This window comes from Ahaetulla prasina, chromosome 7 (genome assembly GCF_028640845.1).
Source record: "Ahaetulla prasina isolate Xishuangbanna chromosome 7, ASM2864084v1, whole genome shotgun sequence".
NCBI classification, from domain to species: domain Eukaryota; kingdom Metazoa; phylum Chordata; class Lepidosauria; order Squamata; family Colubridae; genus Ahaetulla; species Ahaetulla prasina.
In genome coordinates, this window is record NC_080545.1 from 68,342,150 (window position 1) to 68,486,328 (window position 144,179).

At 39.8% G+C, this 144,179-nt stretch overlaps 5 protein-coding genes across 19 annotated transcripts; 3 read left to right on the forward strand and 2 right to left on the reverse strand.

The window, feature by feature from the left end:
• Positions 1 to 6,213: 6,213 nt before the first annotated feature.
• Positions 6,214 to 26,353, reverse strand: MAFF (MAF bZIP transcription factor F). 8 transcript variants are annotated; one of them, XM_058189983.1, is made up of 5 exons: positions 26,158 to 26,353; positions 23,553 to 23,618; positions 14,141 to 14,316; positions 13,642 to 13,713; positions 6,214 to 10,306 (listed from the first exon to the last, which is right to left on the reverse strand). In XM_058189983.1, the coding sequence occupies exons 4-5, from the start codon at positions 13,675 to 13,677 to the stop codon at positions 9,893 to 9,895; spliced, it is 450 nt and encodes a 149-aa protein (XP_058045966.1). In that variant the 5' UTR covers positions 13,678 to 13,713; positions 14,141 to 14,316; positions 23,553 to 23,618; positions 26,158 to 26,353; the 3' UTR covers positions 6,214 to 9,892. The 8 variants fall into 8 exon arrangements, with proteins under 8 accessions (XP_058045966.1, XP_058045965.1, XP_058045967.1 ...); XM_058189982.1 differs by lacking the exon at positions 14,141 to 14,316 and adding an exon at positions 24,770 to 25,550; XM_058189984.1 differs by lacking the exon at positions 14,141 to 14,316 and having other exon boundaries at positions 26,165 to 26,353.
• Positions 26,354 to 35,621: 9,268 nt separating this feature from the next.
• PLA2G6 (phospholipase A2 group VI) lies at positions 35,622 to 61,750 on the forward strand. Of its 5 annotated transcripts, none has more exons than XM_058191055.1 (17): positions 35,622 to 35,690; positions 39,003 to 39,250; positions 39,955 to 40,170; positions 41,826 to 42,009; positions 43,117 to 43,304; positions 45,613 to 45,709; positions 48,285 to 48,467; positions 49,346 to 49,454; positions 49,863 to 50,000; positions 50,657 to 50,747; positions 51,038 to 51,201; positions 52,404 to 52,554; positions 53,579 to 53,715; positions 55,115 to 55,269; positions 57,104 to 57,271; positions 59,066 to 59,139; positions 60,407 to 61,750. In XM_058191055.1, exons 2-17 carry the CDS (start codon positions 39,042 to 39,044, stop codon positions 60,549 to 60,551), a joined length of 2,409 nt encoding a protein of 802 aa, XP_058047038.1. In that variant the 5' UTR covers positions 35,622 to 35,690; positions 39,003 to 39,041; the 3' UTR covers positions 60,552 to 61,750. The 5 variants fall into 5 exon arrangements, 4 of the variants coding, with proteins under 4 accessions (XP_058047038.1, XP_058047039.1, XP_058047040.1 ...); XM_058191056.1 differs by lacking the exon at positions 35,622 to 35,690 and adding an exon at positions 35,697 to 38,769; XM_058191057.1 differs by lacking the exons at positions 35,622 to 35,690; positions 49,863 to 50,000 and having other exon boundaries at positions 35,697 to 39,250.
• A 4,365-nt stretch (positions 61,751 to 66,115) lies between these two features.
• Positions 66,116 to 94,139, forward strand: BAIAP2L2 (BAR/IMD domain containing adaptor protein 2 like 2). Its single transcript, XM_058190740.1, has 14 exons — positions 66,116 to 66,214; positions 68,835 to 68,910; positions 69,666 to 69,752; positions 71,349 to 71,410; positions 76,514 to 76,585; positions 76,917 to 77,033; positions 78,183 to 78,329; positions 79,854 to 79,994; positions 82,540 to 82,669; positions 83,337 to 83,574; positions 84,846 to 84,899; positions 85,587 to 85,773; positions 90,951 to 90,991; positions 93,987 to 94,139. Exons 1-14 carry the CDS (start codon positions 66,176 to 66,178, stop codon positions 94,057 to 94,059), a joined length of 1,464 nt encoding a protein of 487 aa, XP_058046723.1. The 5' UTR covers positions 66,116 to 66,175; the 3' UTR covers positions 94,060 to 94,139.
• A 9,664-nt stretch (positions 94,140 to 103,803) lies between these two features.
• Positions 103,804 to 125,884, forward strand: SLC16A8 (solute carrier family 16 member 8). Its single transcript, XM_058190649.1, has 5 exons — positions 103,804 to 104,097; positions 111,962 to 112,212; positions 120,265 to 120,408; positions 122,679 to 123,545; positions 125,328 to 125,884. Exons 2-5 carry the CDS (start codon positions 111,984 to 111,986, stop codon positions 125,705 to 125,707), a joined length of 1,620 nt encoding a protein of 539 aa, XP_058046632.1. The 5' UTR covers positions 103,804 to 104,097; positions 111,962 to 111,983; the 3' UTR covers positions 125,708 to 125,884.
• Positions 125,885 to 128,436: 2,552 nt separating this feature from the next.
• On the reverse strand, positions 128,437 to 143,837 carry PICK1 (protein interacting with PRKCA 1). 4 transcript variants are annotated; one of them, XM_058190044.1, is made up of 13 exons: positions 143,701 to 143,837; positions 140,903 to 140,993; positions 139,822 to 139,933; positions 138,577 to 138,705; positions 138,405 to 138,471; positions 138,204 to 138,293; positions 137,758 to 137,811; positions 136,279 to 136,341; positions 135,204 to 135,337; positions 132,979 to 133,071; positions 132,658 to 132,708; positions 131,378 to 131,522; positions 128,437 to 130,878 (listed from the first exon to the last, which is right to left on the reverse strand). In XM_058190044.1, the coding sequence occupies exons 2-13, from the start codon at positions 140,941 to 140,943 to the stop codon at positions 130,625 to 130,627; spliced, it is 1,233 nt and encodes a 410-aa protein (XP_058046027.1). In that variant the 5' UTR covers positions 140,944 to 140,993; positions 143,701 to 143,837; the 3' UTR covers positions 128,437 to 130,624. The 4 variants fall into 4 exon arrangements, with proteins under 4 accessions (XP_058046027.1, XP_058046025.1, XP_058046026.1 ...); XM_058190042.1 differs by lacking the exon at positions 143,701 to 143,837 and adding an exon at positions 143,457 to 143,599 and having other exon boundaries at positions 140,903 to 140,989; XM_058190043.1 differs by lacking the exon at positions 143,701 to 143,837 and adding an exon at positions 143,461 to 143,593 and having other exon boundaries at positions 140,903 to 140,989.
• Between the last annotated feature and the right edge of the window lie 342 nt (positions 143,838 to 144,179).

The window sequence follows — 144,179 nt, forward strand, 5'->3', positions numbered from 1 at the left end:
ATAACTGTGGGTGATGGTGGTATGGCAATTGTAATTTTAAGGGCAGGTCATAAGTAACTCTGAGTCCATCATAATTTGAAGTCATTTAGCAACTGGTTTTAAGTCAAGGACTGCCTACATCATAATCTTGCCACAGTAATCACATATTGATTACATCTTGCATGACATTTCTAAATGTGTATCCATCAGTCTTAAAAGGAAAAGTTCTCATTTCATTTTAATATTAATCTTTAAGATTAATCTTATCAATGTATGTATTTGAATCCATTTTTAGCTTTATTACATGTTAACCAAGAATATCAGAATGTCCATTCATGTTCACATTTCTAACATAGATTTGAAGTGCTTTTATATATTCTAGATATTTTTTCTGGCATCATGTACCAATTACACATCATTTTATAAAAATACTCTTTAAGATCATAATACAATGTAACTTTCCGCCATTTTAATCACACATTTTCCCATTGATCCATTCTATGTTATAACCAATCTTCTTATCCTACTTTATCATACATTTTTTAACCTGCTTTTCCTGTCTTTCAATTTTCAACAGAAGTTTATACATTTTAGCAATTACAAGTTTTTCATTGTCAGTACACAATTGCACCTCAAATTCTATTTGATCCATAAGTAATAATAATAACAGAGTTGGAAGGGACCTTGGAAGTCTTCTAGTCCACCCCCTTGCCCAGGCAGGAAACCCTACACCATTTAAGACAAATGGTTATCCAACATTTTCTTAAAAATTTCCAGTGTTGGAGCATTTAAAACTTCTGCAGGCATGTTCCACTGATTAATTGTTCTGTCAGGAAATTTCTCCTTAGTTCTAAGTTTATTTATTTATTTATTTATTTTATTTGATTTTTATACCGCCCTTCTCCCGAAGGACTCAGGGCGGTGTACAGGCAAGATAAAACCAGCAATACAAATATACAAGTTAAAATATCATTTAAAAAACTTATTTAAAATTAGCCTGAAATTAAATTACCATAAACTAAAACCCGTTTAAAATTAATAAAATTTCCCATTAAAAATCCAATTTAGGCCAGCCCCGCGCGAATAAAGAGATGTGTCTTTAGTTCGCGACGGAATGTCCGAAGGTCAGGTATTTGACGTAGACCTGGGGGAAGCTCGTTCCAGAGTGTGGGAGCCCCCACAGAGAAGGCCCTTCCCCTGGGGGCCGCCAGCCGACATTGTTTGGCGGACGGCACCCTGAGAAGTCCCTCTCTATGGGAGCGTACGGGTCGGTGGGAGGCATGTGGTAACAGCAGGCGGTCCCGTAAGTTGCATCTCTCCTTGATTAGTTTCCACCCATTGCTTCTTGTTCTACCCTCAGGTGCTTTGGAGAACAGCCCGACTCCCTCTTCTTTGTGGCAACCCCTGAGATATTGGAACACAGCTATCATGTCTCCCCTAGTCCTTCTTTTTATTAAACTAGACATACCCAGTTCCTGCAACCGTTCTTCATATGTTTTAGCCTCCAGTCCCCTAATCATCTTTGTTGCTCTTCTCTGCACTCTTTCTAGAGTCTCAACATCTCTTTTACATCGTGGCGACCAAAACTGAATGCAGTATTCCAAGTGTGGCCTTACCAAGGCATTATAAAGTGGTATTAACACTTCACGTGATCTTGACAAAAAGTCTTTTTATCCATTTAGGATTTTTCTGATAATTGTAAACAAGAAAACCATTAACAACTATTTCCTTCTCCTATTCATTGCTCTCTTGATTTAATTTTAAATTTCCTTTGACAATTTTCCAATAATTTCTGATATGTCAACCATTTGTCTTTACCTGCTGTTTCTCTTCTGTGGCATACTTCTTGAACTGAGATCCACAGAGGTATTTTTGGGCATTACTTGGCTTTATATCTATACCATATTTTCAACATGGTATAACTAATAAAATTGTTTTTAAAATCAACATTTTAACTTTATCATATCATAAGTATCCGTGCTATCCAAGCCTCAGGTGATGATCCTCTAACTCTAAATATCACTTGTTTCTCAGCAGCATCTGTTCTTTCATCCAGCCCAACCACAAGTTGCAAAATAACTCTCAAATCCGGTAAACCAAGTCCTCCTCTTTCTTTTACATCTTGTAACAGTTCTTGTTTCCAAATCTCCTTGATAAAATCTATGTTCCGGAAGGTTATTTCCTAAAATAGTTCCACTTTCTTTGGAACTCAAGTTGATTTCATTTATGTTATGTTCCAGAATTGCGATTTTTTTTTCAGTCATAAGGTTCATTTGCTTTAGTTCAGTTTCCAGCATATGAATTTTATAAGATTTAAAACTGTCACTGATCATGTTAATATCTACTATGACTTTAATCCCAAATATTTTCAAGATTATAAAAATCAAAACAGCCTCCAGATGTTGTAGGAACTCACATTTCCCTCTGGAAGAACTCAAAAGTGCTAAAAATCCCAAGTGGTGATCTTTTACAGAAAAATGTACCAAATGGCCTAATAAACATGGTTTATTTGGCATTGTCTGAGTGTAACTGGACCTGCCAAAACCCACTAGCTGCATCAAGCACTGCTTGTATCCAAACACCTGCAAACTGTGGAAGAGCATCAGCTGTAAAGAAAAGGATCTGCATTTCTTTTTTGACAAACTTGTTCTGCTCTTTCTGGTCTGAGTTCTGTGTAAACGTGATTTGAAATTATTCAGAAAAAGTGCTTTGAACTTCATGCAAACATGTGTCTGCTATTTATTTATAAGGAAGGCCATTTTTTTCAGAATTCTTTGCAAACCTGCAAAAATGATGCTATTGCTGTCAGGAATGCAACTACAAATACTTCCATTTTGCTTGAGTATCAATAAGATGTTGATTAATTGATTACCTCAGTCCTTTCACATTGGAGTATTTTCTGGTTCTGTTTTTACTTTGGGCAGCAGTATAGCTGATTCAGTTGTGGCTCTATGGACTGTATATGGAATGGGTCTTTTTTAAAACTACCTGCATGGGAGGAATCTTTAATCTTTCTCTTTCTTTGTCAGGCTCTGCAATGAAATCTTCACATACACATTGACCATTAGTTGCTTCTTGGCCTAGAGATGAGTATTAGGGGAGACCACTGTTTCTCAACCTCAACAACTTTAAGATATGTGGCTTTCAACTCCGGGAATTCCATGGCAACTGAGGAATTAATTAATTAAGCGAATGCTTAATTCAGATAATATTCCTGTCCAAAAGTCTGACCAGAAAATACATACATTTTAGATTTTTGTTCCTCTGATTTTGGAGCTGACTATAAAATACCCAAGGCAATATGAGGTCTCCTTCTGAGGTCACAGTTGGAAATAAAACATTTTTCAAAACTTTTGTAGACAGATTGTGAAATCGCAGTGACAAAAGTGTCAGTTTTAAGACACACTTCATGTATGCTGATTTACAAAGATACTTTCCATAGTCTGGCAGAAAAACTAAGGGCATACAACTGCTTCTCAAAGGAAGTGCTTTATGGTGTCACTTTTTAATTTTAACTAATTTCTCCTACTACTTCGGCACAGTATAGATAAACTGTAAAATATTCTATTTATGACAAACAAGTTTCTAAGAAGAACATTTCTGGCTTCTGTGCGTGACTTTCCCAAAATGAGATTCCTTCAACAGTACCAGTGTAGATTTACTTATTTTATTTATTTATCAAATAAATAATGCCCTTCTTACCATGGGTTAACTCTGGGCAGCTCACAATATTAAAAGATGCCCTTGATCATGAAACAAAATTGGTCTGATGGGGCTTTTTCCATTTCTCTATAGCTTTCTTTGAATGTCCTTGATGGTTCAAAGATTGTTATCATGTCCACTGCCCTTCTACAGCAGCTTCCATCTGTAATTTTTAGGATAAACCCTTCTGCAAAATACAGTCTGCCTGTCTGTAATAGTTTCATTTCTCTTGTCTCACTCTCGCAATCATCAGTTTTCACCCACTTTCTATATAGCTTCAGGCTTTTGTATGTGAGAAGCTTTTGTATGGATCAGGGTGTTTGGCAACACAAAAGACTTTCTTTTCAAAGAGAAAGAGTCATTCTTACCTGCAGCAGCAAAGATTTGCAGTATTATTCCTTTTGGTCCATGGCAGAAATGAGGATACACACCTGGATTCCTCCATTTGCCATCAGTTGAGTAGCAATTTTGGACTGAACAACTGCTTCCAATTATACCGTCTAGTAGGCTACTGAAATCAAAGTCTGGTGGAAAAACACTAGGAAGTCAAGTTTCAAAGGGAAAGGATTTTCAGTTTCATTTCATAGGAATCTGTATAGCTGCAACATGGTTTACACTCTTGGTACCATTTTCGTTCTTTACAAACTGGATTGAGACTTGCATTTGAACTGTAACAAATCAATAACTAAATGTATAAACTGTTGGTCATCCTTAATCTATTTTCCACAAAGATGGCCTCCTTCATCAGTGGGATCTTAACCATAGACAAAATTGGCAGCTTTTTCTATTCTCTTATTAGGATTGCATTTCACTACAGTCATACATCAATGCAATTTACAGCTTATCGTGAACTTTTGATATTTAGCCTGGCATTCATTATTATAAGTTATACAGGACATGGAGATTGCAGGTTGTCTTTCACTCCTAAACAGAAAATATTATATGGTACCAAACTGGTAGTGGAGGAAATACTGCTCCAGGTAACATGTAACTACTACTTAACATGGTTTTGCCAAGAAAATAATTTGTTAAACCTTCCCACTCTGTCCCACAGTTTGTTTTTTTTCAAAACTGTGACTACTGTAGTCATGTTTCATTTAAATGGGCCAAGTGCAATTTACTTAGAAACATTAATTTTGAGCTGTTGATAGAATCAGTCCCTTAAGTAACCACTCTGTGTGTAGTGCGTGTATGCTTTCCTCCTGTATGTAAATAGGAACCTTTTTATAATGATGATAAGTCTATGGAATGTGGAATAGGCAACTCTAGTTGCCAAACTCTGACCTGTAGGCCACATTCCAGGAGATGTTTCTTTCTAGCTGCTTTGCTTCATATTCATCTTGTTTTAGAGCTGCTTTTATCTCGCACAGATTGCTTATTGGTCTGCATATGACAGGAGTCCCTATGTCACTATTTTAATACTTTTGTCCACATGGAAGTTGCAATTTTGTTTCTTCTGCTGCTTTTTTGGTTAGATGTGCACAGCTGCGACTACTGTGGTTTCGTTTAGTCAGGAAACTTCCTGTCTATTAATGCATGGTCATTCTTCAGTATCGGTGAGATCTGATTTATCTCATTCAGACATTTTCTTTGAGGACAAGTGCCATTTACTGAACTAAAGGGCTGAATTAAAATAAATGCATCTCAAAATACAAAATGCTCTGGATGAGGCTGTTTATATGGTTCTATTATTAGTATGTTTTAATATACAATGAGATTTGTATGCAAGAATTTACCTGTTTGTTTATAAGAAAACCAATTAAATTCTTCACACTTCACACCATGCTTCAGCAGTAAATCACTGCTCTTCAATCTTTTAATATCTTATTCAGCACTTGGCAGAAGATGCTTAGATGTGACTCAGCTAAGGTAGAATTATTATTGCAGACCAGGAGGTCTGAACAGCTGATTATCCACCACAAAGTCAAGAAGTCAGAACCTTCATAAATATATAACGCTCCAGAGTTTAAACTCTGAACTTTTTCTGCCTGCCCTTTGAAGCTAGGAGATATTTGACTGCTTTCTTGATACCCTTAGTAGGTCACTGAGATATATTAATATCTAAAGGTCTCTTTAGTCTGGGAACTGCTGCTCCTCAGTCCTTACAGCTTCTGTATTGGCTTGATTGAAAACTCTGTTTACAGTGGTGTTTGTTGTGATACGATAAAGCAAAGCTACAAATGCTTCATTTTGAAACAATGAGCAAAGCATCTACCATGAAATTACTTGTGCTGGAGCAAAAAACATATTTGTAATCCTCTTGTTTTATGCAAATAAAGTGCTCCACATATTTATAGTTAGAAAGTGGTCTGGAAAACATGTTCACCAGGTCACTGCCACGGTTATTTCCCAGGACTTTGGGGCTCTGTCATCCCTTGGAAAAGAGGAAAGAAAAATAAATGACTCTGACTTTGCTCTCAGTGTCCAGAAAGTGAGAAGTATTGAAAACTCTGCATAGTACCCATGAGAAGGGCTTCTGAATATCTCTTACCACCTAGTCATTCCATGAATATTTGCAGCCCATAAATATTGAAATGTTTGTATTTATACTCAGGTATGACTGAGGGGACATGGGGTTGAGTGTGATCTGGATGGATGAGAAAACATACAGGCTAAAAGGTACCCTGAAATGGGTAACTTGGATGAGGCACCCTTGTGTGCTGCATTTGGGTTGTGCAACTGTGAAAGGAGGATACAGAATGAAGGTTAGAAAAATAAATTCAAGATTTTGAGTTTGCATTTTGGATCTTAGATTTCACCTCCGCCACAAAATAATGGCAAGCAAATTATTTCTCTTTAGCCTCAGATGGTATTTGTAAAAGTTGAAAATTGTATTGTAGTTTAAATGAGTAAATATGTATTCCTAAATTTAGACCTGTTTCATGTTTTATTAAGATTGGACTAATGGTTTGTACAGTATTTTAATCTTATTGGCTTTCTCACAAAAATGTGTCTTGTGATTAACCAAATCACATAAGCACTTTGTGGTGCACTTAAATAAGAGATACATCTATCATCCTTAAAAGGTGGAAAATACTCCCAATAGAGGCTTCCAGTAACTAAGAAGCAGATTTTTATCTCCCCAACCTTACCTGGTGTTGAAAGCTGCTAAAAGTGCACGGCATATTCTCTACTATGTCTGCAAATGACCAGCAGACATAAAATTAATGCTGCATAATTATACATTCTCAATGAAATTCCCAGAATTGATTCCTAGATTTTCAGCACAATCCCTTTCATTTTCACATGAAAAGAGCACATATCACTTATTTTCAGTTTCTCCATTTTGGAAAAAAAATCTGGCTTTATTTGTAAATTCTACAAAATACAGAGGAGTCTGGCAGGACACTTACTGTAAGTCAGAAAATAAATAAGTACTTTTTTTCTTGCTCTATAGAAGATAAAATGTGATTTGCATATATAAAATATAAAGTACAGCTCTGTACCAACATCCCGGCCGTGCCACAAGGCAGAACGGCATAAAGAATGTGAAAATAACTTATATTCGTGCAATAAATAAATCACAGGGTAGGAACAGGGAAAAATAGGGTGACAAGGGGAGAAACGTTAAAGAGGGAATCCCCACTAAGGATCAAAAGGTTGGAGAGGAAGGATGGACAACACTGGTTTGGAAGCTGATTCCATCTTAGGGGTAGAAGTCACGTTAAGCTGCAGGATGGGTAAACCCAACCATATGTCTTTTTAAAAAATGGATCATATTTGCCACTTAAATAAGTCACTGGCACATGCCTGGAAATGATTACCCACAAATACTCACTGGTTCTTATGTTAGCAACATATATTTAATGGAAGAAGGTACTTTCCTAAGTCTTCTAATCTAACCCTTCTCCATGCTTTCTACAGAATTCCTGCATCCATGTCTCCCAGGTGTATAAACTTCCCAGTTTCTTAAGCAATGGAGCTGCCAGTGTCTCTTGGTATAGATGTGCTATTCTCATATCATCTATGCTTGGCGTAAAATTTCACACCCACTTTAAAATGAGAAGGCAATGGGCTAAAACTGCTTGGCCAAAAAGGCATACAGATAGGCAGTATATCAATAGCTGATTCTACAAGTCCAATGCTACTAATATTCTGTGTTTACATGCAGGCAGCTTGGTTTAAATGGCATATGGGATTCATGGCAGCACGGCAGAGAAAGGGAAATAATACACTGTTTAAGTTTGTGTATTTACTAAGTTAGGCTTTTGAATGATATCAGTTTTTTCCATGTTTGTGTTCTCTACAATATACATTTCCAGCCAACATGGCAGAATGCATCTGGAAAACCACTGGACGGTATATAAGCTGCTACAATGAAAGGGGTGAGATTGTGATTGTAAACATTTTTAAAAATTGAATAGTGTGGTTTTTACAGTAAATCCTACTAAGTGCATATGAGAATATTATCTCAAAAGAACAAGAGACAAATACAGTGGCATCCAGGAGAACCTAACTCTGCCATAGTGGTAGCTTAGCCCAATCTAGGTTCTATTTTCATGACAGAAATTATTTTTGGCTATGATTCAAGCTATTTTGCTGCTCTTGTGAAAATGCACCCTTTAGATATAAAGAAGAAAAGCATTTTGAATTTCAGCTACTACACTTTCCTCAACAGAAATGCGTTTTGCATTTTACGCAGCTGAATGGGGCAAAAATTAGGCCACAAAACAGCACAGAGGAACTATATTTCTCACCAATGTGTTTCCAACCGAAGCCTCTTTCTCTTGTTCTATGTAAGTGACCGGATCTTTCTCAACTTGCTTTTGGGGAGAAAAAAGAAACTGGAAGAGATGTGCAGGGTTACACCCCATCGCTATGATTAGGACTGATTCTGAACCCCTCAGAACCCCACACCCAATTGCCTGTACTGCTTCTTGGGGTTGGGCCAACCTTCATATAGCTTGGTTCTCTCGAACATAAAATGTTTTAATCTCTGTAATAGTTGGGTATATTTCCTTCCTGAGTTTCTATTTCTACTCTTTTGCCAATGCAAAAACAGAAAGAAAATACAAAAGGGTCTCTTCATTACATTCTGTTTGTTGCTATTGGTACCCCTCACGGAACTAATTGTTTTAGACCTCAATGTCTTCTCTAGAACTTCACTTGTAATTCTGATGCCCCTTCACTATCCATCAGTCTCACTTGCTTTATCCACTCCTGCCTCATTTAATGCACTCCCTCTTCACTTTTCCCATTTCCTTGTTTCTCTCTCTCTTTCTCCCTCTTTAGAAAACTGCTTCTATTTTGTCCATAAATCTTATAACCTCAGCAAAAGAGCACTTTTACAATCAAAAGAGTATTTGGAGCACAGCTGCATCCACACACAATTGCAGAGAGATTGTCTCTCCAATCACTGCAATGGGCATAATTCCTTATTTTCTTCCTAGGGAGGGTTAGCAGCAACTAGCTCTTTTCTTGACCATATCCCTTTTGTGATCCATTTTTCCATCACCCTTGCAGTCACCAAGCAATAACACTTTCCTTGACCATTTTCAAATGCCTACACATCAAAGGCTCAGACTGATTCTGGTAAAACAACAATTTCATGCTGAAGCAATCAAGAGACTCTGAATTAAACAGTAGGTAACTGGGAACTATGGTTTACGACAAAAAGCAGACAGAGTTATACATGAATACCTAGACTTGTGTCTGAACAACACACCAAGAAACTGGGAAATTGATATCCTTTGATAACATCTGGATTATTATAATCACTAGGTTTTAGACATTAAAAGGAGACTTCAATCTTGGCATCCCCTTTTCCCTCCCCATCAGGTAAAAATTATCTGTCTTCCTCTGTAATTGCTGTCAAAACTTCTCTGAAGCAGCATTTCCAACTAAGATCTCATCTTCAAACCTCTCTGTTTTACATTTAATCAGTCATAAGGTATGAAGCAGCAGAGAAGAAAACCTAACAAATATAAAATGGAAAAGAAAAATAACTGGCCACTGTAATCCAATTCACAAATAACTGACAGCTAAAATTACACACAAGTTGGGCACCACTTTCCCACAATCTTCCAATGAAGGCAAGGACTAAGGACAAAGTTCAACATTTAGCCATTTGGTCTTCAAGTCAACTGTGTCTCCTCCAGTGGGTAGAACAAAAGTGGGAGAAGGAAAGAGCCAGTGCAGCTACAGCCACTTTAGGTAAGAGCTGTGCAGAGGCATGGCGACAGGACTTAGTTCATGGCTCGGCTTGTAGGCACTAGGAGTAGGTGGCCTGGTTGGAACCAGATTTGACAATGGTGATAACGCTGGCAGTTGCCACCTTTGCGGCAGTGCCATGAGCAGTGACTGTACGGGCAAAGCCCTGCAGCGCTTCATACTTGCCACGCAGGGCGTCCAGCTCAAGGCGCATGGCAGCATTCTCCCGTGCTAGCTTATCAACTTCCCTTTCTAACTCTGTCTTTTGCTTTTGCAGCTCCTCCTTTTGACACACGCGCTTTACTCGGCAGCTGGCCGCATAGCCACGATTCTTCAGAGTGCGCCGACGTTGCTTCAATCTTGCTACCTCCTCCTTGGACAGGCCTCTCAGATGGTGGTTAAGTTCCCGCACTGACAATCCCATAAGCTCCTCGTCTGAAAGATGTGGTGTGTTCTCACCCATCTCCCGTTTGATCTGTTTGAAAAGGATCAAGTAGTTGAGAATCAAATGTACAAGTATGGGAAAAACAACAACTGGAAAGAGCTTTGGAGCCTAGAAGAATAAAGCAACTTATATAAACAAGTATAAAGCAACCCTAAAATGCATAAAAGATAATTGCAAAACTGCATTCACGCTATTATTATGCTATTTATTGCTAAGCAAAGCCTCCATCCTCCAAGCTGGTGAGGCAACAGGGGAACAGTTTGTAGCAATAGTATGTAGGCATTGTTATTTATATATATATTTATATATTTTCTGCAATGTTCTTTGAATCAGGATTTCCCCCCTTATACTGTAATAATTATATTATAAATTCCTCATAATAAAAATAATTGACTTTATTATAAGGTTTTGAAATTTGAAAACTTGACTAAGATCTTTAAATTATTTAGCCAGGAATTGATGCCAATGAACTCAGTGGAATTTACTTCTCAGTAGAGGAATTGTGTACTTAAATCGATGTCAATTGAATCAATAAAAGTTATCCATCAACTAAATAAGTAGGATCAAAGTATGACTAGCTCAGTCTGGATTTATTCCCATCACTTTGCTTCTTTAAAGAGACTTCTTTAATCTTCCATTTTATCAGTGTTATTATTTCACAGCAGTAGAAATAATACAACCAAATATAAAATTTTGTATTTCTTTTATATATTTCCCCCATAACTTCATTGTATTAACCCTTTGACCCAGTTCATCAATTAGTATACAGAAACTTCTTTCTATGCAAGTTTCATTCCCCTCCCCTTATAAAGCATTTTTGAAAGATAGAATGTTCTTTGGATTCAGAGGAAAAAATCTAGAGGAGCAACGCGAATATATCTAGTACTGGATCTCAAATAGCTCTTTGGGCTCTTTGCCACAATCCAGATATCATTGCAGAAGATACTCCATTTCTGGGATTAAATCTGATTCGGAGGGCACTCAAAAAGCAGGATCCAGAATGCAAATCTTAAAATTGGTTTGATGCAATTCTTTATATATGGGATCATAGACCATTTACAGTGCAATCCTATGCAGACTAGTAGAAACAGATGAAAAATTCTGTTTCCAAACTCTCAATGGAGAAAGTAACTACATACTATATTTGAGACGTTAGCTTTTGAGAACATCAAGATTATCATATAACACTGACTAAGCATTGCTCAATATTGGTGTAAGACACATGTGATATTTTCCTGCTACAGTTCAAATGCTACTGGCTGCATTCCAGATCAATTTTCAAACACTTCTTATAAACAAAATTTGCAATTTCTCTGCCTTGAGGTGTTTCTAAGCAAAAGTTAGTGAATCAACATTTTATATTGTCTTGACTTTTCCAGTTTATAGGAACACAGCAGAAATAGCCATTCATATTCAAATTGTTTTGAGGCATTAAATAATTAGAAGGAAGTGACCATTTGGCCAAATAAACCAACCTAGTCTGAGTTTCCATACTTAGACTACATATTGCTTGAAACTATTTTGTTTAATCAGTTGCAATTTCTAATAGTGTCAGGAAAATAGACATATGTAAACAATAGCAATAGGAACAATAGCACAGTGTTCCTTTGCAGATCATGCATTGTTAGAAACAAAGTTATAATTGAATATTGTCATTAAGATATTATCATAATTTCCTAATACCTGCTTAGTTGCAAGTCTTTTAACAAAATTCACCAGCTTCCGGACAATAATTATTGGCTCCCTAAAAAACCTTGGGGTGAGCATACGTATCCCTGGCTGTTTCATACAAAATCTGTTCTAAGTTAATGTGTTGATTTCCTCTTCTAGAACAGTGAAGCAGGTAAATACAGTTCCTAAAATTACTGTCCTGGATTTTTGTTTTAAAAAACTTACTGCTAGAGACTGACAATGAAGCATTTCTTTACTCTAATATAGAGGAGGGGCTGGCTTCCCTTGGCAATTTCTGTGACTTTTCTGCAGGACACACCTCTACTAGTGCTTACTTTAGTCCTTACTTTTCACAATAATAGCACACAATAATAGCAATAGCACTTAGACTTATATACCGCTTCATAGTGCTTTTACAGCCCTCTCCAAGCGGTTTTACAGAGTCAGCATATTGCTCCCAATAATCTGGGTCCTCATTTTACCCACCTCTGAAGGATGGACGGCTGAGTCAACCTTGAGCCGGTGAGATTTGAACTTACAAACTGCAGCTAGCAGTCAGCTGAAGTAGCCTGCAGTACTGCACTCTAACCACTGCACCACCTCGGCTTTATGGGTTGCCTCTGTCCTCCAACAGCAGTGGTGGCGCAGTGGTTAGAATGCAGTACTGCAGGCTAACTCACTGCTTGCTCACGCCAGGAGTTTGATTCTGACTCAACCTTCCATCCTTCCAAGGTCAGTAAAAGGAGGACCCAAATTGTTGGGGGCAATATGCTGACTCTATAAAGCACTTAGAGAGGACTGTAAAGCAGTATGAAGCGGTATATAAGCCTAAGCACTATTGCTATTAAACAAACATTGTGACAATCTTAAGAACGGGGAGGCAATAGTTTCAATTTTTTTGTTGTTTCTTTTCTTGGATACAAGCAGGGAAAATACTTATATGGAGAAGCAAGTGCCGTTCTTCAAATATTTCTGAGGAAATTAAAAGGGGCCCAGCTTGCCAAAATGTGTTTGTGTATGGGACTGTATGGCAAGAATTTATAGTTCACATTAACAAAGCCACATCAGTGCAATAACTCTCAGAGAGGAAAATTACATTAGGAAAGACATAGAACATCCTTCCCCTTTTGGCTCAATGCTGCTAGAACCATTTGCAAATATGCGCCCTTATGTGCTTCAGCAACAGTGTGGATTACAGACTGGCTATTCTTCAAAAAGAAGTTCTGTATCAACTTATTGGAAATCATTTAATTCCATACAAATTTCCACACACATGTTCACCATTTCTGAAAAGAGGATGAGGCCAAAATAGAAAGTGAACAACAACACAAGCAGGAAGAAAAAAATGGAGAAATGGAGGGAAGAGAGGATAAGGAAGTAAGGGCACAAAGAAGAGGGAAAGTGAAAGGTGGGGCTAGAATAATTGCAAAGAAGATCAGGGGAAAGGAGATGTACATAAATTGTACACAAATTCTGTAGAGTCTGTAAGGTTTACTTTTCTTCCAATAAGAACTCTGGATGTTGTTGTTGTTTTTAAATGCCAGATAATAATTACTGATTTAAGTCATGATGATCGATATGTTGTAGCAGAATACCAGAGTTTTATGGAAAGGACATGAAATCTTTAGGAAACCCTCCAGCTTGCCAAAAAATTACAAAGAGAAACGTGTTTTTCCAAACAGCTATCTCCTTACCTTTAGGGCTTTGGTTGACAAGCTGTCAGCTGACATTTTCTTGGGCACTCCTGACAGTCCCCCAGAAACAGCCTGTAATTGAACAGAGAGAGGGAATAAAAAGATCTGTGATTGCTATTCATTTTTCAAGATTGTTGTTATTTAAAGCGTCTCCACAGGTTGTGTCTTTCACAGAATTTCCCTTCTTTTTCATCTGTCTAAGTCTTCCTGTCTCATTTTCCTACTACCCATCCTGCCCAGCTGGCTTTAAAAAAATAAAAATAAAAAAATCCTGGAGTCACAGTTCCTTACTTCAGCAGGAGCAACAGAGATCCCAAAGCACCGACCCAGCATCTAAATGATTCTGTGTTTTTTGTTTTGTTTTAATAAATATAATTTTTAATGCTGTTAATTTCCTCCAAAGCAGTGTAATTCAAACGAGACAACTTTAAGATGTGCAGATGTCATCTCCCGGAATTCTAAGCCCGAAATAAAAAGTTTTTTGCACAGAACAGCCTACCTAGCCACCCAAGCAAAATATGAGGTATCTCCAGTACATCCTCTCCTCCACTGTATAGTGACTCTATAATGGACATGCTCTGCAGTTGCCGGAAACACAGAAGGGCAAACATTTCCTGAGAAGGAAACTGAACAGTGGAGAGCCAGCTGACGGGTGTGTCTCTGAAATGGCAGGGCCTGAAAGGAGACATGAGGGAGGGAATAAGAGCAATACATTTTGGTCTTTGGCAGAACAAGAACTTCAGTCCACTGGGGTGAGGGGGGGACAACTAATGAGTGACTAATAAGCCAAACCCTTACATCCCAAAGGGCAGATGTATGCCAACCGTCACTACTAAGAATTATGCATTAGAATAGTGTTTTCCAAACACTGCATTAGAAAGCTGTGTCTGCAGTCAGATATATCTATACAATCTGTGGATCAGCTGTTCTCAGAAATTGGGATTATTCTTGGTTTATCTCCTTTGAGGGAAGCCCTTATTTTTACACTGCCATATTTGTGACTAAAAAAGGATTCTTATATAGTAAGGCCAATGGCAGCATCCGATCTCTTGGAAGATTATGGCCCATAGTTACATTAGTCCTTTTCTTTCTTTTTTCCCTCCAGACCTGGCACCCTGAAAATACCTGGTGGCTGGATCTAGCTGCTATTTCATTTTGCACAACAGTACTTTGAGGTCAGCAAGCCACCTCAAATAATAGCCTTTTAATGAAATCCTGGAATTCAACATATGACACAACAAACAATGCATATTAAAAGGTTACCAGAGGAGTTGTGTCCCAGGATAGTCCAGCAACAATCTACAGATACATTAATGTTTAGATGGAGACCTTCCAAAGCAACTTAAGTAGCAGTGGTGTATAAAATTGAGGACAAATATATATAATTTTCCATTCTTTCCTACCATCCTTTCTCTTATTTTCTTTAATGATCCTGGCATTTTTCTGATAGTTCAGCAATGAAGGGGACATCTTGCTGACATTTGTCTTTTTGTCATTCTTGTTTGGAAAACTGACCTCCAATACAACTGTGCTACGTAGAGCTTTTGGCAACTAGCAGTCACAACATTGTATTTTATTCTTGGAAGCCTTCTAGAAACAGTATGTGAAGCTCAGACTAAGGTGTTTATACTTTACTAAATTATTATTTCACTTCAGTTGCAAGAGTTGAGAATTTGTGGTTCTACAGATGTCCCTGAATTGCAGTTTTCAGCATTCTTCAGAATTGCCCCTGAGGTCCCTGGGAATTGTAGTTCAGCAATGGTGGACAGCAAGGAGCTTCCATTTTCCTAATACACAGTTTCTTAATCTTAGCAACTTTAAAACGTGTGAACCACAACTCCCAGAATTCCACAGTGTTGAGAAGCACTGCCCTAATACTTAGTTTCATCATGTACTGTATATATTGGTGTCTAGTGGCATCACATATCCATCTTCTTTCTGAGAATGTTTGTTCAAATGTAAAGTTATGTTTTAAGGATTATGCCCTCGTGTCGCTGAGCTCTTAAGAATATGGATCGTACCAATGAATTTTTACTTTATAATACTGGTTCATGCAATTTCACGCAAGTGGTTCTAGTGCTGTCAATTTTCTTTGAAGTTCCCAATCCAGAAGTGTTGGATTAAAGCTCACATCTATGCTATGGGAAATGTAATCTAGTACTTTAGTTAGAAGGCTAAATAAACTATTCATATATGGGATCTGAAGATACCCAAATGTAAAGCCCAGCATATTAGTGGGCAAAGATCAGACTGAGCTGATATATCTGGTGAGCTCTTGATGACTTTGAAACAGTTGTTGTTCCAGCCTAATTCTTCCAAGATTTGAAGTGAGGTTAAATGTGAGAGAGAGATTGCCCTAAATTATTTTATTATTTTTAAGTATTATGATGTGGCTAGATGTGAGCAGGAAATTCAGAGTCATGGGGGTGGTTAGATATCTCTACTCCTTTGTTAATTATCATCTATTTAACTCTTTTAGGAAACTTTGAGTGGGAGCTGCCCAGAGTTGGTTATAAAATGGATGGCTATATAAATATTTTAAATAAATAAAACAAATCCAGAATCTCAATTCCTTCACACTAATGAAAATCCAATTATCACTATAATGTTTTACATTTATTTTCAGATATTGATATTTATTCTCAGTCCAGGATTTGAGGATGTGAATGTAAATGGAAAAGTACAGAATAAGTAAGAGCAGCCGTAGGTAACACTGAAAATGTTTAAGGAAGATTTAGGGGTTTTTTAAATCTCTCAGAAAGTACAAACGCTTCATATCTCAACTTCAATCTCTGAAGTCGGGATTTCTAAACTTCTTACTTCACCTCACAGGCTTTCTGGAGTACCAGGGATAAAATTTGAAGCAGAAGATCATATGTATATTTTTTAATCATCTGCAGTGATTTCCTAGAATTAGGTCACCAACACTTATAGATTTCAGAGCAAAGCATAGAGTTCATGGTTCACAACATGAGAGATGGCCAGAAAGTATACCCCTGAGAATATGAGCACATCAAGGAAAGTTGTGCTTTTTTTGAAAGACATTCAGAATTTAAGTAGTATTTCTTTTTTTACTTCATCCTCTGGTCAAAATTAAGTTTTTAAGTGCCATTAGTCATTTGGCTACAAATCTAAATAGTTATTGCTGAGATCACATTCATACACTTGTCTCATTGGAAAGCTTAATTTTTCCTCTTGAAATTGGCAGTACTATTATATAGAAACAACAACAATCCTTCAGCAGTCTTAAAGGCTGACATTTATTATGGGATAAGGTTTAGATACTGTAATAGATTTACATGGTTGCTCCACTGGAAATCATGAATATTCCTTTGGCCCCTCCATTAGAGAAAGAGCTTATGACTGCAGAGCAAATAATCTTCTCATATTTTTAATAAAACTACCTTGGTTGAAATACAAGTGACTTAATTGAATGTTATACCTCCAATTTTTAAAATATCTTATAAATTCCCTGCTTGCAAAACAATACTATGAATGATAGATTTTGATAGAAACAAATATCTAACCTAATTAAAACACGCCTTAAGAGTATAATCTCCCCTTTTCATCTCTAGAAAAACATGGTTTAATTAACAATCGTTAATTAAGCAAGACCTTGCAGAAGACCTATTTTTAAATCTAGACCAAAGAATTTTTCTTCTTCTTTCCCATAGACACAAATGTCTTACAGCTGAATTTACTAATTTTTCACTCTTAGTTTACTCCAACCAAGGAATAACCAAGGGATCTTACATCTAGTCTTGAATAGATTCAATTTTATATATAATTTCTCAGCCTTCTCATACCATCAGGGTAGGATGGACTATTCCTTTCTAAAGCCTTGTGTATCTAAAGCCCCTTGGTCAATGGAGGAGGAAAAAAAAATCTCATTGTAAATCAGCAGAAACAGAAATGTGTTACCATCTCTACTGTGCCTTTTGGCATTACTGGAAGTGGAATCCAAGTTGTGAAGTATTCAGGCAGATATACAGATCTTTGTTATCCAAAAACCTTGTAGAGCTGATAAGACATATTGCAAGAAATAATAACAGGTCAGGTAAAGAGATTGATGAGAAAGGGGGTTGCTACAGGCACATGGATGACTGAAAAGTTGTATGAATGACACTGAAGAGATTCCAAGATTTGTACAGTCTGGAGCGGCAAGTGATACAAAGCACACATTGGACTGTAATACTGACAGCATTTTTAAAAGCCATCGAGCTTTCATCCTTTGCTTATCTTCAAAGCAAATTTGCACCACATCATCTCAGGTGAAGAGTCTCTTGAAGTAAAGTCAGCTAGTCCAGGGTAAGATGCTTGCCATAACCCATCAATGCAAAGTTAAATTTCAGTGTATAATTAATATGAAGTAATGATATTATCTCAATGCTGATTCAAAAAAACTTGGGAAATAAATACCCCTTGCTCGTGAGACGGTCTCATCACCAAAAGATGCAAAGGCAAAACTAAATATGCATTGAGAACAACTATCCTCCTAAGAGCTAACAAATTGGGAATCAAGAAGTTGAGGCTTACAACATAAACCCACCAGCTGGAAAACCTGGTGCTTGTAGTACATTATTTCTGGAAGATAGTACAATGGAATGCCAGTCTCTTAAGTGTCAACCTAAAGAAATGTGCAACTATCCAATTCCTGATAGGAGCACTAATCCAAAGTTTACCTAAGTCTCTTTACTTTTTTAGTTGTCTTAGTAAGACTGGAACTAGTTTACAGTTTAGACTAGGTCACTGGTTGCTTAAATAATGCTGAAGAAATCATAATTAGCTAGAACCCAATAAACCATAAAACAGGGTTTAACGAATCATAAGGCCTACCCTTGTAAAATCAAGACTAAAAAAGCATTAAGGTTTAGCCACTTTTCTGAAGCTGCATTTTTTAAGCACATGATTTTTAAGCACTTTAACATAGAATAATAGTTTATTTCCAAAGAAATAAACATACAAATGGGGGTAGGAAGGGGAAACAATGCTGATAGTACAGTATCATCTTTAATCTAGAGACAGCAGACTGATTATGTGAATTATCTAAATAGCTCAAAGCAAGGTCCTTGTATATTCAATTCAAGCATTATAAGATGCTAAGAATTTGTCTTCACCAAAGCCATTCTGTCCATTTTCTGTACATGCTCCATTTCATTCTTTGTCATTCTTAGATGCTTTAGCTCAGCACCAGTAGCTCCATATGCTATTTCTATGGATGGAGAAACAGAACAAATTTCACAGGGTGCAAAATTCTTGCTGTTCTTGGAGTTCCTTGTAGATTTCTCTCACCATTCTAAACTTTTAATTGTTTAACAGAATAACAGTGTTTTACTGGAGGTCCAGTATTTTACTGGAGGTCTTCAGTAAAATGCCCTGTTTAAGCAGGAGATCCTGTAGCATTCCAGACAAGTGGCTGTCCAGTCTCTTATTAAAAGCCTCCTGTGATGGAGCACCCATAACTTTTGAAGGCAAACCATTCCACTGGTTAATTGTTCTCACTTTTAGAAAATTTCTCCTTAGTTCTAGGTTGCTTCTCTCCTTGATTAATTTCCATCCATTGTTTCTTGTCTTGCCTTTGGAAAATAGATTGACCCTCTCTTTTTTCTGGCAGTCTCTCAAATATTGGAACACTGCTATCATGTCACCCCAGCCTTTGTTTTGACTAGATTGGACAAACCCAATTCCTGCCACCGTTCTTCGTATGTTTTAACCTTCACCCTTGTAATCATCTGTGTTGCTCTTTTCTACACTCTTTCCAGAGTCTCTACATCTTTTTTATAATACGGTGACTAAAACTGGATGCAGTATTCCAAGTGTGGTCTTATTAAAGCCTTATAAAGTGGTACTAATATTTCATGTGGTTCTATCCCTCTGTTAATGCAACGTAGCACTGTGTTGGCTTTTTTGACTGCTGCTGCACACTGCTGTATACAATGACTAACGGTATATAATATAATGACTATATACCCCAGCAAAGAAAGTAGGTTGGAATATATATTCTCCAAATATATTTCTGTTGAATGCTGTTTGAAATTTCTATACAGAATCAGGGCAGAATGGAGATGCTGAATACATTTCTGTCTGTTTATAAAATTAAATAATGTACCAAACTCTTTCAAACTGGATAGCTCAAATATAATAAAGGGGATGTGGGCAAAAAACTAATTCTTCTTTTGGTACACACACATTCTTACCCTTTTGTGACCCTTTTCAATATATTTTAAAAGGAAGTTCACAGAGTGCTGCAAACCATTATATGTGGAGGAGGGTAGCAACTTGTCCCAGACATCACTAATTGCATCAGAGGGAATGTCCAATAAGTCTCCATGGTACTTGTGTAACCACATTCCATGAAGCAAATGGAACATGTTTGCTAGATAAGGGAAATAGTGGACCTCTCACAATCCATTGCTTAAGAACCAAATGCTAAGAACTTTTGCCTCTGTCATGATTTACTGTATAACTCCAATAAACAAAACCACAAATTAAAATATATTCCCATTCTGAATACGATTCCCTGAGACTGACACAGTTCCTCCTGGAGTGTTCTAGCACAGGGATGTCCAACAGTGGTGGGTTTCTACCGATTTGCCCTGGTTTGGGCGAACCAGTACCGGTGGCAGCAGGAGGCTCTGCCGACCCACCTGGACCTCATCACGGATGCTCTGCGCATGTGCAGAAGGTTCTGCGCATGCGCAGAAGCACCATGTGCGAGCGCATGCTCACAGTTCTGAACTGGTAGCGAAGGTAAGTGAAACCCACTACTGATCCCCAACCTTGGCAACTTTAAAGCAAGCTGGCTGGGGAATTCTGGGAGTTGAAGTCCGCCAGACTTAAAGTTGCCAAGGTTGGAGACCCCTGTTCTAGCCTAATGAAAGACTTTTGCAATTTGTCCGTTCAATTTTCAGAGGATAAAGTACAGCAAAGACACTCCCTCCTGTTTCACAAGTATAAGAAGATCAATATTTGGATAATTTATTTGCTAGCATAATTCATTGTAAGTCTATCAATATATAGTATAGCAGCTGTTTGCACAGCGTATGCGGTTTTTATGGATTTGGCATCCAGCGTCTAAGAAGTTTATTATTTTGCTAGTGTACCAAACTACTGCAAAACTGATTTCCCCCCAAATGGTATGTTAACTTTTCTGATGCCAAGTTGTGGACTTCTCAGATAGGGTATCAAATATCCAAGACAACATGGAAACAGTAAGGAAACAAATATACATCTTTGTTTTGAAAATAGTGAACCTGTCTCCAAACAGGTTCACTATTTTCAAAACAAAGATGTATGCACAATTTTTAATATTCTGGCTCAGCTCATCTATTCAACTGTTTCCAAATTCATAGCCCTTATAGTTCAACAATTGTTAGGTATGACAAAAATGGGCAAAGGAGCAATTATACCATTTTCAGGATCAAATTTTACCCAGATATCCGCTGTAAGAAATCCTTGTGGTAGTTGTCGCTTCTATTCTGCTATTGATACATATATAGTTTGGAAGTATGGGAATTGAGCTAACATATCTATTGCAATATCTAAAACTCTGATAAACTGAAAGAAAAACAACAACCAACAGTCATGATTGGGAATAATATATCCCTTGATAAAATGCCCTCCAGGAATTTCACCCAGAGTCATGTCAACAACACAGTATTCTTTAGAGGAGTAAAACAATACCTATAAATTCTAAAACAAATTTGCCTTGATGGAATTTTGATTGTAATGAAATGAATATCCTTAAATGCACACTCAGCAAATTTCACTCAGAAATTTTCTTCCGCCAAGGTCAAAGGGATTTATTCCTGAGGAAATACGCCTAAATCCAAGCTGTGTATTTAGCATCCATACACTGATGTATTATTTCAATAAAAATGACCCTTCAGCACAACATGTGGAGCAATTTCCAACATAAGACCCAAGAAAACCTATTAGCATTCAACTGTCCATATATGGTGTGCATTTTCAGCACCAATGCAGATTTGCTTTTAGATTTTTCTTTCCTTGGTTTTTTTTTTTTAAATATGTTTTATTATTTTACTTGTGAGCCACCACAGTACTGTGCAAATGAGTGGTCAATAAAAATGATGTATAGAATATGCACATAATCTGTAAAATATTTTCAACCAAGTATTGGCACTTTGATTTTTTTCTCTCCCCACCCATCTCTTCCCTTCCTTGATCAAATTATGATAAAGAAAGCAAAATGTAAAGCGATCATGTCAATATGTTATACATTTTAGAAATTTGTGGTCATGCAAATAAGTAACCTGTGGTAACTTTAAGGACCTTTAAAATACACTTCGGGCACAACTGTTTGCTCACCATAACAGGCATTACATGCCAAGAAATTTAATCCCAGATGACTTTGATTAGAATCTTTCCATTGTAAAATAAAACTTCCCAAGAGTTGCAGCTATATAAAAATTATCAAGAAACCCAAACCTAGGATTTGATGATAATTCTATGAAATACTCAGCAAGAAACCTTAACTAGTAAGCATATTCACAGTGGCATTTTTTCACAGTCCTCCCCTCTTCACATCTTCAACAGATGTTTCAGTTTTTATGTGACAATCAAATCATAAACATCTGCCTTTTGGGGGATCCTTTAACCAGAATGGCATCTTTGAGATTGCTGCAAATTCTAATTACAGTAAAGGGATTCAGTATGAGGGCTTTTTAGAATCTATAGGCATAACAAGGAAGCCTCATTTCCAGAACTGGCTTAATATATTGTGTAAAAACCCAGCCACTATGGTTATAAATCATAGTTACAACATCGTATACTCCCAGCCAGTTACATTTTGTTTTGTAAGATGTTGTCAAATGAACCATGTCTTAGCATGATTTGTCCACTCTTTCAATAAAAGGAGTTTCACAGGTTTATGTAAGAGCATTCTCTAATACACTATAGTATTAGACTATAATTTCCAAAATTTCTCACCAAAAGGGTTAAAATAACCGCAAAGGATGAGAATTAGGAAAATAGTCTGAATATCCAACCCTACACAGAAATGATCATTTGAAACACCACATCACAGGTAGCTTTAATTCATTTCAGTTCTCAAACTCTTTCCACAGATTCTCTGGCGAAGAAAAACACACCCTTCCAGTTCATTCTTTAAATAAAACAAAGGAACCTTCAATTATAGGAACTATTCAGTTTTGCTATAATCCCAAAGTCTACCAAACACAATATGGTGTCAGAGACTTGCATGTAAATTAAGACATCCCCATTCCTGGCAATTATATCAGCTACAAGCAAAGCTCAAAAATCTTCTCTGCAAAAACTCTTAATTATCCCCAAACTTCCTTCACTCTGTTCCTGCCGTATAATTTGGATAGGAAGAATGGATTTAATTTTGTTACTAGAAATCTGCATGAATGTACTTGTAAGTTCAGAATCTACATTCTGGTCCTCAGTGTTGTGTCACGGATGAAGGTAACAGCCTTAAGAACAAGGTAACAAAAGTTGCAGGTTTGCGTATTTTTTACTTGCCTGCTAAAAAAGCAACTTGCGTTACCAGGCAGGTTTCAAAAAAAGGGAAACTGCCTCCTCTAAATTGAACCTGGAAACGGAAGCTACATAGCTGTTTAATAACCTTGGTTAAAATGTTTTTGCTCAGGAAAAAGACTGTTCCTTGCTAGTTACCAAAGGAAGAATCTCCCATCCACCCCTTCTGCTTACTTACCTGCACAGAACTGCAGGTAACTGCAGGTTGACTGCAGGTTGACTCTGGCGAGTTGCTAAACACTGGATGGTTACTTATATAGATAATGGGAGACAGAAATTTGCACTTTTAACTACTGCTTTTCTTGATCTAGTCTGCCAGGTAAAATCCTATAGATATCTATTCAGATGTAAGCCTAAATGTAGACTGTTTATGGTTATAAAAGCAAAGTTACCTGGGAATTATGAAAGATACGATTGTATACATCTGGTAGGCGCCAACCTGGGGAGAGTTAATGCATCTTCAAAAAAAGATAGACACACAAGGTGTTACTAAATATAGGCTTAATCAGAGCAATAATTAAAGGATGGGGCACATCACCAGTACACGTTCCTTAGAATCTATAAACAAATATCAGCTGTAGTTTATAAAAGGAATGTGTGTGTCATTATGGGAACCGTAAAATCTAACTGTATTCTGAAACAATAGATCTTGAGGAACATACATTTTCAAAAATGTGAAACTATGCAGGCACACATTTAAAAATCCTTAAAAGTTCCCTTTGAAATATTTTCTATGCACTTTTACAGAAGAGAAAGCTTACAAATACATGGGCTAGAAATTGTTTGTTGAGTCTATAAACAGGAGCAAGTGGAATTAATGCAAAACTACCCTTTTACAATAGTTCCCTTTTGTTTCTTAAGCTACATTAGTTTAAACTAGGACAGAGAATAATTGAAACTGTACTTATTTTGGTGTCTAGATGAAAAGGAATCCTTGTTGCTGCTGAATTACATATAACAAAAACTCAATAATACAAGGCTTATAAAGTTTTTGTTTTACTCACAAGTGAAGGCAACTTTGACATCAGATTAAATCCTTTTTCTAAATAAACATTTATGAGATACATTTTGCCTTGGTTTTCTTCTTTCATTTTACCATCTGCAATTTACAATTCTCTTCTTTCTTTTTAATGGTTAACTACAAACCACCTGCCCCACAGATTAAATATAACACTTTCAAGAGAACTGGCATACCAGGACTTTTGCAGAGCACAGAAGCAGAGTTATTAAACAAAACATCCAAGGAATTCAATAGCTTAATAATCACTTAATTGTGGTTACACCAGCATAAATATCACTATGAGCTTGTCCTCAATGAAATTCCAATGAACATCTAGCAAGAGAGGTAACCTTTCAAGAAAAAAAAAGTTTCTTCTCTATTCTGCAGACCTTAGATATGTTTGTGACTACACTGGCTGAGCATGAGAGGATCACTATAGCCAAATGAATTTTGGCGGACATTGGATTGGACAGGTATACCAAGAGGCTACAAAGCTCCAGGGGGGAAAAAAGAGACTGGCCATCTTTATATAAAAAAAGAATATCAAACACTTTATCCAAAATGCATGCTGTTTTGTGAATTAATAACTATAGACTGAAATCACAATACCTGTTGATGCCAGTCCATGACTGAGTGCCTCTTAGGTTAGCATTACCAGCCTTGGATAACCCAAGCTCTTCTCTGCAGCATTTCCATACCCGCGGTCCACTCCCTCTGGAGAAATCCACCTGCTCCTATTCTGGTTGCTTTTACAGTACTCCTCCTTTTGACTTTCAAAAGATGGCTGTTCTACTTCTGCTTTCCACCCCCCACCCTCTCTTTGATCTGTTTTTCAACTTTGTCATTTATATTGGTACTTTAAAAAAAACCCGCTGTTGAAAGAATTAAACCCAAAACAATCCCGAGATCCTTTTAATCCCAAATGGAAAACAAAGTAGGATTGGGCATTTGTTTATTCATCTAAATGAAGCGCACCAAACAGGAAATAACCCCAAATTAAAATCGAAGACATCCCTCTAGATGTGCGTAAAAAACAACAACAAAAGCCTTCATGATCTTTACGGAGTTTCAGAAGACGGGGGTGGGGGATAAATTAAGGACCCCTATGCATGGAAGCAATCCCAGGATCTTCCAATAGGAAAAAAAAAAATTCGAAAGTCACAAGTTAAGGCCAAGTTTTGTTTAGGTTTTTTAATGCTGATGCAGGTTATCTACACGGTTAGTTCCACAAACTCCCAAGTCACCCTTCGTTTGCTCTTCACTTTCCCTGCGTCATCAGGCGTTCAGCACCATTCTGGAGGTTCAGCCTATTTCGCCGGGAACTCCCGAATCCACCTGAATATTCCTCCGAAGCCGATATACACCACCGTTAAAACCGAACCATTGTCAACTCATGTATTATTGGCGGGATAGGAAAGGAAAGGAAAGGAAAGGAAAGGGCGGATTTAGACCGATCCACATGATTTTTTCCAATGGAATCCACACCCCACCCGCACATCGGAACTCGCATTGGTGCCAAACGGCTTTTTACATGTGACCGAGGCCTCAGCACGTGCAAACACAGGACTAATAATGTAACGAGCAACTCCTATTTATTAAGCGATTTCCTGTCTCTTATACGTGCCTCGCAACTGTGAAAGGCAAATCAACACAACACAGTTTCTTTAAAAAAAACAACCAACCACACACGCTTTGCTCCAAATCCGGATTCCTTCTACAGATTCTTTCTTCAGAACAGAGCGACACGCTGTACCATCAGCTAAATTGAAACATTCCCCGTGAAACAGCTATTACTGTCTAGCTCTGTAGAAAATCAACACCAGACAGCCCCTCCTTACCGCACGGAAACAATCCACAATGACCCACACGGCTACGCTTTTCTCCATCGCTTTCACCTCTCTTGCGTCTGACATTAAAAGCCTCACTTTGGCATAGTGCAAGCCGCCATCCGTTCCTGACGTCTGTAAACTAGAATTATAAACGAAAGATTCACTTACTGCCTACCAAATCGTCCTTTTGTTTGCCGTTTTCCTCTATGCAGTCGAAGGGGCCGCGTTTTCTTGACAATTAAGCTTTCAAATCGCCTTGTTTATGTCCCCAAATGAAGTTGTTGTTTTCCGAAGCGAAGGGCTGAGCTGGGCGCTGCGCTGCGATCTGCTGAGTTGTATTATGAGTTTCCTGGAATTACTCACTCACAGGATTCTTTTCATTCATAAAAACACAGTCATACAATGACATCATTCTTTCCCCTCCCTCCCCATCTTAGTGAAGGGCACAGACTGAAGAATGGTGAAAGGAAGCTGCCATCTTGGTACTGGGCATTTATTTTTAAAGGGACCATACCAAATGCTTTGCAGTTGATAGCTAGCCTTCAGAATCAATGCTTTGATAGGAGCAGATATTATTTCTGTACAAAAATTAAGAACTGAAGAATGAGTAGATAAAAATAACTTACCCTAAGCCACTACCAATCCTTATAATTTATATTGATATATTGACCATCAATTGTGTTGTAAATGTTGTACCTTGATGAACGTATCTTTTCTTTTATGTACACTGAGAGCATATGCACCAAGACAAATTCCTTGTGTGTCCAATCACACTTGGCCAATAAAAATTCTATTCTATTCTACCAAAACTATACATTTTGTTTATATGGAAAGGTGTCAATTTACACTATCCCTAATTAGCCCTACATCCACTGCAGAGCAAGGAACCTACCACATAGCATACAAAAGCCTTTCAGAAGATTAATGTTTGCTGAAACTATCCAGTTCAGGTCACATACACAATGTAGCCTCATGCATCTGCCTTCATCATTTTTAATGTTAAGCCTTCCAAACTCATCATGGGACAGAAAATCAACTGGTAGATCTCATGCTGCTGTTGAACCATTGAACCAGTGGTGGGTTGCTACCAGTTTGCACCGGATCGGGTGAACTGGTAGCGGGGGCAGAAGGCTCCTCCCACTCACCCCAGATGGTTCTGCGCACGCACGCAAGCGCGTGTGCACCCACAAGCAAACCAGAAGCAACAGATTTTGAAACCTGCTCCTGCACTGGACCCTTCTGAACAGATTCTTCAGAGTGATCCCCTCCCTTGCTTTTAACGGCAAAAAGAAAATGTTATTGGTCATCTTCACTTCTTTCAGCAATGGACATGTTCCTAGTAGTGCCACAATTTATTTTTACAGATAGTCCTAGACTTACAACTACAGTTGGGATGGGAATTTTCATTGCTAAGCGATGCAGGCATAAAATGAGACATCATGTGAGTGCATCATTTAGTGACAACAATCTTGGCACTCCTTGATGTTGTCATTAAGAGAACACAACCAATCATTAGCTGAGGATTCACCCCAAGCTTCAGTTAAGAACTACCTCCCCCTCCTCCCACCTATCTCGCCCACCCCACCAGCATTTCTGTCCTTTTGGCTTCCTTGCACCCTGCCTTGCAGGAAGGCAAGCAGTCCCAGAACCGCATGGTTCTAGTGTTGCTTGTCATATTCTGCAAAGAAAAGAAAAGGGGAAAAAAGGCAAAAAGCAAAAAGCAGCACTAGAACTATAGTGTAGTGCACAGCCTCACTCCTGAAAGGACTTCCTGCAGTGCAAAGCCTCATGAACAGTTTGTGAGGCTTTGCAGGTACGCTTCCAATACAAACTGCAGAGTGTACACTCTGCCTCTGGGAAGGCTGTGTCATTTCGGACATCTCTGCTACCACCCCAAACAGCATCTCTCACACACTCTCCACATTTGTCTGGAGAGCCACCACTGTTCTCCCTGGCCTCCTCCAGCGATTGAGAGTACCACACTTCACCATCCTGCAGCCTTTTCCTGGCCAGGCCTGGCAAGCTCTGTTTGGCTTGGCTTTGACACTATTGTACTCACTGTATACATCCCAGGACTGGGCTCTCATCCAGCTCCTGGATCTTGGGCCAGCATCAGGAGGAAGAAATCAGTGAAGATTAGTGAGGGCAACAATGGTGGCAGAGTGCAGGGCCCCCAAAAGGCAGATGGAGGAATTGAAATGCCCCTATGGAGGAGGATAGGCAGATGGGGCATTGAAACACCTCTGTGGTTGTAAGTGCAAGTGGGCTATACCATTGTAAGATTGGGCACTGGTCATAAGTCAACACTGAATGGTTGCTGAATGAATGGTCACACGTCAAGGACTACCTGTCAGAGTTCCAAGGAACACCCCCAATGAAATAAAGCTCTGAGGCTTGAGGTTCCTCAAAGTTCTAATTTATTAGAGATGTCATGTTGGCACATCTGGGAAAACCCGAATCCGAAAGCTTCCAGGTTTTCCACACCCAGCTACCAGGTCACAGCCCTGCCCCACACCCACAAGTTCATCACATTGTCCAATCAATTCTTCTCACTCAACTTCTTCAGGCAGTCTCCATCAGACGCAGGCAAAAGTCCTTGAATACGGAATGTTGTTATGACTAACTTTCTACCGCTCCAACAATAACCCCTTCCCAACTTCCCCAGATAAAATATGGGGCAGTTAAGAAGCAAAAAAGAAAATTGTCTTCCAAAACTGACACTACCTGTATATAAGACTCAGTGAAGATCTGTTACATTTGCTTTCATTATACAGGTAGTCCTTGACTTACAACCATTTGTTTAATGACCATTTGAAGTTACAATGGCACTGAAAAAAATAAACTTATGACCAGTTCTTGCATTTAGGACCATTGCAGGATTCCCCACGGTCACATGATCAAAATTTGAATGTTTGGCAACCGGCATGTATTTAGAACAGTTGCAGTATCCTGCGGTCACATGATCACAATTTGTGACCTTCCCGGACAGCTTCCAACAAGCAAAGTCAATGGGGGAAGTTGGATTCACTTAACAACCATGTAACTCACTTAACATCTGCAGTTATTCATTTAACAATTGTGGAGGGGGGGAGATAATAAAATCAGGCTTGATTCACTTAACAACTGTCTTGTTTAACAATGAAAATTCTGATTCCAATTGTGGACTTCCTAATTCGTTTAGCATTTAGCTAGCAGCACTATCACTGTTCTGAGAAAGCAAGAAAATCAATTTCCAGATCCCTGAGTGGCTTGGAGTAATTTGCTCTGTCTGACTGGTGTGAACTGAAAGAAACAATACCAGGTATATGAAACCTAATGCGCTTGAAAGTAAACTAGAAAAAGCCGAAGAGTAAGATGAGAATGTTATGTGAATTCTGAAATTCATTGTACATAGAAACTACAGCATTCCTTCACCACATTAATACTGAGGTCTGAAAAAGAATCTCTAAACTTATTTGAAACATTTTAAATTCTTGTTAGAAAGATACAACCATTTGAATGGATATGTATAGATGAATTCAAAATTAGGAATTTAAAAGGAAATAGACCTTAGTCTTCGTATAAATATGCTTAAGACTACCCTGTTAAACACCCTGTGGAGTTGACATTACAATTGTCAACTGTTGATAATGAAAGACAACACACACAATGCAGACGAAAAACCCTTTAGATTAAGGTCACATCTGCACAATGCAATTTGCATATCATGACCATCTGGAAAATAAGTTTTACTGGCTTCCCTGAATTCTGTTCACACTTCCATGAATTAATAGAAGCTATTGTCCTTCAGTTTTCAAAAACACTTTGTTATATACTTTTAGCTGATCTAACTATTCACAGTTAAAGAGGCCATGTGAGCATCAGCAAAAAAAAAAAAAAAGGCGGGGTGAGGGGTGGGGGAGGAATGCATAATATAGAATACCGATTTTTAATTAAAAATGCATGTCAGCGTGATGCAGTATGTAGCAGCATTGGACTAGAGCTGGGAAACTCCACTTTCACACTCAATGATGAAAACTTGCTAAGTTCATCCCTCAGTTCAAGTACTTGCACAGCGGTTGTCAGTACAAAATAAAAACAGATTCCAGGTGCATCCAGACTGGTTGAAGTGCTGAGAGGTCAAGGAAGAAAGGTGGAATGTATAACATAATCAATAAATACATTTAAAAAGTTACCTCTAATGTTCACACAAGCCCAGAATTTACATTTAATAACAAACTACTCTAATAAGTAACTAAATAAAAATAACCCATGCAATTACTACTATTTAAATAGCAATATAGTATCTCTCACTACAACAGAGAAAGCTGTAATGAAGTGAACTTTGTATCAGTTAATCTGTGTATGTCTAGGGGCTGATGTTGTGCCATGCTGTTCAATACAATGAAAAGTCCTTACTCTTCACCTGATTTTCCTTAAACAAGATTTGAACTCAGCAGTCCTAGAAGATGAAGAGTTGTCCTCTGAGGCACATCAAAGTCTTTTGGTGAAGTAGGGTATCTGAGTATTCTAACAAGAAGGCTACTACTCAAAGATGAAGAAGTCATGTCTATAGTTCATAGCTTCATAATGCTTTAAAGATGAAAAGGATCAAACTGCTAAAGGCTTTAAAGGTCAAAATCAATACACTGAACTTTACCCAGCACCCTAGAGAAAGTAAAATCCCAAAGTAATGCCATAATGAAGCCTTGTGATTCTACAAGCAGCGAAAGACTGGACCAATGTTTCTCTCAGAACAATAAGTGTAGCTTCAAGCGACTTGCTTCAAAACAGATATTTCTACAGTATAAAATGGAAGACCTTTAGTTATGATCAATTATAATTGAATAATATAATTATATAACATAACTGAATAATTATAATAAATTAATATTGATATAACCCAGGGGTCCTCAAACTACAGCCCACCGGCCGGATACGGCCCACCAAAGCCATTAATCCGGCCCGCACGGGACCATGAGGCTGCCCCGCCCACATCGCCCCACCTATCCACCGGCCCCCACCCACCTTCTACGGGCCAAGGCCAAAAACGGGATGTGTGGAAGCCTCAGGAGACCAAAAACGGGCCCATTTTTGAGAGGCAGAGTGGTACTGGAGTAATATTGTTACCCTCCCCAGCCTCCAGAGAGAGAGAGGTGGGTAGGGGGGTGGGACACACACACACACACACAAACAAAAGTCCTTCACCCGCCCCCAAGGCAGCCACATCCCTTCACTAACCTGCTTTCCACCCCCAGGAGCATAACAAATTAAAGTTTAATTTGTGTGTATTGTTTAATGGACTGCTAATTTGGCCATGACCACCTAGTCACATGACCACCTAGCCACGCCAACCCAGCTGGTCCGGCCCCCCAACAGTGTGAGGGACTGTGAATTTAAAAAGTTTGAGGACCCCTGGTATAACCAATATCCTATTGGGTCACCGTTTCAGAAATACATAATTTCCTGTTTACAGAGACATAGAATGACCAAGGATAGGCAAAAAAGAAGTGGGAGCAGGAGTGATTTTCTGCTGGCTTCCCCACTGAGTTTCTTCATGGAAATTCTGCAGGGAGCATCAGAAATCTTCCCTTTCTAGCAGGCAGCTAAATGGCTGCTGGTGGGTGGGAAAAGGTGCAAGACTTGCTGGAAAACTGTTATAGAACCCTGAAAACAAAGATGACCTGACTGCAACAGCAGCCACTAGCATTGAAAAAGCCACAATTTCCCCAAATTTCATTCTCTCAGGAATGATGGGTCCCAGATTTTAGACACTTTCTATAAATTAGTCCATTTGAGACCACCTTATTTCAACAGTTGCCCTCTGGTGCACCTTTTCACCCAGTTAAAAGATCATGATGAGAATTCTAGTAGAATATAGATAGATTGGATTTGTACTACTGCTAAATTCCAAAATATATCAGATTGCAGTGTTGGAACTTCATCTTTTAAAGCAGAGTATGGGAAACTGTTTCAATAATAACACATTTTCAGAATGAATGGGCTGTTTTTCCAAAGCACTGAATTTTACTTCTAAAGGGCTTCTATTGCTTCCTCTGAAAATGTTTGAATAGCTCATGGCTTGGCACTTGGATAGATCTGTTTGAATCTACCTTTTCTAATGTTGGAGTACAGTACATCATTCTGTAGTTAGCATGCCCATCATGGAATGCTTTATAGCTTTCTTAAAGAGGTCTGTTGTCTTTCACAGCCTCAGAGACAACATTCAATGCCACAAAGCAAGAACAGGAATATTGTGTAGGTAAACATCTAATATTCCAAATTTGCACCGAGACCTGCCTCACCTCTAGACATGGCTAAGAAAATGTTGCTGTTTAAACTCAACCAACAGGTTCCATTTCTTCATACCAAACCAAACAACTGTTTTGTTTTTTAAACACTCAGCTTCATTCTTACATAACAGCAACATAAAGTTAAAAGATAGGAATCTGTGCAAGTAAACTCTGGCTTTTTTGAAGGATGAAGGCGAGGTTACAACTCTTTAGCTGTATGTACTAAAAGCTGGAGAGGTTGTAATTTTCATGACTAGCATTACTCACTAAAATGAGTAAGAATTGCCAATTCATATATAATCATGCAATAGTATTATCCTTGTGTAGGAAATTCATTTTTTTATCACATTGATTTTTATCACACCTTCTTTTATCACACTGATTAACAGAACAAACTAAAAGATGCCCACTGGTACTAAACTGAATAAAATGATATTAAATATATACTGCATGATTTTTAAAACACAGTTTGTTGAATAAGGCTACATTTAGACATCACTGTAAGTAATATTTATACATAAACATATATTATATCACAATGGTTGGGTGCATAACACAATACAAATCATTTTATATCATAATGTGCTGCGTGAACCCAAGCTAACTCTTTAACACTGTTGCTGGATTAATGTTTATGTAGCCTATTCAAAATTGTAGAATTTAAACACAATCACTGATAATCACAGTGATAAGGTTATAAAGACATCTCTGCTAAATTGGTGACAAAGTTCTACCTACTTGTTTACTACAGTAGACAACCAATTCCTGTGGGAAGTACATTCTCTTGTTCAACAACCTTAACAATTGGAACTGGGTTTACAAAACATTCCACTCTGAAAGGTGATTGGATATTTTATCATGAGACCCCAACCAATGGAATCAATTCAACAAACGATGACTCCATTATCATGCATTAATGTGTTGTCAAACATAATCTTTGATTTTGGAAATATATAGGCACAATTGATAACCTTACCTTCAATAAATGTGAAGTTCTTACCAATATTAGTATCAATCACAGACTTTCATTAGATTTATTTATTTTGAAAGGTTTAATTGCAGGTGCAGCTATTCATGAGTTAATGTAATGTAATGAGACAGTTTACAACGTTTTGTTTCTCCTCCAATATACCAGTTTCATGATGCAGAGAAGGCAAAATATGGTACACTTGTTTTTGAAGTTTCCAATCCTTCACATCAACATAAGTAGAAGTATAAACTCAGGTACCCTTCAAATCAGATTTTTGAAAGAAAATCTACTAATTTACAGCTAAACGTATGTACAGATATACCTGGTTTTACTATACTTCACTTTATTGCACTTTGCAGATTTTTTTTACAAGACCCTCCAGCAGCAAAAGATTATGACTCACTGAAGGCTCAGATGAGCCTACAAGTGACCCAAGATGACTTCAGAAAGCTTAATAAAATATTGTAAATTCAAAAGCCTCCTTTCACCAAACACACCATACTCAACAGTATATGGCTACTAGTAACCGATACTTCATTTGACTGGGGCTAAATTATTTTCAAGAGGGTTTCCATTTCTCAAAACTCCTGAACCGACCCTAGATTTGGCTCAAGTTCTATCCATATACTTCACTCTGCAGCATTTTAGAAGTGTTTTGCCAGTATTTTTTACAGGTAGTCCTCGACTTACAACCACAATTGAGCCCAAAATTTCTGTTGCTAACTGAAACGTTGTTTTGCTCCGTTTTACCTTTCTTGCCACAGTTGTTAAGTGAATCACTGAAGTTGTTATGTTGGTAACATGGTTGTTAAATGAACCTGGCTTCCCCATCGACTTTGGCAGGTGGTTGCAAAAGCTGATCACATGACCCCAAGGCACTGCAATGGACATAAATGAGTCACTTACCAATCATCTGATTTTTTTTTTTTAATTGAAAGAGTATTAAAAAACAAAAAAATTTTTTTCCCCTTTTCCGCCCTCCCTCCCAAAAAACCCCTCCCCCCCTCCCTCCCCCCCCCCCCGGCTTCCCGGGTCAATCACAAGGTATTGTTATACATAAACCAAACATAGAATAAAATTTTCCCTTCCAATCCAAATAACCACATCCAAAGCTTTTCATCTCCCAACCCCCTCCCCATTACATAAAATAACTTTCTAATTATTCAAAGGCAATCTGATATTTCTTAATCTGATATCTATTTTGTAGATAATCAATCCATTTTTTCCATTCAATTAAATATCTTTCCTGCGTATTGTCTTTTTAAAAAGCTGAGATTTTAGCCATCTCAGCCAAATTAATAACTTTCAGTATCCATTCTTCTATTGTAGGTATCTCTTCTTTCTTCCAATATTGTCCAATCAACAGTCTTGCTGCTGTTATTAAATTCAGAATCAATTTAGTCTCAATCCCTGTACAATCCGTTATAATTCCCAAAAGGAAAAATTGTGGCAGGAACTTTATCTTCTTCTTCAGTACATTTTGAATAATCCACCAAATTCTTATCCAAAAGACCTTAATTTTCTTGCAAGTCCACCAAATATGAAAATATGTAGCGTCATCACAATCACACCTCCAACATTTCGCTTGGATATTAGGATACATACATGATAATTTTTTTGGATCTAAGTGCCATCTATAAAACATCTTATAAAAATTTTCCCTTAAATTCTGTGCTTGTGTAAACTTAACATTTCTAATCCAAATTTTGTCCCATGTTTCCAACATTATTGGTTCCTGATACCAATCATCTGAATTTTGATCACATGACCATGGATGGGGATGCCACAAGTCATAAGTGTGAAAAATGGTCAGGTCACTTTTTTCAGTGCCATTGAAACTTCGGTCACTAAATAAATTGTTGTAAGTCGAGGACTGCCTGTACTCTCCATAAAAGGCCCTATAGTGTCTTTAACCCGAATCAATTTTAGCCTGTCTCTCAGTCTCCCGTTAGCAGTGGTAACAGATATTGCGTTCAGTGGAATTTAGGCTTTGCAACCTTCACACCAATAAGAAAACTTTATTTTTTAAAAATCTATATCCCGCCTTTCATTCTGAGAGTCTTTATTCTGTATCTTCCCATTGTGATCCTCTGTACACATTTTCTCCCATACTTCTAGCTTTTATTATTTGCTTTCGACTCAACGCGTCGCCAACGTCCCGATAACCGATCACTGGGTAAGATGGAAGGAGTACTTTACGCCCTAAAGCCCCCCCTTTACAAACATGGCGGCGTCGGTTCTACAGTATTAAACTAACATCCGCCCGGCAGAAAGATGGCTGACCTGCCTCCTCCACGTCCAGGCGCAATGGTCGTTCGAGCGTAATCACGTCGCCCTCGTGAGAAGATCCTGTGAGTCGACAACGAGGCGGCAGTTCGTGATTGGTAGAGGCGCGATCACGTGAGGCAACTGGGACTTTGTTGGCGGAAATAGCTGGGTGAATAATAGCTAAGTAGGAGGTGAGTATCTCTGAGCCCTGCAGCTCAACGTAGGAACTTAGTTCAGAAGAGTTTTCGCATATTATTCCTGGTTTCCTCCCAGCTTTCCGTTTAAAAATCCTCCAAACAAGGCCTTTTGCCGTTAGGAAAAAAGAAAATTGTGTTAACTTATTGCAGATTATCCAAAGATGCCTCCATAGACTCCGATATACCTTCAATACAGTGGTGAAATCCAATTTTTTTTACTACCAGTTCTGTGGCCGTGGCTTGGTGGGTGTGGTGTGGTAAGGCTTGGTGGGCGTGGCAGGGGAAGGATACTGCAAAATCTCCATTCCCACCCACTCCAGGGGAAGGATACTGCAAAATCTCCATTCCCACTCCACTCCAGGGAAAGGATACTGCAAAGTTCCCATCCCCTCCCCACTCGGGGGTCAGCCAGGGGTGGTATTTGCCAGTTCTCTGAACTGCTTGAAATTTCTGCTACTGGCTCTCCGAACTACTCCAAATTTCCACTACCGGTTCTCCAGAACCTGTCAGAACCTGCTGGATTTCACCCCTGCTTCAATCCGTTATTTGATTCTGGGGTTGGAGAATTATAATACTTCTATATAATCATTAATTTCCTACAGTGCGATCTTATCTCCAGAAGGAAATGCTGGGTAAGGTTGCTTCTTTGTAATTGTGCAATCTAGGGATGGGGACTTCCAGTTTAACCACAACGAAAGGTTTGGAAGTGCAAAGATTTTATCTCCTGCAAAATCATAAAGGAAAAAGAATCATGCCAAGAAAAAGGGTGATTTCTACATAAAACTGCATCGATTGTATTAGCATATTGTGGTTAGTTAGAAATCAGGTTATTTCTGTGGCTTGGTGAGCTATATGAATCTAGTTAATTGTTTTTTGAGTAAATACATTTCATTGTTTCAGGGGCTTCAATTATTCCAATGTTAAGCACAGGTCATTTAACTAGAGGAAAACACAAGGGTTAGTATTTCCCATGCCTTTATTTGAAAGGCTAAAAGTATTGTAAAAAAGCACTTGACTATCATTAAAATTTTACACTGATAATCACTGTTGCCATATATATCAGCCTTTTCAAAATTAACTTAATTTAGGAACATGTGAATTTGCTTCATTAAACAAGAGTTAGATAATTTATTTCATCTTGAAATTTGAAAGAACTTTCTTTTTTAAAAAGCAACATAGAAAGGGTAATTTTAATGGGTTCTGAAAGAATTCTCAGCCTTAAATGGGGTGGGGAAAGAGATTTTGCATAATGGTACACAATATATACCACTAAATTCAACAGTGAGGAAATATAGTTCTCCTGATGTGGAAAGTTTTCCATTTGGTTCCATGGTATTCTTTTAACATGAGCAGGTTTCTGAGTTACTATAATAAAAGCATGGATATAATTCAAAGCATGGAAATAAAGACAAATGGAAATATTTGTGATGTCCAAAATGCTTTATCATAATGTTCCTTAAATGCTTTCCCCTATTCCGTTGTGATGCAATAATAATCTTCCCCTAGAAAAATGCAAGGTTGATTAGTAAAGAAAAGAAACACAACAAATGCTACTCTAAAAATTCCAAGTTTAGCTTTCAAGACTTTGCTATTTTTTTTTATATTGTTGAATTAGATTTCATTTCTCCTTTTCCCATGTATATTTTTATAGAGTGAATAGAAGACTTCTTTATTTTTTCTTGGTCTTGTGAAAGTAAAACCATAAAAAGAAAGAAGTCTGAATAAAAATTAGGCACACTTGTTTTTGTCATTGATTTGTATACTCAAAACAAATCTGTAGTATGAATCCTTGGCATAGAATCATTTAAAAAAAGCATACAAGTCCAGCATAGATTATGTTATGTTGTACATTGCAAATAAATATACAGTGCTGTTCAAATATACTAGAGATTGTATATGGCTTCCCAATGTTTGCATGCCAAGGAAATGTTATTATATATAAATCAAAATTATTTGCCATTTTTTCTTATAAAAATATTTACCCTGAAAATTAATAGAAGAAAGTAGAACATAATTATACAAATAGTATATCCAATCTAACATTATTTCAAATAGCATATAATCTGCCATTATGTTTTTGGTTCAAAATTTACTTTAAGAAAATATTCAAATTATGTCTCTTAAACAATAAAATCTACTGTATACTTATGATCTTTTCTTAATGAAGAACTGCATAATGCCACAAAATGCACTGATAAAAGTCATTGCACTGGAGAGTAACTTTGTGGAAAGTTTACTCCCATGGAAGTGAGAAAGGAAGATCTTCAGTTGAATGGCAGAATGATTCTGTAGAGCAGGGGTGTCAAACTTGCCACGTCGCATTGCCATCACATGAGGTTTTCCCCCTTCATGGAGCTGGGGTGGATGTGGCTCGTGCGTGACATCCATCCCATGGACCGCCAGTTTGAGATCCCTGCTGTAGAGTATAGTGCAAGTAGAACAGACATGTTTTCTTTAAACTAAATCCTCCAAAGCTAAAACAGAACCCCAAAAAATCAGTACTGATGTTTTCTTTGCAAATAGCTAGTGCAATAAATCACCTGTAACTGGAAAATATTTAATCTATCCAATATAGTTTGAATTGCAGATTACTTACATTGTGTTCAATATTTTTCATCTTAAAATCAAATTAATGTATTAACCTCTCTCAATAGGAGTTTGCCTTTGGAATCAAACTCTTAGATCTGCAATGGATGCAAGGGTATTATGTAAAGTTTCCTTTACTTTTAAGTAAAGTTTCCTACTGTTCAATGTAGACTTGTAATGTGGAAATAGAATTACAAGCCAAACTTTTCTGTTCATTTTTCAGTCTGTTGCTCTCTGGTCATCTTGTTTTGGCTACTTAGTTGCTTCAACATTGAATGAATTTCATAGTAGATAGTTCTAAACAAAGATTGCTTATTTGTTTGCTTATTTATTTGTATCTGTTTATTTTTTATAAATAACTCAACGTGGAGAACACAGATAACACTCATTTTTTTCCTCTTTTTCCCACAACAACAACTCTGTGAGGTGAATTAGGCTAAGAGAGAGTGACTGGCCCAAAGTCACTCGACTGGCTTTCTTGCCTAAGGTAGGATTAGAACTCAGAGTTTCCTGGCTTCTAGCCTGGTGACTTAACTACTAAACCAATCTCCCCAGTTTGAGTTCTCCAATCCAATGAACATAAGTAGTGGGCTCCAGACGAGTAAGGTTGATCCTTTTTCTATCGTTACACACTAAGAGAATAAGGAAATGGTTGTGCTAGATCAGAGTTAGTGGATGTTCATGATATTGTGGGAATAAAGAATTTTTCATTGTTTCCAGAGTATTGAAAGAAGATAGTTTAGGACATATTTTTGAGGCATGCAGTTCTTTGGACGACTTGTCCATACTCTGAACAATGTCACCCACTTGTTCACAAACCCTCACCGGGTAAAGGAGGTATCCTTGACAGACTATACTTCTCGGAACCTTGTTAAACAAGACGATAGGATAATCCTGTATGAAAACAGTTCAGCTCGATCCTGGGACTGTCTGCTTATTAACCCTCAGAATCAAAGCTCTGCCTTACGGTAAGTAACAGATCTTTATTTTTTTTTAAAAAAATATTTTACCTTTTATCTGTTCATATGGGAGGTTGAGAACACAGAAATATGGTAGTTCTCAAGTCCTCTGGACAAAGATGTGAATGATGGCTTGGAAGGCATGTAAGGCAACCAAAATATGCTTGCTTTCTGTTTCTGGTTGCTTAAGTGAGTGGTAGAATTAGCTTCATCCATAGCTGACGTAGAAACAAAAAGGAGCTGGATTTGTTCTTAATTGCTTGATAAAAGGTGGTGTGTTCTTTGCAGACCTACGCAGAAATTAATATGTGCTTCAGCATTACTAGTTTCTTAGTGAGGTATTACATAATGTTGCAGTCCAAGAACTTTGGGATTATGTATATAGAAAATATTTTTTTTCTATCCTGTAGTAGGGACTACGTTGTAAAAAAACAAAGAAAATATTACTTTTGTTGCCATGTAATTTTCTCTTTATGTTTGTGAATGATTATATGGCTTCCTTGTTTCATATTCTTTATGCTTATAATCAGCTCTTTGTAATAAAGTCTATATGGAACTGCCTTTGAAGTGGATTGTGAGGTGCCCCAGTTACTATTTTCTCAAATTTCAAGATTTGAGGTGATTTTCTTCTCATTTTGTGGCAGATGCATTGACTTCTAGTTTATTAAAACCATAGAAAGGTTATAAAAGTTCTAAAACCATTTCCTTTGTAGGCTTTTTCAAGTTGACAGTGAACAAAGTGCATATGAATATTTTGATCTGTACGCGAAGCAGTTGCGTCCCTTCTACGAAAGCTATCATGATCCTTTGTCTCTGGAAACTTTGCAACAGCTGACGGACTGTTTGCGAAGTCACCCCGGCTGGTCACTAGCACACATAGCTGTAGAGTCTGGACTTCTGGGAAGCTTCCGACACAATCTCATTCTGAGGTATGATGTGGAATGGGTCTTTTGTACCACATTGATTCATATGGGCACAAACCCTCACCAAAAATTGTATGTGGAGTAATCAAATCTGAGGTGACCTATATCAGAAGAGATCTCAGAGTCAATGGTTTATAATTTGGTGATAATGTCAGTGAGCACACAACTACAGGTAGTCCTCAAGTTACAACCACAATTGAGCTCAACATTTCTGTTGCTAAGTGAGACATTATTTAAGTGAATTTTGTCCTACCTTTCTTGTCACAGTTGTTAAGTGAATCGTTGAAGTTGTTAAGTTAGTAACATGTGAATGGCTTCCCCATTGACTTTGCTTGTAAGAAGGTGACAAACAAGGGTTTGAATTTTTCTTTCCACTTAAGCAAAGATGGGTCAGAAGAGTCCTGATAGAATTCTATAAAACCATGCTTGCAGAAAGAAATGTTTTTCTCCTTTTAACTTAAAACTTAGGTTCATCCATTAAGCTAAATATGTGGAGATTCGAGCCTAATAAAAAGTATTATGAATTGACTTAACCTTTAATTAACAGGTGGAATTTGCTGCCACGGGTTAAACTGATAGCCACCAAGTCTAATGGCTTTAAAAAGGGAGGGAACAGACAAAAATAGGATTTCGGTGATTACAGTAGTAGGTTTGATGGCTATCATTTTTCTTCATAACCACAGATAGTATGGTTACCGTCAATGCCAGCTGCTAAGAAGCAATGGTAGAAAAGGCTTCCAACCTCTTCCTGCTCATGTCTCTTAATTTCCTGAATGCACATAGTTAGGGAGCATGTGACAGAGAATGCTGGACTGGATGGACTACTGGCGTGACCTAGTATGCACTTGTTTTTCTTTGGCTATTGTATGAACCATGTTGGCTGTGCTTTACTAAAGAGTAGTTTAGCACAGGGGTCTCCAACCTTGGCAACTTTTAAGCATGGTGGACTTCAACTCCCAGAAAGCTCCAGCCAGCTTTGCTGGCTGGGGCATTCTGGGAGTTGAAGTCCTCCAGGCTTAAAAGTTGCCAAGGTTGGAGACCCCTGGTTTAGCATGAGGTATGAATCCAATTGTTTAAGATAGACTTTAAGATGATTTTATTTTTTTCTTTAATGAAATAAGCTAGCTCACAAAACATAGCAAGATGTCTGTTTGAATCCATAACCTAATACTTTATACTGATTTATTAAAACACTACATTATACTATTACCGGTATCAGAATACAAATCTGAATCATTATAATAGAAACACAATAGAATTAAGTTCTAAAAATTGGCTTAGAGAAATCACAAAATTTCCAATTTTTGACCTATTGCAGATTATTCAGAAACCTACTGCTAAACCACAGTGTGTCTTCTGCTTATGTGTGGCTCAAGGTATTTCAGCAACAAAGATCGAGAGTCTCTTGTGTTTTAGCTCTTAAACAAAAAGGCTGTAATTTTTAAAGGATTTTTTCTATCATATTGAAAACTGTAGTGGAAACACAAATGCTTTACAAATGTATAACAATTAATTTTGAAATATGGCCTGCATCACAATAAATAGAAGAGCGGCGGGATTGAAAAATCAGATAATATCGCAACTTTTGAAAAAAAAATCTGTTAGGTAGGCCAGTTTGTACATAAGACTGCATACCTAGCATTACTCTATCTTTGTTTTAGCTGCATAAATAGCAACAGTTCTGACAATGAATGCACCCCACTTCACTTAGCCTGCCAAAAAGGTGATTTTGAATGTCTGAAGGAGCTGGTGGAGGAGTGCCATGCCCGTGTTGATCTTACAGACAAAAATGGAGAAACTGTCTTCCATTATGCTGTTCGAGGGAGCAACCCAAAGATTATAGAGGTGAGGGTTTAAAGAGTCTCCCGCTTGCAGTAAAGTCTCATCTCTTCCTAGGAGTGCAGGAGAAGCAGAAGTTTGCATCCATGCATCTATCTATATATGCACTCTCTAGATATGTGCACATATATGCACTCTTTAGAGAAAACGTTTAATGCTTGCCTTATGTATCTAATGTATCCTCCTGTCCATCAATTCCCCCATCCCCAAATTCCCACAATGGGCTTAAGGGCCTGTTTGAAGAAATAACATGTCGATTTGAACACTGAAGAAAAGTAAGTAGCAACTGTTGTGGATGATGAGAAGAATTTGATTATTTGCAATATAATTTTATTTCTTTTTGGATATAACATGAACTATTGGGTCTTTGATATGGTTAAAAAAGCCCAGTTCATTTACAACTATAGTACTTAAAATCAGGTATTAAATATATTTGAACCAAAGTTGCCCATCAATATTTGCAATCACAAAAAAATCTCTGCAAGTAGCAGGGCAAAGTAAATGAAAATTAAATTTATTTTCAAAAGTAATTTATTTACAGATGAAGAACTAGAAATACTTTTATAAGAGACTTCAAGAGATTTTCTATCCTATTTTAGATAGGAATACAGAGAAAAAAATATATATTTAGCATTAAAGTGGAAATTTGGAAAATGAAGTATTAATATAAACCTTGAAGGAGAAACCAGCCTAGCATTTGATAATTACAAATGTTCTTAGAATAGCAATCAACTGTATAATATTGAATTTATAACATACATATAGATTTATAACATACATATAGATTAACGAGCAAAAATACAAAATGAAAAGCATAATAATGCCTTACATACCTAAAAAGAATGTACCACCAGACTGTTTCAAGTACTGTAAACACAGTGGTGTATCCTACTATAAAGAATGCATATTAGTTGATTCATTTCTCTTCTTAAAAATTGGCAACATCCTTATCTAGATAAATTCTCTTTTGTGTACATATCAAGAGGTTTGAAACGAGTCTGAGAAATGCTAAGCATTTCCTTAGATAAAAGTAGAATATTGACTGGGAAATTGGGGAGAACACATCTGGAAGGAGGAATTGAAAGTCACATGTGAACTTGTTTAATTGTTCAGCTCCTGGGCAAGAAAGCAACTGTTGCTTTGGACCATCTGAATGATGAAGGACAGAGTCCATTGCACCTGGCCTGCCAGTTGGGCAAAGAAGATGCAGTCTACTCTCTTCTTAAGGTTCATGCCAAGTGCAGTAACTTGGGCGCACTGGGTTATCCCATCCACATCGCTATGAAGCATTCTCAGAAAAGGTAACTTTGCCTAGCTTTGTTGGCATCAAAACATAAGGATTTCTGTAAATAGAAAACCCTATACGTTAGCCAACTGTACTGAATATGCACTTGTTCCCCTTTATTTTAGGGTCAAACCATTCAAGTAACATAACTCATCTGTGTGATATTCCTTCCAGATCATGTGTACTTGGATATTTTTTTAAAGCTGATCTTAATTATATTCCCTAGTGTAAACTGTATGTTGAACAAATGATGATTTCAAATATCATTCATTGTGTACCTGGCTGGTCACTCATGGGACAGCCACTTAAATATGAGCCAGCAGTGTACTGCAGCTGCCAAAAAAGCCAATGCAGTCCTAGGTTGCATCAACAGAAGGATAGTATCAAGATCATGTGAAGTATTAGTACTGCACTGGTAAGACCACTCTTGGAATCCTGTGTCCAGTTTTGGTCAGCGCGGTAGAAAAAAGATGTTGAGTCACTAGAAAGATTGCAGAGAAGAGCAACAAAGATGATTAGGGGACTGGAGGATAAAACATATAATGAATGGTTGCTAAAGCTGGGTATGTCTAGTCTAATAAAGGGAAGGACTAAGGATAACTTTATGTCTTCCAATATTTGGGGGGCTGCCACAAAGGGGTGGGGGGTCAACCTAATCTCCAAAGTATTTGAGGCAGACAAGAAGTAACAGATGGAGACTTACAGAAGAGAGCTCTAACCTAGAATTAAGGAGAAATTTCCTGACACTGACAACAATTAATAAGTGGAATGGCTTCCCTCCAGAAGTTGTGGATGATCCATCATTGGAGGTTTTTAAGAAGTAATTGGACAGCCATTTGTCCGAAATGGTATAGGGCAGCAGCCCCCAACCTTTTGGGCACCAGGGACTGGTTCCATGGAGAGAGGTTTCTGCTGCCTGCATTCTGCGGAGGCCTGATGCCAGTCCACAGACTGGGGGTTGGGGACCCCTGGTATAGGATCTCCTGTTTGAGCAGGTTGTTGAACTAGAAGACCTCCAAGGTCTCTTCCAACCCTGTTATACTGTTAACCTTCAGTTTTCATCAACTGAGACCTTAGAAAAGGAATGCCATGCTAAAAACAAGGAACAGAAGGCCACTGCACACTTTGCTCCATGGGTCCTGAAGAAAGAAAAAATATTCCTCTTTCCCACTCAATACAAAATGGAAATAAAATGTATGGCTATTTTCCCTCTCCAGGTTCAAATCCATGTTTTTATTTCCTGCTGAGAGCATTTCTCTAAACCCCGAGTGATTCATGTGAAAGCCTCAAAACCATCCAACCACTTTTCTGTTGAAATATCTGGTAGGCCCAACTGAAATCACAAAGGCAAGATGCAGAGCGAGATAAGAGTTACAAATGGGGAAATGAGCTGTCTACCAAGTCAGCAGAGAGACACCCTCGCCTAGAAAATGGCTTTTAAAGGCAGGAAAAATCCAAAGCTCTTCAATCAAACCGAAGTCATGCATGCTTCCAAAAATGATTTCAAACTGGGGAAAGGTCTTGCATGGAAGTTTCCTCAAAGTACACATCTTTCACTCACACGAAACTGGCAGTAATTTGCTTGTCTGAATTAAAAGTGGTGCTCTGTAGAATGCTGATCTTATGCCCATTTTTGTGCTTCTGAATGTGGCTGCAAAGTGGCAGAACACACAAGAGTCCTGGAAGTGTCCCTTCACAATTAAGTAGGTGGGGAAATTCCGTGATTGCTCTAAATGACTGCTGTTACAAATGCTAGCTTGGAGGGGAGGGGGGAAGGAGAGAGGTGTGCCAAACCCATCTATTGTCCATAGCCTCATCAATTGGGTTACAGGAGTATGTGTGTGTTAGTGGGGAGTACTGCCTTCATAGGAAATATACTGAAATAACATACTGAAATATACCTCTGGTCCAAAGGTTTTAGTAAAACTCTTTTAAGATGGTCAGTGGGCTCCAGGAGATTGTGGCAGAAGGTGAAGGCTGGCAAAAGCAGGGAAGCTCCACAATCAAAATAACAGTGCAGCAGACAGTATAGCAAGGCAGGGAGGACAAGAGGGGACATATGAGTGAACACGAGTGATAATGCAGTGAAATCAGAGGATATGATCATTCAAAGGCATGGTATTTCAAAGTTGCTTAATTATATTTTGAAATTGGCTTTTCTGTATTCCCAATCAGAATCTTAAGGCTTATAACATATTTTCTGTGCTTGCTCTTGGACCATTGAAAAATAATCCCATTCTTACTGAAAATGCAAATATTTTATAGAGCTGACCAGGGCATCTTTGTGGCATTGTTTGTTTATTTCTCCTTCCTTTTTCTTCCAGGTGTGCAGAAATTCTTCTTGATAAAGAAATCAACCAGATTCAGTTTCTAGACCCACGATATGGTGCTACACCCCTTCATTGGGCCAGAAATGCAGAGGTGAAAAAGTACAATATCACTGGAGATGACAAATCATTTATTTTTAATTTTGCTTTGACTACCTTATTTTCTTGACAATAATTCTTTTCCCCAATCCATTGCTGACATGATCTATGTTCTTGCTGAGCTCTGGGTTGTTAATATCTGTGTAGAACCAAAAGACCTGGAAACATTCTTTCCCATGCCATTGTGTGAAAATTGTGGAGAAACCGCATTAGTTGTATTCCAGCTGTAAGAATCTTCTTTCCAAAGCACCAAATTGATTGAACAATTTGCTTGCTTCAGACAAAGATCTTATTATAGAAAATGAATACCCAAAATGAAGGATAGCTTAAGAGGAGACTGTAGGACACTAGGTTAAGAAAGTTTTAAAAATGTGGCTATATTTTTCTCACAGAAGAAAATGAAAAATATTTTTTACATATCAAAGTACCATTTTATGCAAATGTTCCATCTCCTTATAAAAACAAAGGATTGATTTATTTACCCTTGTAAGTCTTCTGATGCTGATATGACTCACTCTTCTTCTTGGGATAAATTAGTGGAACTTTCAAAAAGGACTGATCCTAAAATTAGGCAAAATTGATATCTAAGCCAAACCAATGAATTATTGGGGGAAAAAATGTTTCCTATGATATAGATATCTCCTTGATTTAGCATCTCAGGTAAGAAAGATTGAATGGCTGGGTTGCTCCAGACCATTAAAGGGACTTGTTCACTTGTGGGGTGAACAAGATTGGAGTATCATAGAGCTGTTATAGTTAATTTTCCTCTTTTATAATTGCAAGTAGCGCTATATGCTAGTAGGTTCATCACATTAAGAACTGTGGTGGTACAGTGGTTAGAATACAGTATTGTAGACTGACTCTGCCAGCAGTTTGATCCTAACCTGCTCAAGGTTGATTCAACTTTCCATCCTTCTGAGGTTGGTAAAATGAGGACCCAGATTGTTGGAACAACATGCTGACTCTGTAAACCTCTTAGAGAGAGCTATAAAGCACTATGAAGCAGTGTATAAGTCTAAGTGCCATTGCTATTAAGGAACTCTAAATCAGCAGAAAATACAGAGTTTACTTCTCTGAGGATTCGGAGAATGCTAAAACTTGTTATACAATCGGAATAGATGGAAGATGAAAATATACCTGCTAGAAAATCTATTGAGTGACATAAAATCCATTGTGTGAACCCCTGACTCCAGATAAATTAATTAAAGCAGTGATAAAATAAATTATCTATGCCAGGGATAGATAATGCCTTTTTATACCTATCGCCCACTTTTGTATCTCTGTTAGTAGTAAAAAATTTTAACCACCCACCGGTTCCACGGTTAATGGTGATTTCTAAAGTGTATAGTCATCTGCGCATGCCTCTCGCGCATCGTGGATTGGGTTTGGGGCAGGGGGCGCCGGCTACCAGCTCTGCTTGTCTGTTACAGCTGGGTGGTGTGGGGGGAGATGCGCGAGCTATTCTGGGACAAGGCTCTTTTGTTTGCAGTCACACTATAGCACCATTTAGTTTAACTTACGTAATATGAACTAAACTTATGCGTGGGCAATACAAATAGTATATTTTCAGAAATTTAAATTGTCACTGGGAATTTGATGAAAACCTAATGAAAATGTTTTTAAATAATGCTATGAATTTTTTTTTTAAAAAGTCAATTAAATTTTAAAAAAAGGAAAGTGCTTCAGTATTGGACAAAACCCCTACCGCCCACCATGAAAACTGGAACGCCCACTAGTGGGCGGTAGGGACCAGGTTGACTACCACTGATCTATGCAATTGTATCACTGAAATGTGGGGGAACAATCAGAAAAACTGAAAGTGGATTTTTGTTTTGAAGTATGGTGAATTTTGTTCAATTCTGGCAATCAAGACAAAATTCAAGGCATAGGATTCATTAAATGTATGTTTTTTGCATCATAATTCAGTAGGCTAATATCATTCTGGTGAAAAAAACAAAATTAAAACCCCTAGTTGTGAAATCAGTTAATTTGGTTGTCAAAGGGAAAAGAACAGTGTCTTTGGTTCTTGTTTTTCAGAAAGCGGCACAAATAAAAAAGATTGGGTCTCTGTGAGAATATTTTAGAAAGGCGTTGCTATGGTCAACTCTGTTTTTCATTTTTACACACTAAACCCTAGAAAACAAAGTATGAGAGGAAAGGTCACTGGATCCTTCAAGAAAAATTGGATTTTGTAGATTGACTGAAATACATTTTGAGGTGCTTTCTTGTTATGTAAATAAGTCTCGATAGCAGTTGTCTTGTTCAAATGTTGATCCTGTGACTGCAGAGGAGCCGCAACAACCATAACTTTGGGGACCAGGCCCAACTTCCATTTGTTTGGTGCAGTCATAACTTTCAATGATTGCTGAACGAATGGTCATAACTTGAGGACTACCTGTACAGGTGAATGGTTTGGTAACAAAAAAATAAAAAAATTTCAAAGAGCTACAAATATTTAAAAGGACTGATGAAGAAACCCATCGTGAAAAATATCATAGAAGAAGCTCTTGGAAGAAGAGAAGGGCACATGCTGCAATTCCTATTTGTGATTTCTCCCTTTATGACTCTAGATGACCCGGATGCTTATTGAGTATGGCTGTGAAGTGAATGCCCTCAGTGCATCAGGGGAATCGGCCCTTCATATTGCTGTGCGGCGTGGGCGTTTTGATTGCACAATGGTGTTGTTGACACATGGAGCTATGCCAAACACTAAAGAGAAGAATGGCAACACACCACTTCATCTGGCCATGCAGGTGGGCCTTTCATCATTTGGATATTTTTCCAGCAGATGAGAGAGGTGCTTTCTTTTTAAAATGGAGAGAGCAGAGGATGAGCACAAGGTACCTCTGGAAGACCTTTGAATCTTTTGCAGCAAACAACCTAAATTTCTCACTCCCAGTTTTCTGGTAATAGAACTAACAATATGCCCTCCCTGGGTTTAACAAAGGAAGCTTGCTTTTCATATGTGAAGGAAAAAGTAAATTGCATTCTGATAAGTTAAAACCTATCTTTGGTTTCCAGCTTCTTTAAACCTGTCTGAATGTCTTTTCTACCAATTTCCAGTTTGTATTGTTTTTGTAAAAAAAAAAGAAGACAGAGCCAACAAATGCAAGCTATTCTCATCTTTGCAGTGAGCACACTTTCCAATTTTATCTTGTTACATCAGTCACTCGATCCAATACGCTTTTATATTTATTTATCTCACCCCTGCCATTCTAATCCAGGTAAACCAGCTATTCTACCAAAAGAAGGCTGGAGATCCTGATATGTTTGGGATGGTTGAGCCAATTGGTAGTTTGCATTGGGCAAAATCTACATCTAGACTTTTCCACTTTATTGGGCTTCTGGAGGTTCATAAAGATTTGTTATTCAAGAGGGCTTTTAAGGATGTGGAAGTTTAGCCTACCCTTGAGGAATGGCATTGCCATATAATGTTGATCAGAATGATGTAGATTTTTTAACCCAAGATTTGATATTCTTTAAGCAGTTTTAGATCTATAGGAAACTTAGTGGCACAGGAACACAAAAAAGATGGTAAAGTGGGTGGGCATTCCAACATAGACTAGAAAACAATGGATGGAGAGAAATAGGACAATATGTTTCCATTAACAAGTTCCTTTCTTCCCAATAGCAAGACCACATAGAAATGATCAAAGCCCTTATTGTGTTTGGAGCGGATGTGGATATCCCCAATGATTTAGGGGAGACACCTGGATTGGTGGCAGCCAGGACAAGCAAAGGTAGGAAGAACTTTTGCATAGAAGTAGATGGGGGGAGGGTTGACCTTGGTCTACCCAACTGGATTCTGTTAACATTGTGACCAGAATCCATGTATATTGAAGCCCTGGATCTTGGGGTTTAGGGCATAGATCAGTACTTCCCGGTGAAGGTCTGCTATGGAATAGAAATTAAGAATCATAGATTAATAACCAACAATGGAGGGAAGCCTTAAGAATTGGGCCCTAAGCTACCTCATTAAAATTGCTCTCTATTGCCCATGGCAAGCATATTCACCTGTCTTTCAGATACAAGCTCTTCCTGGGTACAAGAAATAGGTTGGCTCAGAGCTTGCAGTAGTGACTGATTTTTTTTATTTGTTTTAATAATTTTCTGTTTAATGCATGTGATTCCTGCCTCACTTATGCAAGGTGCCAACCGGAAGGTTCTTTTAGATCTGCTGAAAATTATAGGGATTGAACGTTTCCTTCCACCTGGCATATCTACCTCATCAACATCCACTTCCACTCTCCCAGAAAGATCATCATCCCCACGGAGTTCTGGCTTAGGTAACCTACTACCTAGCTCTGTGCCTTTCTTTCTTTTCGCCCTCTTGGGCCACTACACATCTGAAGATTTCCAACATGGGGTTGTACTTAAAATAAGAATTCTTATGTGTGAAATGAATACCAGTGTACACATCCATGTTGTCACCCTAATCAGTTCTGTTGATTACAGATGTCCAGTACTGTGTGGGTGTGCTAGAAAAGTGATCACTGCATTGCAGCAATCAGGACAACCAATCTTGTGACTATCTACCCTGTTCTATTGTAATTTACCCTATTATAACCCCAGTGACTTTTCCTTCACTTTTCCTTCATATTCTTACAGCTATAATAATATCTATTTCAAAACAGATTAATAAGTAGTTCTTGAATTAGCAGATAGGATTGCTATATTCGCTAGAGTCAAGGCTCTTAAAAGCATTGCATACAAGGAAATGAGTTAACAGGCATGATTTACTGTCACTGATTATGGTGACTCTAGAAAGATATGGCTGTCACATCATTTCCTTCTGGGCAATGCCTTGAGAAATAGAAACCTCAGATTCTATTGAATTTGGATACCGAGGAAATACATCTTAAACTCTCAGTTTTAACCCGTTGCTGCTGTGTCCTGAAAATTGGGCATTTTATATTTTGTTTGTTGCTCTATGTTTTTCTAGACTACCAAGACATCATCCATGTTTCAGCAGCTCTTGGCAACTTACTGAAGAGACCAGATGTGGTGGACTCTGGCCCTGAGAAGAGGAGAAAGTAAGCAAGTAGGGTCAGTGGTTACATACAGTAGGTGGTTTAGATATCCTTGCACGGGGAAGATCCAGTAAAGATGCACCAAATTCCTGGAAAGAAAGGCTCCATGCCTACTGTTTCTATTTTCTGTGGCTCAGTTGTACTGTCAGGAACAATTACTTTGGTACTTTAGATCTATTATATAATGCATATAAACATTTAACTATCTCCCTGAGTCATCTGAATGTGAAGAACAAGGCAGAGTTACTTTTGGGGCTGACGCTTCCCTTGTTTTCTCTGTTCCCTTTCTCTAGTGAGGACCGCCTCCTGAGCCTGGACGGTGGGGGTGTCCGGGGCATTGTACTCATCCAGTTTCTCATCGCTATAGAGAAAGCTGCAGGGCGGCCCGCGAAAGAGCTCTTTGACTGGGTGGCGGGGACTAGTACAGGGGGAATTCTGGCCCTGGCTATTATACATGGTAAGAAATGATGTGAATAACAAGTAATCCCATGTGAAAATGACTCAGGATGTCGGATGGGAATGGTCACTGAATTGGGAAGAAAATGGGGGGCGGGGGGGCGGGATGCTCTTTAAAATCTTGATCAGAATTGGGTTCTAGATTTCATGTCAAACCACCACATTATGTAGTTCGTTGTGCTCTTGTCTAAATCAGTCTCATTGCTGTATTGGCTTTGGCTTTATTTATTTTTCTGCTAGATTTCTAAATAGGTAACCTCATAAGCTCAGTTCCTTCCTAGTTAAATTTTATTTCCAAACTTTTAAGCAAGTAACATGCATTCAATCTAGAAGAGGGCTATACAAAGCTTTTTGATTAGGCAAAAAGCTTTTTGATTAGGCAAAAAAGAACGAAGGGTTCCTGATCCAGAAATTAAGATTCAGTGTAATGCTTCCGTTGCTGGGAGTAGATAGAAGTCAATCCTAGTTTATATTGTATTACTCCCATTACCGTATTTACTGTGTCATTCAGATATATTTTGTGTGTCAAACAATTCTTCAATTGTTCTTTGCCACTCTTCATCAGAAGCTGCCATGTTTTATCATGTAATTAATGATAATCTAATCATTAGTCCTCATGGTCTATATTCTAAATCAGGGGTCTCCAACCTTGGTCCCTTTAAGACTTGTGGACTTCAACTCCCAGAGTCCCTCAGCCAGCAAAGCTGAAGTTGAAGTCCCTCAGCCAGCAAAGCTGAGTTGAAGTCCAGAAGTCTTAAAGGGACCAAGGTTGGAGACCCCTGTTCTAAATGACCAAGTGTTTTTTATAGCACAGCCTTTATTGTACATCATGTATACAGCAAAATTGGTTTTCTAGTTTTTCTACCAATCTCTTCTCAAAGAGATAGCAAGAGATTGAATCTGGGATCTCCTGCATCCAAAGCATGCAATATATAGATCCTTATCATCCGTTACACAGAATGGCTCATCTACATTGCCCTTTTGCCTCTGGCATAACCTTATGTATTCCTTCCTGCTACTGAACTTTTTTTTTCCTGATGTCCCCCTTCTTCTGTCACACATTTGGTGATTTCACTCATTGCACAAAACATAGATTTCCATACTTCCACAAAGATGTTTAGATAATTTTCTGCCTGCTTCTATTAGCTGGATGGGAACCAAAGGTGTTCTCCAGGAAACCAATCATGTTATTTTTCTTCTCAGGGAAGCCCATGGACTACATGCGCTGTGTGTACTTTCGCATGAAAGATGAGGTCTTTCGAGGGTCACGGCCCTACGAATCGGAGCCTCTTGAGAATTTCCTGAAAAAGGAGTTTGGAGAACATTCCAAAATGACAGATATCAAGAGTCCTAAGTAAGCCGAAATGAAAACCATTGGGATGGCTTCCTGAACCCTCTATTCCAAGGGTCTCCAACCTTGGCAACTTTAAGCCTGGTGGACTTCAACTCCCAGAATTCCCCAGCAAGCAAAGCTGGGCTGGGGCATTCTGGGAATTGAAGTCCTCCAGGCTTAAAGTTGCCAAGGTTGGAGACCCCTGCTCTGTTCTTCATTAATTAGCTCTGCTGGTCATTTATATACCTTCTGTTATTCAAAGTAGGTTTGGCATCTCATCAGTACCTAAATAGTAAATTGCCTAGCAAAGTTTTTTTTAACAGGTTTTTATATATATATATATATATATATATATATATATATATATATATATATATATATATATATATATATATATATATATAAATGTCAAATCAATGCTTGAACAGTGTGGCACCTGGGCGCCATACATTTCAGTACAAACAAAACTGATCAGATTAAACATTATAATTACATTCAATCAACTTATGAAATTCCCATATCAATACACATCTATATTAGATTAGGTTACAGTCTATCATTATTCAGTTATTACATTTCTCATTTTATTACTTTGATTTTATCAAATAAAAATGTAATACATTAATATTCCCTTTATTTCTATCTCTTACTCTAGCTTTTAATCATATCATCCTATATTTAAAAACTTTTTCTTTCTTTCCTGCCTAACTTCTAATCACGCCACCTGCCTAAAAAAAGAGAAAAAGAGAAAAAGAAGAGAGAGGGAGAGATAGGAAAAGACAATTCATATTCATGCCTAGCAAAGTTATAATACCACTTTATGACCCGTAGAAGAACGATAATACACACTAAACTGTCTTGGTCAGATGAATGATCCATCTTTCTTCTTTCTAGTAAAGGTATTTTTCATCAAGTGCTACCTGATCTCCTTTAACTAGCAGGTTGAGTCACTCACTTTCTGCCTTGATATCATAAGTATTGCTACTGCATTTTGGTCTCTGCCTTACAATGAAGTTGAAATTTTGTCTTGTTCAACCTTTTACAGAGTCATGTTGACAGCAACGCTATGTGACCGACAGCCTGCTGAGCTCCATTTGTTCAGGAATTACAGTCCGCCAGAAGGAAGAAACAAATCCCGTTTCAGAATGATGGGCTTATTTCAACCAATGACCAAGCCGGAAGGTAAATACAGGTAGTCCTTGACTGACGTCCACAATTGAGCCAAAATTTCTGTTGACAGATGTAAAGTGAATTTTGCCCCATTATACGCCCTTTCTTACCACGATTGTTAAATGAATCATTGCAGTCATTAAATTAGTAAAACAGGGTGTTAAGTGAATCTGACTCTCCCATTGACTTTGCTCGTCAGAAGGTTGCAAAAGTTGATGACATAACCCCGGGACACTGCAGCCGTCATAAATATGAATCAGTTGTCAGGCATCCAAATTTTGATCACGTGACTATAGGGATGCTGCGAAGATCATAAGTGTGAAAAATAGGCATAAGTCACTTTTTAATGCTGTTGTAATTTTGAACAGTCACTAAATGAACTGTTGTAAGTTGAGGACTATCTGTACCTATTCCCACAGACCAGGGATCAAAGTTGCAGGGAGGGGGAGCAGTGGGGAGTGGTGGGAGGACCCTGTAAGGAATACATAATTCCTCCTCATTCACCCGCTTATGAGAAATTGGATGAAACAAAATAATTACACACTTAGCATATGTCATGTCTGAAATGAATGTATACTACTACATATTCTAAATAAGATCGGAACAAATCACTGCTCCATGATCTTCTGCTCATAACCAATTAAAGACTGGTTGCATATGCAGCAGAGGTGGGTTTCAACAGGTTCTGACCAGTTCTGGAGAACCGCTAGCGGAAATTTTGAGTAATTCGGAGAACCAGTAATAAAAATTCTGACTGGCCCCACCCCCACCTATTCTCTGCCTCCCGAATCCTAGCTGATTGGGAGGAAATCGGGATTTTGCAGTAACCTTCCCCTGGAGTGGGGAGGGAATGGAGATTTTACAGTATCATTCCCCTGCCACGCTCACCAAGCCACGCCCACCAAGCCATGCCACGCCCACAGAACTGGTAGTAAAAAAAATTTGAAACACACCACTGATATGCAGCTATATTTTTCTCCCATTACAAAGATAATTTATGTATAGGGGAAAAAAAACTATTTGGAGCAGCCCTAAGGCTAAAAATGTGATGTTAGACAACTTTGCTAAGTATTGTAAAGGAAGCACACATGGAGCCATCAGTGTTTTCTCTTTGACTGCATTTGTGTTGCCAGAAGTTTTGGGAAAATATTTGTTATTCACCATAATGTGTTTTGGGGGGGTGGGCTTTTTATTTCTTCTTCTGCAAAATTAAAGTGTAATCAAAATAAAGTAAGGAGATCTTCCTTTAGCTTCCCTACTGCCTCCAAATCTTTCCTTGATTTGGATTTTTCTTGTGATTATTTCCAATTCATCGAAAGACAAATTGCCAGATAGTCTTGCTTTGTTGTGTATTATGATATTGATACACATTCTTTGCTGATAGGCACTGCTTTTTGTTTGCTCTTTATAGATCAACTGGTGTGGCAGGCTGCCCGTTCCAGTGGAGCTGCTCCAACATATTTTCGACCTGTAGGGCGGTTTCTGGATGGAGGGCTGCTAGCCAACAACCCCACTTTGGATGCTATAACTGAGATCAATGAATATAATAAGTCTTTAATCCAGAAAGTACGGCTTTAATGTGAAAGAATACTTACTAAAGACTCATCCTAATCTGCACATGCAATTTTCTAAAATATCTTAAGAGTGAACCATTCTGCCCCCCTCCCCAAGAGACGGTATTTTCTCTTAAAAAAACAGATTTCTAAGGAATTCAGAAAGTGATGACTGTCCCCAGGTGACTAAAAGATGAAATTTTTAGTTGGTTTTGTTTAGCTGTGGGGCAAGAAGAGCATAAAGTAGCACTGCTGGAAATTACCATATTGTTCAGAGTATAAGACGCACCTTTTTCCCCCAAAAAAGAGGGTGAAAATCTGGATGCGTCTTATACTCCGAATGTAGCCCTGCCCAGCTTCTCAAACGGAGGTTTCAGAGACTGAAAAAAGCATCAGAAACGAGGCTTCAGAAACGAAGCCCCCAAACAGAGCCTCAGCAAAGAAGCTCCCAGACAGAGCTTCAGAAAAGAACCCCCCAAACAGCCTCAGAAAAGAAGCCCCCAAACAGAGCCTCAGAGGCTTTTTTTCTGAAGCTCTGTTTTGGAGGCTTTCAGAGGCAGAAAAAAGTTTTTTCTAAAACGGAGTTTCAGAGGCAGAAAAAAAAGCAAAAATAAGCAAGGCACAGAGCTCACAACCAAGGAACCTGTTGCTAAAATTCACCTCTGGGAACAGCTGATTGGGGGTATTCCTGGAGGCCAATCCACCTACCAATCAGCTTTTTTCTTATTTTCCTCCCCTAAAACGAAGGTGCGTCTTATACTCTGAAAAATACGGTAGGTGTCTTGCTGCCAAATTTGGCAGTATAATTTATGGGTGCTCCAGATCACTAATGGGATCTAAAAGTATTTGGCAAACAACATAATCAGAATGTTTTCATCAAATCCCCTCAGAGTAAGTTGCATCAACCAATTTCTTACAGAAGCCAAATCATATAGCCAGCACTTTAGAGTTACTGTTCTCTTTTTTGTTGTTATTTATCTTTTGTTTTAAAGTTTGATCCAAGTAAAGAAAGATTCTAATTAGACAAAATGAAAAATTAGGGGTGCAAAATTAAAAGCCTGCAAGTCAATTTCTGGCAATACATCCGAGAGAGAGTGACATGTTTTAATTGGAAAAATAATCAAGTACCAGCACACCTCTTGTATTCGTGCTCTGTTAAGATTTTTGTATGAAAACAATTCCTAAGGATATATGTTCCTAAGCTACTTAGGGCTTTTCCCCCCACTATAAGAAAAGTTATGTGCTTTGATCTGTGATTCACGGCGTTGCAAATTCGGTTGAAGCATCTGGAGTTTCAAAAATGTCTGCAAAACTAGCCAGAGCGTTTTGCATTAATCTGTTCAGCAAAACTAACGAAAGCAGTGATTGTCAAAAAGCAAGTCTTTACCAAAAAATGGGTTGGCAAGGAGCATCATATGATACAGGGAAAGAAGATTTCCTGAAGGTTTACCAGGAAGGAAGTTTTACAAAGTTTAGTGGGATTTGCACCGTAACTCTTCTTTTAATAATGCTAAGGCAACCCAAGTACCAAACCCTGATTTGTCACTAAATAAACTTTCTAGCTTGGTGTAAAATTCAAAATAAATGAAGGCATCAGGGAGCTATAAAGCTATCAATCAGTTTTGTGAACAAGTTTAAAACAATTCATTTGCTAAATCTCCATACCTCTTTGAGGAATGGAAAAAGTAAACCAGAATAATATTCCCAAAATCTATTTCACATGGACAATTCACATGCTTCTTCTGTGCTAAATGCAAGCAATATATGTGAAGATGTTGGTAAGACTCTTATCCTCTTTATCCTTGGAAGCTTGGAGTACTTGCTTAAGTTTCTTTCCATCTCTCTAGGGGCAAGGTGACAAAGTGAAGAAGTTGGGAGTCGTCGTCTCTCTTGGAACAGGCAGAGCACCAAAAGTGCCTGTGAGCTCTGTGGATGTCTTTCGTCCCTCTAACCCTTGGGAACTGGCCAAGACTGTCTATGGGGCTAAAGAACTAGGCAAGCTGGTGGTGGACTGTGTGAGTATGAGATAGAGAGTAGGCATCATGATACCAGATCCAAGGTGAAGATTTCTGCGTTTAAAAGGAATATTTTGGATAGTTTGTAATATGATAGCAATTCAAAAGCCCAATAAAGGTGAAAAAAATACTTTTCCCTGGGAGATGCTGACAACTGTTGAGGGAGATAAATATATGTGTGTGAGATGCTTATCTAAGTTTCTTTCATACATGGGCTTCAATATTTTTGCCTGATCCACTCTTGCCCATATCTTACAGTCCTTTGAAATTAACATTGCTGCTTTCTGAGCTACTTCTTTGCTTCTATGATTAGATGTACTGTAAATTACTTAAAATCTAATATAGTGTTCCAACCTCAGCTGAAGAGGTTGTAGAAAAAATGCTTTTAAAGGATTCTGATGATCCCAGCTGAGTTGCCTGATCGCCAGAACCTTTTAAAAGCATTTTTTACAATCTCTTTGGCCGAAGAGGTTGTAGAAAAAATGCTTTTAAAAGGTTCTGACAACCCCAGATGAGCCGCACGATCATCAGAGGCTTTTTTTTTTACTTTTAAAAGTATTTTTTCGGCCGAAGAAAAAATGCTTTTAAAAGTAAAAAAAAACACCCCTCTGATTTATTTTATTTTATTTATTTATTTATTTGATTTTTATACCGCCCTTCTCCCGAAGGACTCAGGGCGGTTTACAGCCAACATAAAACAAATTATAAATAGAATTTAAAACATTTTAAAAATCTTATTCGATTTGGCTAACCCCATTTAAAAACTATAATAAAAATGATAAAACCCCCAATTAAAACCTCTGATGATCTCGCGGCTCAGCTGGGAATGGGCGGGGGTGGGGGGCAGGGATTTTTGCTACCGGTTTTCCGAATTACCCACCGCCATCACTACTGGATTGGGTGAACCGGGAGCATTTCACCCCTGGTGTTAATCTTCACTCATCTGGGTGTTAACTGCTAGTGGGAGGTGTTTTAGTCTTTAGCTTGATTTATGTACAATGTCTTACAGAAGTGACTATTTTTATCAAGAACCAAATACTTCCCTTTATTACGTATAATTTCCCCCTTTTTCATTTCTTTTTCTATCTTATTTAGTAGGAAAATCTTAGGCTTCAAGACTGCTATAAAATTATCTATTTCTCCAACTTTCTTAAAGTCCACTAGCGAGGTAGCCAATCTTTAGTGTCACACTCAATCTACTGTTTAATCTACTGTCTCCACCTATCCACAATAACAAACTATGCCTCCTTTATCAGATTGGATTTTCCTGGGAATTTTCAAAATTAAGACTATATTCTATATGAATCCAGTATGCAAATAAATCCTTACAGGAATTGGTAAAAGGCTAAAGGTAAAATATTACCTTACTTTTACTCCAGCTTCCTCCTACACCTATGCATATATGATAGCATATTTTCAAACAGCTTTAATATGACTTTCAGCTACTTGATTCTTTCTTATAAATCTAAAAAAGACACAACCAAATCCTGAATGCCAATAATGTACTGTCATCAGTTTAGCCCACTAGTAACACAGAATACCATAATTATTTGCTTTGTTAATCAAAAAGAGGGTCTTAAAATTTGGTCTCATCCTCAGGAAAACTCTGCATTGCCATATGTTTCATATCTGTGTTGTCCTTAAAATTTAATTATCCAATGTGTGCTTATCCAAACCTGCTTGGTTGTTTTTTTCTTTTGAGGTGTTTTTTTTAAAAATTGTACTGGAAATTTGTTCTGTAGAAAAACTGGCATACCTTGAATAACATTAGATTCATTTGTTTTATTTTTGCAGTGCACAGATCCAGATGGACCATGTGTTGACCGTGCAGCCGCCTGGTGTGAGATGATAGATGCCCATTATTTCAGGTATAAGCCATGCCTATTATAATACTGCGTCAGAAAAACCAGAGCTTGAACTTGTGAATGTGATTTCAGAATATGAGTTTATATAATAAACAAGGATCATCATAAAGGGGTTCTATTGGTCACTTTAGTTGAGGGCAAAGCTGATTTATAGCTGAAGATTATTATGCATTTTGGCAGCCTGTATAGGCAAGAGTTGAGCAAGCTCTAGCTCTCAGAATGTTGCTGAGCTTCCAGCATCGTTGGTCATGTTTGCGGTGGCTAATGAGAATGACAATTTAGCAACATTTCAAGAGTCACAAGTTCCCCATCCTCATAAATAGTCATTTTCTAGGCTACTTTCTGCTTTTCAGGTATTTTATATAGGAGGCCCTCACCACTTTTTAATGGGGTGAGATTCAGCAGAGAAGTAGGGAAATATTAACCAATTACTCAGTGTTTGAGCTACAGTCAGAATGACAGTTTTATATGAAGCCAAGCTAGTTTTAGTTAAGAAAACAGGACTATGACACAGGATAATGCAAGAACAGGAAACAAAGTTTAGATGAGGCAATGGCTCAGTCCTTGCTGTAGAGAACTTTGTAGACTCAAAAGTAGGGAAGAGCTCAAATATTTATATGGAAAATGAAAACCGTACAGATAGTCCTTGACTTACGTTCTCAACTGTTTGAAGTTATGATGGTGCTGAAAAAAGTGACTTACGATGGGCCCTTGTGCTTACAACCACCGCAACATGATAACATGATCCATGGCCACGTGATAAAAATTCACAGGCTTGGCATGTATTTACAACAGTTGCAGCATCCTGGAGATCACATGATTGCCATTTGTGATCTTCCCCGGGGGCTTCTGACAAGCAAAATTGATGAAGAAAACTGGATTTGCTCAATAGGGATGTGATTCGCTTAACAGCCATGGAAAAAGGTGGTAAAAACAGGTACAACGTACCTAATGGCTGCATCAATGATGCAAAATAAGCCAAAATAAAATTGTGGTCGTAAGTTGTGGTCTATTTCTGTTGGCTTTTTTGGTCACTAGGTTCTATCGGTGATATCCAGAAAACATTGGGTGGGGTGGGGTGGGGTGGGCTTTTGGAATCTAAAAGTGAAGGTCCTAGGATGCTCCTGTTGCAACACATTGTTTCCCTTGTATTTTGTTTTCTCTGTTGTGCTCTCCTCTGTTGGACGCTTTTTTGCCCTACGTTTGTATCTTCAGTTGCAGCGTATGCACAAAACTGCTTTTTTTGTTAACATCTTCGTGATGCCTGCAGATTCAATCCCTCTTTGGAGACAGACATCATGCTGGATGAAGTGAGCAATACAATCCTGGTAAACATGCTCTGGGAGACCCAGATGTACATTTATCAACACTGGGATAAATTCGAGCAGTTGGTAGAGCAGCTCCTAATCAAATAAAGCTTTTGTGAGGATTTTTGGTACAAATAATGCCTGCCTTGAGCTGCAGCTTGTATTATCGGTGAGAAGTAGAAGATTCTGCTGGCCAGCGGCTTGCCCCTTGTCTTCGTACCAGAAAAATCAAGTGGAAGAATTTGAGGATTGCTCCCATCAAAACATCCATCAGTTGTTTTAGGTCCTGTGACCGTCTCCCTCCCCACCTCAATGTGCTGCTATACCAGTAACCTTAAAGGTTTAAGTCATTTCACTTTGTTTGTTGATCAGAGTTGGATTATTCCTGCCTGGAATCTAAGACTAGTTGTGTGCTATGAATTAATTACTTATACCTTTGTATCTAAGGTTGTAACATGAGTACTTGAACAATTGAAATTGCTCTTTTCTCGTTGTTTACAAGTCATTTCCTGAGTTTCTTCTTGTGTGGAAGGATTTATTTATTTTTTTTGCACATGAGAAAACCTACCATTCCCTTTCAACATTATTGATACTAGGCAAACTTCTTTGCTCATTCTAGACCTTCCTAAGTGCTTTTTTCCTTACTTCTAACTCCTTTTTTTCTGAGTCCTCTCACCCATCGCCCCGAAGAAATCACTTTGCTATGAGTGGCACAAAAGAGTCCTGGAAGAATGGAGGATAGTACTTCCTTATAAGAGGTAGTCTTCCCAAACAAAGACATTTCTGAATAAGGATGAAAAAATGTAGGAATGGGCACACATCAAATAAGGAGACCATTGACTGACAAAGTCAGTGGACGGGCCCATGTTTTTATGGTTGGCTTTTCTGTTTTCTCATACTTTCTTCCTTCATTAATTTTTCTACTCATGAATGCTGTATTTGCTGTTTTGTTTAGACAAAAAATATAAGGTGTACTGATGTTTAACAATGCACTATTTTTCTAAGTTTTAACTGACTTAATAGGATGCACTGGAATTGTTGAAAAACTGATAAAGAGAAATGAATGCTGTATTTGCTGTTTTGTTTAGACAAAAAATATAAGGTGTACTGATGTTTAACAATGCACTATTTTTCTAAGTTTTAACTGACTTAATAGGATGCACTGGAATTGTTGAAAAACTGATAAAGAGAAACTAACAGGAAATATTTCACTCTCCCATTATTATTTTCACAAGCTGTTTCAAATTCAGATGAAAATTATGCTGATGTTAAAAAGTCCTCCCCCCCCAAAAGCAAGTGTTAAATAAAAAAAGTATTTTCTGAAATCTGACTTTTCTCTCTCTTAATCGTTTTCATTTAAGATATCTTAATACAAATTGTAATCTCCAATGTCAGAGATGTATTTTAGCTTGCTTTTATTGCAAACTGAACACCTTATTAAAAAAGTAACCTCTTAAAAACTAGTAATTCAAACTAGTAATGCATTGGATCAAATTTAGCAATTCTTAGCCAATATCGGGAAGTCACCTGACACAGAAAGGCTGCTGTGTATGGCATAAGTGAATTTTTAAAATATTTTGTGGTGTGAGAATTGCTGTATTTAACCTAAAGAAAGAGTTGGGGGGGGCCTTCCCCCAAATAAATCCCTGTGAGTGGGTAGACATGTGTATCATTTTGCATTCAGTGAGTAAATGATAAAAGGAGGAAATGATTGGTGGAAGTAAATAAATGGAGGTCCAGTTCACAAAAGTAGCTGAAAGGGAACAAAGCTGAGACACTGATGCTTCTTCCCATCCCCTATTCCTAGGGCAAAGCTTCTCTATCCACTGAAAATGCTAAACAAACCACATTTGGGAAGGAAATAAGGACAGTTTGATTAATATGGTACCTGAAAGGAAGTAAGGAGCCTTGAACTCAATGAAACCAACTATAGAATTGAATTGAATTGAATTGAATTCTTTATTGGCCAAGTGTGATTGGACACACAAGGAATTGTGCATATGGTCTTGGAGTACATAAAAGAAAAGATAATGTTCATCAAGAATCATAAAGTACAACACTTAATGATAGTCATAGGGTGCAAATAAGCAATCAGGAAACAATATCAATATAAATCGTAAGGATACAAGCAACAAAGTTACAGTCATAAGTGGAAGGAGATGGGTGGTAGGAATGATGAAACAATTAATAGTGGTGCAGACTTAGTAAATAGTTTGACTGTTGAGGGAATTATTTGTTTAGCAGAGTGATGGCATTCAGGAAAAAACTCTTCTTGTGTCTAGTTCTGGTGTACAATGCTCTATTGTGTCATTTTGAGTTACTATACAGTAACTGGATGGGTTTCCTTATACTTGCAACTGAGTACAGACTTTATTGATTTCTTTCTTTTTTTGCACACAGAAGGGAAAAACAGCTTAATGTTGCCTTTCCTGAATTTCCAGCTGATCTTAACATAGAGTAAGCTGGATGAAGCGATCCAGCCACAGCATAGATAGCATCACCAGTCCAGATGAATCTGGGAATACAAGCCATTCAGCTCAGTAAAGCTTAATGCAGAGTTAGCACACACATAGATTTGCTATGCACAACGTGATGTGTAAAACAGTGGCTTCGTTTCTTGTTTCCGGTTTTTAAAGTGTGTGTGCAGCTCTCCCTGTCTGCTACCCCGAGTCCAAAATTGACAGAACTCAAGTTATAAGCATTTTATTCTTTCACTGCCGAAACTAATAAGACCCGCATTTTAACAAGCAAGATGCCTTTTGGAAAGGAACATTTAGTGCACGATTCAACATTTTTTACATTAGCTACAAGCAGTATAGCTGAGTATTTCTAAATCCCACCAGGTGTGATCAAGGCTGACTCATAGTCAAGAGGGGCTAAAGATGCTGACCCTCTTCCATTTTGAACGAATTTAATATCTATAACAAAACTGCATGCCACTGTAAACTATGCCAATCTTACATCAATATTATTACAGCAGGGCCTTATTTAAATCACTATAAAAGAAGAAAGAAGCACATGTCATTCTTGCTTTTTATTTGGGAGTAATACTGATCATGCGTTGATGACAAGGGAACTAAAGAGGGAACTAAGTAACGTGACACTATGTTCTTGGACACTGTGTTAATCTAAAAGAGAAATCCTTGGTTTTTTCCTTGGTTGTTGGATGAAATAGTTCCCTTTTGTGCCAAAGAGATGGCACATGCTTCCTATGCAAATCTCAACCTAGCTGCATTAATTAAATCTCTTTTACCTACTAAAGCCTAATGCCAACCCAATTGTGCTTAATTACGCCTCGCCTTAGTAAGGTTTTCCCTTCAATTGCTGTTTGTTTGTGCAGATGGGAATGCAATTTTATGAAAGGCTGCCTTGCTTCGCTGGCAATCAGTACTCAGTAATTAATAGTGGTGGGCCTTTATAAGTGGATGTGTTTGTTTCAGGCTGATCCTGTGTTTGCTTGGAATTTGTCTGTGAATAACCACTTGGTGGCTTTGGTTAATATAAATTGAGCCCTTCTGACAAGGGCTGACTCGGAGGTTTGCTTGGAAAATTGCTGTGGGGAATACACTAGGTCAGGGGTCTCCAACCTTAGCAATTTTAAGCCTGGCGGACTTTAGCTCCCAGAATTCTGGGAATTGAAGTCTGCCAGGCTTGAAGTTGCCAAGGTTAGAGACCCCTGCACTAGGCACCTATCACATAAAGTCACTTAGATACATTCCAAATTGAACTCTTGCAGGTCTTATGGAGGTGATCAAGGCTCAGTCTGGCTTGGTTCTCTGAGAAGAGTTTGGTCTTAATGACAAGAACAGGGTCCTTGGGGCTACAAACTCAGGAATCTATATTTTAGCATGTCCCTTCCAGTTGGCTAAGATGTCCTAGGAGGTGAAATGTGGCTCGGTTCTGATGATGGTGAATTCTTTGAGAGGGGTGATTCCTCTGTCCCTTACAAAGGTGAAAGTTGGTCTACCACTCGCTAGATCCAATCACGCTGAACAATTTTCAACTAATATCCAATCCTCCCTTTATAGGGAGGGTTGGAAAGATGATGGTTATGTGGCATTTCCAGAAACCTTGGGGAAACTGGATTATCTGGATTTCTTTCAGTAGGGATTATGACCTGGGTACAGGATAAAATAACATTGATTACATTTGTTGGAAGTGGGATGGTGTTTGTGCTGCCATCTTTGCTGCTCTTGACCACTCAGTGGCTTTTGATATTTATTTATTTATTTATTTATTTATTTATTCATACTTTTCCCTATCTCCCTAGGGACTCAGGGCGGTGTACAGCCATATAAAAAACACATAAATATACAAAGTAAAACATTCATCTAAAAAACTTATTATATAGGCCAAAATTTAAAATAGACATATAAACAATAAAACCCAATTTAAAACCAAATCTAAAATTTAGACATTTAAAAATTTAAAAAATCTAGTCCAGTCCTGCGCAAATGAATAGATGTGTCTTAAGCTTGCGGCGGAAGGTCCGAAGGTCAGGAAGTTGACGAAGACCTGGGGGAAGCTCGTTCCAGAGGGTGGGAGCCCCCACAGAAAAGGCCCTTCCCCTGGGCGTCGCCAGTCGGCACTGCCTGGCCGACGGCACCCTGAGGAGTCCCTCCCTGTGAGAGCGCACGGGCCGGTGGGAGGCATTCGGTGGCAGTAGACGGTCCCATAAGTAACCCGGACCTATGCCATGGAGCGCTTTGAAGATCATTACCAAAACATTGAAGCGCACCCGGAAAACCACAGGCAGCCAGTGCAATCTGCACAGGAGGGGTGTTACATGGGAGCCACGAGGGGCTCCCTCTATCACCCACGCAGCCGCATTCTGAACTACCTGGAGTCTCCGGGTGCTCCTCAAGGGGAGCCCCATGTAGAGAGTATTGCAGTAGTCCAGGCGAGATGTCACGAGAGCATGAGTGACCGTGCATAAGGCATCCCGGTCTAGAAAGGGACGCAACTGGCGAACCAGGCGAACCTGGTGAAAGGATATCATTAATCATGGTATCTTTGGAGTGTCTTTTTGGAGATTGGGAGTAAGCAGATAATGTGATGCTGGTTCTCTTGCTTTGGGACTCATTCCAGTCAATATTGATTGGGGAGAAAGATCTAACCATGGTCCCTTTTTTGTGGCGTTTCATAGAGCTTGGCACTCTTTTCATTCCTGTTTAACATCTACATGAAGCCATGGAGTGAGATATGTTGATGATGAACTTTATGTTTCTATCCATGGCCACCCAAGTGATGACTTTAGAATAAAAGGGAAAACATTACTTTAACACTGGGACAACTAAGGGCAACAAGCTTGTTCCACTCATGGACTGAAGATGAGATAACATGTCATAAAGACATAGCAGAAAAAAGGTACAGCCAGTATATGTATTGCCTGGTTAGGCAGAAGTGGAAAAGTTGTTCAAGATGCTTAACCCATCATAATTATTTCAGTCAAGATAATTCGATGGAACAATGCTCCACAAAGAACCATATATGGAAACTGCAATACATAATTAAGAGTAAGATCATATGACCCCCCCCCCCCATAGCTGTCACAAGATTCCGCCCTACCTGATATCTGATTACACCTAAAGATCAAGTTCCAACAGCACGACATAAGAATTAATTATTAAACTCTCTGGCAGTGTGTTCTTCTTTTTCAAAGCAAGCCAGCATATCTTCTCAAACACTTCAATTCCTGGAGAAGTGAATCTCGGGTCTTAAAATATTTGAGGATGGAGCAATCCTACAGATCGACAATCACTATTTATAAGGTGAGGCCTAATTTTCTTTGTTCCCTGGATTATAACAGGCTCTCTTGATTGGCCAAGAGAAACATGTGGTTTAAGAAGACTTTTCCTTAATAATGGATTCTACAGAAGACAAAATGGAAGTAGAAGCTATTAAAATATAAATGAAGAAAAAATGTTTGATTACTAAAACCTGTGATCCGGATTGTATAACAGTATAGCTTCTACATGCTATAGCTTTAAAAAACTTGCATAAATTAATAATCTCTGTTTTAAATTGTGAGATACTTAGAGTAACCGAGGAACCTAATTCTTTGAATCTCAGTCTGCTTTAGTTGCAAATTTAGAAATACGGAAATAATTTAATCACATATGCAGCAATTGTGTTTGTACCCAGATAGTTTGTTCTCTATTATCAGATCATGCAGCCATTCGTAGTAGAGGCAGCATTGTTTCCAATAAAGACCAAATTCATACATCTTGGTAGGACCTTCTGTATTTTAAAAATATTTTTGTTGCTTTTTAAAATAACAGAAAAAGAAAAAACAAAAGGCACAAAATCCAAAAATATATAATAAAAATGCATAATGAGTGCTCAAAAATAAGTAAAAAAAATAGAAAAAACCCAAAATATAAAGTATAATATGATCCACTCTCTACATAATTATTTAATGCAAACATACAGACACACACAAACATATATTTTATACACACACACACAAACTCATTTCTAATACATATGTATACCATATCTTTTAGCCTATTGTATTTTGTATAAATGAGTTCCCTATTTCACTATACATACCCTTACAAAGCCAAATTAGTTTTAATTTTGGGCAACTTTGTAATATGCATATATAGCATCTTTAGTTGAATGGATAGAATTAGGATTCTCCTGTATAATAGGATAAAATAGTATCTCTGGAAATAATTGTACCTGTTAGAAAGCTATGGAATGGAAGTGGAACGTCTCCTAAAAATAGAGTTGATCTTTTTTCGAATGCTAAATTGACTTTACAGTATAGAGAAATCCAACATTAAAAATTGAGGGAAAATAGTAACATAGAAAAATTGGATGAAAACAGGGATATTGATTTTGGACCAGCTGACAAGCTTGAAGAACATTAAGAATGAAAGAAATAGTTGAAGGTAAGGAGATGTTTTGAAATAAGCAGAACATAGAAATTAGTAGGTTGTTCCCAACTGGGATTGTAATAAGCATGTGACTTCCATTTTTTCCCATTCTTTGATTCCCCCAAAATTTTGCATTTCATAGAATCATAGAATATAAATCTTGGATAACATCTGGTTTAACCTCTTGCCCAGTGACATTTGGCCTAGCTAAGCTGAAAAAGTATTGAGAGGCCAAGAGGTTCAGTTTAGAAGTAACAAGAAGGTAATCTAATATGCAGTGAAAACTAATTGCTAGATGAAATAGAAACTAGAGTTGGCTGTCCAGCACACACAAAGGTTGACATCTTTTGCACACTTACTCAACAGCAAGCTCACTGATTTACAATAGTTATCTAAGTAAACCTAGCAAGGCAGTGTTTATCGAACATGCTGGATCATGGTTAACTCTGCCCAAACACACTAATTCTATTGTTACCATTAGACAGAGAATACTGTACATGGAGAGATATAACTGAGACTGATAACTTAAGCTATACTTTTTAGAGAAAGTGTACAAAAGTGTTATGCACAACCTTCAATTGACAAAAGCCATGTAAGGCAGCAGAGATCTATGGGCCCCTCAGGTAATGGCCAAAGCATATGGAAGATAGCAACTTGGAAGGTAAAAAGAATAAATGATGCAGTGTTATCTTCCCCACATATATAGCGAGAGCTCTTGTTTTGGGGGGGGGGGGGTGAGAAAGGAATTTGGCTAAGGAATTTGCAGGAAGGCAGAGCTGTGTTGGAGTTGGAAAAGCAGAATAGAAGATGATTGTTGGCAAACTAAGTTGTATTTAGGCAATTCTGGCTGCTGAAGAATAGCCTGATCCAAGATGGCTGAGACAGCAAAAGGTTTCTGGGTAAAGGGAAGATCACCAAAGGTGGAGAAAGATGGTGTAAAATGGGATCATATTAACTCAATGAACAATCCTTAAGGAAAAAAAGGCATCTGAGCATCCATTTTACTACATGATACATTCTACTAGCCATGGAAGATAGCTAACTAAGCATAATTAATGACCTTGATTAACTCTGGGGGTGGGGGAAGGGAAGAAAGTGTTGTATCTACCCTCATGTTGCTCACTGTTAATCCCAACATTGGGTCCATAACACCACCTTATGTTGTTTGGCACCAATTTTCTTCCAAATTTGGGCCAGTAACTCTGGATAAGGTATTTTAAGCACATCCATAAACCTTATGGATAGCCCACTTCATTGATTGTCTAGAACAGGGCTGTCAAACTCCCGGGCCGCAGGCCAGATGCATCACATGCTGGCCACGCCCATGCCCGGTTTAGCGAAGGTTGGGGAGAGTCCCGATATGTGATGCCGCCGTGACAATGTGAGTTTGACACCCCGGTCTAGAATGTAGAAAGCAATAATGCTTAGGCTACAGTAAGTTTTCTTTAAAGAGACCCAGATGCTGTATGTAAGATTGTTTTTATTTTTTCTTCATCTGGATGGATAACAGAGCATCCTGGAACAGTTTAATCCAGCTTTAGAGAAGCTGATATATCTGGGCAATAAGTATCTGCAGGCTTTTTATGGTAAGTAACACAACTAGCTGTATGTCTACTTGCTTACTGTCTGGAACGTTCTTTGTGACACTGCAGCACATACACACACACACCTTGCTGATTCTCCAAGATTCCTTGAAAAACTGGTTGTCCTCCTGGACCTGGAGTAGGCTTGATAGCCCATTGAGTTATTATAATTTTTTTCATGCCATATAATGTCCTCTCTTTTCACTTGCATTATTTGTTTCATTATTTCTTATTGTTTCATGCTTTTAAAATAAAATAAGCTGCCCGTAATCATTTGGAGTTGGGCAGACATAACATAACAAATAACAACTGGATTAGTTTGTGTTTAATTCGGTAGAATTTCATATATACATGAGCGGGGAGGTGAACTTTCTCACCATTCATGGATAGAGAAGAATACCAGTGTGCAGACAAATCCATCTGTATAATCAGATGCACTGCAATCTGCACTGTGCATATTGTAACACATATGAGAAATGCACAGCTTTGTATGCTCTGCTTGTGGATAACATGAAACAAATGGAATTTCCAAGCAGTCCTATTCTTTTCTTTGCTCAACACAAACTTCAAAAGATTTGCAGCGAGGCAGTTTGGGAGCTGACCTGAATCTTTGGCAGAGGAAAACCCAAGGAATGAATTATTTGAAAATGTTTTAATAATTGAAGAACAATTCTTTAAAAAAAAATTAAAAAGAGAAAGAGAATTCTCACCAAGAAATGCATTCTAATTTTCTTCTTTTTTTAAAAAAAATCCCTCAGCATTATCTGAGGCAGCAGATGTATATTTTACAGCAGTTCAAAAGATTGGAGAACAAGCTCTTCAGAGTTCTACGTCACAGATTCTGGGTAAGACATGGGTTTCCATGAGATGATATATGATTGTCACCTGGTAATAACAATAATTTATATTACTATGTAATATAGAGGGCTAAATATACCATGCTTGCTCATTAGTCCACTGGGTTCAGCATGCAAAGATATTTTGTGAGTTTATATCTAGACATTGATCCATCCTTTACACAGTACACTCATGTTTCAAACTGATATAATTCAATCTTATGCAAGGACTGTGTAGCTGAGCTAAAATACGAACTTGTATATCCAGATACAATAGACTGATCAATTTACTTCCTATTTTGGACTAGTTCAAACATGCTCATCTGACTCAGTTCTGCTTTCATGTGCAAATTTTTAAAGTTCCTATTTTTAAAAAACAAAAACAAATAAACTTAATTTTTTAAAAATTTGAATTTATATCCTGCCCTTCTCCGAAGACTCAGGGCGGCTTACACTGTGTTAAGCAATAGTCTTCATCCATTTGTATATTATATACAAAGTCAACTTTTATTGCCCCCAACAATCTGGGTCCTTATTTTACCCACCTTATAAAGGATGGAAGGCTGAGTCAACCTTGGGCCTGGTGGGACTTGAACTTGCAGTAATTGCAAGCAGCTGTGTTAATAATAGACAGACTTAGTCTGGCTGAGCCTGACAAAGAGTCTGACAAATACACATAATGTATTTTGTTTCTTAGTTTTCATTAATTTTTAAATATTTTTCTTAAAATCTGGAGTCAAATGCATTCAGATGTGTATTTTGAGTTGAGAACTGCATGAGCCGTCGTGGCACAGTGGTTAAAATGCAGTATTCTAGGTTAATTTACTGGTCACTGCCAGGAATCCGATTCTGACCCACTCAAGGTTGACGCAGCCTTCCATACTTCCGAGGTCAGTAAAATGAGGACCCTGATTGTTGGGGGCAATATGCTGATTCTGTAAACTGCTTAGAGAGGGCTGTAAAGCACATATACCACTATGAAGTGGTATATAAGTCTAAGTGCTATTGCTATTATGACATTTGGAGAAGTATGAAATCTAGATAATTTATCTCTGGTTCAGGTAATGCAGATCAGATCAGTAATATTTTTACAATTATTTTTACAATTTTTTTACAATTATTGTAATTGTACAATTATTACAATTATTATTTATTTAATAAATAATAATGCAATAATGCAAATAATCTTTGCAACAAAGCAATCTTTAATCTTAAAAACAGATAAAATTTTCAAATAGTTAAAAGGAGAAAACAAAATACAGAAAAAACTTACATTTTAAAAAATGGCTGGTTTATCAATGAATTCACTGCTATAATATAAATAACATGAGATATTATTGTATCACAGCCATATTGCTGTATCCTTCGATTAGTAAAAAGTACAGTTTTGCTTTTTTCAAAACAAATAGATCACACATTTCTGATGATCGTTCCTTGACATCTGGAATAATACCACGTTTCCAATTTCCTCCCCCCACATGCTCAATAAATCACAATTCTTGATGAATAGTGACAGTGGATGTGCTTGGAGGCGCTACATCTTTTAGAATTCCCAGCCATTGCCAGAAGAAAAATAATTAAATGTTTTTTCTTTACCTTTTAAAGGTGAAATTTTGATACAGATGTCGGAAACCCAAATGCATCTGAACCGCAACTTGGAAATAGTTGTAAGTATCTTGGAGATATTGCTACTAATATGCTACTATTGCTACTTTGTCAAGAGAACTATGACAAAAAGCTATGTCAGTTGTAGTTGTGACCCTTTGGACATATTTTGTGTGTTGTCCTAAACAATTACTGAAAAGAGAATTTATTTTCTCTCAGTTGCTTGCAACTCAAATTTTATTTGAATGAAGACATGGGGGAAAGGGACATGTGCAGAGGCATACAGTATCTGCAAAGTTACATAAGGTATCTCTATTATAGCTATATCTGTGTCCTGTACATATGTACAGTATTCTCAACCTGTTTGCCTCTAGATATGTTGCATTTCAGATCACTTAATCCCCATCTAGCATGACTAATGGCCAAAGGTTGACAATTTACAGACAAACACACACACACAATTTTAAAAAGAGGAAATAATATCAGGTGTGAAAGGTTGAGTCTTATCTTCTTTTTTATTATTTTAAAGGCCAGTCTAGCAGCCTTTTATAAAGAAGGGGGAAAAATAAATGCTTTACATTCTTAACTAAATATAGTTATTCTTTCTAATTTGCACAAATTTCTGAACATGGTTATGCAGAAATTCTCAACCAACAACATGTCATTGCCTGAATAAAGTACAGTACACTCATATTCATGTTTCCATCCAATATACTTCTAACACCCCTGCAAGTATTCCTTACTCATGCCCACAAATGCAGTCAATAATCAAGGAAAATGCACACTTTATTTTTATTTATTTATTTATTTGTCACACAGTATATATAAGGATAAGCATGAAATAACTATACAATATATGAGCATATATATAAGCATGAGTATGTAATAACTATATTAATTGGATATAACGAAAGAAAACAATAGGACAGGAACAGTAGGCACTCTTGTGCTCTTATGCATGCCCCTTACAGACCTCTTAGGAATGGGGTGAGGTCAATAGTAGACAGTTTTTGGTTGAAGCTTTGGGGATTTTGGGAAGAGACCACAGAGTCAGGTAGTTTATTCCAAACATTAACAACTCTGCTACTGAAGTCATATTTTCTGCAATCAAGATTGGAGCAGTTAACATTAAGCTTAAATCTATTGTGTGCTCGTGTATTATTGCAATTGAAGCTGAAGCAGTCTTCGACAGGAAGGACATTGTAATAGATGATTCTATGAGTTAAACTCAAGTCATGTCGAAGGCGGCGGAGTTCTAAGTTTTCTAAACCCAGGATTTCAAGTCTGGTGGCATAAGGTATTTTGCTGTATTCAGAGGAGTGGAGAACTCTTCTTGTAAAAAATTTCTGGACACGTTCAATTGTATTGATGTCAGAAATATGGTATGGTTTCCTCAGTCGAGCTGTATTCAAGAATTGGTCTAGCAAATGTTTTATATGCTCTGGTTAGTAGTGTAGTGTTTTTGGAGAAGAAGCTACGCAAGATTAGGTTTACAACTCTTAAAGTCTTTTTTGCGAGGTAGTTGCAGTGGGTTTTGGAGCTTAGATCATTTGATATGAAAACTCCAAGGTCTTTAACAGGGTGAGGGTCATCTGTAATGTCCATCAAGCTTGTACTTGGTGTTTAGGTTCTTTTTTCCAATATGTAAGACTGAGCATTTGCTGGTTGAGATTTGGAGTTGCCAAGTTTTAGACCATTCAGATACAAAGTCAAGGTCTTTTTGAAGGGTTGTTGTATTGTTGGTGGTGTTAAATAGTTTGACATCATCAGCAAAAAGAACATAATTACTTGCAATATGGTAACAGAGATCATTAATGTATAATATGAAGAGTGTTGGTCCAAGAACGCTGCCTTGGGGAGTGCCACTTCCTTATATTACTTATCATGCAGTGTTGAAGTACTGAATGTTCCCTCTCTTCAGTTTCATTCCAATCATTTCATCATTGCTATTCTTCATTCCATTCCCTTTGTTGAAGGCTCCTTGTTTAGTCCTTTTCACCCATTTCTGTAATATTTTTAAATTATTTCCATCAAAATCATTCTGCATTTTCTCTCCCTTGACAGAAATAAGTGATTACAATCAGTGATTGCATGACCTCTGTAAATGCCATATGCTAAATAAATAAAATTAATTTGACAGAAATCATTCCCTTATCAGCATTTTTTCTTTTACACCACCTCACTTCATTGTGTTATCATCCTTCTGTACTTCCTATAAGCACAACTCCACACACTTCTGTGGCTCTCTGTAATATAATTATTTTCTTTCTACCACAAGCAATTTCCCGATTGTATTTTCTTACCTCAATTTCTCTTTCAAGCTGTTGGGAAAGTAATTTATTAATTATTAATTATAATTATACATTTTCTGCTGCTATTTCATACATGATTTGTACTTTCTATTTTTGCAAATGTTCTACTTTCCCTCTCCTTTTTTTCACTTTTTTTCTGTCCATTTTTGCCCAACATCTATTCTTGACATTACTACATAAACAATGGCCCATCGCTATTCAGAACCTCTAATTTTGCATGCATCACTAATTCCTCCTCTGTATCATTGTAAGCCAATCAATCATGTTCTTGAATTTATTGCTTTGTTATATGTATTCCTGAATAATGTTTAAGCCACATATTCAAAGAGATTTACATACTGAACAATTACATTCTTGCTCATTTCTCCATCTTCAAATGACCACTCTCAACTCATTCTCAACCATCTACTCCTATAATCTTACATAATATTTTACCTTGGATGTAGAATTTTACAGTTCTCAGTAAAATTAATCCCTTATTACTCTATTCTCATAATTCACTGGGGTGTAATATCTAACTCTAATCCAAAGCAGTAAAAGAGGAAGAAAAGAAGTAACATCTAACAATCACCATACACACACATACACACATGTATATATATATATGTATATATATATATTTGACACATAGTATATATAAGCATAAGCATGAAATAACTATACTATATATAAGCATAAGTATGTAATAACTATATTAATTGGATATAATGAAAGGAAACAATAGGACAGGAATGGTAGGCACACTTGTGCTCTTATACCCGCCCCTTACAGACCTCTTAGGAATGGGGTGAGGTCAATAGTAGACAGTTTTTGGTTGAAGCTTTGGGGATTTTGGGAAGAGACCACAGAGTCAGGTAGTGTATTCCAAGTATTAACAACTCATATTTTCTGCAATCAAGATTGTAGCATTAACATTAAGCTTAAATCTATTGTGTGCTCGTGTATTATTGCAATTGAAGCTGAAGTAGTTTTCAACAGGAAGGACATTGTAATAGATGATTCTATGAGTTAAACTCAGGTCATGTCGAAGGCGGCGGAGTTCTAAGTTTTCTAAACCCAGGATTTCAAATCTGGTGGCATAAGGTATTTTGTTGCATTTAGAGGAGTGGAGAACTCTTCTTGTAAAATATTTCTGGACACGTTCAATTGTATTGATGTCTGAAATGTGGTATGGATTCCAGACAGTTGAGCTGTATTCAAGAATTGGTCTAGCAAATGTTTTATATGCTCTGGTTAGTAGTGTAGTGTTTTTGGAGAAGAAGCTACGCAAGATTAGGTTTACAACTCTTAAAGCCTTTTTTGCGATGTAGTTGCAGTGAGCTTTGGCACATATATATATGTATGTATGTATTTTTATATATATATATATATATATATATATATATATATATATATATATATATATGTATGTATTCATATATATATTTATATATGTATATGTATATATGTATATATAAGATATAATTATATATATTGCTATTTTATAAGTCACAATAGTGTAGATCAGCTTTTTTCAATCTCAGTATCTTTCAGAATTCTGGGAATTGAAGTCCACATATTTTAAAGTGGCTGACATTGAAAAACACTGGTCTAAATGGATGCCACATCCTAGTTTCTGACAAACAGCTGTATCATCTATAATTAAACTTAAACCTTCACTTTACTGGAGACATTCATCAACACAAAATAGACTAGCATCATTCAAATCTATTGAATCCCCCAAACTTTACTTGATTTTACAAATATACATCTATTTTAAAAAAAACTTCATTCATTACATCATGCTGTTTAGCATTTCCTTCTTTTACAGTTTAAGTTCCATATGTTTTGGTCATCATTAGGTGAGCCCAAAGACAGTGGCCCACTATTATGGCACTGATCAAACAAGGTTTTCACATGTTGCTGTTTTGGTAAGAGAGGTATCACCTGGGCTACCAGCCCTAGTAGTGTATTTTTCCTGCTAATAGTTAGGTTTGATATGTTTTGGTCACAGTGTACAGTTTTACATTACTCTATGCTAGGTAGTGGCGGCAAGATTAAGATGCTTGTCAACTGGAAGGTTGGCAATTTGAGTCCTAAGTACCATGTGACAGGGTGAGCTCCCATTGTTGCATCAGCTCCTGGCCATCTAACAGTTTGAAAGCATGGAAATGTGAGTAGGTAAATTGGTACCACTACAATGAGAAAATAACAGTGTTCCGTGCACATCAGCATTTAGTCATGCTAGTCACATGATCATGGACAATGCTAAGAAACGGAGATGAGCACCGGAATTGGACATTTGTTTTTTATGCAAGATCGTATCTCTAATTTAGACACTTCCTTGCAAGTCAACATACTCTCCTGAAACGAAAAATTGAGTGAATGATTTCTCCATATTTTTCCAAGTGAAGGAAAAAAAACTAACAATAGAGTTGTAACAGCAGCATTATTACCGGAAAAGGCCCATGAGACTCCTCCTTCCCCCATATCTTTCCTTGGAATTTAACTGGAAAACAGGAAGCCAGGGAAGCTGCAGGCATTTTAAGAGATGATTGCTCAAAAAATCCAGAACATTCACATGCAACACTGCTGATTTTTGTAGGCAGCATTAGTCAACAATTGATTTTCAGTGCCCTACATATGCTATTTGATCATAATTGCAAATGTGGTTCTTTGGTTGCTGCTGTTTTATGCCTTGATTAATATTAGGCAGAAAGATGTTTACTGCATAACTCTAATTAGGGAGCTGAAGATGTCTGATACAATAGATAAAGTATTTCCTCTACTGCTGAATGATGATCTCATCCCCATTTAATGCCCAGGTATAATGAGCAAGACATGATTTCTGACAATGCCTTCTTTTTTGAATAGGCAGAGACCTTTCATGTAGATTTGTTGCAGCACATGGAAAAAAACACCAAGCTGGATGTGCAGTTTATTAATGTAAGAGACTGATCCTTTGCCTTCTTCTTAGCTTTCTCTTATTCTCTACTGAACCACCACTACAGGTGCTGTGTCCTTTGAATTATTCTTGTCTTTTATAAGTTGCTATGTACAGTATACTAATGGCTGGACTCGGCTGAGCAAACAATTTATTGTTCATGAACCAAACAGCTGTGTACATAATGGCTGATACTTGATGTTAGATGCCCAGGAAATCTACCCAGCCATAGCTATAGCCTTTGGAGCTCCACCATATTTATACTAACTTGTTGATTTTTTTCCCGTGAGTTCAGAGTAAAGATTTTATCTATTTTAAACATTTCACTTGTAGGATAGTCGCCAACGATATGAGAAGGAATACCGGCATAGATTAGCCAGTATAGATAAATCCATGATGGACCTGCAGAGAATGAAGAATCATCGAGATAAGAATGTCTGGGATCTGAAGGTAGGAAGCAGCCTGGCTGGATCTGGTGGGAAGTGGAGGAAGACTAGAGTTGAGGATCCAGCTATGGCAAACTAAATGCTTAAAAAACAGTGGAGTAATTCCAGAATATTGGATTAAAATGGAGAGACTGGTTTAAATCCCCACATCCATAAAGTGCCCTGTATGGATGTATCCCTTTTTTAAAAAACGTTTTTAATTAGTAATTCAAATTAAAAAAACAATGGACATGGTTTAACATCTCTGGTTTTAAACATTGTTATCAAATTTAAGCTAATAAATAATATACTTCTTTATCTTTGTACAAATTTACTTCTTACATGTCAATTATATAGGTTAATTCCTCCCAAACAGCTACAGATGGATATATCCTTTTAGGCAGTGGGGGGATTCATATGATTTAACAACCGGTTCTCTGTCCTAATGATTTCTTCCAAAAACCAGTTTGCCAAACTGCTCAGAAAGTTAACAACCGGTTCTCCCAAAGTGGTGCGAAATGGCTGAATCCCACCACTGTTTATAGGCAACTTTAGTTATTTTTTTAAAACTAAATTTGTTTCCTGAGGGTTTTTCTTTTTCAAAATAAAAAATAAAAATAAAGGATCTTGTTAGTTGCCTTGAGTTGTTTTGAGAAATAGTAGGATGCTAGGACATGTCTAAATCTGACTCCAATTTCCCACAAGATAGGTCATACATAATTCCTACCAGGGGATCCAAAGGAGAGCTTCAAAAAAAATCAAGATGGGAACCTCAAGTGTATTATCACTTTTGTAGGTGTGTTATTCATAATCACCCTCTTGACTTTGGATACACTCACCATGGATGTTACTATGCCGTAATCCTAAAGCTATTCCCTATGAAGCAAACATCAAGCAATGTAATGGACTGTGAGAATAACCTTGGGAGACAGGAGGAAGAGCTGTAACCTAGACAGTGATCCGATAAATGAAATCTGAGTCCAAAGGAAGGATGGAGGTGGAGAAAATATCTCAGAAGGGAATGGACCTTGCACTGCAATGATTCAATGACTGTTGTGTAGGCCCAGTCAACTCTAAAAACTCAACAATACCTGGTATCTTGAAATGACCTTCCCTATTGGAGAACCTGGTTGATTTTTTTCTCCCCACCCGCTCTCTCTTTCCTTAACTCCAGGACAACATGATTCACTTGCGTAGTGAGCTGCAAGTTTTCATCAATGAAAGCCAACAGGCTGCTGAGCTGGAGGAGAAACGCCGCTATCGCTTCCTGGCTGAGAAGCACCAGTTACTGTCCAATACTCTTCTCCAGTTCTACACCAAAGTGAGGAGCAGGGGAGGCAAATGTAACGTGGGGAAGAGATGGAGACAAATGTGTGCGTTGGCATAGCTTGGTTTTTATGTGAGATACCTTTATTTTTATTTTAAAAGGTCCTGGATATGGTATTTTTCTGGTGTGAAGAGAGAAGGAACAAGGATCTTAATATAAGCTGTTTACTTCTCTCTGTCAGCCTTCATACGTTAAATACAAGCATGGAATGTTTATACCAGGGGTCTCCAACCCTGGCAACTTTAAGACTTGTGAACTTCAACTCCTAGAGTTCCTCAGCCAGCAAAGCTGGCTGAGGAACTCTGGGAGTTGAAGTCTACAAGTCTTAAAGTTGCCAGGGTTGGAGACCCCTGGTTTATACCATGAATGAAGAGATGATGACATCTTAACAGGACAGAACCCCAAGCCCATGTATTTAAATGATGCTGACCTTCTAGTTCTCTAGTTCTGGATCAGGAAAGGGTGAAATGGCTTAAGATTTAAAAACTGAAGGAGAACACAGTGGCCAAACAGTGCAGACTGTTATTTAATTAAAAAAAAGAAAGATTCTAGCCCCTTTTTGTGATGGTAAATGCTTGTACTGCACCAGAATTGTTGAGTTTCAATATGTGTAACTCCAAAAATTTTGAATCCTGGTAAATGAATTGAAAGGAAAAGAAGGAAAAAACGCTGGTTGTGCAAAATAAAGATGCCTACAAATCACAAGGTTTTACATTATTGATTGTCTGATATTATTTATTTTTACATTTGAGAGCATTTATATCTTCCTCAGGGCACTCAAGACTGGAGCACTTCGAAAAGGGTCTGCAGGCAAATCAAAAAATCAAGAGGGCCATAACCATGCGATTAACCCTTAACTCTCAACCTTTTAATTGCACCCTACTCATTCCTGGAGAACCTCTGCACACTTTAAGGAAACCAGAGACCCATTTCAAATGTGTTCTTTTAGTAAAATATTTTGGAACATTTTACATCTTCTACAGCAGTGTTGGTGAACCTATGGCATGTGTGCCAGAAGTGGCATGTGAAACCGTCCTGTGCCGAATGCGCGGCCTCGCCAGCTCCTCATCACATTCCTGCGCTCAAACGCACGCCAGCCAGCTGGCCATCGCACGCGTGGTGCTGGCAGACCCTGGAAGTTCGGCGGTCCATCGCGCATGCGTGAGCCAGCACCCAGCCTTCCGGGTTGGCGTCGTGCGCATGTGCGATGGATCGGCACACTTCTGGGGTCGCCGGCACCACGCGTGCGATGGCCAGCTGGCCGGCACGCATTTGAGTGCACGAACATGACAGGAGCCGGCAAGGCCACGCATTCGGCACGGGACAGTTTCGTGTACCACTTCCGGCACGTGGGCCAGCACGCGAGAACGCGAAAGGTTCGCCAACACTGTTCTACAGATTTTTACAGTAATATTTAGAATGAAATCTTTTTTTATTAGCCCTGCTAAAACTGATGATGGCTCCTTTGTCTTATCTTTCTTCAGATGAACTAATGTTTTAATTAATTTGCTTCTGAAGGCTCGGACCCTCATCCTGAACAAGGCACCACTGTGGAAAGAGGAGTTGGAGGCCTCTCACAATCCTGTGCAGAATGTGCTTAACTCCCCGCTCAGCCAGAGACACTCCTCTGGCCACCTCACTCCTACTCACCTTGAAAATGTAAGAGAAAGTGGAGTAACGCAGCAGCTCCGGGAAGGGAGGATGCTTCAAATGAATGACTTTTAGGGTAGAATTAGCAAGGAGTGGAGACGAGACTCCACCACCACATCAATATGGATTCCCGAAACGCTGTTTCTCAACTTTTTGTGCATCAACTTTCACTCTAATTCTCTTCACCTTCTGCAGTTCAGAGGCATCTGGGCCTTTTTTTTTAAATCCATGTGCCAGCATGACTGCAGTTCACAGACAGCACCTTCACCCAATTCAAATTCAGTTCAATTTAGTACTAGAAGACAAAGCAACTATAGGAGAATCAGCCAATCAGTCCCCATTCTTTCTGTTTCAAATATGATGCTTGTCACTGTTCTCCCCACTTTCTGTGAAATGATAAATAACAAAAAGACAAGCCAGGAAAGGCAAAAAGAGCTTCAAGCATTCATCTGTCTTGCAATCTCTGCATTTCTCCTCGCATATCTGTTTTTATTATGCATTTTGTGAGTGCAGTTGGGCAGATTGCTTTGGGAAATTACATCTGCTTCATTTCCTAATGCAGAAGTTCATCAATGCCTGCAAAAGTTGCATGCCGACTTTCATATTACTACAATGCTACTTGAAGCCTTATTGCCAGGTTTGGCTGGGACTGAGAGAAACATGAATTATCAATTGGAAGAGATGGCGAACCCAGTCAGAAATCAGGGGCTTTGAAAGTATGCACACTCACCTGTGGTGGAAGTACTGAGGAATCATAATCTTTGAAGATTAGCTGAACTGCATAGTTCTTTTGCATTTGGATACATGCGTTGGTCAGACTTAAAAAGTAGGTTATAGCCATCAAAATCTTCAGGATATTATAGTATATGCAATTTTATTAGCATATTTTAAAAAGTTGTTGAAAGAAAACAAGCCAAATGTTCACCGGACTAATATAAATGCTTTGAATGTTTCAGATATACTGTAGAAAATAGAAAAGATGGTTAGGGGAAAGTATGATAAGTGAAGTTATTGATGTAGATATTCAGAATTTGTGCTCCTTTCCAGCTGAAATAGAGGTGGGTTTCAAAATTTTTATTACCAGTTCTGCGGGTATGGCTTGGTGAGTGTGGCATGGTGAGCGTAGCAGGGGAAGGATACTGCAAAATCCCCATTTCCTCCTGATCAGCTGGGACTTGGGAGGCAGAGAATAGATGGGGATGGGGCCAGTCAGAATTTTTACTACCAGTTCTCCGAATTACTCAAAATTTCTGCTACTGGTTCTCCAGAACTGGTCAGAACCTGCTGAAACCCACTTCTGTCCTGAAAGTATAAGTTAACTGACAGTTGATTCAATGAGAGCAGTATGTCAGGTGTCTAGGGAACTAAGGTCCCCAGAGGGAGGAGGCAATGGATGCATCTCTTATCCAGCAAGGAGGGAGCCAGCTTTAAAATTTCATTTATGTTCCCCTGAAGTCTCTATATCTAGTTGTAGGTTCTTTTCTTAGATTATTGCTTTTCTCAGCCTCAACCAAAAATGGTTAAAAATAATACTATAGGAGTGCATGGTAACTCTGCAGCATCTGAAAAACTGAACTCTACTAATGCTAAATTATTTTTGTAGGATATTAGATACATACCAAATGGGAGTAGTGGTGGTAAGAAATGAGGATTTTTCTGCTGTTCAGTATTTTTTTGTTAACCACACAGATCGTTGCAGAGGAATTCAATTGACAATGAGACAGAAATATAAAGAAGCTATATGCATATTGCTCCAGTCACATACACATTTTAATGTTCATTTATAGTTTCTTTCATTGGGATATAGTATGGAGAGAGATACAAAATGCACACAAAGAAATGCTGTTGATGCTCTTCGGCTTCTTGGTTCCTGCCCAAATACGTATTATTTATAAATGTAGCTTTTTAGACATGCAAGTGGGTTATAATATTTTTTTGTACACATAACCATGGTCATTATTAAACTGTAAGTTTATATTGTATAAACTCATTTTACTTAGATGATAGTTAGACAACCAAGTAGCAACTGTTTCCGGATCAATAAAAGGGTGAACAAAATCATTTTGTAGTTTGTCATTTGGTGATACTGTATTAGATTTAGCCACATCCTAGTAAAATTATGAATTTTCTGTATGGAAAGAAATAATAATGTTCATATCCAGTTTTCTCATTGGTCCCCTTTCTAAACCTTGCTTGCTATATATGACTCTGCATTTCGATTTTCTGTTTTGGTATTTGTCTTAGTTGTAGAATTGTTAAAAAAAATAAATAGGGAATTTATTTTTCCAGCACTAATTGAGAAGTATGTGCACAATTTAATTTAAATTACATATTAATTAAACTAATTAACAATAACTTACTTTTAAATTATAATTAAATATCTTTAAAATAATTGGAGAACATAAAGGAAATAGTGGGCCTAAACCTCCTAGTCTGGACCAACAGAAGATATGGCAGTTTTGGGCATAAGAATATCTCAGTCGCTGCAATGGAACTTGCTTTCTTGAATGCTTTTCTGGAAGGATTCACTCTTGCTCTCCTTCTTTTGGTATAGCTCCCAAGGCTTCCAACCGATTTTGGTCCAATTATGGCAGGACAAACCTTCTCCCAAGAGCCTCTACAGATGGTGCCATCCTCTCAGCCAGAAACAAAAAGGAAAACAATGCCAAGAACTCCTTCACTCGGTAAGATTGTACAGGGATAACGTAGGGATTACAAGATTGAGAATCTCTGCTAAAACACATTTGGTAGAGATGCCTTTTTGTGAGTGAAATACGGACATTTGTGTTTATGCCTTTTTGTGAGTCTGTGGGTGGATTTAAATTACCTTAAAGCATTATTGTGAGGATCAAATAAAGCAATTTGGGATTACATAAAAATGAATATAATGAAAGCAATTATGACAAATAAATTGTACTTATTAATCAAATTTATATACAGTAGCTGCCCATCTCACCCGATGACCCTGGGCGGCACACAATAAATAAATAAAGCAACAATATAAAATAAATCATAAAAATAATCATTATAACATTTTGGACAATCATTATCATTTAAAGAAAAAAACACCACAAAGAGAGAAAGCAACTACATATCATCCACCATAGGGGAGCCATCTCCCCTGGTTCTCTGGGATCCCCAAGTCTGTTGGCATAACCAAGTCTTGAGAATGTCCTGGACATTAACAGAAATGGAACTCATTTAACTTCTGAGGGAGAAAGTAAAGAAGACAGACACCAAATAGTTTTGCCTCAGGTGGCAGATCTTATGAACCAATCATTATGGAGTTTGGGTCTCTTTTGGAACAGCAATGTAAGTTCATGAAGAGTTTTGGTCTCTCATATGTCACAGGCTCTGCTTCTCCTGGTCTTTCTCGCTCCAACTCCTTCGGAGAACAAGCAGCACGAAGGGCAGAGGCTGGCAGTAAAGAGGGCAACAGCAGCCAACTGCTCAAAGTGCAAGCAATTGTGCCTCATGTCGCGGGTTCAAACCAGACTCTTTTGCCATTTGGCGTTGGAGATGTGGTTACTGTCCTCTTACCAGAAGCTCAAAATGGCTGGCTGTACGGCAAGTTGGAAGGCACATCAATGTAAGTCTGATCAGGTTTATTTCTGTCAAATAGGGTTGGATGGCAGATGGTGGGCCTGGTAAACTTTGATGCAGCTCCCAGATCTTTTCATAATGCAATAATTGTTAATGGGACAGAAGGCTGAAATTATTAAATATAATAATATTTTATATAATTTTATTTGTTCCTTAATGAATAGAAGGATCGGAGGTGATATGATAGCAGTCTTCCAATATCTAAGAGGCTTCCACAAAGAAGAGGGGTTTACCTTTAGGCAGGTTAAGAAGCAATGGATGGAAACTAATCAAGGAGAGAACCAAGCTAGAACTAAGGAGAAATTTCCTGACCTTTAAAACAATTAATCAGTGGAACAACTTGCGTCCAAGAAGCTGGGGATGCTCCAAAACTGGAAGTTTCAAGAAGAGATTGGACAACCATTTGTCTGAAATGGTATAGGACCATGATGGTGAACCTATAGCATGCATGCCAGAGGTGAAACGCAGAGCCCTCTCTGTTGTCCGCTGCTCTTCTGGTTTTCGTTGCCGGCCAGCTGCTCTTCAAAAAACGCCTGAAAACAGCCAAAAAATAGGCATGTGCGTGCCGGCCAGCTGGTCTTTGGGTTTCCGATGCTCTGGTGCATGAATAGAATAGAATAGAATAGAATAGAATAGAATTTTATTGGCCAAGTGTGATTGGACACACAAGGAATTTGTCTTGGTGCATATGCTCTCAGTGTACATAAAAGAAAAGATACGTTCATCAAGGTACAACATTTACAACACAATTGATGGTCAATATATCAATATAAATCATAAGGATTGCCAGCAACAAGTTATACTTGCGTTCCGGTTTGGGCACTCGGTGTGAAAAAGATTCACCATCACTGGTATAGGATTTCCTGCTTCAGCAGGGGGTTGGACTAGGAGATCTCTAAAGTCCCTTCCAACTCTGTTATTCTGCTTTATTAAAACAATTACTGTTTTTGTATGTAAAATAATGGTGACTGAAATTATATTTTCAAAAATTCTGGAACTTTATATCATTAAAAAATTTCAAAAGCTTTGCTCAAAAATTATCCCTCTTGCCCTCTGTCAAGAAAAGCCTAAATCAAAATTTTGCTTTAAAAATCATATAGGTAACCCAGGTATAGATTTGCTATTTTAGCATTGTATAAGACATAAAGAAGAATATATATTTTATTCTTGTAATTAAATTTCAATTAAATATAAATATATGTCCAATTTTTTTCCTGGTTCCACATCAAAAGTGACTCCTTGTGCCTTTGATTTCAGGAGTGGCTGGTTTCCTGAAGCTTTTGTAAAGTCTTTGGAGGAGTCAACCCCCAGGTACAGTACTCCAAACCTGAATTGTGTATGAGATGAAGTTTAGGAGACATACTAGATCAGAGGTCCCCAAACTTGGCAGCTTTAAGACTTGTGGACTTCAACTCCCACTATGCTGGCTGGGGAATTCTGGGAGTTGAAGTCTTAAAGCTGCCAAGTTTGGGGACCCTTGCACCAGATGAAGAAAACTTGGCTAATGAGCTTGAATGTGTAGCCATCTTATCTCCTCATGTATTGCTGTACTACTCCAGTCTGAAGTGTCCACTGTGTTGACATGACACAAAATGGAATTTGTAACCAAACTCATTTCAGATGCCAGCCTGTGCAAATTCAAACTGACATTCACTCCAGAATGAGACAAGACAGTAAGCTTCAAATCTTGGCTAAAGTGTAGCGTGGGAAAGAGAGTAAACTGGGAAGTGTTTGACCAGCATAGAGTATTATGGAACCATAGCCTAATACTGTACTGGGAATGTTCAGGTTCAAATCTCTCCTCAGTCCTAAAACTATTTCCAATGGCAAATTACTGCATATAAAGTTGTACAAATTTTTTGTGATGATACAGCAAGGGAATGAGGGAAGAGAAATAGGTATACTACAGTTCAATGGCAGGACGTTTGGAGGTTAAGACTGTATAAAACGGTATATTTATTCATTTCCTTGTCAATGTTTTTCTCCTTTCTTGCTTAGAAGTTCCCCCCTGAGGAGCAGTCGCAGTGTGGACAATCTTCTAGGTCAGTCTACTGCTTCAGCGCCAGATAATTATTGGCAGAAATCCAGTAGGCCTCAGTCTCCATTTTCTTCTCCATCTTCGGTGGGAGCAGGCACTCTTTCAAACAGCATATCTAATGCTGCAACTCCCAGCACGGGCTCCAAGGTAAAGTTGTATATTAACAAGTAGTATTTGAGGATCTTTTCAGATTTATTCACAGATCAGTGAATTTGGATGGATGATGCTTTGCAGCAGACATCCTCAACATTGCCTTCCAAAGGGGTTAGGAATGCATCCTGCTTGGAAATTCTGGTAGTTTGGGCCCCAACACCAGGTTGGAGAAGCTTATTCTATAAAGATCTTTCTTACATTGTTTAATATAGTAGAAGAGTTGGCTTGTGTTCGGATCATACTATTTCCTATGTTTACTGAAAATGTGCTAGAACCAATCTAGCCGCAGCTGCATTGAAAATAAGGACAATTATATGGTCACCCACATTAGATTAATTAATTAATTAGAGCACAAAACTGTGGAAAGCAAACACAATCTGGGCAGCATTTTTGAATTGGTCTAAATAGGAGTGGGCATTTTTTGGCAACCACTATATTGTAAAAAATTACAATATAGGGTTTGTAAAAGGGATGCAGTGGCTCATTGGTTAAGACGCTGAGCTTGTCGATTGAAAGGTTGGCAGTTCAGCGGTTTGAATCCCTAGTGCTGCGTAACGGGGTAAGCTCCCACTACTTGTCCCAGCTTCTGCCAACCTAGCAGTTCAAAAACATGTAAAAAATGCAAGTAGAAAAATAGGGACCATCTTTGATGGGAAGGTAACAGCATTCTGTGTGCCTTGGCATTTGGTCATGCTGGTCACATGACCACAGAGACGTCTTCGGACATATGTGCGAGGGGAACCTTTACCTTTACTTTATATTGTAAAAATTAGCCTCCTCTTGTTTACTTCTCCCTCCAGAGCAAAGAGCTCTGCAGGTAGCTTGATGTTGATTATGAGACTGAGTAGGGCAGACTTTGTGACCAAGAATGTCGTTTGTCCCCACCCCTCCCCGGGACAAACAACTTCTGATGGGAAATGTTTTTACTGGCCCTTCCTTGTGCTCTCCTATAGGAAGAAGCTGGTAGCAATGGTGGGTTTCAATTTTTTTTACTACCGGTTCTGTGGGTATGGCTTGGTGGGCGTGCCTTGGTGGGCATGGCAGGGGAAGGATGCTGCAAAATCTCCATTTCCTCTCGATCAGCTGGGACTCAAGAGGCAGAGAATAGGTGGGGCCAGTCAGAGGTGGTATTTACTCCAAACTACTCAAAATTTCTGCTACCAGTTCTCCAAAACTGTTCAGAACCTGCTGAAACCCACCTCTGGCTGGCAGGTAAGGTAGACCTAACATCTCCTGATCATCCTATATTAGTTTTCTTATTAGAGATGTTAGATGTTTCTTATTAGGCATTAGAGATGCACAAGTAGAAATTAGGCCATGTATCAAAGGATGAAGTTGCGCATTTAGTAGAGTTTGGTGTACAAAAATAGTTACTCATCTATTGTATGTGGCATGCCAGTCTGCCCTGGAGTGAAAGTGGGGTAGTAACGTAAGCATACAGTTCAGGATAAGGTACTTCCAGAGTTTGAGGGCACAGCAAGTTATGCTTGATCTCAAAGTTTGTAAAGCAGTGTTACATCATATCCTCAGTTGCACACCTGCAATTAAACTGAATATGGGAGAGATACTGCTATGGGAGAGATACTGCTATGGGATATACGATAGTCAATTAGATTGTGAACCCCATCAGTTGAGCCAAAGAGAGCAACTATCTTAAAATAATACTTTAATATGAACTCTTTATTGGACCCATTGCATAAAATGGACCCATTTATTGCAAGACAATAAACATGAGCATTTATTGAAAACACAATTAGTACTTGCAGGGAGAAGACCCCCACGTACCCTTCCCACAAGATGTAGCAGGACTGCATGAGATAGGAAAGCAGAGTTCATTAGTTACTCCTTGCTGAGGCCTGAAGTGAAAATTGCTCCCTTAAAAGTTGCTGTTTCCACAAAGGGACAAATCTTGCATGTTTGTTGTGTTTCCAAAATCACACCTAGCTTGACCCCAAATGGTTGAGGAATTTCCCTTTTCATACCCAGTGAATTCTGTCATAGTCTCGCCATAACCTCCCACAACTTCTCCAATTCCTCATGATATATTAATTTACAGTCCTTACTATGAGGAAGTTTTCAATCTTTTTTGGAGCTGTCATTCTCCTTCCTTTTTTGTGTAGAAGCATAACAACCCGTCCTCCTTTGCTTCTCTCCAGTCCCCCCCTCATCTGTATCAATTTTGGTCCTCTGCCCTTCTGCCCCATCAGGAGAGTCACTTCTCAGTCACTTCTCTTTCCCTTCTTAGGGTCCCTTCACTTCTCTCCTCTCCTCCATGACATCCCAGCCTGATTTCTGGTGGCTCCGGGGCAGCAGCTCTTTCTGCTAACAGTAGGACCCTTGAATGGTGAACATGGACTGGGACAGTGGTGATGGAATGGGCCAGCTGGGGAGATGCCTTCCTTGGCTTTCTTTCTGGGCTGGGCACTTTGGAGTACCTCTTCCAAAGGGGTTTAATTTATAAAAGAATGCTAGTATTATGGTGGTCCCTGCTTCCAGAAATGAAAAACAGTGTTGTTGTTTGCTGTGGATTGATAATTGGGCTGTGTTCACATGAAGGGTTTAAAAAATGTGCTTCAATGTTCTTTAATTCTGACCTGAGGAAAGCAACATTTGAATTACCTATTTTACACTCCCATTGTTTCTGGAAGCCACAGAGAGTAGAAAGTTTGTTGGTGGTCTCGAGTAATATTTTTCAACTTTGGCAGCTTGAAGATGTGGGGACTTCAACTTCCAGAATTCCACTGGCTGGAGAATTCTGGGAACTGGAGTCCATACATCTTCAAGATGCCAAAGTCGAGAAACACTGAGATATTGACAGGAAGCATCCTCAGTGCCTTTCCTTCTGGAAAACAGTTTATGACTGATCCCAGTGACGGCTACTTTGTAAATGGGCAACTCCACGCCAGCTAGGATAGGAGTCTCCAACCTTGGCAACTTTAAACCTGGAGGACTTCAACTTCCAGAATTCCCTTTGCTGGCTGGGGAATTCTGGGAGTTGAAATCCACCAGGCTTAAAGTTGCCAAGGTTGGAGACCCCTGACCTAGGATGTGATCTTAAAATGCATCCTGGGCTCCTCAAAGTCTGTGGACTTACTTTTTCCTTTAAAAGAGGAGTTTGCATTGCCCACATTGAGTGCTTTTCTCAGGACTTGTCTGTAGATAATTTTTCTTGGGATGGGATTACAAGGAAGGCCCTGCCTCACCCATTATGGGCTGTGTTATCCTTCACACCTGATGTTTAGAATTCAACGCTGATCCATGGCTCTGAAGTGATGCATTTACTGTAGACTCACATGCAATTTTATCCCACAAATATGCTCATCTGCTCATTAAAAGAATGCTGTGATTTCTTCAGATACTTCACCTAACATGTATGATGGGGAGAAACACACCTGAGTTTTCAGTTTCCATCTTAACATATGTGAACACTCCATAGAGAAGTGCTTATTTTTGAAAAATGAAAAAAGTCATCTTTCCTGCTCATCACATCAAACATCAAATCAAATACATTTTAAAACTTTGCAAGGATTTATATTTCTTTAATCAGCCAGGATAAGGGACACGGTGGCTCAGTGGCTAAGACGCTGAACTTGTCGATCAGAAGGTCGGCAGTTCAGCGGTTTTAATCCCTAGTGCCGCGTAATGGGGTGAGCTCCCATTACTTGTCCCAGCTTCTGCCAACCTAGCAGTTCGAAAGCACATAAAAAATGCAAGTAGAAAAATAGGGACCACCTTTTCTGCGAGTAGAACCTTTACCTTTACCTTTTATCAGCCAGGGTATATCTCTTAAAAGACATGCCAACAGCAAAGCTGGAAAGCACAGCAGCTATAAGAACTTGGAGAGCAGTCACCCAAGAAGGAGCAATCTGATCAAAACCACTCATTCTCCTGGAATGGTCCATAACATACTAAAGCACAGAAAGTATTACACTATACGCATTATGTATATCATATAAAATTGAAATAAGCTCAAAATCTTCAGTGCACACATTGGAATAGCCATTACCAAAGTTTCCAGTGCTGTTCATGTGAACATAACCTCGGGTGTAGTGAGTGTTTTTTGAAGTGTGCATATGCATCTCAACAAAGTGAAACAAGAAGGAAAGTTGCTCACATAACCAAATCTCTCCACACGAAAAGCCAATATTTCTGGCTCACCTGTATTGTATGTGAAACCATCCTTAATTTAATCTGTCATTTTAAAAATACTGAGCCCATGCAAAGTTTGCACACAGTCCAGAAATCCCAGCTTTACTGTGTCCCACCCTCCTGTCCACATGTCTTTCAAGGAGAAAGGGTTCTTTACGCCCTTGTATCCCCCTTGTAAGAATAGCTGGGTTTTTTGTTTCTTTTTGCACATGATGTACATCAGAGGTCTCCAACCTTAGCAACTTTAAGCCTGGTGGACTTCAACTCCCAGCTTTGCTGGCCGGGGGATTCTGGGAGTTGAAGTCCACCAGGCTTAAAGTTGCCAAGGTTGGAGACCTCTGATGTACACAAAACAAGAACATGGATCAGGCAGGAGTACATGTGTCTCAAGTAATTCATTTTATTTCCTTCTTCCATCATGTGGGGGAAATGTTATTCCTCTAGAACTTCCAGCTGCTTGGGGCAGGATTGTGATTCACTGCTTCTTGTTCTTAGGATAGCAGGACCTGAAGGAAATTGAGAATAATCTTCAAAACTGTTTTTCACTGATTGAGGAATGCAAGTCACGATGGTGTAGAAATGGCCTAAGAAAATTTAAAGACCAGTTTCTTCCTTCCTTTAAAAAAATGCTCTACATCTTTTCAAAGATGAGAAAGGTCACCTTTCTACTTGAGAAAGGTCATATCACGGTCCTACAGCTGGGGCTTAGGTGGACTAGGGATGTATCTCTGGATTGCCTGTACCTGCTTACTGTGAAAGGAAGCAGAGGTGGGGTGTTCATTTGCCAGACAGCTGGGAATGAAGGTGGCCTGAGCAAAGTGTGTGATTAAATCACACCAGGGACAGAGTCATAGTGTCTACCCCTTGAGCCAAAACTAGACTGGCCTCTTAGAAAAGCAGTTCTGGAGTCATATGCGTGTATGCGTGTATGCATTTGCTGTGTTCATACTTTTTTTCCCTCTCTTCTGAATATTAACAAGGCGATTTCCTCCAAGCTCTAATATACTTTTGATTTGTTGCAGAAGCCAGCAAGATGGGACCATCCTCCAGAGCTCTTCCCCAGGTACATTTTCTCTAAATTTGAGCTTGAATCAATGCTGTCCATTCTTTCTTGAGTCATTTATTAAGACTCAAGAACTAATATAAGGGGCATGCATAAGAGCACCAGCGTGCCTACCGTTCCTGTCCTAATGTGCCCTTTGATTGTATCCAATTCGTATAGTTATTTCATGCTTACGCTTATATATACTGTTGTGACAAATAAATAAATAAATAAATAAATAAATAAATAAATAAATAATAACAAAAAACCATCTTTCTAGATACACTTTTTATCTCTGTTTGATGATGGCTAAAATTTCTGCCTTCGTGCTATTGCAAATGCAATAACTGAAGTAAACCAGGATTTAGCTCATTCTAAATTATCATTTATTTAGATAATTAAATTCAGTTTAATATCTTGGCTTATTTCGAAGGGAGGAATGGAGAGGTTGAGTATACATGCAGAAGACTTGTTCAGGTCACCCAAATTGCACCAATGTCCATTTAACAAAAAAACCCACCATAGCTTCATTTTGCAAACTAATTTTATGTTAGTTTCTAAGAACTATTTCAGTCCAAGCCATTTTGTTATTTGGAAGTGGAGCAAAAGATGCGGTTATATGATCTAAAGCAGCCAAGAGGCAAAAAATAAAATTAAAAATTAAAATTCCTACATGTCTTTCTCCCTTCATCTAGCAACAACATTTTATTAACATTTTATTATTTTATTTTATTAAACATTCTATTGACCTCACCCCATTCCTAAGAGGACCATAAGGGGTGTGCATAAGCGCACAAACGTGCCTACCGTTCCTGTCCTATTGTTTTTTTTTCTTTTCTTCTTCCTATATATATATATATGCTTATACCTCCTTATATTTACTCATATATGTGTTTATATACTATAGAATCTTTTTTGTATGATACCTGACAAAATAAATAAGTAAAATAAATAATAAATAAAATTGTGTCTTTTAAGTAAGGGTCGCCTGCTCTGGTGTGCTAAAATCTGGATGGCTATTAGAAGGAAGCCAACATTTTTCTGCAATTCTCTGCTGCCACCTTGTGGCTGTCTAGCTCATTGGTAGCTGGAAGAATTTATATCCTGCTGATTGAAATAGTTGCTTTAACCCAGTGGTTCCCAACCAGTGTGCCGCGGCACTAAGGGGTGCCGTGAGATCTTTTGAGGGTGCCGGGAACTTTTGAGCTACGGAGATTTTAAATATCTATTTCCTTATAAGGGTGCCGGGAACTTTGAGCTACGGAGATTTTAAATATCTATTTCCTTATAAGGGTAGCTGGAAGAATTTATATCCTGCTGATTGAAATAGTTGCTTTAACCTAATGAGAGAGCTGGCTCTGTCCCAGCCATATAGCACTATCAACATGTCACTATTAACTTTCCATAAGATCCAATTCCTTATGGAACCCCTCTCCCTGTATCATCCTGTTCCACTGAAGATCGTCTCCAAATTCCTTCTAAAATGAAAGTGCCCTGCAACAAAAAAATTAGCCCAGTGGTGTAATTCAATTTTTTTTACTACCGGTTCTGTGGGCGTGGCTTGGTGGGCATAGTGTGGCTTGGTGGGCGTGGCTTGGTGGGCATGGCCGGGGAAGGATACTGCAAAATCCCCATTCCCACCCCACTCTGGGACCAGCCAGAGGTGGTATTTGCCAGTTCTCCGAACTACTCAAAATTTCTGCTACCGATTCTCCAGAACCTGTCAGAACTTGCTGGATTTCACCTCTGAATTAGCCTCATATTTCATTTAGAGATCACCCTCCTTAAACATAAGTGTCCTAGCCACACTTTCAGTCTTTTTGGATTGGATTCTGGCTTTTTTTAATAGTGAGTTAAATCAAGTTAAATGACTTTGCCTGCTATATATTTTTATCTACTGTCCTATTAAGGCTGCAATTTTGCTCATGATATTAATACCACTTGGCATAATTATTATATTTGTTCAGTCTCTTGGAAACTGCTGGATGAAGGGTACTGTGCCATGGCTATAGGATTGCATTGTAAAATATTTATATCTCATGTTTTGCACTCCCTGAAAGAATAGGCAAGATCAAATGTACCATTGTTTTGTATATGTGTGCTATAATTTTATGTTGTGGGTTTTTAAAAAGAAATAACCAGAATCACTTTCACCTGTTTTCTAAACATTTGTCATTTACTGCTTGAGACTTGCTCGCTTGCTGTTAGATCATTTTCTAATCTAAGAACTTTGGGTTATTAAAAAGAGAGATGATTGACCTGATAGCAATGTTTCAATATTTGAGAGGCTGCCACAAAGAAAAGAGGGTCAATCCATTCTCCAAAGCACCTGAAGCAGAGGTGAAATCCAGCAGGTTCTGGAGAATCGGTAGCTGAAATTTTGAGTAGTTCAGAGAATCAGCAAATAGCACCTCTGGCTGGTCCCAAAATGGGGTGGGAATGGAGATTTTGCAATATCCTTCCCCTGCCACGCCCACCAAGCCACACCCACCAAGCCACACCACACCCACCAAGCCACGCCCACAGAACCAGTAATAAAAAAATTTGAATTTCACCACTGACCACTGAAGGCAGAGCAAAAAATAGCAGACGTAAGCTTAAGAAACAGAGACACAATCTAGAAATAAGATTAAATTTAGTATCAGTGAGAACTATTAATCAGTGGAATGATTTGCCTTCAGAAGTTATGGGGGCTCCATCACTGGAGGTTTTTAAGACAACATTTGTCTGAAATAGCATAAGGTCCTGCTTGAGCAGGGGGTTTGACTAGAAGATCTCCAAGGTCCCTTTCAGCTCTGTTATTTTATTCTAAATATGCATCAAGAAAACATTGAACAATTATGAGCATTTCACAGCCAGCTGGCTATAAATGCCAAAGGGATCTCCAGGAGGACTGGGTCACGGATACATTTCTTACACTTTAGTGCAGCATTTTTCAAACTTGACAACTTGAAGATGTGACATTCTCTACTGTTCCAGTGATTGAACTCATTTCATTTTGTTTTCATCCATTTAGAGGTACCAACCCATTTGCCACTGTCAAGCTGCGTCCAACCGTGACCAATGATCGATCAGCACCAATCATCTGATGAAGATAATTTCATCGTAACACTTACGCAACCATGTTATTGTACGTTTTTTATTGTTATCTTTTCTCCCCCTAAAAGAGTTCGGCATGTTTTTCAGTTAAATTGTATGGCTTATAGCTACATTAAAAGTGAAAAAAATTCAGATTTCTCTTGGTCTGTTTTTTTTTTTTAACATATCAAAAATGTGGCATTTTAACAAGGGTGTGCAGGTTTTTATATCTACTCCAGAGGTGGATTTCAGCAGGTTCTGACCAGTTCTGGAGAACCGGTAGCAGATATTTTGAGTAGTTCGGAGAACCAGTAATAAAAATTCTGACTGGCCCCGCCCCCATCTATTCTCTGCCTCCCGAGTCCCAGCTGATTGGGAGGAAATGGGGATTTTTGCAGTAACCTTCCCCTGGATTGGGGAGGGAATGGAGATCTTACATTATCTTTCCCCTGCCACGCCCACCAAGCCACGCCCACCAAGCCACGCCCACCAAGCCACACCCACAGAACCGGTAGTAAAAAATTTTGAAACCCACCACTGATCTATTCTATATGACATATTGGATACCTTAGACCAAAAGCTGATATTATCTATGACTTTCTAGCGTTTTACTTGGTGGAAACTCTTGTTTGTTGCTGTGTAATGTGTGAAGGGGTTTTCTGAATGATTAGGCAGGAAGCAACTCTTCTCTTACCTTCTGATGAACCCTCTTGTGGAAGAAGAACAGTGGGTAGAGGTACAATTCAGGATTTAAGAGAAGCCAAGTACAGTACACTGTGGCTATAGGTAAAATTACCTGTTTAAATTATTTTTATCTAAAAAAATGTTCATTTTTATTCAGTGGTGACAAATCAGCTATCCAATAATCCATATCAAGGGTGTCAAACCCAAGGCTGGCAGGCCAAATCTGGCCCCCGGGGTGCTTAGATCTGGCCCATGGGGGCTGCCCTGGAAACAGTGAAGAACCAGCCCAGGTCAACTGGGCGCTGATCTACAACCTGGTGGCAGCCATTTTCACTGGCAAAGTGCTGGGGCAGGCTGTCGCAGTCGAAAACGGAGCTTAGGAGGGGTGTGCACGCCCCTCCCGAGCTCCGTTTTCGCTGGCAGAGTGCTACCAAAACAAACTACCAGGAAAAGTGGCATTTGCATCACAAGGCAAGGAGGCATCCAGAAATGTTTTCCTTTTTGCAGTTGAGCATCCAAGCCGGGACAGGAAAGGAAAAAGAGAAAGAGGAAAGACAAAGAAGGAAAGATGGGAAGAGAGCAAGGAAGGAAAAAGAAGGAAAGGGGAAGGAAGAAGGAAGGAAAATGAAGAGGGAAGGAAAAAGAAGAAGAAGGAAGGAAGGAAGGAAGGAAGGAAGGAAGGAAGGAAGGAAGGAAGGAAGGAAGGAAGGAAATTATAATGAGGGGAGGGAGGTCTGAGGAAAGTCCTGCCTTAGCACTTGGCTACCAGCAGCCCTGCTGCCCTTTTGCCATCCCTTGTCTCTTCCTCCTGACCTCTCCTGGTGGTCTCCCATCCTATCACTGAGGATGGTTTGTTACAAAGCTGGGTCTCCTCATGTGGAGAGGGAGTGGGCCTCCCTCTGACCCACACACTTTGCTCTTCCACACACACCATGAGCAACCTGAACAAGGAGAGCAAGCACAGCAGCTGCAGCCTTGAGGTAAGTGCAGCCGGACACCCCCTCGGGGAAGCAGGGCTGGGCTGGGCTGCAGGATCCTGGTGGCCTGGAAGCTTGAGGCCTGGGTTGGGCACTTGCCTTCCATTGCCTAGGGCTCTGGATAACCTGCACCACCATCCAGGGATCCTCCGCGTGGCCTGAGAGGGATGGCAAGGCTCCTCTGGAGGACAAAGGTTTGGCCTTCTCCCTGGTCTTGCCTTCTGCTGCTGGAGACAATGGATCCCCCCAGCCCCACATGGGCCACCATAGGCACCCCCAACACAAGTGATGTCGATCTGGTCATGCCCCTCCAAGGTCAAGCACAATCCTGATGCGGGGTTTCATTGAAACTCAATAAAATCGAGTTTGACACCCCTGATCTATAAGGATGTAGTATTGCTACTAGGAAACCATTGGTATATGCAACATTTCCCTCTTTCATGCAATCCATACAGTTTGAGGTCTTGTTGCATCCAGCTTTAGTAGTATCCATCCATCCATCCATCCATCCATCCATCCATCCATCCATCCATCTACATCAGAGGTCTCCAACCTTGGCAACTTTAAGACTTGTGGACTTCAACTCCCAGAATTCCTGGGAGCAAAGCTGGCTGAGGAACTCTGGGAGTTGAAGTCCACAAGTCTTAAAGTTGCCAAGGTTGGAGACCCCTGATCTACATACTATAATCAAATACTTGACTTGTCTTGATAACAACTAGGGAATAATTCTGGAATATTATTAGGCATTTTTTCCAGTTTGTATTAGTAAATATCAACCAAAAGACAGTTTTTTTCAGTAAAAATAAATGGATATCATTTTTTAAAATCATGTTGGACACTGGTATATTTCATACATCTGACAGGTAAATAATACAGCAGGAGACACTCTCTAGAATAGATCAATCCACCCTAACCTTTCTTTTTTACCTCTATTATTTTGGGTTGTATTTTTCTTTCAAGACAAAATAGGCCATGTTGATACAATTGCTTCAGTCATTTCCAATCTGGCACTCTCCCAAATCTGATACTCCAACTTTTACTTGCAAATCTACTTAAGGGAAAATAACTGAATGCATTTTACACACCACGGTTTACATTCCCAACCCATTAGATTCAATTTTACAATGCAACCCGTTTGCCCCAAAGAGGCAGTTCCTCCAGCTGAGCAAGGAATGGGTAGCAAATACTCACACACACCCCACTGCTCCCACCTCCTGTCCTTGCTGGCTTTCTTGGTGCACAGGGCAAATGGTCAGGGGCCACCCTAAACTCTGATGAAAAGATAATCAGCTCCAGGGAATGGGAGGACAGCTGAGGAACTGGGAATCATGGGTTGGTGAGAGTTTTAGTCAATAAGAAACTAGGCCACACTCAGGTTTCAAGGAACTCTGGCATCTCCAATGCAAAAATAGATGTTTTGTTATAATTTTACTTAGTGAAGCTGAAGGAAACTGGCTTGGCTGCTCAAGCTGGTGCTAATGTGGGAATCTAATGGGCTGATGCACTTTTGAGATCACTTAAATCCCCATGTGGATGAATCCTACCAAGATTTGGTGTGTGTGTGTGTGTGTATGAATCTTTCTAGAAAATAACAGTAACAGAGCTGGAAGGGACCTTGGAGGTCATCTAGTCCAACCCCCTGCTCATCCAGGAGACTTATACTAGTGCTGTGGCCTTCCTGTCTATGTGTTGCTGTGGAGAAGCTTGGCCCTTGTGAAGACTGGAAACAATTTGATTTATGTTTTAAAGAAACCTAGAGAACCAAAACTGTGTAGAAGCAATGGGATTAAAAACCTATTTGACAAACCAACAGACACACCTTACTAGTGATTTTCATTTCACCATAATTTCATCCTGTATTGTTGATTCATATTTTTCCTTGCTTGTGTGAATGTAACTCCACACACGCACACAAGAAAGGGTAGCTGTGGTACAACTCCAAGGTTTGTATGAATATGAAAAATGAGAGCATTTTTCCATGGAAGAACTAAGTTGAAAATTTCACCCAATGTTATCAAAGTAATAATTGAACATTTAATCAATCATAATAATTTTAATGTAAATAATGTTGGTGTATCTTTGGGAAACAGGTGCCATATCTCGCCATGGCCTAGTAGTTGACTTGTCTGGTGTTTTAGCTAATAACCACCAGGTGGCAACAGAGACTAACGGTCAAAGGATCTTGCAGTGATGGATTTTTTTTGTAAATATTCTGCCTGAGTCCCATTGTTGGAGTGGATGAGTTGGCAACTGTAATATAATTAGCCCCTAGAATATTGCCTTGAGTCATTCAGGCTCTTGAGTTAAAATAACTATTGGCCTTTCTCTGATATACAAGTGATATTCATGCCTTCTCTCCATGAAGCAATCCTTCCCTAGTATTTGTTATCTCCCTTGCTAATTTTTGCCCTGCCTCCGAATCATTGCCACGTATGGTTGCCATGACCTGTGCGAGTGAGCCACTGATTATAGGCAAGAGAAATTGCGAGTTTTCTTCTCCACTTTTGCTGCTATTCATCTTCAGCACAGCACTATCAGCAGGGAAAACATCCACTCTTGCCAGAAATAAGAATGTCTGACTTTATGGACTCTCCTTGGAGTTTCCTAGGCTCAAACATTCCATTGGACATCTCCCAAGTTAAAATAATGGGAACTAAAGAAAGATATGAGAAGACACTGGCTGAAATAGCTTCAAAGAAGTAGAAGACAGAGCAGCTTTAGCCGGCCCAAAGAACAGGGTGGTGATGGGCCAGGAGAACGGCGGGACATGTCAGGACAGCACCAGCCAGAAGCTTGTCAACCGGTCATCCTCCTGACTGGATCTGGCCGCAAGCAGCACTGGCATCGGCAGGCAATGGGTGCATGGCCGGCGCAAAGAACAGGATGGGACTTCCAGTGGCTGCACACCCCATTGCCTGCCGATGCTGGTGTCAATCACGGCCAGGCCCGGCCAGGAGGACGGCCTGCTGACAAGCTTCAGGCTGGCACTGTCCTGACATGTCCCGCCGTTCTCCTGACCCAACACTGCCGTCACTACCTGTTCTTCGGACCAGCCGAAGCTGCTTGGAAGGCAGCTGCCATAGCCTGTCCTTGCTACTTAAAGGCAGCTTCCAAGGTAGAAAAAGTTTGGGCAACTCATCTCCTTCTCAGCCTGAAAGACACAGAGAACATGCACCCATCTCACAGTGCCAGGACCTTCTGCAAGGAGACCGTGCATGGGCACGCACGGTCTCCTTGCAGAAGGTCCTGGCACCGTGAGCTGCGTGTGCCTGTTTGCTTGAGGCCGAGAAGGAGGAGAAGACTTGGCTGAACTCTTCTGCCTCCCTCTCTTCTGACACTGGCCAGGCAGGTGAGCAGCCTTCTGACCAGTGGGGCAAGTGTCCTCCCAGTGGGGCCATGCTAGCTGGGCAAGCACTCTCTCCCCCCTGGCCGGGAACTGCATGGCCATGCGGTTCCCGGCTGGGGGGAGAGAGCATTCTCCCAGCTAGCATGGCCATGTGGCTTCTTAGTCGGCATTCAGAGGCAAGCGGAAAGCTCTGGGTAGTGTGGAAATGGAGCCGCAGTGCTGGCAGCGAAGCAAGACAGGCAAGCCTGGGGACTAGCTAGCCAGGCTGCACGCAATGGAGATGTGGTGATGGAGCTAGCCAGGCAAGGATGGGGATGGAATGTGGGGGGAGTGTGCAGCGGTGGCAGTCTAGGCTGGCTCAGGAGTCAGCACTCGACAGGGGCTTTCCGCGGCAGCAGGAAGGCTGGGCGGGCTGTCCCAGGATCAACTTGAACGGGGCTTGCGGCCAGGGGTGGGGTGGTATTGATTTATCTTAACTATTGGTTCGCAAATGTGAGCAACCACCTCTGCGCGCAGCACCTCCACGCATGTGCAGGACCTTTTGCATATGTGCAGAGCATAAAAAAAGGATGTGATGATGTCCGGGTGAATGGGCGGAGCCTCTCGCAGCCCCAGCTACCGGTTTGCCCGAACGGGGTAGAACCAGCAGAATCCCACCACTGCTTTAGTCCTTCTTACTACAGTGTCTACAATGACACACTGAGGTGATTTAGAAAAAAGGTAAAGGGATGATGTAGTGTCTCTCTTCCAAGTGCTGTTATAAGATTGCATTCATTTGGCAAGAAATAGAAACATGTCTGCCCACACACAGCAAAATATTGATCTTCTCTATGTCCCTAAACTATAATCCTAGTCTTTCACAGTCAGTACATTTCTAGCCAAAAGCAGGTATAAATAATCATCCATTTATATCAGCAGTCTTCCTAATCTACCATAGTTTCCATACCTAGGTTAACTTTCATTATAGGTAGTCCTCAACTTACAACCATTTGCAGTTACAACAGCTCTGAAAAAAGTGATTTACAACTGGTCTTTGCACTTAAGACCGTTGCAACAGCTCCATGGTCACATGATCAAAATGTGGGTGCTTGGCAACCAGCATGTATTTACAATGGTTGTAGCATGCCAGGGTCATGCTAATTTCCATTTGTGGGCTTCCCAGCCAGCTTCTGACAAACAAAGACAATGGGGGGAACTGGATTCACTTAATGTCCGTGCAGTGGACACAGAACCACAGAAAAAAGGTAATAAAATCACTTTACTGCCTTGCTTAGAGGTGGAAATTCTGCTCCCAATTGTGGTCATAAATTGAGGACTACCTATATTCACTTTCATCCATCCAAAATCCTGCTGCAGAATTTCCACTGTTCTCTACTAATTGCAAGCAGGTAAGGGGCGATGCTTGTTGGGAATGTCTCCCAATAAATATCATAGATACTAAAACTAAAGCCATCATGAAACATGATGGAACTTTGAGACATGACACAAGAGACCTCCAGTCCCATTGTCTGAAACTGCCCCTCCAGAAATGATCGGAATCACCAGAAACATAATCCTCCAGGTTCTAGCTGGAGTGGAAGTTCAAAAGTATTTCATAACTGAAAGGACTGGAAATTGCTAAAAGATCCAGCAGTATCAGCTAAAGTGTATTTTCCCATTCCTCCACTATCGTAGGACCACAGAATCCAAATTTACAGTTCAGATGGTGAATACTCTAACATATTCCCAATATGCTACATTAGAAGAGACTGTGATAGGGACACCAAAACTATTTTAATCTGAAAAGATGGTCGGAGAGCAATGAATCCAAATATCATTTCCATTATTTCAGAGGCCACCACTTTCTCAAATGATGAGAAAATGCTATTATTAGAATGAGAAAATTAACCAAAATAATAAAAGACCTAATTTGATTGGCAGCTATTTTCTTCAAAGGAAATTAGATAATAATAAATGGATAGATGATAAATGGGTGAATAGCTGGATAGGTACATAGATAGATGATAGACGGATGATAATTGATATAAATAGGTAGGTAGGTAGGTAGATAATGGATAGAAAGAGAGATAGATGATAGATGATTGAGATAGAATAGATAGACAAACAAATGATAGAGATGATAGATAGATAGATAGATAGATAGATAGATAGATAGATAGATAGATAGATAGATAGATAGATAGATAGGTAAATAGAGATAATGGATAGAAAGAGATAGATAGATGGTTGAGATAGATTAGATGGATAAATGAGAGAGAGAGAGAGAGAGACAGATAGAGACAGAGACAGAGAGACAGAGATGATAGAGAAAGAAAGAGAGAGAGACAGACAGACAGACAGATTGACAGAAGTGTGTGGGGGGGATGAGGCAGACGGGCAGGCCGACACAGACAGATAGCATTTACCTCCCTTGTCACACAAGCATGTCCCTTGTCCATCCACCTGTATGGAGTTCGGTTTCTACTTCAGTTGAGTAGGGCAAAACACCTGTCAGTCACCCTTTAAACCTAGTTTAATTGAAAATATGCCTGGCTTTCATGGTCAGAGGTTGCTCATTTTGATCAGGAAAGCTTGTTTTGCCTTCCCCAGAAAAGCCTACATCTCCAGGCCTCATGTGGGCCTCCACATAAATGCAGCATTGTTTCAGTAGCTTGCATAGGTGGGAGGGAAGAGGGGAAGCAGAGAGACCTGTTGTGGCCCTTTCAGCCGATTAGCCTTATTAAAAGAAATTAAGCCCAGTTTTCAGGCTGCCTTTCCTACCTGGGCTCTTAGTCCTTTTCTATGACAGGAATGTTTGGATAAAGGAAGGGGGTGAAGGTGAGAATGAAGTTAAGAAGCTTAGCAGCTTAAAAGCCAGGACCTTTCACTTCTGGGAGGGTAGGTATTAAAAGTCCCTGGGCTCAGTGGTGCCAGGAGAGCCAGTTTATAGGAGGGATCTAGTCTCACCCCCACTTACTTTTCCACTACTTTTCTCTTTTAATAACGTGCCACAGAATCCTCTCCTAAGTATTTTCTTTAAGGATAGAGCTTTCCCTCCTGTTGGATCAATTGATTATGTACCATCAAATTGGTATCAACTCTCAGTGACCATATAAATACATTTCCTCCTTAGTGATTTGTCCCTAACCTTCCAATAGTGCACCTGCTATGGCTTTATTTGAATCTGTCCCCTTCCATGCTGCTCATCCACACATCTTAAAGTTGCTAAGACAAAGGAGCGCTGGGATCGATTAAGGTGCCTGCAGGAGTCACAAGCCAGAAGAAATGAGGAGAAGTTGGGGCGGAACAGGACAATCCTTCTGCCCCAGTCAGAACAATCTCTTCTCTGATGTTGTTTTTGGAAAGCAGTGAAGGTTTTACTCTTTCAACAGACATAAGGAATGCTGATGGTTGCATAGGATACTACTGCACATTGCTCTTTTGCTCAGCCTCTGTTAAGTTTTATGGTTTTTCGGTTGATTTTATGGTTCTTATGTTTGGAGACATTGTTTATACTGATTGTTTTGAATGATCCAGGGCCTATTGATGCCACATTGTGAAATAAATATATACAATGTATATATTTGTTTTCTGAGGTTTTCACGGGTGTTTGTATGTAGGTCTTTGGTTATTCGGGTTTTCTCCCGCGTAAAATTGGAAGTGTTTTGGCGACGTTTTGATGAAGTCTCATTCGTCATCTTCAGGCTTCAGCTTCGTGCTTCTGGGAGCAAGAAGCTGAAGCCTGAAGATGACGAATGAGACTTCGTCGAAACATCGCCAAGACACTTCCAATTTTACGCGGGAGAAAACCCGAATAACCAAAGACCTACAATGTATATATTGTATATATTTATTGTATTTAAAGAATATAGTATTGTTCAAGATTTTTTTAAAAAAGCCCACATGCCTGTTGAAAGAGAAGGGGAGGGGAGGGGAGGAAAAAGAGAGAGAGAAAGAGAGAGAGAGAGAAAGGAAGGAAGAAAGGGAGGGTGGGAGGGAAAATAATTTTCAGGTTTAGCAATCCTCAAAAGTCAAGCATGACTACTATGCTGGAGGCTAAATAAATTTTAAAAATTTCTAAATTTATTATCAGTCTTATAAATTTCTCATGATTTTCTTTCATTAATGGGCTCTTTAAGCACATTTAATATTCTACCATAGGAAGGTGCACTGACATATACTATGAAAGAGTTGATGCGTTGGTAGAATCATTACTTTAATTACCTTGGCTTTAGCCTCTAGTTAAATGGGGGAAATCAGATCAAAAATGTTTGGAATGACTATTTTATTTATCTTTCTTTTATTTGCAGGGGTGGAGATGAGGGAGGAAGGAAATCAACCCAAGTATAAAAATGGTTTGGAAGTGGAGTTGTGCCTTGGGGTGATTATCTGATGCTTCCTGTAACCTGCCTTTATTTCCATTTCTTTTACTCTGGATTTATAGCTTGTTGTTTCCTCTCAGTGCCATACTATTTTAGTGTATCATATTAGCAGCACTACTGCATTTTTATTATATTTCATTAATTTATCCTAACTAATCCCCTTCCTCAAATATTGCAGGAAGTCTTCTAGAGCAGAAATCCTTAATGAGTCCTGTTTCCTCTTTTTTGGGAAAAAACAGAATTCCTCAGAGGATTCTGGCCCAATTATAAATCTTTTCATTCCCGTTGGCTGGGAAAGCCTCTTAAAAATAGAGAAGTGGTTTCTTTCTGCTAAAGCAATTTCTGCTTCTTTAGCACTTTCACAACATAAGCAGCTGCTGACCCATATCCATGTATTTTGAACAGCTTGGTCCTTGAACTCCAGGACAATCTGGAGGGGCCAGGCTAGAAGCCATTTAGATGATTACTACTCTTGGCCATTGAAACTTTGGAATCCCAGCTTGAAGAAAAACTTTTGCTGGCTGGAAACTAAACAGAAGGCTTCTTCCAAGAGTTACATTGTCATGGTCTGAGCCGGTTAAAGAAATATCCCTCCCTCCCTCCCTCAAACTATACCTGACCAAAAGAGAGGATTCTCAAAGGTGTTGGTCTCCTTGGTAAGGAAAGCCACAGAATATCCAGGTCTGTATATTTATATTGACAACACTGTATTATTTCAACGTGATGAATGTATTTATCTGTTGTTATTAATTTTGATTTTTTTAAAAATTGATTATGTGCCATCAAACTAGTGTCAACTCTTAGGGACCACATAGGTAGATGTCCTCCATGATGATCTGTCCCTAGCCTGATCTTGTATCCTTAGGGTTTATATTGATATTGATTGTTTCCTAGTATGATTTGATTACTTATTTGTACCCTATGACTATCAATAAGTGTTATACCTTATGATTCCTGACAAATGTATCTTGTCTTTTTATGTACACTGAGAGTGTATGCACCAAAGACAAATTCCTTGTGTGTCCAAACACACTTGGCCAATAAAGAATTCTATTGTATTGTATTGTATTGTATTCTGTCCTGTCCTGTCCTGTCCTGTCCTGTCCTGTCCTGTCCTATCCTATCCTATCCTATCCTATCCTATCCTATCCTATCCTATCCTATCCTATCTTTCAGGTCTTCCAGCTGTGCACTCACAGCCACAATAACCAAGTCCATTTCACCTTGCTGAGCAGTGGAAGATGTCCAACTAGTTTTCATTAAGGCTAAGTACTGATCTGGTATCTTAGTAAACTGTTCAACATGTGTCAGTAAAGACCAAATTAATTTGCCCTAAAAGCTTTGGAATCTAGCTGTTCTTGCCTTATTAAACTTAAAAGAAAAAGAAAATAATTTAATTAACAGCTTCCTCCAAATTATTTTTATACATGGCTGCTATATGACTTTAAATGCAGAGCTCTCTAATTTTCTTGGAAGTAAGAATGAAAGACTTTCTAACCTTGTGGATTCCGGTGTACAGAAATGTGTACATATACCATTTATTGATCTCAGAATAAATTCTCTAACTCTTGAATCCATTCATTTTTAGACCATTTAACCTTTTATCTACATTTATGTACAAGCCAGCAGCAAAGAGAAGGCATGCAAACTTCATGCACATCCTAAAACTATAGCTATGTGCCCATCAATCAATCCCGTTGTTCTCAATTAATTAATGTCATGAAACTAAGAATCTTCTTCATCTACTTATTCAGGGATAATCATTTTTTCTGATGATTTGCCTTCTAGTTTGTATTATACAGTAACAGGTTTAGCAGTCAAAAAATACTCTGTGTGCTGATATTTGAAGTTATTGAAAATATACGACTTAGAACCTGAAAAAGAAGGAGATGTGTATGCTTGTGTGCATTTGTTTAGAAAGATGATATAGGGAAGGAACAAAGCTCAGTAGTAGGATCTACCTATTCCCAGGTAATAAATATTGAAAAAGATTATTGAGAAATAGATGGACAAATGGGTCCATCTATTTTATATAATGAGATGTTTTTTGAAAATGCATGGCTAACAATCCAGTTACATTCCTGCATTATGTCAGTATATGGAGCAATTTCCCATGGTCTTATTTATAGAGGTAGTCTTACAACAGTTCATCTAGTGACCATTCAAAAGTTACAATGGCACAGAAAAAAGTGACTTATTATAATTTTCCATACTTATGACCATCGCATCATCCTCATAGTCATGTGATCAAAATTTGGATGCTTTGCAACTAGTTCATATTTATGACCATTGCAATATCCTGGGGTCATGTGATCAGCTTTTGGGACCTTCCGACAAGCAAAGTCAATGGGGAAGCCAGATTCACTTAACAACCGTGTCACTAAGTTAATAACTACAGTGATTCACTTAACAACTGTGGCAAGATAGGTCGTAAAATGGAGCAAAACTTATTTAACAAATGTTTCACTTAGCAACATAAATTTTGGGCTGAATTGGGGTTGTGAGTCAAGGACAACCTGTATTTATATTTAATTGGTTTTTATTGTTTCAGATTTGTTTTTCACTGTTTGTTTAATGTATATTCACCCAGAGTCAAGGCTGTGAGGTCGGTGGCTATATAAAATTGATAAATAAAATATCAAGATAAATAGAAATCCATTGCAGGCATTCACAATGGAAGGCAAACAAACAAAAACCCCAAAGGCTAATGGCTGCTGCATTTGTTCTCCAGCCACTGCCCTGTTTAAAAAAGACTATGCTATGATAGAGTTTTGTCTTCAGGGTCAGCTCCATAAGTATTGGAGCAACTTAATACTTCAAAGTGGCTGGGAATCAATTTTGAAGATCTGAACATCAAACGTGAAAAGAAAAAAAACCCGTTTAAAATAGCTATTAGCGGAGCCAGGAACATTTCTCAAGATCAATTTCCATGTCAGACAGGCTATCACTGTGAAGTTTCTATATTTGCTGTGGCTAGCTTTACTAATTAGATTTTTATGTGTATTTTTTCAGACTGTTGGTCTTTATTTAGACAGTTCAGGAAAAAATAAAAGAAAAAAAGAGAGAAAAAATAAGCAAGCCGGCAAAACAACAGCCAATGGCAAAACTATTAGGTAACTGAGGGTTCCTGTTCCATGGATAATCCCCAATTTATGACCACAATTGAGTAAAAAATTTATGCTGCTAAGCAAGACATCTGTCAGCTTTGGAAGCCATACTAGGCCGAAGGCTTCCACATGCTGCCACGTTCTCCTCTGTGGGAAAGGAGGGGAGGAGGGTGGTAGTGCAAGGGATGATTAGACATAACAACATTTTTCCTGCCGGTCAAGGTCAGGCTGAGTTCTCATCTGGAGAAGGAATGGCTGGAGTGAGGCTTCAACATGGGATGGTTGGAGATTGGAGCATGTGACCGGCAGAGGGGTCATGAGGGTAGAGATCTTGGGGGTTGTATTACTGAGGGACGAACCGGAATTCCCAGTTTTGGTTTTCATCCAACTCTGCCAGTTTACCTATGCTAGTAAAAGAACTTTGAAAGATGTTGGCTTCGGAGTCTTTTCTGCAGGAGGGGTTTTCTGGAACGTTGACAACATCTAAGTGAGTTTTGCCCCATTTTATGACCTTTTTGTCATGGTTGTTAAGTGAATCACTGCACTTGTTAAGTTAGTAACATGGTTGTTACGTGAATCAGCTTCCCCATTGGCTTTGCTTGTCAGAAAGTCACAAAAGGTGATGACATTGAGGGAAGACCTCTTCTCCTAGAAGAATGAAATATTTTGAAAAATATTAAAAAGGTAGAATATTATATTTCCCTGGATGAGAAACAGAGAAGCATGCTCATGGAAAGCAGCCATCACCTTTCTTAATAGTCCCCAGCAGATATTTTTTGCCCATTAAGAAAGACTGGGCCATCCTATCTACAAAACAAAAGACCTTCAGCTCCAGGCTGATGGGTGTCGGGGTTCCGACAGATGCCCTAATTAAATCATGAACTTCGAGTCACGCTTCAAAAGAAATCCAGTTATTTATTAGGAGCTCCATGTCAGCATGTACCCAAATGAAGCCAACTCTGACCCCACGTAATTTACAGCCCTAATCATGACCCTGTTTCCCCCTCCCCCCCAGGGTGTGTCATCAATCACATTCGCAATTTTGCAGGTTGCCCTCCGGCTGCTGTGGGTAACCTTGGGAGACAGCCTTGGGAAAGATATGTCTGGAATGTGCTCCTGTCTTTGGCTGCCATGTTGCTTTGTTGGTTTTCCATCCCCCTTGCCTATGGGAATTCAAGAGCAGACCAGGGATTTGCAAATTGACAATGGGATTAAGACATGACCCTCCAGGACATAATAGGATTAACCCACTAGCAGCAGAGCTCGCTAGATTGTACAATCTCTTAGGGACATTGCATCAGAGTCCAAACTTCAACCAAACCTGGGAGCTCAGACAGAGCCAGCTATGATCTCTACAACAGCTAATACAATACATGTTCTTGCACAGGAACAGGAAGTTCAAGTGCAAAGCCCAAGAGAAGGTATAAATACCCCCCACTCTCAACTCCATGTAGTCCGCTGCCCAGGAACTCAAACCCATGTGGTTCTGCTTCACCATTAAACCATCTTTCCAATTAGTCTCCATGTTTCCAGTGTCTTTCTCCTGGCTTGGAGCTGAACCAGATGGACATTTCTTCCAACAACATGACTCAGGGACACTGCAACCATCATAAATACATGCCAGTGGCCAAGCATCCAAATTTTGATCACGTGACCATGGAGATGTTGCAACAGTCATGGGTGTAAAAAACAGAAGTCACTTTTTCAGTACCATTGTAACTTTGAATGATCCCTAATCGAATGGTTGTTAAGTCAAGGACTTAGTTAGTTGCGAAGTTGTGTCCGACCCATCCCAACACCATGGATAGTCCTTTTCCAAGGACTACCTGTACAATAATCTTTATAGTGGCCAGCAAGGTTTGTGATGATAACATAATTAAATACAGAGTGTTAATTTTCCCAGTGGTTTCCTTATTTCTAAGACATGGAGTACATTGACCACATCGGATTATTTAAAGTACTGGTGAGTAATCTGTGGCTCTTGTAGGGGTTTTCTTTTTCTTTTTTTGAAAAATGGGTTTTTTTTTAAAAAAAAAACCACATGCAAATTTTTTGAACAAGATATCAGTCAGGTACATAATTAAACACTTTTCAAATTTCACCCCCTCATTGTATTGTTTATCCAATATTTTCCCCTTCCCCTCTTAAAATTTTATTATTTGCACATTTCTATTAAAACATCTGTTCCGCCCCTGTATCCTGAATGGTATTGAATCAAATCTAGTTCCCACATTTTTGCCCCCTTTCTTGCCCTTCCCTTCTTCATTAAACAAAACACAGCCACACTTATCCCTAATGTTATCAAAGACAAACCCAGTAACAAAAAAAGATAAAAACAAGATAATCTCTATAAAAATCTCTCCTACATTAAATCTCACCTTAATTTCAAAAACGTCTCCCATCACTTATTATTTCATAATCCCATTCCAAATAAGAAAAAATGTAAAATAATAAACAAGATGAAAAGAACAAAATGAAAAGGAGCAAACACATCCCATTTCTCACATAATTCCATAGTTATATTCAAATATTTTATTGGAAGTTTTATCCCAAATTATTTCAATTTCACTACATATGTTTAAAAACTGCATATTTTCTTAACTTATTGGATTCCTTGTTATCCCATTCCTGCTCTTCTCAACATTTTTATAATCCTCTAATTTTTAACATAAATTTTAGTTTTACATTATTGTATCATGCTTTTTATATTCTTCTCTATCATTGCTGCATGAAGCTCATTTCTTTAATATTCCAGTTCTGTAATCATTTCTTATATTTCTTGCTTAAATGACAGTTGTATACTTCTTATTGTCCATTGTTTTCTACTTTATTCTTTGATGTTATGAATCTTAAAGGTCAGCCATCTGGTTACAAAAATCCTCCTTTGAAATTGTCCTGAAATCACAAAGACATTTTCCTCCTATATTTCTTCCTCTGTCTTTAGGTGTCAATCTTTAGTGTTGTTTTCTGTTTTATTCTTTGATGTTATAAGTCTTAAAGGTCATCTATCTAGTTGCTGAAATCCTCCTTTGAAATTGTCCTGAAATCACGAAGACATTTCCCTTCTGTATTTCTTCCTCTGTCTTTAGGTGTCAATCTTTAGTGTTGTTTTCTGTTTTATTCTTTGATGTTATAAGTCTTAAAGGTCATCTATCTAGTTGCTGAAATCCTCCTTTGAAATTGTCCTGAAATCACGAAGACATTTCCCTTCTGTATTTCTTCTTCTGCCTTTAGGTGTCAGTCTTTAGTCTACAGTTACAATCCACAATTAACAAAGTATCCATTTTCGAGCCACACCTTTTTTCTCTTTGTTTCAATTTGTTGCCTCTTTTCAGTCCTGTTTAAATAGTTTCATTATAATCCTTTAAATCCAAATTTATAAAGAATAGAGGAATTGGGAGATGCTCAAGTAAAGTCCATTTTTAAAATCTTAGTTAATTCCTCTCTTTTCTTCTTGCTTATAATCTTTAAATAATCGATAAAAGCCTCCAAAATTCTCCAGAGTCAATTTTAATTAAAAGTCATATTTCTCTCTGTTTTCTCTATTCAATTAGGGTTCTAGACTTAGGTTCCAAGCCAACTTTTGTCAGGTTTTAGGTATCATTATTTCCTTCCGTTTTCATTTCCTGTTTAAATTTGCCGCTATTTCTCAATTTTTCTTTAAATGCTTGTTGGCAAAATTGCTCCTAGTGCCTCTTCATGAGCTGGTATTAACTCACTCGGCTTCAATATCTTGTTCAGTACTTATGGTTTATCCTCCTGCCCATTCTTGTGGCTGTCCCGACTTCAGGCAGCTGGTGATGGCTGCGGTCCTCCTCGCTGGGTCGAGGGGAAAAAGCCGGAGCTACAGGGAATTTTCAACTTCCCTGTCCGCTCCAGCAGCTCCATCACTCTTCACTGCCCCTGCAGGGCAGCTATGGTCTAGATCGGACCCCCATATCGAGACAATTTTCGGCACTCACCCCGGAGCTCTCGGGGTTTGTGTCCGTTCCGTTGCGACACTGGCCATGCCTCTTGTAGGGGTTTTCTTGTAAGCCAAGTGATCAGCAGAAAATAAGCAGTCAAGTTCAGTTGACCAAGTGGGTCGATCAGATGGAATAATCACCCTAGCCTAAAATCACTTTTAAGCCTCTGTACTTAGCGCTTGAAGCCTGACACAAAGTCAACATTCTGTGAATCGTACAGTCCACTGAACCACTTGTTAGTCTTCATGCCTAAGTAGAGACAGGTAATCTGAAGAAAAGATTCTGAAACCTCCAAGAGGTTTGTTTTGAGGTAGTGGCGCACATATAAAGCTGGAGAATTTTGGAGCTTCATATTGATAACATATTGAGAGCATGGATAATAAAAGGATTAAAGTAAACCTTTGCCTTCAAACCCATTAACTGGGCATGATGTTACATTGGTGATAGTGGCAGAGAAAACTTGGTGGTTGCTCAGTTCCATTTACATATTTTACAGGTGAGGCCAGGGGTGGGCTTCAAAAATTTTAGCAAGGGGTTCTCTGCCCAGTTGCTGGGTGGGCGTGGCCATGGTGGGCGTGGTCTAGCCAGCCTCCTGTATCATGATGGGGGGGGGGCATTTTTGCCCTCCCTGGGCTCTGGAGGCTTTCCTTGAGCCTCCAGGAGGGTGAAAACGGCCTCCTCAAGCTCCAGAGGCCCTCTAGAGGCTGGAAACAGGCACATTTTTGGCCTTCCCGAACATCCAGTAGGTCCGTTTTTCGCCCTCCCCGAGCCTCCACGCACACCCTGCACTTACCTGCATAAAAACAGGCCATGTGGGGAGTCCTGGGAGGGGCGGGGTGGGGCAGGGTGAGGTGGGAGGGGCCAGCCAGGAGTGGGATTTGGGGCTTCTCTGAACCACACAGAACCTTAGCTAGATGTTCTCCTGAGCCCCTGTGAACCCCCAGTAGCCCTCCCCTGGGTAAGGTCACTTCTATTTGCACATGCTATGGCATGGAAGCATAAGGTCAGAACACTGTTTGGGGGCAATCATTAGCTCAGTAGGTCCTTTCCATTCATGATTATTAATATTAGCCAGGAATGAACTTTTAGTCTGGACCTCTGAGACTACCAATATATTTTCAAAGATGAGTATGAATTTTACTGCCCGAGGAAGACATTTGTAAAGGCTGATTCATTTTATTCCCAATATTTGGTTTTAAAAAGCAAAATTTAAAAATGAAATTGTTTTGTCTGTCCTCTGCTTTTTTAAAAACAACTATATTATCGGTTAATAATACTAATATCCAACCTCTCTGGTGAGCACCAGGTTGGAAAATACTGGTCTAAATTTAAGGGGCAAGAAAATGATGTACATGGACAAAAAAGGAGGCGAATGCCCAAAGCAACAGATGGTCCATTGGCCGCCTCTGCCTTCTTCCCCTGTGACCATTCTTGTTCTGTCTTTGCTACAATCTGTGCTCCACTTGCTTTCAGGCTTCTTCTCCTCGTTTGAGCCATGGGCAGAGATGATGTGGAGCAAGGGCAACTGCCTGAGAAAGCAAAGCCTCCTGATGGTGGCTGGGGCTGGATCATATTGCTGGGCTGCTTTGTCATCACTGGCTTTTCTTATGGGTTCCCCAAGGCAGTGAGCATTTATTTCAAGGACCTGATGCATGATTTCCATGTGGGATACAGTGACACAGCTTGGATCTCATCCATCATGCTGGCCATGCTGTATGGAACAGGTAAGCATTCCACATGGAAAAAATCCCATTGGGGGTAAATCCACTTAGGGTTAGGGTTAGGCCTCTTTGAATTCAGGCATCAAAATGGACATGGCAACAAATTCAGAGTGTATTGCTATGTTTAGGAGGGCACTGACTTTTCGAACTGTTTGCTAGAGTTTAGCTGCTTGTTCCCACGGATCCAGATGCTTTGGGGACAGAATAGTAAAAAGATGGTACATCTGTCCCTCTGTTCAGAAAGCATGCTTCTCTCCTCTGTGGCAATTCATAATGGCCAGGTCTTTGTTCTATAGCCCAGGCAGAGAGCCCCAGTGGCCAATCGGACACACAGATGTGTTAACACGTCCTGGACTATATTTCCCATAATGCAATTTCTGTCTACATCTCCCACAATGCAATATCTTAAGGAGACAGCTCTTAATTCTTAAGGTAAATAATTTATTACCTGAACAGCACAAGCCTGGTAAAATACATGGAAAAATCCCATTGGGAAGTAAATCCATTTAGGGTTAGGGTTAGGCCTCCTTGAATTCGGACAGCAAAATAAACATCGGCAACAAATTCAGAGTGTATTGGTATGTTTAGGAGGGCATTGACTTTTCGAATCAACCTTAACTACATTTTCTGGTAAAATACATGGAAAAATCCCATAGGAAGTAAATCCATTTAGGGTTAGGATTAGGCCTCCATGAATTCGGACAGCAAAATATCCCCATATCTTTAGAGCAAAACTGCATACAGCCACAGTAATGTCATCAAAGATTTGTCTATTTAATGAGAACGGCAACGCAAAAGTCAGTCCTTTCCATCTGTCTTCATTCTATTCACAGGCCATGGCTACTGATACCTTAAGCTTGGCAGAGACCTACGATATCCATTGAGCTTTTTAAAAGTCTTCAATCCCAATATTTATTTGGTGTGTGTGTGTGTGTGTGTGTGTGTGAAATGTTAAGAAAGAAAACCCCTACACCCTCCAACATGCAAATACATCTTTTTTAAAAGTTGAAAAGTTCAAATCTATTCATTCTACACAGCGCGTGCACCCACACACATGCACAGACAAATAGTGAACCCCACAAGATAAAAATAGCTTCTCGAACCATGCCTTAGATCATGGGTTATGTTATGTTCTTAATAATTACCCTGCAGGGCTTCCTTGCAATTTCGAAAAGCTGAGCAGAGAAAACCTTATTCCACGCCAAACGTTAAAGCTGCAGCCTTTGACTTCATTGCTTGCGTTACCTAATTTTAAAAAAAATCTTTATGAATGCTACAGTCAAAGCTACAGGACAACTATATTGTCCTTTCCCTAGACAGATTTCTGGATAAGTAAAAAGAAAATGAAAGGGAAGATTATGTCAGCAAAATAGAGTGGGGGAAAAAAGAGGGTGACATAAAAGTTTAAATGGCTGTACCCATTGCTACACACAATGCAGCTCCCAACAATTTTTCCTGTTGGAATGTAGCCCAGGACAACCAAAACTGACATTCTGCAACTCAACAAGACAGACACAGACTTCAGAGGATGATTAGAACTGCAGAAAAAATAATTGCTACCAACCTGCCTTCCATTGAGGACCTGTATACTGCACGAGTCAAAAAGAGGGCTGTGAAAATATTTACAGACTTCTCGCATCCTAGACATAAACTGTTTCAACATTGAGCACTGCACACCAGAACAACTAGACACAAGAACAGTTTTTTCCTGAATGCCATCACTCTGCTAAACAAATAATTCCCTCAACACTACTAATTACTAAGTCTGCACTACTATTAATCTTCTCACCATTCCTATCACCCATCTCCTTCCACTTATGACTGACTGCAACTTTGTTGTTTGTATCCTTATGATTTATATTGATATTGTTTCCTGATTGCTTATTTGTATCCTATGACTATCATTAAGTGTTCTACGTTATGATTCTTGACGAAGGTATCTTTTCTTTTATGTACACTGAGTGTTGTGACCCAGGTTCCTGGATCTGGACTCCTGGACTCGGATGATTCAGAAAGTGAGGGAGAAGACCTGGCAAGGCCTGCTTCTCTTGGGCCCTCTCCCTCCCTGGCACCCCCCCCAAAGGGAGGAGGAGGGGCCGGCAAGGCCTGATTCTCCAGGGCCTTCTTCTGATTTGGCAATGCCCCAAGAACAGTTTTGGAGTGATGCAAGACTGCGCAGACATGATCGGCGCGCGCAGCAGGGGAAAGCGTTGGGACAAAGCCAAAGAATGATGGTCATGCAGTGACATCTGCAGAGACTATAAAAAGGAGGCGGAACTTCCTGGTTTTTTGTCTTGGACAAAGCAGTGAATTTGCGCGGGCAAACTGTATCAATGGAGGGAAGAATATATTCGTGAGTAATTCTGGCCTTATCTATAATTTCCTCGTTATCTCCAGAAACTTGGCAGGCCCGTGGGTAGACGTGGCCAGAACATTTATCTATGTAAATAAATTAGAAAAGAAGGCCTTTGACTGACTCTTTGTTGGGAGTATTGGGGGAGGGAAACAGAACATTTTGTCCAAGACCCCGACTAAACCATCTTCCACCAAAGATGGACCAGCAGCAGGTACAGCAGCAGTTACAGCAGCTACAAGTGGCTAATCAACAGCTCCAGCAGCAAGTGGCTCACTTGGCAGGCCAACTTGCTGCTGGGAATGTGCCTACAGCCCCCCCCCCCCGTCCTCCCACTCCTCCTCCTCGTCGCAAGTGCCTGATAACCATGCCGGATAAGTTTTCTGGGCAGCCTGAGATGTTCCCGACCTTTTTGGGACAGTGCCAGCTCTACATGGCTATGCGGCCAGAGGATTTCCCAGATGACCAGGCTAAGGTGGCCTTCGTGATTAACCTTCTTTCCGGCTCGGCTACCTGATGGGCCACGCCCCTCTTGCTCCAGGACAGCCCCCTGCTGGCGGACCAACAGCGTTTTTGGCAGCACCTGCGCATCATGTACGAGGACCCTGTTCGGACGCTGATGGCAACCAGGCGCCTTAAGGAACTCCGTCAAGGGAAACGCCCCCTGCAGGAGTACATCGCCGAATTTCGTCTTTTGTGCCAGGACTCCGACTGGAATGATGCAGCGCTGGTGGACACGTTCCAGGAGGGACTCTCAGAGGAACTGCAAGATGAGCTGGCCCGGGTGGAGGTAACGCGGACCCTCGACAACTTGGTGCCCCTTTGTCTCCGCCTTGACGCCCGTCTGCAACAGCGACCATCCTGTCGCACACCCCGGGACCCGCCGTTGACATCTGCACCCCCGCTTCCTGCGCCACCAGCACCCCGGGTCGCCCCACGTTTTGTAACCGCTGCGGAAGAGCCCATGGAGTTGGGAGCGGCCAGACCTCGCCTGACAGCCAGGAGCGGAACTGGAGGTGCCAAGGGGGATTGTGCCTGTACTGTGGGGAGCCCGGCCACTTCGCCGCTTCTTGCCCCAGAAAGCGAAGTGGGGCACGCACGCCGGTCCCTGAATCACAGCGTGACCAATCGGGAAATGGAGCAGGCCCGACCTCGGGGAAACCCTAGGTGGGGCATGTACTAAGCCCCCACTGGACATTGCAGAAGTAGACTCTGGGCCCCCTTGGCATCTGATTCTGGACACACGGATACGGTTGGGGAACCAGTTGGACGGGCTCCAGGCGCATGTGCTGGTGGACTCAGGGGCCACAACAAACTTTATGGACCAGGCCTTTGTGACCCAGTTTGCAGTCCCGGTGGTTCCGGTGGACCCTCCGATGCGGGTAGAGACAATTGATGGACGAGAACTGGTGTCCGGCCCCATTAAATTCGCCACCCAGCCTTTGCGCCTGGCTATTGGGGACTATGGGAGGCGATCCAGTTTTATGTCACGGCGGACCTTCATTTTCCCTTGGTCCTTGGGTTGGCCTGGCTTCAGACCCACGATCCTCAGGTGGCCTGGTCGCGGAACGCCATCTCTTTCCTGAGTCTGCAGTGCGTTGACCACATCCGCCACACCTGTGCCAGCCAGAACGTCCCCACCACTGCCATCTCCTTGCCTCCTGAGCTAACGGACTTCGCCGATGTGTTCAGCGAGAAGGAGGCAGACCGACTACCCCCGCATCGGCCCTACGATTGCCCCGTGGACCTTCTGCCCAACGCACCACTGCCTGTGGGATGCCTGTATTCCATGTCGGAGCCCGAGTTGGCCGTCCTCAGGGACTTCCTGGACAAAAATCTGGCCCAAGGGTTCATCCGGCCTTCAAAGTCCCCTCTCTCGGCCCCGGTCCTCTTTGTGAAGAAGAAGACAGGGGACTTGCGCCTGTGCTGTGATTACCGCCGGCTAAATGCCATTACGGTGCGGAATCGCTGCCCCCTGCCGCTCATCCCGGAGCTGCTGGAGAGGTTGCGGGAGGCCACGATCTTCACCAAGCTCGATCTCTGGGGGGCCTACAACCTGGTGCGGATGCGAGAAGGAGACGAATGGAAGACGGCATTCAGCACCTGATACAGACACTACGAATACACTGTCATGCCATTTGGGTTGACCAACGCTCCCGCCGTTTTCCAGCACTTCATGAACGACGTGTTCCGAGACATGTTGGATCGGTTTGTGGTTATCTACCTGAACGACATCCTGATTTACGCCTGGTCCAGGGAAAGCCACCTTCGACATGTCGGTCTGGTTCTGCAACGCTTGCGGGAGCAACAACTCAATGCGAAGCTGGAGAAATGCGTCTTCTTCCGGACTTCCATAGAATTCCTCGGGCATACCATCTTGCCCGAGGGCATAGCCATGGACCCACGCAAAGTAGAAGCTTTGTGTAGCTGGGAAGTCCCTCGTCGGGTGAAGGATGTTCAGCGCCTGCTGGACTTTGCCAACTACTACCGGACCTTCATCCCAGGCTTCGCCACACTGACGGCTCCACTTACCCAGCTCCTCAGGAAGAAGGTCGTGTTCCAGTGGGGTCCCCCGCAGCAAGAAGCATTCACAGCCCTCAAGAAAGCCTTCGTCACGGAACCCGTCCTGAGGCATCCCGACCCGCTCCGGCCTTTTGTGGTGGAGACGGACGCGTCCAATGTGGCTCTTGTAGCGGTGCTGCTACAGGCTCTGACGAATGGCGGCACACTTTTTCCCTGCGCTTACTATTCCCGGAAACTCAATCCTTCCGAGCACAACTACACCATCTGGGAAAAAGAGTTGCTGGCTATCAAGGCTGCATTCGAGGCTTGGCGACATCATCTGGAGGGGACCCGACATCAGGTGGAGGTCCGAACGGACCATCAGAATCTCGAGCACCTCACCACAGCTCGGAAGTTGAACCAGCGGCAATCCGGTGGTCGTTGTTTTTTGCCCAGTTCAACTTCCGCGTGACCTACATTCCCAGCGGTCACAACTCGAGGGCGGATGCCCTGTCCCGCAAGCCGGAATACCTCTGCGCCAAGGACCCCCTTCCTCCACGGACGGTGCTGCCGGCAGAAGCCTTGGCCGCAGCACGGGAACCAGTGGACTTGCGGGCCCAGGTACGAGAGGAGCAGTGCCAGGACGCCTGGTCGCAGCAAAGGAGAGCGGAGGTGGGCCCCGCGTCTCCTTGGACCTTGGAGGAGGACTTACTCAAGTTTCGGGGGCGATTATACGTGCCCACAGGACCACTCTGAGCCCTCGTCATGACCCAGTGCCACGACAACCCTGCAGCAGGACATTTTGGGTTCTTCAAGACCCTCCACCTAGTGACACGGACCTTTTGGTGGCCCCGAGTGCGGCATGATGTACATGCCTACCTGACATCCTGCGTACCGTGCTGGCAAGCCAAGCACGGACTCCTCCAGCCCTTGCTGACACTCGACAGACCCTGGGGGGCGATCTCCATGGACTTCCTGATGGACCTGCCGCCATCCTCTGGGTTCACCACGGTGCTGGTGGACATGCTCACCAAGATGGCACACTTTATCCCATGCCGCGGACTACCCACAGCCGCAAAAACGGCCCGTCTCTTCCTGCAGCACATCTTCCGCCTCCACAGTCTACCGGACAGGGTGGTTTCGGACCATGGAGTTCAGTTCACAGCTCGCTTCTGGAAGAGGCTGATGGCCGCGTTGGAGGTGCAGGTGTGTCTGTCGTCATCGCACCATCCGGAGACGGGGGTACAGAGAAGGTCATCGGTATCCTGGAACAATATCTCCATTGCTTCATCAACCAGCAGCAGGACAACTGGGCCGATTACCTGTCCCTGGTGGAGTTTGCTTTTAACAACTCTCAGCACACCTCTATTCAGATGACCCCGTTCTTTGCCAATGTGGGGTACCATCCGCGGCTCTTCCCTCTGGCACCACCGGACTCTCCTGTTCCCGAAACGCAGACCTTCCTGACAGAATTGCATGCGGTCCAACAGTTGGTACGTCAGCAGCTGGATCGGGCAAAGGAGGACTACAAACGGTCCGCCGACCGCTCCCGATGGGCAACGCACCTGCTGGCGGTTGGAGACCGGGTGTGGCTCTCCACCAAACACCTCCCGTCCGACCGACCGGTAAAGAAGTTGGACCACCGATTCATCGGCCCGTTCCCTGTCGAGGCAGTTATCAACCCGGTAGCTTACCGACTGACCCTGTCACGATCCATGCGGATCCACCCCGTCTTTCACCGGTCCCTTCTGGTTCCTGAGGCCACACCGAGTCCCCTTTGGTGCCCAACAGCACCTGTCACTGTCGCCGAGGACGGGTCGGAGGAATACGAAGTCCACAGCGTACGAGACTCCCGCTGGCTGAAGGGTCGTTTCCAATATTTGATCACGTGGAAGGGATACGGGACTGATTTCTCCTGGGTAGATGCCTTCGACGTTCATGCCCCTGACCTGGTGCAGGCCTTCCATGAGCAGAACCCAGCCTGACCGCATCCCGATCGTCAGCCCCGGGGGAAGGGCCCTGCGGTGAGGGATAGTGTTGTGACCCAGGTTCCTGGACCCGGACTCCTGGACTCGGATGATTCAGAAAGTGAGGGAGAAGACCTGGCAAAGCCTGTTTCTCTTGGGCCCTCTCCCTCCCTGGCACCCACCCAAAGCGAGGAGGAGGGGCCGGCAAGGCCTGATTCTCCAGGGCCTTCTTCTGATTTGGCAACGCCCCAAGAACAGTTTTGGAGTGATGCAATACTACGCAGACGTGACTGGCGCGCGCAGCAGAGGAAAGCGTTGGGACAAAGCCAAAGAATGATGGTCATGCAGTGACATCTGCAGAGACTACAAAAAGGAGGCGGAACTTCCTGGTTTTTTGTCTTGGACAAAGCAGTGAATTTGCGCGGGCAAACTGTATCAATGGAGGGAAGAATATATTCATGAGTAATTCTGGCCTTATCTATAATTTCCTCGTTATCTCCAGAGACTTGGCAGGCCCGTGGGTAGATGTGGCCAGAACATTTATCTGTGTAAATAAATTAGAAAAGAAGGCCTTTAACTGACTCTTTGTTGGGAGTATTGGGGGAGGGAAACAGAACACTGAGAGCATATGCGCCAAGATAAATTCCTTGTGTGTCCAATCACACTTGGCCAATAAAAAAATTCTATTCTATTCTATTTATCACACTTTAAATACACCCAATAAGATGGATAAGATACAATCTAAGATTCCAGGAAGCTCTGTAACAAACTAGACATTTTTGCACTTCTCCAAAACATCTTACTTTTCAATATTTTAGCATAACTCTGCATTTTAAAGCTTGCAGTTTTTCACTCTTCCTGAACTGAGTGACCTGTAATAATGTCAGTCTGCAATGCCCAGGCAGCTGGGACTTAGAATCCATCTAGCAGCATCTGGTTGGGGAAAACTCTTACCCACAATCATTGCTAATCAGGAAAGCAAAAATCTGTATCTGTTCCACAGTTATGGCATTCTCCGCCCCCCTGCTCCCCGCTCCCAACACTACATATGCAAAGCTTAAATTTCTCAATCTCCACAAAAAACATATAATGGCAAAGGTACCTTCAGTACTCAACAAATCCAAGCCAGCTTAAGATCATCTGCTGTTTGTCATTAAGAAATTGCTGCCATTTTGCATTCCTTTCATATTCTTCTGGTCTTCCCCCTTTTCTGATTTCTTGGATGCCCTGCAGGACCTTTGAGCAGCATTATGGTGAACCAGTTTGGGTGTCGGCCTGTGATGCTTGTTGGGGGGATCCTGGCTTCCTCTGGAATGATCCTGGCCTCCTTCACCACCAACATAATTGAACTGTATTTGTCGGCTGGAGTGCTGACAGGTGAGCATCTGCAAAGTGAAAGAAGCCCCATTGTGTAAGTTTACTTCAGAAAATGACATTGTTGGAATATTGTCAGGATGATGTATGCCATATAATGTAGCTTGAATATTTACACTTCAGATTCAATATTTAAGAGAAGCTCATATATGCTCCTATTGATTGTAAGGAGAAATTGCTTTAAATAAGTGTGGAAAGCAATCATGGGGACTTATGGTTCCCTATTTATTTATTTATTTTATTTATTTATTTGATTTCTATACCGCCCTTCTCCCGAAGGACTCGGGGCGGTGTACAGGCAAGAATAAAACAGACGGTACAATATACAAATTTAAAATGCAGTTAAAAAACTTATTTTAAAATTGGCCTGAGAAGTAAAATATATAATAAGCTAAAAAACCCCATTTAAAATTAATTTCTAAGAATTTAAAAATTTGTTAAAATCAATTTAAGCCAGCCCCGCGCGAATAAAAAGATGTATCTTCAGTTCGCGACGGAATGTCCGAAGGTCAGGTATTTGGCGTAAACCCGGGGGAAGTTCGTTCCAGAGGTGGGAGCCCCACAGAAGGACCTTCCTGGGGCCGCCAGCCGACATTGCTTGGCGGACGGCACCCTGAGAAGTCCTCTCTGTGAGAGCGTCTGGTCGGTGGGAGGCATGTGGTAACAGCAGGCGGTCCCGTAAGTACCCAGGCCCTAAGCCATGGAGCGCTTTAAAGGTAGTAACCAACACCTTAAAGTGCACTCGAAAGGCCACAGGTAGCCAGTGCAGTCTGCGCAGGAGCGGTGTTATATGGGAGCTACGTGGAGCTCCTTCTATCACCCGCGCAGCTGCATTCTGGACTAACTGAAGCCTCCGAGTGCACTTCAAGGGGAGCCCCATGTAGAGAGCATTACAATAATCCAAGCAAGAGGTAACGAGCGCATGAGTGACCGTGCACAAGGCATCCCGATCAAGGAAGGCGCAACTGCGAACCAGGCGAACCTGGTGGAAGGCCCCCTGGAGACGGCCGTCAAATGATCTTCAAGCGACAGCCGTTCATCCAGGAGGACACCTAAGTTCGCACCCTATCCTTTGGGGCCAATAACTCGCCTCCAACAGTCAGCGCGGCTGCAGCTGACTGAATCGGGTGCCGGCATCCACAGCCACTCCGTCTTGGAGGGATTAAGCTTGAGCCTGTTTCTCCCCATCCAGACCCGTACGGCTTCCACACACCGGGACAGCACTTCAACAGCTTCATTGGGGTGGCCTGGGGTGGAGAAGTACAGCTGGGTGTCATCAGCGTACAGCTGGTATCTCACCCCAAAGCCACTGATGATCTCACCCAACGGCTTCATATAGATGTTGAACAGAAGGGGCGAGAGAATTGACCCCTGCGGCACCCCACAAGTGAGGTCCCTCGCGGTCGACCTCTGCCCCCCTGTCAACACCGTCTGCGACCGGTCAGAGAGATAGGAGGAGAACCACCGATACACAGTGCCTCCCACTCCCAATCCCCCCAACCGGCGCAGCAGGATACCATGGTCGATGGTATCAAAAGCCGCTGAGAGATCTAATAGGACCAGGGCAGAGGAATAGCCCCTGTCCCTGTCCCTCCAGAGATCATCCACCAATGCGACCAAAGCTGGTCTAGATATTTCTAATATACAGTTCTCAGAAGATTCCGCATGATCAGTGAGAAATGATTCTGAGAATTGTAATTCACATACACTGGGCTATACAGATAGTCCTTGACTTGCAACCGTTCATTTAGTGACCATTCAAAGTTAAAATGGCACTGAAAAAGTGACTTATGACCGTTTTCACACTTACAACCATTGCAGCATCCCCATGATCACATGCTCAAAATTCAGATGCTTGGCAACTGACTCATATTTATGATGGTTGCAGTGTCCTGAGGTCATGTGATCCCCTTTTGCGAACTTCTGACAAGCAAAGTCAATGGGAAAGCCAGATTCATTTAACAGCCATATTACTAACTTAACAACTGCAGTGATTCACTTAACAACGGCATCCAGAAAGGTCATGAAATGGTGCAAAATTTACTTAACAAATGTCTTGCTTAGCAACAAAATGTTTGGGCTCAATTATGGTCATAAGTCGAGGACTACCTGTAGTTAAAGGACAACTTGCATTGATTAAGGTAAATTAAATAGCATACTTTTGGGGGAGGGAAAGGGAACCTTTCCTTCAAATATAGGGACCTTGAAACCTTTGCATTGGTTGAGAGCTGATGTCTTTCCATCAATTGTTCCTCTTGCAATTTTTTTTTCAGGTTTAGGAATGGCTCTGAATTTCCAGCCTTCTTTGATTATGTTAGGATCCTACTTTGACAAGCGCAGGCCACTGGCCAATGGTCTAGCTGCAGCTGGGAGCCCGGTCTTTCTCTCAGCGCTTTCTCCACTGGGTCAAGTTCTGTTGGAAAAGTTTGGCTGGCGAGGGGGATTCCTCATCATGGGGGGCCTCCTCCTGAACTGCTGCACATGTGGGGCACTCATGAGACCCTTGGCAGTTGGCATGAAGAAGACAAGGGAGAAAGTCACAGACACTTATGAAACGAAAGAGATGCTGCCAATGGGAGGAAGAGCAGAAGAGGTGGACGGCACCCTGGACAATGTTAAGAAACCCAAGAAACTCAAGAAGAAAAAGGCCAAGAAAACGAAAAGCTTATTAAATTTTTCAATCTTCAAAATCCGGGGTTTTATCATTTACACCATCGCCAAGTTCATCATGGTTTTGGGCCTCTTTGTGCCCACAATTCTATTAGTCAATTATGCCAAAGACATAGGAATACCTGACAAAGAGGCAGCGTTTCTTTTGTCCATCATTGGCTTCATAGATATTTTTGCCCGTCCATCCTGTGGGATGTTTGCCGGGATGAAGAGGATACGACCCCATGTAACCTACTTGTTCAGTTTTGCAATGCTCTTCAATGGCCTGACGGATATCCTTAGTGCCAGGGCCAACACCTACACATCCCTTGTCATCTTCTGCGTTTTCTTTGGTATTTCCTATGGCATGGTGGGAGCTCTGCAGTTTGAAGTGCTCATGACTATTGTTGGATCACAGAAATTCTCCAGCGCAATTGGGCTTAACTTGCTCGTTGAGGCTGTTGCTGTACTCATTGGACCACCTTCCGCAGGTAAACCTAACCACCTTTCTTGTGTAGAGCTTCCTTTGAGATAAGGGCATATTCAGGCTTAGTCCTATTTATTTATTTTGTTTCTCACGAGCCACAGTGGCACAGGAATTAGAGTGGAGTACTGCAGGCTACTTCATCTGACTGCTACCTGCAATTTGGCAGTTCAAATCTCACCAGGCTCAAGGTTGACTCAGCCTTCCATCCTTCCGAGGTGGGTAAAATGAGGAGCCAGATTGTTGGGGGGCAATTTGCTGACTCTGTAAACCTCATCTGCAGCATACGTCTTCTGCCAGACCTAATGGGATGGGCAGATGTCATTGGATGGAGGTGGCCCCCAAATAATGGCTAGGTCAAAGCCTACACTTTGAATTGGACCTGAAAACAAATCGGCAACCAATGCAGTTTGCAAAACAAAGGTATGGCCACTCTAGGGATACACATAACTCTTCCACAGTGCTCTATTTTGCATCAGCTGATGCTTGCCGAGGGCAGCCTCAGGTAAAATGCATTATAGCAATCCACTCAGGAGGTGACCAGGGCATGAGTGACTGAGCTTCCTGGGCCAGGAAGGAACAGGCACAATAGACACATAATACAAAGCTGTGCAAAAGCTCTCCCAGCCACTACAGCCACCTGCTCTTTGATTTACTTTATCATGTTCTGTTTCTAGGATTATAGTAAATGAGTGATGTGGAATGTGTGTGGAATGTCCATGCAACTCCCATTAGTTATTGATCAGGTTCATGGATACCTGAGGTCAACAGCATTTTGAAAGCCCCATACAGGGTCTAGTGCAGTGATGGCTAACCTTTTTGGTGCCAAGTGCAGAAAGTGTGCACATATGTGCACATACACATAAGGCAATGCATGTGCGACCCCCACGCATGTGCCCCGCCCATGCATGCGCATGTAACCCCCATATTCACCCCACCCCCATGCATGCGCGTGTGATCTCCCTGTGTCCCTGCCCCCACGCATGCATGCAAGCAGCCCCGCACATGCGCCCCACCCCCCCACACATGTTTGCACATCTCCCACATGCCCCCTGCCCCCTGCACATGTGTGGTAGAGACCCAAAAACCAGCTGGCTGGTGGGAGGCACGTGTGCATGCGCCGTGGAGCTGAGCTGGGATGACAGCTTGCGTGCCCACAGAGAGGGCTCTGTGTGCCACCTGTGGCATCCTGCCATAGGTTCGCCATCACAGGTATAGTGGGAGAGTCAGTTTGGTTTAGTGTTTAAGGCACCAATCTAGAAAGCAGAGGCTGTGAGTTAAAGTTTTGCCTTAGCCATTAAAGCTGGCTGGGTTATTTTGGGCCAGTTATTCTCTTTCAGTCCAATCCACCTTGTTACAGAAATACTGTTTTTATCTTTTCCATAGTGATTCTTGTGAAGCCAGCAGTGGGTTTCAGTTTCGGTTGCTACTGGTTTGCTTGTGGGTGCGCGTGCGCTCACACTTCTGCACGTGCGCAGAGACGTCCGGGCGGGTGGGTGGAGCCTCCTGCCACCACTGCTACTGGTTCGCTCGATCCGGGGCGAACTGGTAGTAACCCACCACTGTGTGGAACCCTCAATAATTATGTGAATGAAAAGGGGGATGTATGAAAATGTGTTTATATGCATGTTTGGAACTCATACTAAATGCAGGCCTAACTGAAGTTCTGCATTTACAAAACCTGCAAATTTAGAATCTGCAAGTTTAAGTGCCTTATATATGCCATCCATATGAAACGGTGGCAACAGATTACAATGCAGCTATGCTATGCTTTGTTTCAAAATTGCAGGGCGACTGGTGGACGCACTCAAGAAATATGAAATTATATTCTATCTGGCTGGCTCAGAAGTCGTCTTGTCTGCTGTTTTCCTGGCTGTTGCTTCGTACTGTTGCCTGGATGTGAAAAAAGAAACTACCCCTCAGTTAGAGAATCCATCTAAAGTTAGAAGTAACAGTGAAACGGAAGAAGCAGAAGCCGATCTACAGGAAACAAAAGAAAGCCTCGACCATGATCAGTCTCTGGCCCAAAGCACTGACAGTGTTGGAAGTGATAGGGGGAATCATACTGCAATATACAAAAATGATGGACAGCCCAAAGGGGAGAATATAGCTCTGGTTCCAGATCATTGCAGTACTAATCAGGTAGAGAAAAGAGTTTTAGCAACATAGAGATCCAAAAACAAATCAAAAAGATCCAAAGACCCAGTGACATCAGCACATGGGATCAGATTTACTCAAGTGGAGGATATGGAAAGTATAAATTGTTGAATGGTAGAGAAAGAATCCTGAGCAGCTTTTTTTTTTAAATACACATATCAAAATGGTGTATAAACAAAGTTATGGAATCCAAACCATAGTATACCTCTCACATGAATAAAGAATTGTATAATTCTCTTCAATATTATATGGGTTTGCACTCATGTATATATATGCATATATATAGGTAATGTAAGTGCTGTATATCAGCACTTACATTACCTTACACCTACATTAGTCTTAGTGACCAGTTGGCTGCTAATTTAATATAACTTCTTTATCCATCTACCTCTACAGTCCTGATGTTCAGCAAAATTAAACCTTGTGATTATTCTAGCTTGAACATGTGTTTACCTGTAATATCAAAAATGTAGAACAGAAGAATCCTTGTAGCTGGGATTGAAGAAGGAATAACGTTACAAACTGGCAAGCAGGCATTTTTAAAACTGTGGCCAAATATCATATCTTTGTTACGGCATTTCTGTTGGTCAAAACTAGAAGCTTTTATCCCTTCTAAATTAGCATTAGATGACAGATGCGTTGGCCAGATGCTGTAAAGTTCAGAATAAGCCTGTTCAATACACATGACAGGAAATTAGAAACAATTTTAGCTTTGCCTTAAATAGGAGCTAACATAATGGTGCTATGGAAATTACAATTTTTGTATGCCCATTGCAGATATATCAGATAATTTATGCTATAACTCAAACCATAAACTGTAAATGACTGTCCCTTGTGGGAACAATTTGCTACTAGAAACTAAGAAACTATCTTCATCATCTAGATCCTCATTGATTATATGATGCAGGACTGGGGGCACAGAAGTTTAAAGCCAAAGTAAACACTCATATTTATTGTTCAAAACAGAGATCATAAGACTTGTATGCCTAATATGTTTTCGGAGTTGTAAAACTGTAAGCATATGTGACTAAAAGTAAAAACATGCCATAAATATTTATCTTATTAACAGACCCGGTTTTGTATTTTTTGCTTGCATTCTGCTGGAAAAAATAGTCTTGGAATCTTTAAAAGTCTAGACACAACTAGATAGATTCACTTTAAAAAAAAATAAACCTTATCTGATCCATGTGTTGTTCATATAATATATTGTGTATGTTATGTGTGTGCATATACACACATACACACACACACACTGAAACAATCTCAGCTGCCTTAGATTAAGGGCTATGGATTGGCTACGCTGAGATTTCTAGGGCTTTCTAGATGTGAATTTGGAAGGCAACAGATTTTTTTTAAGGTTTTATTTTTTTATAGTTTGGCTTTATAGATGCTGTTAATGATTGCAGACATTGTAGATAAGCTCTTTTGGTTTGGGAACAAAAATCAGGAATAATAGCACAGTGGGATGGCGAGCCTATGGCATGCGTGCTGGAAGTGGCACGCAGAGCCATCTCTCCAGGAATGCCAGCCATCGCCAGTTGTTCTTCCAAGTTCCGGCGTGCACATGCGTGCTTGCCGGGGAGCTGCTCTTCCGGTTTCTGGCGCTCCCCCGCGCGTGTGTGCACACTCCTGTTTCAGTACTTGGTGTCAAAAAGGTTCACCAACACTGTGATAGCATCTTTTCCACTTAACACATTTCATTAAAAGTATGCATGAGTTTTTGTGACCTATAGCTCAGTTCTTCACACAGGACAGCAAAATCAATATAGGATTTCAGTTCAAACAATGCTAGGGGTGGGTGGATGAGACAGGATGTTTGCCAGATGTCTCCCCCCTCCTGGGAGGTGATATGAGGGGAAATGTTAAAGGGAAAATCAGGCAAAAAGAAAGAGGTAAAATGGCAGAACACTGAATATTTTAAGCCAGTAACATTATTCTGCTCAAGCAGAAAGTTACGAATTCAAGAAGTTGCCACGTGACTTTATGACTATCCATAACATTAATCTAAACTGAACCCTATTTCCATATATTCTGAACAGTCAATGTTAATCTTCCAAAATGTGCTGTCTCTCAGATTACAATAATGGTAATGTGGTTGGAGTAGGATAGGAGCTGTAGTCCAGAGGTGGGTTTCAGCAGGTTCTGAGCAGTTCTGGAGAACCAGTAGCAGAAATTTTGAGTAGTTCAGAGAACCGGTAGTAAAAATTCTAATTGGCCCCGCCCCATCTATTCTCTTCCTCCTGAGTCCCAGCTGTTCGGGAGAAAATGGGGATTTTGTAATAACCTTCCCCTGGATTGGGGAGGGAATAGAGATGTTACAGTATCCTTCCCCTGCCACGCCCACCAAGCTACACCAACCAAGCCACACCATGCCCACCAAGTCACACCCACAGAACCGATAGTACAGATTTTTGAAACCCACCACTGCTGTAGTCCAACAGATTAGGAGTACTTTAGGCTGCACACGCGAGATGAGCACAGAATCCCAGAGACCAACTTTCCCTTTCAAACAAGGCAATAGGCACAGAAACCTATTTATCTGCTCTGATGGCCAGTTTTTCCTGTAATAATTCTGCACACAGCCAGCCTTATTTGTAGGTATAGAAACTGCATTGAATTTGCCACATTTGATGTGGATCCAGGAAGGAAATTCAATTGGAAAAGTTCCTATAATAGCCTTTTTATTAGTATATGACACCATAGTCCAACACTGAAATATTCAGTGGGGTACTGATGGAGACCAACTGTCCCAGTCAAGAGAAGTGGTCAAGCAGGAAATTAGTCTGGAATCATTATGTAAACACAAGAGAGCGAAGTCTGACCCCTCCGGAATGCCTTTGAGCCTTATCTAGTTTTCCCCAGGCAAAATCTATCAGCTGGGGCATTCCTGTGGAATAGACATAGAACAATAAAGCAGCTTGTTTGACCTCAGTGTGGGTCTGGTTGCTCATACATGACAGGTGCCTATCAATACAACTTTTCTCATTTCTAACACATTTGAGGAGTTGCTGTGTTTTATCTGTTTTGTGGGGTTGATTTTTAGGAATATTTTGGAAACATTTCCCTTTTGGAACCAAATGACTCCTACAATCTGGAAGGAATTTGATTCTTTCATTATTGATTTTTTTTTACTGTGGTGTAAACAGAAGGATTAAGGAGACACAAACCTAAAGCTTAAGTTGGAAGGAAAAAGACCAGAAACTTCATATTCTTATTAGAGAATAAGAGTCGAGTGAAGTCGAATCAATTAGAATCATGGGGCTAGGACCTTGGAGGTTATCTTAATCCAGCCCCTTTGTCAAAGCAGAAGTCCTTATTCCAATATGGACAAATGGCTGTCCAACCTTTTCTTGAAAACCTCCAGCGACGGCCCCCACAAATGCAGGAGGTAAGCTATTCCATTGCTTAATTGTTCTGTCAGGAAATTTCTACTTAGGTTGAATCTCATTCTGACTAGCTTCTGCCCATTGTTTCTTGTCCAACCCTCAGTTGATTTGGAGAATAAATAGATGCCCTCTCCCCTGTGACAACCCTTCAACTATTGGAAGACAGCTATCATGTCACCTCTAAGATTTCTCTTCGTTAGTCATTCTGTTTGACTTGTAAAATCCCACTAAGATCATTCTGACCCTAGCTTGGCTTTCTTTTGGGGTGTGTGTATGTGTGAGGGAGAAAAGGAAGCAAAAACCAAAACCACAGGGAAACATGTTCATCATCAATACTCTCAAATAGTTTTTCTTCTTGCCAATTGGCACAAACTACACCAATTTAAGGAGAAAAAAAAGGCCCTTTCTTCTCAAAGGACAATGCTTTATAATTAAAATATTTTATTTGAAAACTCAACAAAATTGTGAGCAGCGTTCCTCAACTTTGTTACTTTGTGGGTGATGGGACAACTGGAGGGCGGCAGCCTATGGAAACTGTGATATAGGATGGGGAGATTTCTTCACAGTGTATTAGTGGTATTCTCAAATTTTCACATTATTAGCTATCATGTAATATGTTCTATCAATGATTTCTGATGGGTTGTCCCCATTGGCATAAATATTATTGCAGACAATTTTCATCTTTTTGATTTTATTTCTGGCTTATTTTGTATTTTTGCTTTTAGATCACATCTGAATATTGTACTTATTCAAGAAAATATAAGAGAGAGAAATATTAGTAATTCTCCCCATTTCCTTTGAGTTTATCATTCTCATTTCTAAGGCTGCCGAATTGATGATTAATGGGAGGAAAAGAGGTGTTAAGTTAAGGGGACACACATAATAGTCTCTCATTCCACAAAAGCAGCATTCAAAACGGGAAAAAATGTGTAGATGTAATGATAGTGAATTGTATGAATTAAGAACTTAGGTCCTAAAATGGTGGACTTACTGTAAACCTCAATAATCTTTATGTCTCCCTTTTAAGGGCCTTGACAATGCAGAGAAGTCAACATTTTAACACTAAATTCACCTGCTGGCAGCAATAGCATTCAAGATTAAAAATAACAGAAAAGTGATGGAATAAGAAAACCCTAGGAAACCAAAGGCGCTCAGCATTTTTACATGAGATACTCAGCTACTGAAAGAGAAAGAAAGAGGGAGAGAGAGACTGAGAGACAGGAAAAGAAAGAGCTGTATATTTAATCATAGTCCATCTGCGCAGGAAGCCTTATTGGGGAGATGGTTGAAGGCTGCTTAAAGGTAATTTCAGTCCCACCAGCTCTGGAGGAGATCCGTGAGATTTTGAGAAAAGCACAAACGGACAGAGAGATTTTTTTTTTTTGCAAGATTTTGCATATGTCATTACCCCAAATGCTCCCATTCAACACAGAATCTTGATTCCCTAGTTGGACTTGTACAAAGAGAAGAGTCACTGTGGACAAGCTGTCTAGAGAAATAAAATTTATCAGTCTCTGATGGGATTTTGACAGGATTCAGAAATTTAGGCATCGTCAATGAGTTTTTCTCCATTTTCTTCGTCTTTTTTATTGCATTCTCTACTTCCACTGCCTTCTTCTTCCTCCTCATCTTCTGCTCCATCTGTGAAGACATCCTTTTGGCCGTAACTCAATGTGGTACGTGCTAGGTCCACCTCAATTGGGAAAACATCTGCTTCTCTTAGCACAGCGTAACAATCATCATAGTACTTGGAAAGCGTGGACACAAAACGCTGGAGTTGGAATACAATATCTTGCACTGCAAAGGAGAGAAATCATTGAACAAAGAGGAACAAAAATACACATTACCCCCAGCTTATAGCCTAGGACAGGGGTGTCAAACACAATTTCATTGAGGGCTGCATCAGGGTTGTGTTTGACCTTGAGGGGCCAGGGTGGGCGTGGCCAGCTCAATGTCAGTCATGTCTCCTGAGCTCCGTTTTCGCTGGCAGAGGCACTGTGGGCTGGTCCATCGCTGTTTCCAGGGCGGCCAGATCTAAGCACCCCATGGACTGAATACGTCCCCTGGGCCTTGAGTTTGACACCCCTGGCCTAGCATGTGCTTGTCTTCCAATACATGGCAATAATCAAGCACGTTATAAATAAGATGATACTTTGGTTCTTTCAGGATCAAACATATTTTCTTTTCATCCCATATTCTTTTTTCTAAGGAGCTTGATAGTTTTCATCTGCAGATCTAGGTCACTCAACATTCTGGGAGGTCATTTGGATCTAAACAAAAAGCACCCCACGCTTACCATGTTTCTGGTCTAGCAGCTCCATTTTTTCTAGCACATCCTTCCTCATTTTGGCAAAACGTGAACGTGCCTCCTGGCGGCAGCGCAGGATTAAGCGATATTCATAGTTCCCAGTTCCAACCCGGTAGAGAGGTTCTCCCATGGCCTACCAAAAATACTACATTACTATAACAACCGACGGGGTAGATTGGGCAACGTCTCATATATCTATTAAAGCTTCTTTCATGCATCCTAGCAAACTGTGAGCTCCTCACATGACGGTGCTACTTCTTTACTTGGCCAACAGTCAGACATTAAAGCATCTTTTGCTAAAGGAGCAGACGCCTAGAACCCAGAGGGTAAGAAAACCAACATTTAAGAAAACAGAAACTCATCACAAGATCATCACATGGTAAATGAGATCAAGGGCCAAATCAGAAAGATGGTCAGTTTTTCCATTCCAAATTAATGGTGATTCTATCCCATAATTACAGAAACTTTAGTGCAAATCAATATTGACAGAATATGTTCAACACTCCCTGGAGCCATTTGCTTGACACTCTTAATCTTAATCTTTAAACCTAAAACTTTAATCTCTGTAATTTGTAATTTGTTTTTTCAGTAAAAAAAGAAAAGTCTGCTATGAATCTGGTCCTCAAGATTTCAACTTTAGAAAGCTTTTCTTTTGCTCAAATAAAAATAATGGCACACCAGATGCTTAGCAGACAATTTGGCCTTTCCATCTAAGGCTGAGAAAGGATGATGTGCTGGAGACCATAGTCGTCATTATGGGAAACAAAAGCCACAAAACACATCTCTGTATTGAGTCCACTGGGATATTATCTATCTGGCTTCTCTGCAGTGACAATCAAACGTTTGGCCTCTCTTCAGTAGAACTCATTAATACTTAAACAATCTATGATTGTGCAACACAAGTGAATCAATCTTGTATTACTGCATTCAAAATTCCAATCTCGTCCTGCGTTTTTGGAAGGTGTCAAGAAGGAAAGGCTGTCCTTGGAGCATGCCAGATGAAAATGATAGGTGACATATAACATTAACAATCTCAGTTTGAAAATTTGAAATAAGGTGTAAACTTAATTCATAAGCATTTTAAGAGTTACGGAAAAGGAGGCATCTAGAAGGTTCATTTGATAACGCTTGGCGACACAATGCAAGATTCAACACGGAATGTACACAATAAACTTCCCTAAATTTAAATCTTTGAAAACAAGCAAGTATCTGAGTACGTCTATGAACAAATCTGGAATCTCAGTAGAAATTAGAACCTCTGTACTTACAATGCAGCTGTAGTCTTCATCATCCATCTCTTTCACTTTTAGACAATACGACTGAAAGGGAACAACAAGCGCAGTGTTTACAAGTTACAGAATAACCAACCAGTTATAACTAAGACAAAAATAAAATGTCCACAGTCCATTCCATTAAATGCAGCATTATCCTGAATTGTTAGATATATTATATGCACACATAAAAAATTTAAAAAGCAGAAACGTTTACATTCAAAGCATAACAAAGATTGAAATTCTCTTTCAAAGAATATGCATTTTAAGCCCCTTGTTTTTTCTAAAGGAATAATTAAAACAAAAAGAACAGCTCACCAAATACTCAAACTTGACATCCAAATACTTCTTGATAGTTAATCTGGTGTCAGGAATTGCTTTGTTCAGATAGGTGTTCAAGTCAGTCAACATCTGTAAGGAAATACTGGGAGTGAAAAATGAAGATAAAGCAAAATAAAACAGACAAGCTTTCGCATGTGAGAAAGCTCACCACCCAAAATTAGCTAGTATATGATTTGGGAACATTTCTATCCTCAGAGTAGTTACACCATTTGACAGATAATAATAGATCAACTTTGTCATTATATTTATTTATTTATTTTATTTATGTATTTATTTTGTCACAACAATATATGTAGGTATCATACAAAAAGATTATATAGTATATAAACACATATATGAGTAAATATTAGGAGGTATAAGCATCAATATATATATAGGAAGAAGAAAAGAAAAGAAAAACAATAGGACAGGAACGGTAGGCACGTTTGTGCGCTTATGCACGCCCCTTATGGTCCTCTTAGGAATGGGGTGAGGTCAATGGACTAGATGACAATCTTATTCCTGAGCCAATCTGAGCTAGCTCTGAGTACCAGTGCTGTGTTGTTCTAGTCCAAAACAATATTATTTCTACCCTGCCATTATGCTGTCCTGTCACAATACAAGACAAGTCAGGCTAATAAACTTTATCTGAAGTTTGATATGGGAAAGTGCCTTGCCCTTATTTCTCATCTATCTTAGAAAGAACTAAGAAAAGGAAGCCAAATAAACAGGTCATGTGGAAAGCCTCACAGATTAATAACCAAAAGGGGCCATAGAAAGCAAAGTAGCTCACTAGTGTAGTCAAATGAAACCATCTCACATTCTTATTATGCCTTTTATCAAACACTATTTATCCCTCCTTTTTTTTTTTACATCCCCAGAAACAGTAAACTTTTAGCACTGCTCCTTATTTTGTGTGAGTTGATCAGCAGAGAGAAAGAGAGTGGGGAATGTATGTAAAATAATACAAAGAGCTGAACACTATGCGAAATTATTGTTTGGTCTTGGCCTTGTCATCTCTCTGTCACCATCACAGTCTAATAGTTGTAAGCTTCACAAAACAGCATTTTGGGTGTCAAACTCAAGGCCTGGGGACTGCTTCTGGCCCATGGGACTGCCCTGGAAATAGTGAAAGACTGGCCTAAGGTACCTCTGCCAGGGAAAACAGAGCTCAGCATGCCTGGCTCTCCTGAATTCTGTTTTTGCTGGTAGAGGGTTGCAGGAGGCCATCCTAGCCGAAAACAAAGCTTGCAAGGGCTGCGTGTGGCCCCTTTGAGCTCCATTTTTGCTGGTAGAGGGTTACAGGCCATTTCAGCCAAAAACGGAGCTTGGGAGTCCATTTTCGCTGGCAAGCGCTCGGGCCACGACAGGCACCCCTGACATGAGCGACATCATGCTGACCATGCCCACCCTGGCTACACCCACCTTGGCCCCCTGAGGTCAAACTCAACCCTGATGCGGCCCTCAATGAAATCGACTTTGACACCCCTGATTTAGAAGAAAAAGGTTCCCATCTATATCTTTGGGATACTGACAGTGTTACACTGGAATTCTATAAAGGTAGTTCTCAAACTTAAAACCATTAGGTTACCATATGCCTGACATGGTGCTGAAACAAACAACTTACAACAGTTCTCATGCTTACAACTGTTGCAGCATTTTTGTGGTCACATAATCAAAATTTGGCAGCTTGGCAACTAGTGTGTATTTATGACACTGCAGTGACCCAAGGTCACTGATAACCATTTGTGATCTTCCCAGGGGGCTTCCAACAAGTGAAGTCAATGGAGGAAACTGGATTCACCTAATAACTATAGCAAGAAATCAGACACTATTCCTTTAACAACTGCATTGCTTAGTGACAGACATTCTACCTACTACTAGTACTACCTGAACCTCAGGCACAATGGTAGAACACTTCGAAACTCTCAAACAGTTGTGTTACCTACCTAGATTATCATACTAAAATGATATTTTATCTATTTTATTTAGTAAATTTATATGGCCATCCATCTCACATGAAGTGATTCTAGGGAGCATACGACCATTACAACAAAACAACAAATACATATTTAAATTATCAATTATAATCATTGTTTTTATTTAAAAAATTGAGAATCTCCACAGACCTATTAAAAATATAGTCTTTAAGCATGCGTGTGTAGTCTTTATATAAAGAATGATTGTTTTGAGCATAATAAAGATAAAATACATATTCTTACTGGTTTAATGGTTTTTAAAAGATGGATTCCAAATTTCTCAATACTGCGATGAGCATCAGCAAATTTTACAAACGCTTCACTGGCCGCTGGCTGAGGTTCCCGTACACCAATAACCGAAAAAACATCACCAAATGCTGGTCATCATACAGCAAAAACATGCAATAGAAACTGGAGTCAAAAATTATAGGTGCATTTTCTGGTCTAAATTACTCAATTTTTCACCAGTTAAGAATGACTGATACCCTGAGGATTATGGAACTTGAAGCCTGACATGTCAGGAAGGCACCAGAAGGCAAACATGTCTAGATTTAGAGTTTATGCTGTCCCACTTTAAATCTCATTCTAGTCAGTAAGCTAGAAGTTATTTCTCCAATAGGTTGCCCTGGATAAATGGTTCACACAGACCTGGTGCCAGCCCTGCATGCAGCCCAAATTTTGAAAACCAGTGGCCATATCTGGAATTTAGAAAGAATATTAAAGCCATTTTGACAAAATTGGTGCCATGATGGTTATGGCCAGTGACAAACCTGAGATTATTCTCTGTTTCCTTAGTTTCCTTTGGTTTGTCTTCTGGGTAACTAAGCGCACTTCCAAAACATCACTGCAGACCCCTATCAGTTTTTTCTTATAAATACCTCTCAGACATTAGCAGGGCCCAGAAGAATCTTGGAAATATATAACATGCTTACTTGGCTTTTTATTTTGTAGCATGCTAGTTGCATATTTATTTTAATTACAATGAACTAAAAAATAAATTAGATAAGAGTCAAATTGGCAGAATCGGACTAGAAACTGGGAGTCTGTGAGTTCTAGTCCTGCCTTAGGCACAAAACCGGCTAGGTTATCTTAGGTCAGTCAATTTATCTCAGCCCTAGGAAGAAGGCAATGGCAAATCACTTCTGAAAAACTTTGTCAAGAAAACTGCATGGATTTGTCCTGGCAGTCTCCAAAATTGGACACAATTGAACAGAAGGAAAAAGAAATTGATGGAGCACACATTAGCATCTCAATACAAGCTGCTATGTTACTTTTAAAGAGGTTATGGCCATAATTGGCAAATGCTCTATCCATTTACCTCTGTGAGTCTGAGACAGTTCAAAGAAGGCTCTGAGAAGACTCTTGGTATGTTCCGTCATCCCTAGGCAAAGGAGAAGGAAAAAAGTGCTACTGATTCACTAAAATCTCATTTATCAAGGAACTTTTGTTACTTTTCAGTCTACATTTTAATACTAAACCAGATATTTGGTGAAAGAAAACAAAATCAAAATATGGTTGGGGACAAGTCAACACTGATTTATTTTTATTTTGAGATTGCCTGCAGAAGTAACTGAGTGGCGAAAGCTACACCGACCAAATGCAAAAGTCATTCTTTGTTCTTCACTAGTCATATTCTGTGCTTCTGGGAATAGTTTGCTCACCACAATGGACGTATATTTACTAAACCACACAAAAGCATCAACTCTTTCCATGGCCATCTAATGTAGGATATTTGCTTGTGGCTCTAGGTAAGGAGCACTCTACCTACAGACCAAATAACTTGTTAGCAAGACTAAAAATAAGCCATGCTGAAAATTTTACTGATAATCAGCCATGTTATCAATATTATCAAGCAAAATAATGCTTCAAGGTGCTTTTATATGATAAACAAGATATAAGCAAACAAATGGGCAATTCCACCAGTCAATTGTGATCCTGATCTTAAGATCTACCCTGTTTCCCCAAAAATAAGACCCAACTGGAAAATAAGCCCTGGCATGATTTTTCAGGATGCTCATAATATAAGTCCTACCCCCAAAATAAATCCCAGTTAAGATTGTCACCCAATCGGACCCATTTAGTACCACATTTCCCCCAAAATAAGACCTAACTGGAAAATAAGCCCTAATGTGTCTTTTGGAGTAAAAATTAATATTATTTTTGGGGAAACATGGGTAACTGTAGCTCCCAAACATTCTCTACTTCTCTCTACTACTGCTTCTTTCCTTCTACTGTAAACAGCTGAGAAACATTCACTCTCAAATTCATAAACTGTTATTGTACTAATTTGCAAGATAGCAGAAGGTGGGAGATAGTGCAATGTCAACACATACGAGAGGAGTTTTACTATTTTTCGATTCTCGTGTGTTAATGGAGTGGGGGCTAGCATCTTCACAATATCATCAGCCATGGTTGAAATGATACAAAGTCTGTCCTGATTATTATTAATTTGGCACAATAGTGTTTAGAATGTTCTTGAAGATGCTGTAAGTCACTAGTGGGGAAATTACCTCATTCTGTGTGTTTGCATAAGAGTGGGTTTATCTTAAAAAGGCAATGGATGGAAGAAGGCTTTGTAGATGAGAGAGGCAAGAGAGACAGTCCACATCTGCTCCTCAAATGTTCCAGGTACAAGCAGACCTAACCTGCCACTGCATGTATGTCATTAAGGGCTGAAAGCCTGCACATGTGTATTCAATATACTTACTCAGATCAATTGATCTCCCAAGAAATCATCATTGATATGAGCAGTAAGATAACATTTTTCCAGACTACAAAGAAAAAAAAGTGTCATTACCTTTATATAGTTCTGCAGTCCTCTCCAACTCTTCTAATCGCTTTACCAAGCCATCTAGAAGGAGTGGATTACAACAGTAAATTATTTTAGGAGCATAAAGTATTACATCTATTATTTTTACATCCTGCACTTGGGAATGATAGAATCTTTCTTCAAGGTCACTGTTCCAGGTACTGTAGGAATCCTCCTAAAACAGAGATAAAAACACAAACCTGCCAACTGACCCTGCTTTCACCACAACAGAGATACTGTAAATAATTGGAATCAAGATTGTGTCAGATATTTCTTTCCTAAACCAAGGTTAAGACTAAAAAGACAAATGCAACAATGAAATACAATCTGAGAGTGAGACAGGTGGCCTCTAAATTTGATAAATAAATATATAAAATGTGAACAATATCTTTGTTTATCTTGATTAAAACATGCAAATCTAGCATGGTACTTACCATTGCAGAGGATAGCTCGGCTTAGCCCTAGGGCATCTGCTGTCCCTGAGCTCATGTTCTCTACCAGGCGGTGCTTCACTTTCTTTAGCACTGCATTCCAGAAAAGAGACATAAGCAACATTTTCCAAAATGTAGCATAACCCCTGCATCACAAAAACAGGCTAAAAATAAATCTTCAAGAGAGTCAAAGTCTTTCCTCACCAATGTCTAAAGTTTTTCCCTGTTTTGGATCAGCCTGGAGCTTGTTGTAATAAATTGTCACTTCTCCCTAGAAGACCAAAACCAAATATTATGGGTTTGTAAGAGAAAAGCATTTCTCTTGCATAAGCAAAACCCCAAAAATTACATTCCAGCAATCCTTGAAGTTTCTCACCTTCACCACCTGTATCATTTTGGCTACTTCTACTTTGGTTTTCCCTTTGACTGATTTCCCATTCACACCTGTGATTTCATCACCAGCTGCCAACGTTCCATCAAGGGCTGCAGGAGTATTGTCAAATACCTGAGGAGAAATACATAGTGATGATGGAAGAGCCGTGGTGGCACAGTGGTTAGAATGCAGTATTGCAGGCTAACTCTGCCCACTGCCAGGAGTTCGATCCTGAATGGCTCAAGTTTTCCATTCTTCTGAGGTTGGTAAAATGAAGACACAGATTGTTGGGGGCAATATGCTGACTTTGTAAATCACTTAGAGAAGGCTGTAAAAGTATTGTGAAGTGGTATATAAGCTATTGCTTTGATCAAAGAAGCCATAGAGAAAGAACTATAGTTTCCATGCATAATTACTACTTTTCTTTCTATATTTGTTACTTATAAAAATTCCTTAATTTTCAAAAATATCATAAAATATCATACCTTCATAAACACTTGTTGCTTGTATCTATACTATGTGGTGCTGAAGTCATACAAAAGCTAGTATTACTTGGTTGAAAGATTTCATTCTACTGCAGGTTTATTTGATATCCATTCTTCTATAATAAAAGCTGCTAGATGACCTGAAGTGTTTTTTAATCCAGAGATTTCAAACCAGGTTTTTTTTTTGACTTTCCATAATTCACTCACTATTTGGGCAGCTTCCCATATCATACTTCATTAAACACAGAAAGAAATCTTACTGCCACTTGTGAAGAGGTTCATAGTCTAATCTTTTGAAATCAGAATACATTCAAAACTATGACTGAATTCTCCTTGAACCCCTTTTGTTTAACATCCATGGCAGGATTTTTTTAAAATGTTGAGTTCACATATAAGATTCAGTGAATTTGAAGTATCGTTCTAGTCCAGACCATGCTTATTTTTATGAAAAAGAGAAATTAGCTATATCAGACCAGAAAATACATATATTTGGTAGTTTAATTTATCTCATTGATGTTATAAATGGATTAAATAGCCCATTAAAAATAAATTATTTATTATCCCATAAGCTTCATGCACTGTAGTCCACCACTCTTTGCTCTTTTTTTTTTTTTACTATTGTTGTTGCTATCGCTTACAGACTACAAGGCTGGATCTTCAGAAAATGTCCCCACAATCAAAATTCTGTTCCCCGGATGTTGCATACAATTTTTATTTATTTATTTTTCTTTCTCAGAATATATTCCTCTTCCCTAACACTAACCTGGACGATATACAGGCAGGGGCAATACTGGGCTCCTCCACCTATACTAATTCCAATCAGATTCTGAGAGTCTTTCTTCAAGGTCACTGTTCCAGGAACTGTAGGAATCCCCCTAAAACAGAGATAAAAACACAAATACCTGCCAACTGCCCCTGCTTTGTTGTGTCAGATGTTTATTTCTTAAATATATAAAGTGTGAACAATATCTTTGTTTATCTTGATTAAAACACGCAAATTATTTGCAGAAGCATAGCAAGAGCCAAAACATCTTGCATGATTAAACTGTGGTCTCTCACTGATATTGTTTAGCCTCAGATTACCAGCTTTAACTTACAGCCAGAACACCTTAGATTTTAAATTAGTTTCATAGCAACATAAAGCCAGATGTAAATTTACAAAGTTCATTCCGTTATTTTCCAGCACAGATCACTGCTGCACCGATTTTCCTTCTAGGACTTACTGTCCTTTTAAAAATAAAAACTGATTGTTTTTCTTGCAGGCATTAAAATTTGATCTTTTCAGACATGTATCACAAACTTTTCCTGTAATTTTAACAGTATATATCTATATCTATATCTATATTCTTATTGTAATTTATTATTTTCTCAGTTCTCTCCAAATCTGTTGGATTTGGAATTCACAATCTATATAATAAGACTGCCAGGAGAATATAAATTCAATCAAGTAAAAGCTGAAAAAGAGTAATCACCTAATAATAACAGAGAAATTAATGCAAACTATATCCATAATTGCCTTGTTTACATGTTTCTTTTTAGTCATTTAACCCAGGAAATACTGAAGATTTTGACTTGACTTCTATAGAATACACTTTCCCAATCCAAACTGAAGAAAAAGGTCTGTAAATGAATAAAACTCCAGAACTAAGGCATTTTGATTTGGCTCTAAATCTACTAGTCTTTGAGTGTGCTTTGCTGTTTTCTCTGAATTCTTGTTGCTCCTTTTTTTTTCCATTTGAGAAATTATTGTTGTGTGATTTCTAAACAATTCTAATTCCAGTTCTCCCCAAATCAAATACAAAGACACACATTACTAGCAGGAGACAGGGAAAAAGAAAACTTACAGTTTGTCTTCCTCAATGTCATACTCCAAGTCTGTAAACATTGTTCTAAATTACTGAACACTTTGTGAAGAATCTGATTTTTCCAGACTACCTAAAAGGAAAAAAAAAAGATTATCAATGGAGATTACTCATCTCATCTTTTCATATGCTTATCAAAATCTTTGTTTTTGTGTTTCTAACTTCTATTGTATCTGCTGAACAGTAAGAAAAACTGCCTCCCTTCTCAGGTTATTATCATTAAACAATCTACGAAGCTATTAATAAAATACGAAACATATCACAAAAAACGTAAAGGCCTAGTTCCTAATTTAAAATGTTTACAGCTAAAAGAGTATAAATTATAACAGATGCTATATCTCAATACTACCAAAGTTTTATTTCTCAAGTCCAGTCTTCAAGTAATGATTCTGTTTGGGTGATATCTGACATCATTAAGCAAATCACTGTGGTCATTAAGCAAATCTAAAGTCATTAAGCAAATTCCACAGTGGCAAATATGAACCCATTCTTCCCAAATGAGTGTTTTTGCCATAAACCAGCAAAAAAACTCACAAACCATGGTCACATGACTGAAGGAGCGGAAACTAGTTGTAAAGACCAGTCTGTGGTCAAGCACCCAAAATGTGATCATGCCAGGCAGTTGTGGCATGACAACTTTACAATTGCTAGAAGTGCTTTATGGGTCCTAAAGTTTGGTACACAGGTAGTTCTCAATCATGTAATGATGGTTCAAAGTTATGACAGTCTCAGGAAAAGTGATTTGTCCTCAAAATTATAATTGTCAATTATCCTTCTGGTCTCATGATTGCAATTTAGATGCTTTATGGCCACCTGGCATTCATGAGTAGCTGCAGGATCCTATTATCACATCACAATTTGTGATTTTCCAGCAGTTTCCAATAAGCAACATCAATTGCTTATTGTCAGACTACCTGATTTTCAGACTACATGATTTTCTTAACCACTATGGTAAAAATGGTAATAAAATTGGGTCCAATCATTTAATGATATCACTTAGCAGCCAAAATTCCGATCCTAATTGGGGTTATAAATATATCAAATATTTTTCTCAGATAAAGCATCAGACTAAAAATACCAACATTATTTTAAATCAGATTCACTAGTCTATCAACTCTGTACTGTCTGGTCTGGCTGGCAGTACTTCCCAATCTCAAGCAGTCCTGATTTCTCAGTCCTGCTTCTTGACTTTTCAATTGGAAACTACTTCAAGCAGAGCTGTCAAAGCTTAAACCACCTTTTAGCTATCATTATTTGTGCTAGCTACTGAACAAGTAACTTTTTTTTAAGATAAATGCATAAAAGCCACAGCAATTAGGTATGTGCATTCTCAAAAATCTATGTGATTCATAATGACCAAAACCTGCTAATCAAGTTCAAGTTGGTTAACTGTTGGTCTTTGACAACTGTTATCTCTTCTCTTCCTATTTTGCCATTTCTTGGAAACATCATAATGACCTGTATCTTGAAAAGTTTAATAGTTTTTTTTTAAAGAAAGGCCTTTAAAAAGTTTCATATTAATTGCTTTCAATATCCAATTAGATATGTAAATACAAACTGGTGCTAAAGCTTCTTTCTGAGGGTGCAAAGAGTCACCTATTTTCAGAAGAAGACAGCAATACTGCTATAATAGTTAGAATGTGATTATTTATTTATTTATTTATTTTGTCACACAGTATATATAAGCATAAGCATGAAATAAATATACAATATATGAGCATATATATAAGCATGAGTCTGTAATAACTATATTAATTGGATATAACGAAAGGAAACAATAGGACAGGAACGGTAGGCACGCTTGTGCTCTTATGCATGCCCCTTACAGACCTCTTAGGAATGGGGTGAGATCAATATGTAGTGGTTAAGGTGCTGGATTAGAGCTGGAGAGATTCTGGTTCATCCTCAGCCACAAATACTCATTGGATAACTTTGGGTTAGTTGCTCTAACCAACTTCAAGGAGTTTTGCAGAGAAAAATTGGAACAGGCAGCGCTATATATCCCACCCGGAGCTTCTTGATGAAAGACATACATCTAATAAACAATTCTTAGTTTTGAGGACCGGAAAAAGTTGAATTTAGCCACCAGGCTGCAAAATCGACTTGGACTGAAAACTCACCTGCAGACAGAAATGTTCATATAGGGTAGGTTTTTGCAAGGTACAAATAGGTAATAAAAAGAATCCAGGCTGTCTCCCCCCCACTTCCCATCTTTCTACCCCCACCCCACTCAGCAAAACAACAATGAAATATACAAATAAACAAATTTATTTAAATCAAACAACAAGCTGGGCAGCTTTTTACCCCCATTGCCAATCTTAGGCACAGGAGTCACCTTGCATAGAGAAAGGACTCTGGACCAGAAACACCACCTGTTTTAAGTGGCCAAACTGGGGGGGATTAACTGACGAAGCCAATAGGGAACCCCTCTTGCCCCCAATCATCGCCCCTTTCCAGTGGAAGGACAACGCGCTCTCCCCAAGAGAAATGGAGCCAGTCAACCACCGGAAGCCTCTGCCTCCAGCTCCGCACCCACCTACCCGTTTTCTCTTCCCGGAAAAGCAGCGGGACCCGGGGAGGGGGGGATGGAGGTTTGTCTCCCACGTCACTGCCAAACCTGCCCGGAGGACCAACTTGCAATAGATCCAGGAGCCTTTGAGTTAAGGAAGGTATAGGAAACACCGGGGGGGGGGGGGAGAAATCACCTTAATAACGTCTCGCGATACTAAGCTTGGACTGTGTGAGATCTAGTGTTAGAAATGAGCCGTCTCGGTACGTACCGTAGTAAGATGCTCTCTTGACGTCACAAAGGCGGGGCGGGGGAACTGAGGGAAGAAGTCTGGTTTCCTTAGTTAAGGTGAGCAGGTGCGAAGTGGAGCGCAAAGTTTTCAGTAAAACGGCAGAAGATTGGTTGTAGCAAACGTTTTCACGGGCTAGGATCCAGTTTCAGAGGTACAAATGGGCAAGTGGCTTAAACACCTGCCTAGGTCGATCAGAAAGGTCGGCAGTTCGAATCCCTGGTACAGTTCTCCTGCGTGAGCAGTGGGTTGGACTAGATGACCTGTAAGGTCCCTTCCAACTCTGTTACTGTTACACAAGTGCGAGTCGGTCCTTGGCGCTCTCTGAGCTTGCTTGTTTTCTTGCAGACCTTTCATTACCCAAACTAGGTAACATCATCATTTCAACCCGGAGCTACAAGTATTGCCCCCTTTGGTCCCGTTATTTCCTGCCACAGGAAGATGGGAGTTATTTTAAAAAT

Bases quoted from the DNA above. Each gene is read 5' to 3' on its own strand.
- MAFF (XM_058189987.1), bottom strand. From the start codon at position 13,677: ATGTCAGCTGACAGCTTGTCAACCAAAGCCCTAAAG. The intron at 10,307-13,641 runs GTAAGGAGATAG...CTTTTCAAACAG, and splicing joins TGTCAACCAAAGCCCTAAAG to ATCAAACGGGAGATGGGTGA.
- PLA2G6 (XM_058191055.1), top strand. From the start codon at position 39,042: ATGCAGTTCTTTGGACGACTTGTCCATACTCTGAACAATGTCACCCAC. The intron at 42,010-43,116 runs GTGAGGGTTTAA...TTAATTGTTCAG, and splicing joins GCAACCCAAAGATTATAGAG to CTCCTGGGCAAGAAAGCAAC. The intron at 50,001-50,656 runs GTAACCTACTAC...ATGTTTTTCTAG, and splicing joins CCCACGGAGTTCTGGCTTAG to ACTACCAAGACATCATCCAT.
- PICK1 (XM_058190044.1), bottom strand. From the start codon at position 140,943: ATGTTTACAGACTTGGAGTATGACATTGAGGAAGACAAACT. The intron at 138,294-138,404 runs GTGAGGAAAGAC...TCTGGAATGCAG, and splicing joins GGGAAAAACTTTAGACATTG to TGCTAAAGAAAGTGAAGCAC. The intron at 136,342-137,757 runs GTAATGACACTT...TCCTTTGCCTAG, and splicing joins GACTGCAGAACTATATAAAG to GGATGACGGAACATACCAAG.
- SLC16A8 (XM_058190649.1), top strand. From the start codon at position 111,984: ATGGGCAGAGATGATGTGGAGCAAGGGCAACTGCCTGAGAAAGCAAAG. The intron at 112,213-120,264 runs GTAAGCATTCCA...GATGCCCTGCAG, and splicing joins GGCCATGCTGTATGGAACAG to GACCTTTGAGCAGCATTATG. The intron at 123,546-125,327 runs GTAAACCTAACC...TCAAAATTGCAG, and splicing joins CATTGGACCACCTTCCGCAG to GGCGACTGGTGGACGCACTC.
- BAIAP2L2 (XM_058190740.1), top strand. From the start codon at position 66,176: ATGGAGCAATCCTACAGATCGACAATCACTATTTATAAG. The intron at 68,911-69,665 runs GTAAGTAACACA...AAAATCCCTCAG, and splicing joins GTATCTGCAGGCTTTTTATG to CATTATCTGAGGCAGCAGAT. The intron at 82,670-83,336 runs GTAAGATTGTAC...CATATGTCACAG, and splicing joins GCCAAGAACTCCTTCACTCG to GCTCTGCTTCTCCTGGTCTT.